Here is a 144,179-nt window from a genome sequence, read left to right as displayed (position 1 = left end):
TATCCTAGGGCTTTGGAGAAAACTATAAAGACTGGATAATATCTAGGATGATTTGATATTGTTAGTTGTTTTAAATGTATTCCTTGGCATGTGTAATATTTATTTAATGAAATTTGATAGGATCAATGCTGATTTTTACTGATTTTGAAAATTAAGTTTTATAAGAAAAGTGATTAAGATAATTTAATAGTTAATTAGCAGAATTTATATTTCTAACACTGTATATTAAAGTAATATATTAATTAGCTCTGAATCTGATAGTTTTATTTTGTTGTAAAAATGTGCTATGATGATTAGTTTAATTGAATGTAATTTTTACCATATAATTTCATTGATAAAATTAAAACCAAGTATAAGATTATATTGAAATAAAAATTTCGGTTCTATTGACTATATTATAGATATCAATTTTTGTACAGGAAGACAATAACGTAATTTCACTTCATTCGGAGTCTCTAGATAGGTTGTCTAACACAGATATTAGTAACAATTTTAAAAGTTTATAAACCTTATTTTTTTCTGTCATTAAAATAGTAAATCTCAATTTTGCAACAAAAAGTTTTGACACCAAAATGAGAGCTTAATTGTGTTGGTTTAACTATGACTATAGATAAGATAAGTTTATTCCAATTTTGGGCCCAGAGGGCATAACAGTAAGACAGTTTATAAAGAAGGAAATTCAAAAAAGAAAGAAAGTTTACAACATTAACTACAGGTTACATAGACTGCAAACTGCATGTGGATGCAGCATGTTGGGGAAACAAGTACATACATATATGAATTGCTAATCATGTATATACAAGTAAATGGACAGTATCAGTATTATACCAACATATGAATAATAAACTATAATGATTTTTGCAGTTTTAAAGCATCACTTCTTTTTCTGAAAGTTTGCACTAAATATTCACTCAATTTGACAATTACTGGTTTGTCTTCATTAATCATCAACCAAGTAAATTTGTCCTTATTTGTTAGATAGATAAAAATTTTGTCGAGCTTGTATATACCATTAAAAAACATATTTCTCTCTTCAACATAGAATGGACAATCAGTAAGGAAATGAAATTCATCTTCAACACAATTAAGGTTACATAATTCACATATTCTTTTGTTTCTTTCTAAAGAAATCTTCTGGCCAGAATTGGTTTTTGTAAATTCATATCTTCCTCTTTCAATTCGAAGGTCATGTGCACTAATTCGAAATCTATACATAGAGTTTTTCTTAATTCTAGGGATTCTAAAAATATATAACTTTCCATAGTAAAGTTTTCTTTATACGAAAAATATGTTGTGAGTTTTCCTGATTTCTGACCCTCTTCACGTCGTTTTGACCAGTAAAGTAAAAATTGTTTCCGTACCTGATTCTTCAATTGTTTTTTGAAAAATGAGAATTTGATATTTTTACAACTGTGTACCAAAATACCCATTTTTTCCTTAAAATAATTAATGTTTTTGTACCAACAATTTATATTATATGAATTCAGATTGATATTCTCTGTATAAGCACTGTATAACAGGGTAATTCTCAAGTCTATGCCAATATAGTAAAATACTTTGGATTATAGAGCAGAACATAGGATACCTACCCAATTCAGAGATCATTGCAATATTAGTACTTCTTTTACCGGGACCCAGTAGATGTTTACAAAACTTAATATTCAGGTTTTCTACCTCCCAATTTTTAAAGATATCATATAAATCTCTGTCTTTTTCCAGCATGCGTGCTGAAAGTGTTCCCCATCTCTCACAGCCATACAAGGTGATGGGTTTTACCATATGGTCAAAAAGATTTTGACACCAAAATGAGAGCTTAATTGTGTTGGTTTAACTATGACTATATACATTGTATTTGAGAAAGAAGGAATTTAGTTTGAATTAGCCATTATAGAAAAGTATTGGATAAAAATAATGTGTTAAACATTAATTGAACTGTGCATATAGATATAGAAACACATGTATATGTATGTATATACATTCTCTCTTGTCTATATCACTCTTGTTGTAAATAACCATAATTATTCTTAATCAATATTCTCTTATTATATTGCTGCACAAATTTAATCAGTTTGGGTCACAGATTTCGATCGTGTTATCAATGCATTACAAAATGTATAAATGAGCATCAATCTATAATTAAAACCATGCAACAGCATGTACTTAATGATCAATTAAGATAATGCCCAGGATTAGTGCAGCAATAGCATCAAAATATTGGTATGTTTAATATTTTGTTGTTAATAATTTCTCATCACATGCCCTGATTGATTTAGAGCGTTTTGGATATCGTTACCCATTTGACAGATTGATTCGGTGCTCTTAATTATTAGTTCATTCATAAATCTGACTATTAACACATTTTAGGGTTTCTGATGAGTAGAGTGTGAGTTAATAATTAATTGCAAAATCAAAATAAATTGTTCTTCCTTTTTTGAATTCATTTGATGTCATGTTCAGATTTTTTAGAGATTAATTAGCTAATACATTTTTGTAATATAGATTTTCTCTTTCAGAAAATCTCCTTGCATAATGATGTCTTCGTGTGTGTATACTTCTCATTTGATTACATTTACATACAGAATACACACTCGTTATGGTTTGTTGTCTATCATTCACCTTAAATATCTAGTACATTGTACTGTCTTGTATTTCAATAGGGAGATAGTGAATTCTGTAGTTCTGAATTTCCAAAGACTATCGGTAGTTAAATATTATTCTCACTCGTCTGAAGAAACTTAACTTGTGTCAACAATACGATAATCGAGTGATGTTTGATCTCTTCTCACCAACTTCAACAAATAGTTAGATATTCTGAAAAACTTCAGTAAATTGGTATTGAAGTGTAAATTTGTATAGAATGCTTAGCTTGTTGTAGATTCAACCCTCACCTGAAGTGACTGTGTTTGATCAGCAGAATTGATTTGAAAGTGCTAATAAATGAGGATTTCAAAAAATTTAAAAGAAGTAGATATTTGCTGTAGTAATGTGTGTGTATAGTATTTTGATCAGTCCTCTCATAGGAAGTAGGTCACCTACTTACAGCAGCCCTTCATGGTGATCGATTCCGTGAAATTAAAAGGCACATTTTAAGTTTAATCAGCATGTATAATTACAGTGTTTCAGTGATATCTGAGATAATATTTTATGAATATTAAAGAAAAAAGTAGAATGATGCTTGAAGTTATGAAAAATAGAATTTGGTTTTTGTTTGAAAATATTTATTTATGAAAAAAATTGAAGTAGTATAAGTTTGTCAAATTAAAAAAATAATTGTCAGTGTATATTTTAAATTATGTGCATGTCAAACCCTTCATTTGCTAAACTGTACACAAACTTGAGATCTGATTGACATTCAAGAAAAATCAAAATGACAGGACCACCCTACCAAAGAACTTAATAAAGATTTTTTTTAATTTCAATTTTTTGTAAGTTTTACCATTGAGAGTGGTCTATGAAAACCGTGAATGTAATTTATGATACAAACAATCTTATTTCACCATTCTTTCCAATGTTACTTCAAGGGTTGTTGTCAAATAGTGGTTTTTTTTAATATATATAAAAGGGTCATGGCCTGATTTATTTCATTAGTAAGTGAAGCATATCTTTGACCTCATTAATATACTACTGTATTTAACCCTTACAAAACTGTGTCATTTATATTATTATAAGGAACTCAAACCATCCTCAATGCTTCAGTGACTTTGTCTTTTAAGAGGGCTATTGTAATTTAAAGGTAGATAAATATCAGACAGGAAAATTCTCATTGCTCATTACTCTGTGTGTAGACAGGGATGGGATGGTAGTGAAATAGAAAACTGGGTTTCGAGTAACAAAATGAAATGTAGCAGAAACAAGTCGGCATTGTGAGGAGTACAAGGAATGATATTAAATTTTCAAACAAAATTGGTAAGTTTATCTTTTTCCTTTTTTTTTTTGTTTTTGTGATTTTTAATATAAGTAGGTATAATGTAGTCAAGAATGTGTTGGGTTTTTTTTTTATGAAAATAAATCTGATACCTTTATTACAATCCTTACACTTGAATACCCATTTGCTTAGGACAGGCCTCTGGCTGAAGTGAACAGTCACTCATGTGGGTTATGTATGGAGTATAACTGTTTAACCTATCATTTTCACCTGCCCTCTGTCATTTTCACCTGAAGCTCTGGGCAACCTGACCAAAAAGTGTAAGAGGTATATCCTACTTATATCTGGCCAGTGAAATCTTAAACATTTGGTCAAACATATGGATTTGTGTAGGTAGGATCCTGTGTATTGTTTGGACTCTGCTAAGCTGTGGGATTCGAGTGTGGATGAGTTGTGAATGATTTTTAGTAGGAAGGCATTGTCCAGTGTTGACAATACGATGAAACAGCTGTGGGTGTATGATTGTACCCTGAAATGATGTAGCATATGAATCATGTGTAAAAATATTTTGGAGGTTCGGTGGCTTTTTACATCGCCCCAGTGCCTCTGTATGGATGTTTCATTTTATTGGATAATGGCTATAAGGATTCAGGAACCAATTTGTACTGTTTTGTATCCTTAATGTAGACGTGTTTTGGAATAACCCGAGACATCCCACACAGGTGTGTGGATTTTAAAAAGTACAGAGAAGTTATGATTCTTTATAGACATTTTAGCACCTGTGTACAGCAAATTTTTTAAATCTTATGTGATATTGCATAATTATGATTATAATTTACAGATGCCATACTGTATTTTTTTTTCAAAAAAATTTAAATTACATATGTGATAGTTTTAGTTGTGCTGTCCAGTAAATATAATGATAAAGGACAAATGCTTCTCTTAGCAAAGGGTAATATTGTATTTGTGCACAATCAAAAACTGAATGGAATCTGGCCTTCTTTCTCTCTATTTTTCATGTTTTTGTTTAAAAATATGATGAATTTGTAAATGTACAAAATTGATCAAGCATCAAACCACAAGATAATATTTCCTAAACCAGTCAGATTATTGATTGTATTGATATGTAAATGTTTGCATGTTAATCAAATATGTTTTTGTATATGAATTTGATATCTTCAATGGTGAATTAAAAAAACACAACTGAGAGAGATGTGTTTTATTTGGCTGTAGCAATGCTAAATACTTTCAAAAATCTGAAATGAATTCTTTTATTTTCAGGATTGATCTTTAGCCATGGGTCAGAACCAGTCTGCTAGAACTCCTCGGGAGGAGATAAAGGGCCCTCCTCCTAGACCAGCTGAACTTCCAACATCCCGCCTAGTCAGTGATCTCGGCCCAAAGAGTCCCAGCTACTACAATCCCGCCAACTGTGTGCTGCCCTCTGTTCTGACAGGGATTAAGGATGTACAACTAAGACCCGTTTCACAGGAACTTTCTCAGTATCATCCAGACTTCAAGGATATATTTTCTAGTCCTAACTCCAATGAAAATGACCAGAATTCTGAAAATGTGCCCTCAAAGGGTGATATTTCAAATGGAGATTTGCCACATGAGGAGATTCCAAATGGAAATTTTAACAGTACTATTTTGTCAAGTTCTTACCCAGGTTTGCAAAGCTCTGTGTTGGCAAATGGCTTGCCCAGTTCATCTGCTCGTGTCAATGGTGGTTCTGTTGAGAATGGAATACTCACGCAATCTGCATCAGGAAAAGTGAGGGGACATCGCAGACAAATGTCAGCCACATCTAGTCTGTACATCCGTGAAACAATTCCAGAGGACCCAAATGAGGAATCTCTTGAAATGCGAGGGAAGATTGATCCCATTTCAATGGACACAAGTTACACTTCACAAGTGTCTATACCTGTGAAAAATTCATTTGACTTGGACCAGTCCTACAATATGACCTATGCCCAACTTGCTGAAGCTCGCAGGAGCAAAACTTTAATGGACATTGAAAAACGAACTGGTAAAAAACTGGAGGACTTGAGTTTTGACTTGGCTGACAACACTGATGAGGGGTCATTTTCTAGAAATCCCTCTGTCCGAAGTATCAAAAGTGCTATCAGTTTAGATTCTGGTATGAAAAAGAAAAAGAGAGCTCCACCACCACCGAACCATCCTCCACCACAACTACCATCCTCAACAACACAAAAACCATCTGCCCCACCTCCTCCAAGACCAGTTCAACCTCCACAGAGAAAATCCCATTCTTTTGAGGAACCCCCAGTGGATTATGATATGGACACTTTGGACAATGCACTCGTGAAACGCTCCACGAGTTTACGCACACCAGCTGCACCTCCTCCACCTCCAATAACAAAGTCTATTTTGAAAAAATCAGGTACAAGTGGTCCATCTACAACAAATAATCAATATCCACCAAGTGCAATACAAACTACAGCACAGAGTGCACCTACAACTCCTCGCTCTACCTCGCTATACAAATCCCCTCCGGTTCTTCCACCTTCTGCAAAGGCAAATCAGTCAAATCCGTTTTTATTAGAAATTCAAAAGAAAGCAGAACGCATTTCAATAAGGAGACAGGAATCAGAGCAGGCTGAAATGGATAAGAAAGCTTCAAATGTGGAGGATCCTACTAATGAAGAGACTTCTGAAGAAGTGGAGAACCTTAACTTCACAGACATTTCAATAGCTGAGGATGAGCCTAATCTTGTTTTCCGAAGTGCTTCTCTCACCCCTCGTGAAACTCAGGATAAATATTCGCCCAGACCCCCTCCACTTCTGAGACAGAATTCTGTTGATTCAGGAGTTATTGAAAGTTCAACTACAAATCCTGAAACACAGAAGCCAGGAGAGGGACTACAAAGACAGCCATCAGAAACTTCCACAACCAGTGGTGTGTCATCCAATGACAGCAACACAGTCCAAGCAACAAGAAGGTTGAGCTCCTTGTTGCAACATGACATTAAAATTGCTGCTCAGGCTAAAGCAACAAAAATGGTCAAGCACACAACCCCTGTGAAGGAGAAACCAAAAGATCCTTCACAAGTCTTTCGAGAACAACTCCAAAAAGCTGCAGCGGAGAGAGAGGCAAGGTGTAAGGACGGGAAGACAATCGATTCTCATTTGGCAGAACAGAGAGAGAAAGAACGCGAACAAGAGGAAAATTTGGTGTTTAAGTCTGACTTTGTTACGGTCAAACGTGCAGAAGATAGTAAGAAAGAATTTCATAAATCTAAAGAAACTGAGAAAAAGGACACTGTCAATGTGAAAGAGGAGTTGTCAGAATTCCCTCGACCACAGTTTCTGAAGAAAAGTTCTACAGCTCCTAGTGGGTTGGCTGTGAGAAATTCTAGGCAACGTGCACCTGACTCGGATGATGAAGATGCTAGTAAAAATTATCGAGACTCTGTATATGGAGCAGAAGACTGGGTGCCAGAAGATGATCTGTCAGATGATAATCTTTCTGATGATCAGACGATGGCATCTCCAAGAAATGGAATGGAAGGATTCAAAACATCTATCATTCCACAGAAAGTCAAAGATTTGAAAGCCAAGTCCAAGCCCCCCAAAGTTAAAGAAAAGAAATACAAAAAAAATTCAGATTCCTCTGCTGATGAAAGAAGGAAATTTGACAGCATTAAGAAATTTAAGAAATCTGTACACAAGAGTGTTAGAAATGCCTTTGGATCTATAAGTAAAGCCTCAGGGAAAATTATGAAGAAGCAGAGATCAGAAGACTTTGAAGTTGTTCAGGACCCTCCAAGAAATTGGAGGCTTACGTCATCTCATTCAGAACCAGCTGTCAACAGGATGATGATACCTGATGATTTAGGAGCACAAGAGGACAGTTCTGAAGATGAGGAGTCTGTTTTAGAGTCAAGTGTTAGTGAAAGCCATTCTAGTCATAAAGCATCAGAAAGCAATGGAAGAGGAGATGATGAAGAAAGTGAAGAAGATGAAGATGAAAGTAAAGACCATGATATCAGCACAATGAAACGTGCTGGTGTGGCTTATGTTAATAATAAAGGACAGATTGTGTTATTGCCAGAATATGACACTGTGAATGGAAGAGATCGGGAAAGATTTGAAGGATCTGCTCCTAAGGTAGTTCCAAAGAAAAAGAAATTTGCATATGATGCCACTGTGAGACGGAAGGAGAGGGAACTGAAGAATGAGATGGTGTCAAAAGAAATTCAAGAAAAGGAAAAACAAAGAGAAGAAGAGAAACAAAAAGAAAGAGAAACAGAATTGGAATTCAGAAGACTGCGGGAATTGGAGGCCAGGGATAGGCTGCAACAACTGGAGCTCCAAGCAGCACAAATGCAGCAACAGTTGCTGCAACAACAGCAGCAACAGATGGGTTTTCTATCGGCCCCACCACTTCCTCCACCTACCGGGTTTCAACAGGGCTACAATCCTGCAGCATTTGAGTACTCCAATGTGATGAATCAACCCAACCTTCAGCATGGAGGAATTGGCCAACATTATGGTAGCCAGCCTACCTTTAGGGGGCCATTGTTCAATGCTGGTGTTCCTGGTGTGAGTTACGATCTTAATGACTATATGAGAATGATGCATGGCTTCCAACAGAATCAAACCAATATGACTTCTGCATATGGATTTATGTTGAATGGATCCAGTTGGCCAAATCCTGTGATGGATGTTAAAGGTTTTGTGGATTATTCTAAAATGTCTAGCAATAGTGTGCCGACAGACGATTCACAAAGAAATGAGGTGTACAACACATGGCAGGGGCCTACCAAGCAAGTAGTACCCAACCCGAACTCAGAATCAGGATCTGCGCAATATATGATGAATGGTGACAGTCCTGCAAACCAGCAATATCATTCTAATGGTGCTAGTGATCCCAGTGGCAAGGGAGATGACTCTAATTCTGATGTTTCCGTGTCGGAAGGACTATCACCCCAAAGGGCTTCCATGGTGGCTAAAATCCATGTTGGGGATTTTCGACCATCAGTGACTGAGAATAGTGTTGGATTATTCAAGTCATCCATTTCGGTTCCAAACCTTTCTAAATAAGGGAAAACACGGACTGCAGGTAAGCTTTGTCGAATGTTAATTGTCGGGACTGACTTTATTTGGTAAGCTTTGTCGAATGTTAATTGTCGGGACTGACTTTATTTGGTAAGCTTTGTCGAATGTTAATTGTCGGGACTGACTTTATTTGGTAAGCTTGGTCGAATGTTAATTGTCGGGACTGACTTTATTTGGTAAGCTTGGTCGAATGTTAATTGTCGGGACTGACTTTATTTGGTAAGCTTGGTCGAATGTTAATTGTCGGGACTGACTTTATTTGGTAAGCTTTGTCGAATGTTAATTGTCGGGACTGACTTTATTTATGCTGATTAGCAGGACCTTGTACATTTCATTTTATGAAATACGTCATGCATATTTAATTTACTTTTGATTATAGTCTCCATTCTATCTTTGTCTAACTTAATGGATAGACAAAATGTTTTCGTGCTCTCTTATAGATACGAACCCCAATAGTTTCCTTTGAAACTCCTTTGTACAAATTGTATACATGCATTATTTTAACTTCTCAAAAGCATGCAACAATGCATGTACCAGTAGTCATGGATAAAGAAGTGAAATAGCTGTTGTGATAATAAGATGCAAACATGTATATTCATCTTCATCATGATCAATCAGTGGTGATTCATCGCTTGTTTCTTCCAAATCAAATGCAATAAAAAAGAAAAATAGAAAGACCTTCAAAGATTTGTTACAGGGAGGTTGTGGGCTTTTTTTAAAAAACCATATTACTTGGATTATACATGTCTTTAATGGAAAATCCTAATGAAATGCATTATGTACTTTAATTCATAGTTTTTGTGGTACTTTCTTAAAACTTCAATACTATGACTTATCTGTTTACTCGAGAATTCAGAATAACATTTACATAGACTTGAGGTATTAAATTCTTCATAGCAGGTTGTGATCCTATCTCCAAATGAAGGATTCCTGTAGTATTTGTAGAGCAGTTTCACCTCATTTTTTTGTTTGTACATTAATCATTTCATCAGTGAAACTCAAACTCGGGATTAATGATCCAAGTCCATAAGGGAGCACTTGCTTTTGGAAATTTAATTCAGTTTTTCGACTCCTACTTTTGTTCCCCTTAGACAGGTTGTCACCGAGCCTCCAGGCTTTCTTATGTACTCTCAGTTTTATTGATCTACAAAAACTTTCATGATGTACGTCTTAATTCCATCTCTTTATCTTACAGATTTGATTTTTTATCTGATTTTGAGAATTACACAAGAACTTTCATGATGTATGTCTTAATTCCCATTTCTTTATCTTACAGATTTTAATCTGATTCGAGAATTACACATTCTTATGTAATTTGTTTCAATTGTAAGGCATATCTATAGGATTAAATAGATCCTGTGTAATTCTGTAAAATAATTAATGTGTTTGTCTACATAGGTATTTTGAAAGTTTTTGGAAATACATGTATCTGAATATCTTCGTACTAAGCCACAAGTAATTTGTGCATACTGCAATTTTTCTGAAAACAATATTTCGCTTAGAAAACATTTTTGAATATCTGACCATCGTTTTAATGACTGCCCACTGCTTCTAAGTGAAACAACCTTGTAAATTGATCTTGATGGTCAGAAAGAAAATTGAAGAAAACAATTGCACCATACATTAAATTCCTATGCTTCTTGCATGCTTTTGAACATAATTAGTAGCTTGTGTGACTTGGGTATGATTTTTAAGGCAATACAGTCATTCTAATCCTGCAGATTAACAATAGCTACATAGAAAGACTTGTCAACAGAAAACGTCGGCCTAGAACTGGTGGCCGTGGTTAAAAAGACTCGTTAGTCCAAGACCCACACAAAGACACAAGTAGAAGGCTAAATATTTGTCATAATCACGACCTTTGTCTATTTAAATACAAGTGCAAATTCAGAAGGGAGATTATAAACGCATGCTGTAGACATGAGAGACACTGTACGCTCGGATGATAGGGAGTTCCTGACATAATATAGCCATGTGTGTACTTCAGTAGTTGTAACAACAGCGAGATATATCACACACACATTCATGACTTTAAAGGGAACTTCCTTAGGAACTAGTTACACCTTCTATGTCACAGTAGTATAGTGTCAGATTAAGTGCAGCGCTGTGTCAAACTGCCGTTATACAATTGTCGGATGGGCCATCTTCCAATACTTCGTTCTGTACTTGTGTCCCATCTGACACCTAGCTATTCTGTGTATATACCCATTAATACAAAGCTGGGTATTCATCAGCTGTTAAATCTCATCCCTCCAGTATCTCAGTCAAGTTCACTCACCCTGGACTTCTGCTATATAACATATAATGTAAGCTGAAATGACCTTTACGATCACTTTGAACTATGCTGATGGTAATCTGAAGACAGTCAATGAAGTTTTAAATTGGGGGGATAAATGGGGATATCCAATGATGGTTTTTTTTAGTGCTGATTGTGTTTCATTAATTCCATTTTGTCCCAGTTGATTCAATCAGAGTCAGCAATTTCAAGCTTTGTTGAAATATAGCTAATATGATCTGAATATTGTATTTCAGGTAGTGCTTGTAGCTGTGTCAACTGTCACCTCCATGTATTGAAGTAGAACGCTCTCCAGACAACACTCTCTCAGGATGTTAATTGGACAAAATATATGCTATGAATTGAGGTCTATGTATTGGAGACTATGATATAATATGATAGTCTGAATTGGAAGAATGAAGTCTTGTGGGGTTTTTCTCCCCTTTCACTACATTTTACAATTATTTTAGTTGACAACTTCTTGGTGGTGTTTATGTATGAGGGAAAAATGTTTATTTGTTTTTTTTACAAAAAAATTAGTTTTTGGAGACATCATCTAAAAATATATGAATTCAGTATATTCTACTATGTAACAATGCATATTTGTTTTCTGTAAGCAATTAAAACCATGTATTGTACTAATAATTCATTTTTCTATGAACAATTACTATTGTGGTTCTCTGATGATTGAAGGAACAAAAATTCTAGTCTATTCATAAAATCCAATTTTAAAATTGAATGTTTATACTGACATTTCTACATTGTTCTACGTTTGTCAAACTCACCTAGTAAATACACAATCACCTCTACACCTTAATGATGATCAATGTTTTTTTTCCATAAAAATGGGTTTTTGTACCTGTATAACTATTAATGTACATCATTTTCTCTCCACATTAAAATGCAATTTTCTTTTCATGTTAATTTCCAAACGTGGTTGAGCTAGACTATAAATATAATGTTGAAAACTTTTAGTCTATTAGTACAGTCAAACTTCGAAATCATTCAAACCAGATTCATTAAACACTCGTTTACAATACACCCTTTCAGCGCCCTAATGCAAGTCTTTCTTACAGATTCTTCAACACATATGCTTACCCAGGAGTGGGTCATTAGCATGGATATTTTCAGTCTAATCAAAATTAGATTCATTTGCTCATAGATTGTAACCATTTTGTAAATGCATTATATAGCATCAGATCATTTATAATTTAGAGTTGTCTTTCTTATCAGAGAGGCCATTGTACCTTAAATTAAATTAAAATACAGTCAAACCTTGTTATCACAAACTTGATGGAACTGAGAGAAAAAAAAAGACATCTGAGAATTCGAGATATCATGGGTAAAATACTTAAAGAATAAGTGGTTGAGACTTCTGAATCACTTCAACATATCCATGGTATTCGAGATATCAGTGTTCGAGATACCGTAGTTCATCTGTAACACAAAACTGTTCCGTGGATACAATTTCTTACTGTATGTTTTGAATAATAAACATGTATTACTGTCATTAATTAATACACTTATCCCCGCCACTTTGACTAACATGAATTACATCTGTGATTGAGACTCTTTTGATGTATTGTACACATAATATGTTAATGAAACTGATAACTATCCTCATACATCATGTATCTCTAGATCTAATTATAAATATGCATTAGTTTTCTAATTGTATGAAATTCCTGAACTTTATACATCTTTAGTTATATAGGTCACAGGGACCTCATTAATGAATTGTTCATCATCATATCCTATTATAATTATGTGCAACTTTACCAGAAATACTTTCGTTGTGATTCCTATTCACAAATACCGTATTAGATTTATTCGCAAATTAATGGTTCTTTCAATATTGTTATTGTAGAACTACTATTATAGATTATTCTCTAAAGAGTGGCACACTTCTGGCAGTATGTAAAATACATGGGTATGAAATAATAATAGACACTGGTTTTGACTACAGATTACTCTGTTTACCTGATCAAGAGATAGGGCTCGCAGCAGGTGTGACTGGTTGACAGGGATGCTTACTCCTCCTAGGCACCAGGTCCCACCTCTGGTGTGTCCAGGGATCCGTGTTTGTCTGATCCCTCCTCTGGTGTGTCCAGGGGTCAGTGTTTGCCCAGCTCTCTTGTATTCCTTATAGGAGTTGTGAGATTGATCATGTTCGTTATCTTCACCTTTCACATTAATACAAATGCTGTTTTTCTGAGCATTGATATAATCTTCTATTGGCCAGTATTTAATGATATGCAATCATGTGAATTTGTCTTTCTCTGTGTCATGTTTCTTCCAGATTAGCATTATGATGCTGAACTTTCCACAGGTATAAAATTGTTTTCATTATAATCATGATCGAGATGGAGATTTTAGTATCCACAATGTTGTAAATAATTCTAATTGTGTAGACTCATAATACATTTGTATATGCTTCCTTTGTATGTCGTATTTGATGTGGCAGTCCATAACATCTGTTGTTCATATTTTTTACGATAATGTTCACATTTTTTACGATAATGTACCGTCATTCATATTTAAAGAAAAATATATTTATAAGTATATGAAATATATCTTCAAAGTAACAATCTGCGTTATTTATTTATTCATTTTTGGAATTTGGTATAAGGAGACCAATTTTCTGTCAATTTCACTGTCAGTTTGCAATTAAGAATTCACTAGTTCTATTTGAGCAATCTCGGTGGCAGCTCCAGAAATAGAAGGAGGGGCAGTAAAAGTCTGGGGGTTTGAGGCTGTCTTGAAACCCCTAGTGGGACCAGGGCAAAGTCATTGTGAGGACCCAGGGGACAAGGCTTACATTTCCGGTCACCAGAGTTACTCGGGTGACCTATTGCAATTAGTTGTCGTGCGTCGTGTGTTAACAATTGAACATTTTTAACTTCTTGATAACTACTATTCCAATTCTTTTCAAATTTGGTATGAAACATCTGTGGGACAAGGGGGACATAAATTGTAAATTTCAGGACTCCTAGGGCCGGGGCAAAAACTGACCAATTTTCAAAATCTTCTCAAGAACCGCACACACGTGTAAGAAAAACTAAATGCATAGTGATTAGAGCATGAAAGTTTCTACCAAAATTGTAAACATTACCTCCATGGTAGGGGTTTTGACCCCAGAGTGGGGCCGAACTTGTTATATAGTGTTTGTGTAAAACACTTGAATAACATCTTCAATTGATACTAAATTGAAACTAAATGGATGTTTAGAAAGAGCAGATAGTCCTTTTACCAAAATTTACACTCTGATGATTCTTGGGTTAGGGGTTCTGATCCCAGGGTGTGGCCAAACTTAGTATATAGTATTTATGTGTAAGTTTGTTGGTACTGTATAAGACCTAAATGCATACTTAGGAATAGCGGAAAATGATGTACAAAAAATTGTGAATTTTTTACAACCCAGGGTTTTGACTCCAAGATGGGTCCAAGATAGTCATGTCTTTTAGTGTTAATACACCTATTATATTAATGTGTAAAGCCTTTCATCGGTGTATGCACTTTTGAGGGCATTGGAGTTTTAAGAACAGATTTTGTTTTACATAGGCGTCGGAAGCAAATTGAAAGGGGGAAGGGGGGGGGGGGGGGGGCTAACCCAACAAAAAAGTTTTTGACTCTAGGATGGGTCCAAGATAGTCATGTCTTTTAATGTTAATACACCTATTATATTGTGTAAAGCCTTTCATTGGTGTATGCACTTTTGAGGGCATTGGAGTTTTAAGAACAGATTTTGTTTTACATAGGCGTCGGAAGCAAATTGAAAGGGGGAGGGGGGGGGTTAACCAACAAAAAAGTTTCTACGTGGAGCACACACACATGTTACTTCCTATTGAATTCATACACAAATTGTAACTGAAACTACAGTACTTGAGTGAGCTGCAGGGATTGGCTCATCAAAATGTCACAACTTCTCAGTTCTTTCATTAGAATTTTCCAAAAACGGATAGTCTAGCTGTGTTCATTCTCACTGACAAATTCATTTGCCACGCCCTGTATCCAGATTCTCCGTCTCTTCTAAACTTGTTATACTTGAAGGATCATCAGGTTATTTAGTCTAACTTGGGTCATAGTTGATCGCAGATACGATTTGATGCGGCGCAATGTGCTGAACATTCTTTCGCTGGTAGCATTTGTTGCTGGCATTACAAGAAGTTCAATCCAAACTGCAATTTCGCTATACAGTATTGTGCCTTCTGTTTTGATGAATTCAGTTATTGTCTGAATAGAAGGAGTGATTGCACCCGAGTGTTTAAAATTGAATTCTCAAATTTTTGGCATCGATATCTGTACCGTAAAAATTTGTGACCAACTCAAATTCCTTATCAAAATTTTCTCTTCTGGTCCCCTTCAACAATAACAATTCCAGCTGCATATATTTGGCATATCCTGGCTGATCAAAACGATTTCTAATGTCATTCACAAATAAATCAATTGCATCAAAATATTAACTCTGTACAAATCTTCGCAAGTGTCGTGGTGATGCAGAGATCCTTCGTGATTTTTTTTTTTCGGAGGACGTCCTTGACGAGGCAATATAAAATATGCATCAATATAAAAATCTGGGTTTTTTGTTTTTTGGGTGTTTGTTTTTTTTTTTTTTTTTTTTTTTTTGCATCCTCCTAGAATGAGAGAAAAGCTTCGTCTGTTCTAAGAGACTCCAGAGTTTTCACCGTGCTGAGAGCCATTTTCCGACCTTCTGCAGCAGACAAAGTTTTTGTCTGAAGGGCTTTGCTAAGAATATCGCTATGACGGAGCAACTGTTCACCCAACAGACAGCCAAAGAGGAAGTCAACTTTGTTCATGTAGGTCATAACCCCTCTTATTCTGCATCTCATGTCTGAAACTTTAACATACTCCATCGATTCCTCCCATATCCCAATAATACTTTGTAGTTAAGTATTACACTCTGAAGAGCACCTGCTCGAACTGTCCACCTTGTTGGACACAAAACTCTTATTCCAAGTGATGAAGTCTCTAAATTCTCAGATTCTTTCAAATTTCTAAAAATTGCTTCTCTTCTTGGCGACTCTTGGATCAATTTTGTTATTTTACGCGTTACTTCAAGGGCACCTCTCATAATTGTAGATGATCTCACAGCATCAGAGCATGCCAAGTTAGAGCATGACCATAACAGTGCGAATGAACAGCTCTGCTCTCTTTCTCTGAAATTTGCCTTGCAACTCCACTTTTTGACTCTGCCATTGAGGCTGACCCCGTAATTTATTAAAAGGAATATTGAACCTGATCAAGGGTTCAGTGATTGCAGAAACGATTGTATCGGCTAAAATGTCATCGACTTCATAAAAAGCCAACACAAATTCCGTGTGGCACAAACTGGTCATCGATGTATCGGAGGCAAATAGCGAGTTGTTCTTTATAAGAAATGTCAGTAGTCTCATCAGCCATTATGGTTAGAAATTTGACATTCTCTAAATCTTTCATAAAATTTCTAAGAACTTGATTGGCCATCACTTTAAGTGCGTCGTTTTTAACTTGTACTGAAACATATTTGTATAAGTTTTTCTCTGAATCCATGACTGCAAAACAGGATCACTCTCTGTCTGCAGTTTAAACAACTCGTGAAAATTAGAAGAACTCTCCTGTTTCCCCCTGATTGGAATATTTTGCTAGATACTAGTATCTTAAACTCCCAAGTATTTTCAGGAAACAATCTATTGTCTTTTTTTCTCTTCCGAGTGTTGTTTACTGAGAGATTCACCAATATCCTCCAAAACTTTTGGAAGTGTAAACAATCTCTCAACTGCTTCTCCATGACACTTGCTGTTGGCATGTTTTTCGAAGCGTATTGTGGCTTTCTTCCAATTACGGAATCCCTTTGACAAAAATTGTTTTCTCCTTATTATGATTGGACAACATACCACCCTTCAATTTCAATTTCTTTATTTCTTTGAGCCAACGGGCTCACCAGAGTAACAAGTGAACACAATTATAATTGTAGGTAATTCAGTGAGAGAAAGAAGGTGAACGTACAAAGTAAACAGGTAAAAAATTAAACATCAATGTGACATTTTCTTAGCAGTATAAAAGCACTCACAAATTTTCCCAATTTCAACAAATCGCTGACATGACTAGTAGTTGAATTAATTCAAAAACATTTGGTATAGAGTAATAATTAATACTTTCTCAAACATTGTAAGCTGTTATAAAGCAGAAACAAAATGCTACATTTTAGGACACATCATAGTGGAGCCAATTCCATTTCTCACACCAAAGTCCCTGAAAAGACCTTCTCTGACCCCCTAAACTTCATAAAGGAAATGTGAATTTGGTGGGTTGGAAAGGAGACTCTTTTTTATCAGGTGTAGGCCATCTGATAGAATGTTCTAAATTTTCTGTCCCGTCCTTGCCCAGAGTTTGCTTTTTTGGTCGTTGAAGTATTACTTGGACTATCTTCAGGCTCGGACTTCTAGATCTCCATCACCCATTCGGAATGTAGAAAGATTTTCGAGCGTATACTGAAGCTCCGCTTCATAACCGCTTTCCAAATCAGAGCTGCCAGGGTTTCTTGAACCCCCGGTAAGAACATCCGATGGAACACAGACATTAACAAAGTGGTTAGAAGACCAATTCTGTCGTACCACATCGGATGTATGAGTCCACATCACACATATTTCATTCGAAGACACATCGTAGTCCTTGAACGGCTTTATTAGCTGACTATAGCAGTCTCTGCTGATAGCAGCATTTATTATCTCTGGGGAAAATGCTTCGGATGGGCCTACAAATTGCATTGCAAACAGCATAAATGTGCTGCAATGAGGAATACTCGCCTAACTTTGCAGTTTTAAGAATTTCATTCTGCAGAGATTTTGTTGCATTAGCAGTTACTCAGCATTCATCTGAAAGCGAAGTCTCACAAAAATATGGCACTTTCCGACATTTTGCCTAAAATTTCAGTGTTCAAATACCATTTTTCATTGTGAACCAGTTCAAATAAAGTTCTAATTCGCATTTCAACATGTTGCTTTTCACATCCAAATATTAAAAGGGAAATTGAGCGGTAAAAACAATTACCATCGATATCACCTAACACTTTCACTGGAGTTTGACCTTGAGGAGAGTCAGAAGGATACAAGGTCAAAGATTGATCGTCTTTGAAAATCTTGCTTTCTAAATTGCTTTGAGATACGGATGGTATACATACAGCCTCTATGCTTTTCTTTTTCAACATGACTAGGAATTTCAGTGCTGCCCACCCTTTCGTTGATGCATTCAGAGCTTCTCATGGTATTTTCTCGAAAAATGAGGGTGGGGGGGGGGGGGGGGTGGGGTGGGGTGGGGGTGTCCGTGGCGCAGTGGTTAGAGCATCGCGCTCAAAATCACCAATCTCTACCCAGAGTTATCGTTCCTTACACTCACTTACACGTGTAAGTGAGAGCAAGGAACGACAACTCTGGGTAGAGATTGCAAAATCACATGGCCTCTCACCTCTGGCGTGGGTTCGAAATGGCCATCCATTGTGAACCGTTATTTTTCAGTTCAGTATCAAAGGTAAATAATGATAATCATAACTCTATCAATGACAAGATGGTAATATAGCTAGACAAATAAAACTTATTCTGATAATGTGAACAACCTTTATCATATGATTGAATAATTCCTAGCTCTCTATAATTGGCTGAGATCCAACAATGTAGAAATCATACTACGTTATGTTTACCTGCACGTGACCTTCCAGGTGAACATAAGGAATTATTTTTTCCACATAGTACCAAAAATAGGTCGTTGAAACTTACAATTAAAGCAAAGAACAATCTTGAAGGGTTTTTGAATCATATAATAAAACAATTATTGCTGTTTTTGAGGTCAATACGATGATTTAGCCACCTTCGAATTACAATATTTGCCCTTTAGGCTCGGTGAATATTGTACTCCTCAGGTGTCTAAATCATCGTATTGACCTCAAAAACAGCAATAATTGTATATATGACAGGACGAATGACGTATACGCGGTGCAATGTAAAATTAAACTGGTTCCCTGTTGACCTCGCTTCTCTCGTGTAGCACCAATCAGCGGGGAAACAGTTTGTGTCAAATTTAAAGGTAGTTTTAGAATACTACTCCTCGGGTTACTTTTTTCGGATTAAACCGCTTAGTGGTGCAATTTAAATGATTGATTGATTGATTATTTGTAGTTTTACGTCCTGCTCTGAAATTTTTCACTCATATGGGACTTCATTGCCGTGAAGGGCTCCAAAATTTAGGCTCATGCTCGGCCCTCAGGGCCTTTGAGCAGGGAGGGATCTTTATTGTGCCACACCTGCTGCATCTTCGCTAGGGTTTTCGGTCCACTCTGCTCCCCATAAACAATTATGGGGAGCGGAGTGGGTCGAAAACCCTTGGTTAGCGAAGATGCACCTGCTGTGACACGGGGCTTCAGTTTTTCCGGTCTCATGATCTGTAAGTCGCCTCTTACAACACGCAAGACCTATTCTAGCCCAGATTCCCACGGGCCCTATTAAGTCGCCTCTTAGTTACGACACGCAAAGGGATGCTGAGGACCTATTCTAACCCGGATCCCAACGGGCCGTGCAATTTAAAAACTGGAAATAAGAAATTGATTAAGAACGGTCAGCAATATTATCAACTTTATTTTCATACAGTTTAAATGAAATGGATACTTTAACGAACAGTGATCAATGTCATAAATACAAAATGAAAACAGAGAATTGAGCTAACTCTCTGTCAAAAATGTTTAGGGGGCTAAGCCACAATTTTCAATGCCTATAAATTATGTCTTTGCAAAAAAAAAAAAAAGTGCCCCCCCTCCCCCGGTTCGAACGCCTATGTATATGAAACCATCTATAATTTTTCGAATCATTGAATATGTAATGTGTTGCTATCGTTCATACGTGCACTATCAGCAGCTATTTTGGATCTTTTCCCCGATGCACTCTTTTGAATGTTGTTTGTTTTAGGTCCAGTTGAGAATTTTATGGAACCACTCATTGAGCTGCACAGCACTTATAAAACAATCCAATCGCAATATTCAATTTTATCACATTTCATCAAGGTGTGTTTTAGATACTCGAAGTCTGTCCAAACTATACATGAACTTTGACCCCCCCCCTCAAACCCTGCATTCTCCCCTTTATTGCCTCTTTATTTGATGTGCCTATTGGCAGTGGTAGTAAGCGGCGACAGTCAACTTTACAGTTAGTTAGATCCGTGCCGAGCCGAGTGGGCGGATCTAGATTTATTGATTTCTCCATTGAAACTTATTCATTTAGAATATGGTTTTAAAACTAGAATAAATGTTCAGTGAGAAATTGACTAAAATCTACTTCCAAACATAGCATTCATGGTCAGCTGTTGTTTTCGATCTTGTTTGGTAAAATGGGTAGTGAGTTTTAAATTCGATATTTAGACCAATACAAAAACGTACGCCAGACACGACCCGGGCTCCTATTTCGTGGTTTATAGTCGGTTAACATTCAGTTATCGATATTAATGGATCCCCAGCAAAACGCCCGCGCTGTTTTAATACACATGTAGATTCGTGTAAAATGGAGAAAAGGTACTCGTCTCCTGCATTGCTTACAGCTATAGTAAATTATCCCCAAGCATTTCATCCCGTGATTGTGAGACACCATTCAGCGACATGCACAGATATACAAGAACTGAATCCTTTAATGAAAAATAAAATAATCTTTATTATCACAGTGAACTTGTGTGTCTTTTCTTCTCAAGAGGGGAGTATATAAATCTATTCAAGAAAGTTTTAATTAAAAGCCATCAAAACATTAAACATACATTAAAATTTGTTTACGCGTTTCTGACCTCCTATCTTCAGATCAAAGACGAAGTGTGACGCCCGGAACCCGGGACCTTGGGGTTCCTCTTTTATATCTCTTTTATTTAGATTTTAATGTGTTCGATGTCTTACAACATGTTTTCATTAATAGGACACTGGCCAGCTTAACCCCTAATTTACCTGGTGTAATGTATTTTAAAAAAATGAGCATATAAATGTTAAGGTTGAATTTAGAAGAAGCGTGGGTAACCCCCCCCCCCCTCCTCTCTCTCTTTCTTCTACCAAACCCAAAGTGAGGACGTTCTCACAATGTGTAGAAGAGAATACACACATGTATTATTCTAAAGGCAAAAAAAGTATCATGTTAGGTATAGCTATAGGGATACCTATAAAAGTTTATCTAATATTCTCTTTCGAATTATGAAAAAAAGAAAAGAAAGAAAGGTTTTTGAGAGAGAATATTAGTAAGGACATGTCCTCACACCACTTGTCCTCTCTATGCTAATATTTTGTATCTACATCTTTCACATGCTGTAGGTCACATTTATGAGGATGGTTTGTTTTTGGTCCTCATAGTGCAATTCTGTCCTCACAATTTCTGTGCATTGGTTGAAATTTGTCCTCACTTTACACGTTTAATTACTGCCCCCCCCCCTCTAAACAATGTCTTTAATAACTAATTCCCTCCCTGTAGGCCTAGACAAGAATCTTTTGAACCCAACCATTCACTCTCATCATTAATTTTACATACGTTTTACTTCGTTTTACATTGTTGTAAATAAAGAAAGAGTGAATAAAGTTAATGAAAAAGAAATACGATTTTATCTGTAGTTATTTAGGAAAAAGAAAGAAAAATAAGGGGGGGGGGGGGGGGGGGGACTACGAAAATCTAGTGTAAAACCTATCTTGAATACATACACCGGAAGTCACATTTTATATCAAGGAACAGAATTCAAAATCAAAATGTTCTCATCTCAAGGGCTTGATGCTCATGGTAAGCTTCATTGATTTAATTAAAGAGTTTCAGTCCGATTGAACGGAATTTTTTTTAATGGAAAACTAATCCTTTACAGAGGCTAAAATGAAAGCAATGAAATAATGGAAGGTTGGATAGCGGAGACATGTACCCGATGTGGGTCTTCTTATATACATGTTCTTTGATGACAGAAGACGAATGACATCTTCGATTTTAGCTGAGGAGAAAATTATATAATAAAGTTAATTTCTGACATTTATAGGGAGATTATTTTATTAATGTTTTGAGGATATCTGTTCACTCCTAGAGGTTAGCTTTATCAGGTTGGGAATACTTCCCCAATAGAGAGATACTATCGCGAAAACGCGACTATTCCTCTTTAGCGAGAGTAAATGTATCTCCATACAACCGAGAAAAACAACCGTGGAGTACATATCTCCGTGTTTTGCGTGAAAAGAAGAAAAAGTGTTAAAATGTCTGATACTTCTGCAAATGTATTATAAATCAAAACAAAAACGCTCTTGGTCAATCTAATTGAGATTAGATGTGAGATCTGCTCACATACTTGCTACACAAGTGAGTATGTGAGTGGATCTAACATCTAATCTCAATTAGATTGACTCACGGTGTGCATTGGATTTCAGTCTCCTTCCCTCTTGCACAGCACACAGGGTTCCAACTTCAGCTATATTATAATATAGCTTATAGGGGCTGAGTGGGCCCCTGAATAAGAAATCATTGTAGCCCACATGAAATTTCAATATATGAAATTGAATAATATGGGGGTTTTTTTACAAGAAAAAAGAAACATCTGGTCACATTGCAATTTATTTGAAAAATTAAATTATCAATATTCAAATTCTGTTCCCATTTCCGTGATTGTTTCAAACACCTCTCTATCTCTCTCTCTCTCTCTCTCTCTTCCTCTCTCATTTCCACTCTCATTACTTTAACCTAGCAAAAATATTGGAGTTCATGGACTTAATGATCTACGTGGCGTTTGACTTCAACACATGCTTCTTCAGAATTTTTATGCGATTTTGAAAGTTCTCAGCTTTACAATACTGTCAAGTTTATAACTCAGGCAAGCTGTCATAATGATTGGACCTTTCGTGTCATGTTTTGTACACACAGCACATGCCATCCCTTTTCGCTGTCATAGAGCCATATTCTTTTCACTTCGGTAAAAACAGATACTTTCTTTTCATTTGAGGTAACCCTTGCATTGTTAAAATTCTTCTGGTTTACATTTTGGAAGGTTTGATACCTCAGGAATATCTCACAAAGTGGCATAATCTCAACCAGAAAGTGAAACGTTTATATTAGGACTTGGATCGGTCGGAAAGAAAAATGTTGATTGGACAGTTATGGTCGCCAAGTGGGCGGCGAGAACGGAAATTTTGGATGCACATAAGCAAAATATAGTCACCAATGCGTGTGGGTAAGCAGTAATTTGGAACCCTGCAGCAACGTTGGCATGAAATTTCTTGACTGTGTTTTCAATACGCAATTTCCGAGTTGCCCAGTAGTTCTTTCCCTTTGTGGAACTCTTACGCACAGCAGAGCTCCAGATAATTTTTTACCACAATGAGTATTTACCCCGATTTTCAAATCAATGAGTATTTTGCTTTTCAGAAAAAGTCAAAAGAGTATTTTGTTAATTTACTGATTATCTTTGCTGTTTGCCACTAATTAATACAGGATTTGATTACTTAGTCTAAATATAATCATATTATATGACTGAGTGTCTGTCATATTAAAATTTAATACCTCAACAATAAATTTCAAAATCCCAATGACAATGAAGACTTAATAAAAAAGAACTACAAAGAATTTTCACCCGTAAACATACAATCATTTATTGAACCACGATCTTCTCATCCATTTTGTTCTCAATCTATATATGATTTATATATAACATATAAATTGAGAACAAAATGGATAAGAATTCCCTGTGATTGTACAGTATTGAAAACATTTCATAAACACCAAACAAACAACAAAACTATTTGTCATATTTTAAATTAAACTGTTATAACCAAGAAACTAAAAGCATTTTAAACCAAACAATATCAGTTTCAAAGTCTAAAGTTTTTGTGACTTTCTATAGCATTTTTTAAAATTTAGACGAACCTAATACTGCCCATATATATTTTTGCACTTTGTTTTCACTGCAAATTACTGTCGGATTCCTCTCACCTTGTACCGTTAACCAAGAATTGGTTATATTCCATTTGTGTAAAACGTCGAGTGCATGTGTGACGGAAGTTGGTAAATAAATGCATGACTCCCATTCTTGCAAATACTTTCAAATAGTTAGCGAGACAATGCTGCAGGAGCGACACTTCAGTAAAAACTTAGTAAGTTTAACAGAAGAAATATATATCGTTTGTCCTGTACCATTTTCTGTGCCATAATCAATCGTTTACGATTGATTATATAAGTTTTTATGTGCTTTCGATCGCACCCTACCTGTTTATTTAAGAAAGAAGTATTACAATTAGGCTTATACAGTTGTGTATTGAGTTACCTCTACGCATTACTTTAGGAGTGTAAAGCGTATTTACATTCGCAAATGCGTAATTGTACGCCTGATTTTAAACTTTAATGCGTATTTGGTAAAAATTAATGAGTATTTACGCTGATACGCACCTTATCTGGAGCTCTGTTCAACCAAGGCACCAAAACACCTGTTTATGGTAATGTTTACTTTCTTGCTAAAGAGGGAGAATTGCTTTTTAGCGAGAAGATCTTGCTATAGGGAAAGTTTTCCTAACCTATTCATACATTATCATTTACGACCCGAATGAAAGAACAATGTGAAGCAGATCCATTTCATTTACGAGTGTACGTAAACATTGCAACTGTGGTCAAGGGACAGATATGCTTTGGCTATTGTAACTGAAACTTTTATTTCGTGACAGCCAGTGATCTACATTGTAACATTTCCTTTTTAAAATTTGTTAAATTCAGCATGATAAGTCATCTCGGGTAATGTATTGAAAATGGAACTTGGTGAACAATGAACATGATGAACTACAAGAAACATTCTTACAGACAGAAAGTTCCAGTTGGAGTATTTATAAATGAATTAACTTTTTCAATATGTTTCTCTTTGAGTAAAACAATATTTGAGAAATAATTTCAGTGTATGTTTCATTCACAATTCACAGAGTATAAAGATATTAAGTGTGTAGTCTACAGAATGCATAGGAAACATGTTGGAAGTGTTGGAATGTCTGTCCTTGTGGCAGCAGTGTTTGTGTAGCCATATTTTAAACATTGAAATGCATTCTTGTCATCAGAGGGTATTTGAGGGTTGTTAACAATGCCAGGAAACATATATTCCAATGATCATACTGTATTTACACCTGTTTACATCTGTAAAAACTGAAAGTAAGAACAGTAAGAACATAAAACTGAAAGTAAGAACATAAAATTGAATAACAAAATTAGATGTCACATTACTTTCTGAGTTGATAGACAATGCTGAGTTTTACTTGGAGCAATGCATACCTGTATTTAGTTGTGCAGTGCTATCTGATACAGCAGGTGCCCTGTACAGGGTCAGGCCTGATAATTAGCAGTGTTACCTGATACAGCAGGTGCCCAGTACAGGGTCAGGCTTGATAATTAGCAGTGTTACCTGATACAGCAGGTGCACAGTACAGGGTCAGGCCTGATAATTAGCAGTGTTACCTGAACAGTAGGTGCCCTGTACAGGGTCAGGCCTGATAATTAGCAGGGTTACCTGAACAGTAGGTGCCCTGTACAGGGTCAGGCCTGATAATTAGCAGTGTCATTTGATACAGCATGTGCCCAGTACAGGGTTAGGCCTGATAATTAGCAGTGTTACCTGATACAGTAGGTGTCATGTACAGGGTCAGGCCTGCTGATTAGCAGTTATGTTGGGATATATGCACATTTAATGCAATTACCCATAAAAGTGATATATGGTAATGTGTGTTAGGAAAAGCAAAGTGTGTAAAGCATTTTGACTGGTATATGAATGGTAAATATAAAATGCTACTAGTAAGCTCTGCTCAGCAGCTGAAATGGTACACATAACCAGAGCACAACACACACAGGTAACCTACCTACAATGTTACTGTAGCTGTATGGATGTATAGCGAAACAAATATAACAATGATGCAATCCCAGGAGGTTGTGATGTGACCATGTGCTGACAGTGATTAATACCAGTATATGATATAACTAAGTACTGATTTCATGAGCTGACAGTGATTAATACCAGTTTATGATATAACTAAGTACTGATTTCATGAGCTGACAGTGAGTAATACCAGTTTATGATATAACTAAGTACTGATTTCATGAGCTGACAGTGATTAATACCAGTTTATGATATAACTAAGTACTGATTTCATGAGCTGACAGTGAGTAATACCAGTTTATGATATAACTAAGTACTGATTTCATGAACTGACAGTGATTAATACCAGTTTATGATATAACTAAGTACTGATTTCATGAGCTGACAGTGAGTAATACCAGTTTATGATATAACTAGGTACTGATTTCATGAGCTGACAGTGACTAATACCAGTTTATGATGTAACTAAGTACTGATTTCATGAGCTGACAGTGATTAATACCAGTTTATGATATAACTAGGTACTGATTTATGTTTTTGTTCCCTACAGGTAGTTTTGGGATGGAGCCGATGACCATGGGGTCCCCAGCGAGTCCCACCTCTCCCCACCAGTCTCAGTTCTTACCCAGCTTCCTGATGGGAGAATCTATACATCACAGTGTAGGGATTATTCATGTGTTATCATGATGTCAAATTGTATTAATGCATTATATGATAAGACAGAAATTTAATTATGATATATTTAACAAGTGTTGGAGGTATTTTAGAAAAAAAAGACTGACGTGTCATTTTCATACACTGTGTATTACAGATATTTCGCACCTGGAAAATTTGCAGCAGTAATTTGCTTCATGTTTTTTCGAGATTTGCAGACAATGTTGAACAACTGATTTAAAAAAATCCTCTCCCATAAAAGCGTCTGCATTGATACGAAAAGACGACTGTTTATTGTTTTTTATCTTGCATATTTCAGCCAGGTCCACAACACTGGTCTACAGCAAGTTCCCCCTCCTCATCTCAAAGAGGATCATCAATGACCTCTCCCACCAGTCATCATGCTGGATCAAGACCCAGGTTTGTTTATCACATCGAGTCTAAGCCTAGGTTTGTTTATTGCAGTCATTAGACAATGTCACGGGACATTTTGAAACAGTTGCAGCCTACTGCATTTTACAGACCAATTGGTTAATGAGTTTACAGGTGTAACGTCTTATGTGAGCAAAGACAGTGTGTAAATGAAGTGTAACCAGTTGTTGTACACCACTGATCAAATGCCTTTCAACATTCTGTAGGTTGGTATAAATCTCGAAAATAAAATGCTCTCGATGATAAGCTGCTGTTGAAAATGAGCCATTCTTATAATTTGCTTACTGAAGGCAATAACTTGAAAATAAGCCTGACAGTAAATAAGCATTCAGTACTCAATGTATAACTTAACTCAATTAAATTATATTTACAATCATTCTTCACATTAACTGTCACTAGACGTCAAAGTAAAAGATTTATTACTGTTGTACACCTGAGAGTGTCACATCTCTGATTACTGCTGTACCTCTGACAGTGTCACATCTCTGATTACTGTTGTACACTTGACAGTGTCACATCTCTGATTACTGATGTACACTTGACAGTATCACATCTCTGATTACTGTCGTACACTTGACAGTGTCACATCTCTGATTACTGTTGTACACTTGACAGTGTCACATCTCTGATTACTGTTGTACACTTGACAGTGTCACATCTCTGATTACTGTTGTACCTCTGACAGTGTCACATCTCTGATTACTGTTGTACACTTGACAGTATCACATCTCTGATTACTGATGTACACCTGACAGTGTCACATCTCTGATTACTGTTGTACACTTGACAGTGTCACATCTCTGATTACTGTTGTACCTCTGACAGTGTCACATCTCTGATTACTGATGTACACTTGACAGTGTCACATCTCTGATTACTGTTGTACACCTGACAGTGTCACATCTCTGATTACTGTTGTACACTTGACAGTGTCACATCTCTGATTACTGTTGTACCTCTGACAGTGTCACATCTCTGATTACTGATGTACACTTGACAGTATCACATCTCTGATTACTGATGTACACCTGACAGTGTCACATCTCTGATTACTGATGTACACTTGACAGTGTCACATCTCTGATTACTGTCGTACTCTTGACAGTGTCACATCTCTGATTACTGTTGTACCTCTGACAGTGTCACATCTCTGATTACTGTTGTACACTTGACAGTATCACATCTCTGATTACTGTCGTACACTTGACAGTGTCACATCTCTGATTACTGTTGTACACTTGACAGTGTCACATCTCTGATTACTGTTGTACACTTGACAGTGTCACATCTCTGATTACTGTCGTACTCTTGACAGTGTCACATCTCTGATTACTGTTGTACCTCTGACAGTGTCACATCTCTGATTACTGTTGTACCTCTGACAGTGTCACATCTCTGATTACTGTTGTACACTTGACAGTGTCACATCTCTGATTACTGTTGTACCTCTGACAGTGTCACATCTCTGATTACTGTTGTACACCTGACAGTGTCACATCTCTGATTACTGTCGTACTCTTGACAGTGTCACATCTCTGATTACTGTTGTACCTCTGACAGTGTCACATCTCTGATTAAATATTTTACTTGTTGGAAGGGTGTCTTGTAGTGCTTTCTTATTTATTTTTTGTTGAATAACTCTTGTAAATGTTTAAGTGAGTATTTGTAGTAGTGTAAAAAAATTTGTGAGTATTTGACAGTAGTGTGAATTTTTATTTGAGTATTTGTAGTAGTGTGCTTTTTCCACAGAGCTGAAGTACTGCGACCTAAAGAGAGAATTGGAGCCCCTCCTACCAAGAGTTTGATGAGCAGTCCCACAAATGCCATGTCAAGTTCCTTTCACACCCCCCACACACCACATCATGTAGGAGTCACTACTAGTTGCTCTTTTTGTTGTGGTCTATGTTTAAGCCTGGAAAGACTGTAAAGTTATTAATTTCATGGGATTTTAATTTTTGTTGTTCTCTCATTTTGTGGATATATCCACGGATTTAAATCCTCCACACACAAAAGAAAGTTAACTACAATAATGAATAACAGGTCTATAACAATGAGATGAAGTCCCTGACTACATTAAGTAACAAGTTACTGATGTCTAACAATGAGATGAAGTCCCTGACTACATTAAGTAACAAGTTACTGATGTCTAACAATGAGATGAAGTCCCTGACTACATTAAGTAACAAGTTACTGATCTCTAACAATGAGATGAAGTCCCTGTCAACATTAAGTAACAAGTTACTGATCTCTAACAATGAGATGAAGTCCCTGTCAACATTAAGTAACAAGTTACTGATGTCTAACAATGAGATGAAGTCCCTGACTACATTAAGTAACAAGTTACTGATGTCTAACAATGAGATGAAGTCCCTGACAACATTAAGTAACAAGTTACTTATCTTTAACAATGAGATGAAGTCCCTGTCAACATTAAGTAACAAGTTACTGATCTCTAACAATGAGATGAAGTCCCTGTCAACATTAAGTAACAAGTTACTGATCTCTAACAATGAGATGAAGTCCCTGACTACATTAAGTAACAAGTTACTGATGTCTAACAATGAGATGAAGTCCCTGACTACATTAAGTAACAAGTTACTGATGTCTAACAATGAGATGAAGTCCCTGACTACATTAAGTAACAAGTTACCCAGTGGTCAGTTGTGGAACCTTAATATTGATTTTCAAAGTCAAATTTAAGGCATATGACAGGATTTCTTTAAAATCTTTGTATTAAAGGAGAATTCAGACAAAACTGAAGAAATGGGGGATGTCGATTCCCCATGATGAATTGTCAGACCTAATTCATTTTCAAAGTCTGACAGGGGTCAGAAATCAATGCCATTCAAGGAATTTCTTAAAATCCTAATGGGTAGATGAAAGAGTACTACTGGGGGATAATCAAACCCTGCATACTTGTTCCCAATGGTAAGTTGTCAAGTTCTATAGATTTTCAAGGTCAGGGCCACTATATGGATATTGATATCTAATCTATTTTTGGGGTCGTAATGTCATCGTTGGTGTGATAATTCTCTGATAATGAGAGTGACATTCATGTAGTGGACTCTACAGTCTTCCCTGGTCACAACCTTTCCTTGTTAAGCATGTTTATTGTTGACTACTTGGATCTAGGATATATCTAGTGGGTTCTCAAAAACATATTAACATGCTAAAACATTTGCGAATGGACTCGTTGACAAATTTGTTGCATTTTTATTTTGGAAGATATCGTTGATGGTCCACAGCAGTAGACAAGATCAGCCAAGAAAAGAATAATTAAATGAGAAATATGTGATATCAATCCTTAGTGTTACTGTCATAATCCGTAAACAAGAAAGTATCAATGGGGTTCTGGTAGAAGGAGTCGGCTGAACTCGGGAGTTATCAGTCTATTGATCCTTTAGAAATCTTTCTTTCTATTGACTTCAAGTCCACTAGAGTACTTATTTGATTTTTTTTTTTTTTTTTTTTACAATTTTAGGATCAAAGTTTACACATGAAATCTGCTCACACCCCTGGTATAGGTGCTCCACCAACAGCAAGTGAGTGTCTATAAATAAGTCACACATACACTCTCAGAACTCTGCACAGCATCCTCTCATTAGTGACGTATTCTCTGTGTTTCTGATAGGTATTTTACACAGTGAAACTCCTCAGGGAACCAATCAGAGTTTTATAATGGACAACACAATGAATCTGTCTCCTGCACAGTTAGACCCATTCTACACCCAGGGGTAAGCAATGACTTATGGTAATTTGTTTAATTATCATGATTATATTTTTACCATTGACTAGCAGGTTCTATTGTTGTGGAGTAATTAACTATTTTACAGATAGCTTTGTTTCTTTCAGAGAAATGTTGACAGCAGATGATGCGCTAGATGAGACTTGGGTTACAGTGTTTGGGTGAGATAGACCAATTTTTAAACAAAATGAAGTCAAACTTAGGTATCTCAAACACCAATATCTTGAATACCAGGGATATCTTGAAATGATTCAGATATCTGAACCACATATTTTTAAAGTATTTTACCCTCAATATCTCGAATCCTCAGATATTTTGAAGTTTTTTCTCTGTCCCATCGAGTTCAAGATAACAAAGTTTGACTGTATGTCCAAAAAATATGAAAATACATGTATGTGTAGATGAAAAAAGAAATGTCTTGATTAAGAGAATTGACAATAATAAAAACAGATTTGCATGCAACAGCAGAGAAGGGAATACTGTCAGTGTTGATTTTTCTCTCCAGATTTCAGGCTGCTGCTGCGTCCTATTTTCTACAGCAGTTTTCACAGTACGGGAACATCTTAAAATACGAGGTGAGAGATACGTGTACAGAGTTTGTTAGATATGTCATGCTGAATTCAGGATGTAAGAAATGAGAGATAATGCAGACATGTTGATTGTTTCAGATTGCATCTGAAGGGAACTGGATGCACCTCCACTACCAGTCTAAGCTACAGGCCAAGAAAGCTCTCAGCAAAGACGGAAAAATCTTCAATAACTGTGTGATGATTGGGGTCAAGTCCTGCATTGATAAGGTTCCATTTTCCTCTCTTAAAAATAATTTTTAATGAAAGGGGTTATAGAAGTAGAAACTTGTTCTAGTTGTTGATTGTTTCTTATGTGAGTCAACTTTGTTGAGAGATAGATGACCTTGACACAAACCACAGATCATTACTGACGAGATCATGGACTCTGTACAGCTATATGTTAATGATGTCAGGACTCTGTACTGCTATACATTAATGATATCAGGACTTTGTACAGCTATATGTTAATGATATCAGGACTCTGTACAGCTATATGTTAATGATATCAGGATTCTGTACAGTTATATGTTAATGATATCAGGACTTTGTACAACTATATGTTAATGATATCAGGACTCTGTACAGCTATATGTTAATGATGTCAGGACTCTGTACTGCTATACATTAATGATATCAGGACTTTGTACAGCTATATGTTAATGATATCAGGACTCTGTACAGCTATATGTTAATGATATCAGGACTCTGTACAGCTATATGTTAATGATATCAGGACTCTGTACAGCTATATGTTAATGATATCAGGATTTTGTACAGCTATACATTAATGATGTCAGGATTCTGTACAGTTATATGTTAATGATATCAGGACTTTGTACAACTATATGTTAATGATATCAGGACTCTGTACAGCTATATGTTAATGATATCAGGACTCTGTACAGCTATATGTTAATGATATCAGGATTTTGTACAGCTATACATTAATGATATCAGGATTCTGTACAGTTATATGTTAATGATATCAGGACTTTGTACAACTATATGTTAATGATATCAGGATTCTGTACAGCTATACGTTAATGATATCAGGACTTTGTACAGCTATACGTTAATGATATCAGGACTCTGTACAGCTATATGTTAATGATGTCAGGACTCTGTACAGCTATATGTTAATGATGTCAGGACTCTGTATAGCTATATGTTAATGATATCAGAACTCTGTAAAGCTATACATTAATGATATCAGGACTCTGTACAGCTATACATTAATGATATCAGGAGTCTGTACAGCTATATGTTAATGATATCAGGACTCTGTACAGCTATATGTTAATGATATCAGGACTTTGTACAGCTATATGTTAATGATATCAGGATTCTGTACAGCTATATGTTAATGATGTCAGGACTCTGTACAGCTATATGTTAATGATATCAGGACTCTGTACAGCTATATGTTAATGATGTCAGGATTCTGTACAGCTATACATTAATGATATCAGGATTCTGTACAGCTATATGTTAATGATATCAGGATTTTGTACAGCTATGTGTTAATGATATCAGGACTCTGTACAGCTATATGTTAATGATATCAGGATTCTGTACAGCTATATGTTGATGATATCAGAACTTTGTACAACTATATGTTAATGATATCAGGATTCTGTACAGCTATCTGTTAATGATATCAGGACTCTGTACAGCTATATGTTAATGATATCAGGATTTTGTACAGCTATACATTAATGATGTCAGCATTCTGTACAGCTATATGTTAATGATGTCAGGACTCTGTACAGCTATATGTTAATGATATCAGGATTCTGTACAGCTATACGTTAATGATATCAGGACTTTGTACAGCTATACGTTAATGATATCAGGACTCTGTACAGCTATATGTTAATGATGTCAGGACTCTGTACAGCTATATGTTAATGATGTCAGGACTCTGTACAGCTATATGTTAATGATATCAGGACTCTGTACAGCTATATGTTAATGATGTCAGGATTCTGTACAGCTATACATTAATGATATCAGGATTCTGTACAGCTATATGTTAATGATATCAGGATTTTGTACAGCTATGTGTTAATGATATCAGGACTCTGTACAGCTATATGTTAATGATATCAGGATTCTGTACAGCTATATGTTGATGATATCAGGACTTTGTACAACTATATGTTAATGATATCAGGATTCTGTACAGCTATCTGTTAATGATATCAGGACTCTGTACAGCTATACGTTAATGATATCAGGACTTTGTACAGCTATATGTTAATGATATCAGGATTCTGTACAGCTATACATTAATGATATCAGGACTTTGTACAGCTATATGTTAATGATATCAGGACTCTGTACAGCTATATGTTAATGATATCAGGATTCTGTACAGCTATATGTTAATGATATCAGGACTTTGTACAACTATACATTAATGATATCAGGATTCTGTACAGCTATACATTAATGATATCAGGACTCTGTACAGCTCTACATTAATGATATCAGGATTCTGTACAGCTATCTGTTAATGATATCAGAACTCTGTACAGCTATACATTAATGATATCAGGACTTTGTACAGCTATATGTTAATGATATCAGGATTCTGTACAGCTATATGTTAATGATATCAGGATTCTGTACAGCTATATGTTAATGATATCAGGACTCTGTACAGCTATATGTTAATGATATCAGGATTCTGTACAGCTATATGTTAATGATATCAGGACTCTGTACAGCTATATGTTCATGATTTCAGGCTGTGATGGACAGAGACAGACAAGCCATTATTACAGAGGAGCACTCGCTGGACTTCAATACCTCAACTACGACCAGAAATGCTCCCATCCGACCGCTTACTGCTGCCTACAGGGCTGCCAAGAGTGAGCATGAGGTGAGGGTTGGTTGATTGTATATTGTTTAACATCCAGCTCGAAAATTTTTCACTCATATGAAGACGTCATCATTGCCGGTGAAGGACTGTAAAATTTAGGCCTATGCTTGGTATTTGTGGCCTTTGAGCAGGGAGGGATTTTTATTGTGCCACACCTACTGTGACATATGGCCTCAGTTTTTGCGGTCTCATCCAAAGGATCGCTCCATTTAGTCACCTCTTATGACCAAACAAGTTTTCATCTAGAGTTGAATTAAATCACAAAAAACAAAGTGCAGGAGGTGGGTTAAATTTACCAATTAAACATCCACCCCACAAGGAAACATGGGGGATGTGTTACCTACATAAACACCTAATTAACATGTCTGAGCTAGCCCTAGGCATTCACTGTTATCCAGGTAAGGTCCACGTGGAAATGTTTATAAGCTTTGAGAGAACGAGAGTGAAAAAGAAATTTCATTTCAAGAGATGAAGAACTTCAAGAAATCAAACATTCAAGAGATTGAGAGTAAATTGGATTAGTTATTTCCTCTTTTCGTAATGTTTGCTTATAAGAGATATAGTTCATGTGGGACGGTATATATAAACTTCCGGTAAAGAGTTTACAAAGCACTCAAAATACAAACATTTACATTGGATATGAATTCACTTAATATTACTACATGTACACACTTGTCATTATGTCCTAATACTACTGTCGAAGACACCACAGACTTCCAAAAATTGCAAATACAAACATTTCTTCGAGTAAATCATTTTTCAAATGCAGCCACAAAATCAAATTTGCACTATGTGTTGTTGAAGATTGGCCAAAAAGCTCGCTTGAGTTCTTTTTAAAAAAAATTTGTATAATGTTGAGGTCTTATATCGCTTCTTGCATAATGTTTCAAAATTCTAATATCAAACAATAAAATAAAATCAAAATTCTCACATATTCTCCCCCTACACTTTTGTCAAAACATGTCTTCAATATAGCCCCATGTGAACTGAAAATACACAGCTTTAAATGATTTATATGTAATAACCCAGAAATTGCTTATTATACTGGGTTTCCATTACTGTGGGAGTTTGATTTTTTGTATGTCCCCACCATGAAATGACTTTGGGCATGGTGTTACTTACCCTGTTTCCTTCTGCCATTCTGTTGTAATATTGTTTTCTAGACTTTCGTTTTGCTGGGCTTGTAAATGATGAGCTATTTTTTTTTATGTCTCTCTATATCGGTGACTTACAGAATAAGGACACCGGCTATAAACAAAAAAAATGATGAAAATGAAAACTAAATATATATTTTTGTACGGAAAATGAATTTTGTTTACCACATGGAAAGTAATTTATTCCCACAATTTCTCAATAAAGTCCAAAACAAAAGGGAAAATTTGTATAGGGTTATATAAGAAGGGATAATATATTTCAACTTTTGAACATTGTAGAAATTTGCTAAGTATGGGATTTGATAGGAAAAGCTTGTAGACAGTCTACAGGTCATGTCCACTCGATTGACTTCATACTTCACATGTAGCATTGTTATCAAAAGAGGAAAAACCCTAAAGATTTTGGGGTCAAAAGAAGAAAGGTCAAGGTAACTGCGGGATTTCTATTTACCAATTGCCTATATTACGATGATTGAAATGCATCATTTTATGTAGTGTTGAATAATCGGAAAATTTTCATAATCAATAACTGGTCGAAATTGGAAGAACTGTATCAATCAATGATCGATATAATCGGTATTTACATGTAGGTGATAAATGTTTATTATTTGGGGGGTTATTTATGGATATGTAAAACATACACACATCTACTAGCCTATTAACAAGGAATGAAATGGTTGTTTCTTTCTAGCCACATCATCCAGATAGGCTTTCGTTTTAATAAACCCCAAAAATTTCCAGGCATCTGACTTGGCTTTCCATAGGTAGAGATACATATCAAGTTATCAACTAATGCGATACTTCTCCGACTCTTTAACGCTGCTTTTATACTGTGACATGTGTGCACGTCACACTATTCAAGCAGAGATGAGTCAGAGGAATCTCGGATAGTTACCAACTTCATGATTGCTGATTGGTTTCAATATCTATGAGGATGATGATATCGTAAGCCTTCTCCCTTGTCAAGTATATTAATTATAATGCATACATAGTTGACTTGTTTATTGTGGATTTGTGTTCGAGCGACAATCGATTATGAAAAATGGAATCGATAATCGGAATTGACGGGCCAAAAACGATCGACAATCGAATGTTGGCGACAATTGTTTCATCACTTATGGTGTTCATAGTAAAATACTATTGCACTGTTTATTTGTGTTTTGCACATGAGTTTCACCATGCACATTCAAAATGCAGAGATTAATTATCCAAGTGTTCAAATTCACAGTTTCAGTGGTGCTAAAAATGATTTAATGCAGTTTGTAGACCCTTGCTGAAAATATTTAGATCTAATTCTTACAATGTTAATTTATTTCCTTTGTATTTATGCTCATCATAGGTGGGTCAAATTATGGTATTGTGCAGCATGTCTCTCTGCATTTTACCATGTGTTAGCACTTTGTGGATCAGATAAAAACAGAAGCTTGATTACATAGCATTATTGATTTGGAATTTCAGATACCCTTGCAATTGATAGTCTTTCCTAATTTGACTATTAAAGGAGAAGAGTTTACCAGATTTTGTAAATTCAATATTCTGGAATTCCACATTGATATTTGTGTAAAAAGTCACTAAATATAGATTTAGAAATGTCCTACCTTATTGGTGTTAGTTTATCTTTTAAGGTCATAAATGGCCATTTTTTCATCTCCTTGATATGAAGAGTTCTTGTATGATTTCCCAAATAGGTTTGAATAGCATATTGTAGTACTGTTACTCTACATTGTACATTTGTATATTGGCCTGGTGGTTACCGGTAGATCACCGAGGTAGTAAATACCATACTACTGAATTTGATCTCTAATTGATCCGAATATTTGTCTCCCCTTATTTGCTACATTAACTTAATAATGATATATACAGATTTCTGTAATACATAAAAGTTGACTTTATAATTCTACTTGCCACAATCAGGAACTATTCAAAATATGCTAACTCTTCAAACAAGACCTAGTAATAGCATATTTCACAATTATTATTTTTTTTTTAATTTTTCTTTAGAAACAAAATAAGATTCAAATGAATATTTATCATTTCCATTAGTGGAACTCTTCAAATTAAAGGCACGTAAAGTCGTGCTACCGGGACAACATAAGAAAACATTACTTAGGCATACATAATATAAATTATGGTATCGAATGCATATTATAACCGACTGCAAACCACGACACTGATTTTAGGAATTGATTATTCTTACAAGAAAATAGACGAACTTATTAAACTATGTGAAGGAGTGCAGGTACTAAATCTGCCAAATCTGACTGATATAAAGCATCAATTGCAAGAAGAACTGTGAAGGGAAAAACCAATATGCACATCCGACACAATGACTTTTTTTGTAATTAATGGGATTCATATGTTATTAAAATATTCTGTCAGATTATGAAGACATTCTATTTTATCATACAATTTGGACAGGTTCATATGGCATGAACTTTGTAATCGTTCATGTAACACATCTCTCTCTCTCTCTCTCTCTCTCTCTCTCTCTCATTTTCCAATATTTTAGAATAAGTTATATATTTGCCAAACTGCATTTTTTAAAGACGTTTATAACACTAATTAACACAACAAATGCGTTTCCAAATTGCATCTAAGGTATTTTGAAAATTACAAAATATTGATTGACTTAGGACAGAGAACATCGTTGTTTGGAATTTTTAAAATAGGTGTAGTAGAGTTTAAAAAAACATGTAACTTCCTTGATAAACTAGAGTTAGAATATTTTTAAAATGCAGTTTGACCAATGGCTATTTTATTTACTTTATGTACTTTAATTTAAAAAGGGGGGGGGGGTGCTATGAATGTTTCGTTTATGTCCCAGTAATCTTGCACTTGCTCACGGGACTTGTGCATTTTCTTACCAATGAAATGTTTACCTGAAATGTCATTAAAAATTATGTATTAATATGAGAGAAAAAATGTCTCGTATGCTATATATATATATATAAATATATATTTCTTTGCCAGTTATCCTTCCTTATTAACAACATTGATCTCTTATTTTATTCTTGGTGAAAAATTCTGTATATCTCTTTTTTTTTCAGGTTGTGAAAAACAGTCATGCCCCCCAGAAGAATTCCTCCTTCCTCGGCAAGACTATGGAGTATATGTTTGGCTGGTGACATACACAGGACAGTTATCATTTAATACTGGTGCAATGAATTGTTTTCTTAATAAATGTACATATTAATCGGGTGTTTTGTTTTAAAGTTGTACGACATTAGTAATCATTTAAAGAATAAATTTTTACTTTTGAAAATATATAAGGACACTTAATGTCAGCATAATTCAGGAAACAGGATAGTGCTTCACGAAAAGGGTGCTTTATGTCAGCATAATTCAGTATGTAAGGGCGCTTTATGTCAGCATAATTCAGTATGTAAGGGCGCTTTATGTCAGCATAATTCAGTATGTAAGGGCGCTTTATGTCAGCATAATTCAGTATGTAAGGACGCTTTATGTTAGCATAATTCAGTATGTAAGGGCGCTTTATGTCAGCATAATTCAGTATGTAAGGGCGCTTTATGTCAGCATAATTCAGTATGTAAGGGCGCTTGATGTCAGCATAATTCAGGAAACAGGATAGTGCTTCATGGAAAGTGTACGAATGTGAAGCGTCGCAGTGCCTGCCCTCCATTACTTTCAAAAATGAAATTTGTCGTTTACATTCTTCTTTCAACCTGTCAGAATTCTCCACCATTGAAATAGACATACTATATTTATCAAGATTCGCTAATACACTAAATATGAGGTATGCTGGCGTCAAGTGTTGCCGTGCATACCCTCATGTATTTTCATGTTTAGGTCGTCGGAGTAAACTCAGGTGATCTATTGCAATTGGTTGCGGTCCGTCGTGGTGAGTTAACAATTGAACATTTTTAGCTCTTCTGAGCCAAAGGCTCAAAGAGCTAATGCTATGGCCATTTGTGCGGTGTGCGTAAACTTTTTAGAAAAAGGGCTATAACTCAAGAACCCCTTGGCCAATTTTTTTCAAATTTGTTACAGGGTATCATTGGCCCAAGGGCTTTCATACATACTAAATAAAGGGATGTGACCCTTTAACAAGGGGAGATAATCAGGAAAATACAAACAAAAGTAGTGGTTGCTAAAAAATCTTCTCAAGAACCACTGGGCAGATTATCACCAAACTTACACATAAGGATGAGGATATGTTGTAGATTAAAAATTGTTCAAGGCATTACCCTGGGGCAAAGGGCATGGTCTCAAGGTCACTTCAAAGTTGACCTAAATTTAAATTTTTTTTAAATTCCTTAAATCTTAGATATTTTAGTCATTATAAGGACTAGGATCATCAAATTTTGACAGTTGATGCATCTTAGGACCTTGTGTCAAGTTGTCTCAAAAGTAGGTCACGGTGACCTACTTTTTGAATTTTGCAGGTATTTATTTTAAAATTAATTTTGATGCATACCTTGGACACTTTGAAGCCTATGATCATCAAAACTTGTCAGTTGGTGGATCATGGGACCTTGAAATGCGTCAACTGAAAAATAGGTCACCGTGACCTACTTTCTGAATTTTATGGCTTATCATTTATAGATATATTTTAAGTTGTTATTTCAAATACCGAGAGGTTTAGAATCATCAAATCTTGTAAGTTGATGCATCTTGAGGCCTTGAAACATATTTATAAAAAAGTAGGTCACAGTGACCTACTTTTTGAATTTTGCAGATATTCAAATTTCACATTTTCAATTTTAGATGCATATTTTGGGCACTGTAAAACCTAGGATCATCAAACTTTGTCAGTTGATGCGTCTTCAGTCTTCGGTTTGTGTCGACCAAAAAGTAGGTCACCGTGACCTACTTTTGGTATTTGACAGCTAAATTACTATATTTCAGACACTATTTGACCTACAATCATCAAACTTTGTCAGTTGATGCATCTTGAGTCTTCGGAGTGTATCGACCAAAAAGTAGGTCACTGTGACCTACTTTTGGCATTTGACAGTTATATTTATATATTTCAGTCACTAATTGACCTACAATCATCAAACTTTGACAGTTGATGCATCTTGAGTCAATGGAGTGTGTCGACCAAAAAGTAGGTCACCTTGACCTACTTTTGGAATTTGACGGCTATATTTATATATTTCAAATACTATTTGACCTACAGTCATCAAACTTTGTCAGTTGATGGGTCTTGCATGTTCGAAGGGTTTCGACCAAAAAGTAGGTCAACTTGACCTACTTTTGGAATTGGACACCTATATTTATATATTTCAGATACTATTTGACCTACAGTCATCAAACTTTGTTAGTTGATGCGTCTTGCATGTTCAAAGGGTGTTGACCAAAAAGTAGGTCACCTTGACCTACTTTTGGAATTGGACGGCTATATTTATATATTTCAGATACTATTTGACCTACAGTCATCAAACTTTGTCAGTTGATGGGTCTTGCATGTTCGGAGTTCGCTGACCAGAAAGTAGGTCACCATGACCTACGATTGGAATTTGACAGCTATATTTCAATATTCAGATACTAATTGGCTTAAAATCATCAAACTTTGTCAGTTGATATTTCTTGGGTTCTCAAAATGTGTAAACCAAAAAGTAGGTCACATTGACCTACTTTTTTTGAATTCTTAGGATTTAACTAAAGATTTAGAATACTAAGAGGCTAAGAATAGAAATGGTGGGGTTGTACAATTTATCAGAAGAGCGATTCTAGGCCCTTGGGCCTCTTGTTTAACTTCTTCATAACTATTATGCTACTTCTTTTCAAATTTGGTATGAAGCATCTTTGTGACAAGGGGGACGTAAATTATAAATTTCAGGACTCCTGCCCTCCTGGGACCTTATGGTTGGGGCAATAACTGTCAAAAATTGACCAATTTTTAAAAATCTGCTTCTCTACAACTGCATATGTGCAAGAGAAACTAAATGCATTGTAATGTATAGCTGCAGAACTGTAACTCTCCGAAAAAATTATGTTGACAGACCGTAAATCGAAGGTTTTTATAAGGGGTGGATCTGTAGCTCTCTGTTATGTCAAAATATTTTTTCAGAGAGCTACAGTTCTGCAGCTAGTTTGTGAGTAGCCTACCTCGATTTAAAAACTGACCATATACAGAACAAGCTCTTACATATCAAATCAATTGAGAGATATAAACTCCATATGCAGGTGATAATGGAATATTGCTACATAAATATGGGAAGTTGACGATGGAGAAGCTGAAATCATCCCATTTGTCATAAAGTTGAGTTGTTAGTTTGACGTTAATATCTATATCCGATAAAATTTCTCAGTATGAAGAAGAAGTGGATGGCTCTTTGGTGTCCTTTATTTCGAGTTCACAGGGTTACATGTATATTGAATCGACATATGAATGAAAATTATCATTGTTAATAAATAATAAGTCGTCGAAATATCTAAATGTAGAATTGAAGGCCACAGCAAGAGATTTTTTCTTCTCATGGTAGAAGTTTGGGAATAAATTGTGCTTCAAAAGAATATAAAAACGGGTCAGCTAACAAAGGAGCACAATTCGTGCCCATAGAAATTCAAACAGACTGATGGAAGACATGATCACCAAAGACCACGTAGATGTTGTCAATGATGAACTCTAGCATATTTTCTATTTAACTTCACAGTACTTGTGCGTAGAATCAGAGTAGTGTTTAATTTTTTTTTTTGGGATGAGTGATCACAAGATATGAATATTTCCGTTTTCAATTTTTGTTGAAGAAGCAACTGCCTATGATGTCAAAAAGTCTACTCTTCAACTTATCGTGAGGAATGGTCGTGTAAAGTGTTGAAAAATCATACGATTTGATGTTGTTGATTTGAGAAAAGTTTTGCGATTTCAAATTTACTAAAGTTCTTTAGAATTTTTTAGAATTCACATTTGATTTACACCATTTCAAGCATAGGTAGTCGTAAAGTACGTTTGAAGTTTCTCCTTCACAGCTGTTAATATTTTCGGGAGGAGCAAAGATAGGGGCTTGGTAGAACATTTACTAGATCCAGCAATCTATCTTTGTTTGAAAGGGGTTTTATGAAGTTTAGGAATCTAGTATAGGTACAGTAACTCATATCCATCCGACCCATTGACTGCGATATTAAATGTGTCTAAAAATGAAGCATGGTTTTAAAGAATTCCATCTTTTAAAAGGGCAGTTGGAGTATAAGTACGATTGTTATACCCCCCGCAACAAGTTGTGGGGGGGGTATACTGGAATCAGGTTGTCCGTCTGTCTGTCCGTCCGTCCGTCTGTAGACGCAATGGTTTCCGGACTCTAAAGCATTATCCTTTCCACCTACCATCACCATATCATATATATGGACTACCCATGGGATGAAGATGTTCCCTATCGATTTTGGGGTCAAAAGGTCAAAGGTCAAGCGCACTGGACATCGAAGTAGCAATATGGTTTCCGGACTCTAAAGCGTTATCCTTTCCACCTACAGTCACCATATCATACATATGGACTACCCATGGGATGAAGATGTTCCCTATCGATTTTGGGGTCAAAAGGTCAAGCGCACTGGACATCGAAGTAGCAATATGGATTCCGGGCTCTAAAGCTTTATCCTTTCCACCTACAGTCACCATATCATACATATGGACTACCCATGGGATGAAGATGTTCCCTATCGATTTTGGGGTCAAAAGGTCAAAGGTCACACGCACTGGATATCGAAGTAGCAATATGGTTTCTGGACTCTAAAGCGTTATCCTTTCCACCTACAGTCACCATATCTTACATATGGACTACCCATGGGATGAAGATGTTCCCTATCGATTTTGGGGTCAAAAGGTCAAAGGTCACGCGCACTGGACATCGAAGTAGCAATATGGTTCGGTTTGTCATGCCATTTGTTTTTTACACTCAGAAAAGAGGTAGTTTATACCTATTACCAACACCCTTTGGGAGATTGGGGTAAGCGGGGGGTATTCTTAGTGAGCATTGCTCACAGTACCTCTTGTTTAAAGTGGAAGTAATGCAAAGTTCGTTGAAAATGCAGTTGTAATAATGAGCCTTACAAAAAAAAGACAATGTTGTTACTAGCTTTGTCAGCTGGAACCAAAACATATTCCTCATGTAACCTATCTAATTCTTTTATCACTTCTGGTTTACTAAACACAGAAGGATAGATGGTACGTACTTTTGTTTTCATATGTCTAATGCGGGATTTTAATATTCCTCTTATGCTTTTCACCCATTCTGACAATGTATCAAGTTCTTTTTTATAATATTCCAGTGTGGTACATTTCTAATATTAGAATTGCGGGAAAACCTGTGTTTTATGAGAAATGGTATGAAAAGGGGATTAAAGTTGTTCAAGATTTTTTTATACTGATTGTAACTTCCATACCGTAGAAAAATTTCAGTGTTTATACAATCTTCAAGAAGTATGTGTAATGAAATACAATAGCATTATTACTGCAATTTCAAAATATTTAAAATGTCTGTCAATTGATAGACACTCAACCAAACAAAATGTTAATCCATGTATGCCTATATTTTTGAACCAGTTTTATTACATGAAAGATGTTCTAATATTATTTACAATATTTTAAATGCAAAAGAAGATATCCCAACTTCTATGGGCAAGTGGAAAACTGAACTATCTTCATATGGAGTAGATGATATTTCAGTGCAAGATGTGTTTAAAATTTGTTTCAAAACATCTAGTGATTCTTCTGTTCAGTGGCTACAGTTTAGAATTTTACATAGAATTCTTCCTGTTGGTTATTATTTGAAAAACATTAGTGTTAAAACAAATGATCTCTGTAGATTTTGTACAAGTAATATTGAAACAATAACACATATTTTTACTTCGTGTAATAAGACCCAAACATTGTGGAGTGAGTTAAGTCTTCATATATATAGAAAAATTTCAGAAAGAATTGGTTTTAATGTGTCAAATATAATATTTGGTGAAATTCCACTGTCTTTAAATAATAAAGCTATAAACTTTATAATTTTATATGGTAAACAATACATATTTATCTGTTTAATGCAGAATAAAGAACCAAATCTTGTTGGATTACTATGTCACTTAAAGTTTAAATATCATGTAGAGAAATATGCTGCAATTCAAACATTTAAAATACATAACTTTGATAAAATATGGATGAAGTGGGAAAATATTTTTGCAATTGATTAATTATTACTACATGTACTTGTCATTATTTTTAGTACATGTATTATTGTTATTATTATTACTTTCACTATTGTACAGCAAGTAACCTAAACCACAGGGAGATGTATGCATGTATGAAAGGTATGTTTGTGCAAGTGTTTGATGTATTGTATGTAACCAAAAAAATAAATAAATTATATAAAAAAAAAAAAGTTCTTCTTTTTCATATTTAGCCCATCGTCTGGCATATAATCTTCGACATAATTCATAATAGAGATGAAGTTCTGTCGCCAATTAAAAGACCGAGGTTTTCTGTATCTAGGACTTTTTGAAATCAGTGATTTGAGATCCTCATTTTCAACAAAATCAACATCACCAGTAATGACATGTCCAGCTGGACTATATATCAACATCACCAGTAATGACATGTCCAGCTGGACTATATCAACATCACCAGTAATGACATGTCCAGCTGGACTATATCAACATCACCAGTAATGACATGTCCAGCTGGACTATATATCAACATCACCAGTAATGACATGCTCAGCTGGACTATATATCAACATCACCAGTAATGACATGTCCAGCTGGACTATATATCAACATCACCAGTAATGACATGCTCAGCTGGACTATATATCAACATCACCAGTAATGACATGCTCAGCTGGACTATATATCAACATCACCAGTAATGACATGCTCAGCTGGACTACAGTTGAAAGAAGACAAAGAAGAACACGTAGATGGATCAAGAATAAGATGGTCTATATTTAGGCACTGCAAAGTTTGTTTATAAATACAGAGTTTGATGCGATAGTAGAAGTATATTTGAAGGAAATACAGGATGTAGACTTGAACTTGAAGTATGTTTTGGAATACAAGACTGAACTCTTTTATGACGAAGAATGTTGCTGATGTTGACGGCATCTATTCTTTTGAGTTTAAGGAACTGGTGGCATGATTCGGAAGGAATTCACCCAGTCCTTATGGACACAGACTACCAATTATTTTGCTATACATTCCTTTATAACATAAAAATTAATATAAAACATTCCACCGCCTCAACTTACCTGGAACTTGGTACAGACTTAGAGCAATTCAAGTCCAAAAATATTTGTGAATCTCAGGAAAATCCACCGCACACAAGTCCTGTTATGACACCGCAAGTAACCCCTACCCTGCATATTTCCCTTTCCCTTTGAGAAGCAGGTAAACAATGGCCTATTTACACCCTTCCTACTACACACTTAAGAGCAGAATTTCCCATTATTATAAGTTTTTAATTTTTTTCAAACCCTCTTCTTTCCATCTATGCCCTATGATAACACAAATCCACCCCACATACATCCCCAAGAATTTTAAAGAATAAACCTCTATTTATAAACAGGCACTACTTGCGTGGTCAATGAAATAGGGGTAAAATTAGTAGTCTGTAACCTAATAAAGACACAAACCTTGTTTGATTTTCATGAAACTTGGCACAGAAAGTCCTGCAGTCATACTGAACATCCCTATGAAGTTTCATTGGATTGGTACTCTCAACAGCAGAGTTATGGCCCTTTGAAGTGATGAGCTGGATCTCCCAAAACAGAGGATGGAATAAGCATGAGACACACAATACACCATTTTGAAATGCTCACATATGACATATTCTGCAATATATTTCTTACCAATTATTTTTATATATTGTATACATATCCCCTTTACTTAATTAGGATAACATCTTTGATCAATAATGTAGATATATATTCTTAAGATATTTTTGAAAAGTTAACCCCAAATATGGTAAAGTTTCTTAAAAAATGTCTAAAATAAAATATTTAACGGTGAAAATTTACATAATAAAAAATATTTAGAAATTCTGCATTATATTGGCTGTAAAAAACAACAGTAAAGGTCAATGAAAATATATTAATCCCTTAGCTGTAAGCAGATAATTTCAATCGGACAAAATGCAAATTTATCAAACCGCGCAGTTAATATTTCGTACATTGTATAGGAGCAAGTTCGGAACGTTTCAGGGAAGTTCTGGTACGAACGCAAAGCATTGTCATATTTGATATGAAAAATATCCATGTTTGTTTGTTTCTTTTGTCATATTTAGACGTCATCAACTGTAGGTGAAGTCCTATGCTTAGCGCTCACAGCCGCAGCAGTGACTCTATGAGGATTCTTTAACGTGCCAACGCCTGCCGCGACTCGGGACCTCAGTTTTTAAGGTCTTATCCGAAAGACCCGTGATTCACATTTTTAAATGTCAAGAGTTTGGCGAAGGAGCAATCACTACCTATGTTAACGTCTTAGGTTTGACGCGTTCATGGCACGACCCGGGGTCGAACTCACGACCTCCCGGTTACGAAGCGAACGCTCTACCATTGGGGTACCGCGTCCCGGGTTAGAATAGGTTCTCAGTAACCCCTTGCTTGTCGTAAGAGGCGACTAAATGGGGCGGTCCTTCGAATGAGACCACTATAACCGAGGCCCCATTGTCACAGCAGGTGTTGCACGATATAAAGATCCCTCCCTACTCAATGGCCATAAGCGTCGATCATAGGCTTAATTTTGCAGCCCTTCACTGTCAATGGTGACGTCTCCATACGAGTGAAATATTCTCGAGAGAGACGTTATATAATATACAATCAATAAATAACTATTTTAAAAAACACATGCTTACAGAGCGCAAACACGAAGTTTTTTATTGTGTGTATATTGATGTGAACGTCTAGTGTGTAACTGATGAATGCTCGAATTTATTCTACACACAGGTCGCGATAGCTTAGTGGTAGAGTGAAAGGTGAAGATAACGAACGGTGATCAATCTCATAACTCCTATAGGCAATACAAAATAGAGAGTTGGGCAAACACGGACCCCTGGACACATCAGAAGTGGGATCGGGTGGCTAGGAGGAGTAAGCATCTCCTGTAGACCGGTCACACCCGCCATGAGCCCTATATTTTGATAAGGTAAAGGGAGTTATCCGTAGTCAAAATCAGCGTACCAGGAACGGGCTAACAACCGGTATGAAACATGTCAGACAGCATTGGGCGATCGCTTTATCGCCGGGAGGTCGTGTCATGGGCTGCGTTCAAGGTCGTAGCGGCTAGCTTAGCTGCTAGGCTAGATATCTAGGTATCTTGAATGCACTGTATGAATTAACGCTTGTTATCCCTACGTAGGGTTAGCCTAGCACATCGTTCAAGATCGTAGCGCTATCGAGCCCAACGGTGTTGAACGCGGCCCTGGTCATGTCAAACATAAGACGTTAAAATAGATTGCTCCTTCAGATCGGTAAAGTTGACTACTAGTAACCAGCTACTAGTAACTGGCTACTTAAATAAGAAAAGTTAGCTACTCGTAGCCAGCTACTACAAAATATAAAAGTTATAATTACTGATAGCTCGCTACCAGATAAAGGTTAATGAGTTTGAAAATTATTATCTATCAGATTTATTTCTAAAGGGGACGAGGAGTCGTATGAAATTTCATGCTCAATTACATAATGTTGCAATGCAAAATACGAATACACTTTTTCAACTGAGTGTTTACTTTAAAAGTGATACAGATTGAATTCAGACCTTCAATCATTTGATATACCATCCATTTTGAGATATCTGCTACTTTTACAATTTGATTCGAGTTACCCTGAAATTCCAACATAAGTGTGAATACCGTAAGAAACTTTATGTTTGACTTTATGTTTGTATTAGATATCTGACGAATTTACGACTATACATATGACAAGAAGTGATAGATGGTGTTTTGGTACGCCACGAATTTTCAGATATCGCTCTTTAGGAAATCAGTTACTTATACATTTTGATTATCGGTACAATGAAATTTCAAGATCCGTGTGAATACCTTAAGGAACTCCGTGTTTATCTTATATATTTAACTAACTTCCAACGATACGTATGGCGAATAGTGATATTGTGTATCGTGATATGTCATCAATTTTCAGATATCACGCTTAAGGAAGTCAGCTACACATGCCTTTTGATGGCAGGTAAACTGAAATTTCAAGTTTTTCGAAAATATCTTAAATAACTCTGAGTTTGTATTAGATATCTGACTAGTTTACAACTATCCATGTGAAGTGGAGTGGTACTAGGTATCTTGATATGCCATTAATGTTGAGATATCACGCTTAAGGAAGTCAGCTACTTATACCTTTTGGTTGCAGGTAACCTGAAATTTCAAGTTTTTCATAGATATCTTAAAGAACTCCTTGTTTGTATTAGATATTTGACTAATTTACAACTATCCATGTGAAGTGGAATGGTATTAGGTATCTTGATATGCCATCAATTTTCAGATATCACCCTTAAGGAAGTCAGCTACTTATACCTTTTGATTGCAGGTAACATGAAATTTCAAGTTTTCTACCAATATTTTAAGGAACTCCGTATTTGTTTTATATATCTGATTAATTTACCAATGTACATATGACAAAATCTGATATTAGGTATCTTGACATGCCATCAATTTTTAGATATCACGCTTAAGGAAGTCAGCTACTTATACCTTTTGATTCCTGGTAACCTGAAATTTCAAGTTTTTCATAAATATCTTAAAGAACTCTGTATTTGTATTAGATATCTGACTAATTTACAACTATCCACGTGAAGAGGTGTGATATTAGGTATATTGATATGCCAACAATTTTCGGATATCATACTTAACGAAGTCAGCTACTTATACCTTTTGATTGCAGGTAACATGAAATTTCAAGTTTTTCATAAATATCTTAAAGAACTCTGAGTTTGTATTAGATATCTGACTAGTTTACAACTATCCATGTGAAGTGGAGTGGTATTAGGTATCTTGATATGCCATTAATTTTGAGATATCACGCTTAAGGAAGTCAGCTACTTTTACCTTTTGGTTGCAGGTAACCTGAAATTTCAAGTTTTTCATAAATATCTTAAAGAACTCCTTGTTTGTATTAGATATCTGACTAATTTACAACTATCCATGTGAAGTGGAATGGTATTAGGTACCTTGATAGGCCATCAATTTTGAGATATCACCCTTAAGGATCTCAGTTACTTATACCTTTTGGTTGCAGGTAACATGAAATTTCAAGTTTTTCATAAATATCTTAAAGAACTCTGAGTTTGTATTAGATATCTGACTAATTTACAACTATCCATGTGAAGTGGAGTGGTATTAGGTATCTTGATATGCCATTAATTTTGAGATATCACGCTTAAGGAAGTAAGCTACTTATACCTTTTGATTGCAGGTAACCTGAAATTTCAAGTTTTCTACCAATATTTTAAGGAACTCTGAGTTTGTATTAGATATCTGACTAATTTACAATTATCAAAGTGAAGAAGAGTGATATTAGGTATCTTGACATGCCATAGATTTCCAGATATCACGCTTAAGGAAGTCAGTTACTTATATCTTTTGATTGCAGGTAACATGAAATTTCAAGTTTTCTACCAATATTTTAAAGAACTCTGAGTTAGTATTAGATATCTGACTAATTTACAACTATCCATGTGAAATGGAATGGTATTAGATATCTTGACATGCCATCAATTTTCAGATATCACCCTTACAACTATCCACTTGAAGAAGTGTGATATTAGGTATCTTGATATGCCAACAATTATCGGATAGCATGCTTCACGAAGTCAGCTACTTATACCTTTTGATTCCAGGTAACCTGAAATTTCAAGTTTTTCATAAATATCTTAAAGTACTCCTTGTTTGTATAAGATATGTGACTAATTTACAACTATCCATGTGAGGTGGAGTGGTATTAGGTATCTTGATAAGCCATCAATTTTCAGATATCACCCTTAAGGAAGTCAGCTACTTATATCTTTTGATTGCAGGTAACATGAAATTTCAAGTTTTCTACCATTATTTTAAGGAACTCCTTGTTTGTATTAGATATCTGACTAATTTACAATTATCAAAGTGAAGAAGAGTGATATTAGGTATCTTGACATGCCATAAATCTCCATATATCACGCTTAATGAAGTCAGCTACTTGTATCTTTTGATTCCTGGTATCCTGAAATTTCAAGTTTTTCATAAATATCTTAAAGAACTCCTTGTTTGTATTAGATATCTGACTAATTTACAACTATCCATATGAAGTGGAATGATATTAGGTATCTTGATATGCTTTCAATTTTCAGATATCACCCTTAAGGAAGTCAGCTACTTGTACATTTTGATTGCAGGTAACCTGAAATTTCAAGTTTTTAGAAAATATTTTAAGGAGCTCCGTGTTTGTTTTAGATATCTGATTAATTTACCAATGCACGCATGACAAGATGTGATATTAGGTATTTTGATATGCCATCAATTTTCAGATATCACGTTTAAGGTAGTCAGCTACTTATACCATTTGATTCTAGGTAGCCTGAAATTTCAAGTTTTTCATAAATATCTTAAAGAACTCTGTATTTGTATTAGATATCTGACTAATATTAAGTTTTCCCTACACATCTTAAGGAACTCTGCGTTTGTATTAGATATATCATTAATTTACCAACTCACATATGGCAAGGAGTGATAATACGTATCTTATTATGCCATCAATTTTAAGATATCACGTTTAAGGAAGTCAGCTGTTTATACCTTTTGATTCCAGGTAACATAAGGTCACATGGATAGTTGTAAATTAGTCAGATATTTAATACACACAAGAAGATCCTTAAGATATTTATGAAAAACTTGAAATTTCAGGTTGTCAGGAATCAAAAGCTATAAGTAGCTGACTTCCTTACTCGTGATATCTGAAAATTGATGGCATATTAAGTTACTTAATATCACACCTTGTCATATGGGAGATGGTAATTGAATGATATATTTATTACAAACGCAGAGTTCCTTAAGATATATACGGAAGACTTAGATTACTAGGAATGAAAAGGTATAAGTAGCTGACTTCCTTAAGGGGATATCCGAAAATTGTTGGCATATCAAGATACCTAATATCATACTTCTTCACGTAGATAGTTGTAAATTAGTCAGATATCTAATAGAAATACAGAGTTCTTTAAGATATTTATGAAAAACTTGAAATTTTATGTTACCTGGAATCAAAATGTATAAGTAGCTGACTTCCTTAAGGGTGATATCTGAAAATTGATGGCATATCAAGATACCTAATACCATCCCACTTCACATAGTTAGTGGAAAATTAGTCAGATATCTAATATAAACAAAGAGTTCTTTAAGATTTTATGAAAAACTTGAAATTTCAGGATACCAGGAATCAAAAGGTATAAGTTGCTGACTTCCTTAAGCGTGATATCTGGAAATTTATGGCATGCCAAGATACCTAATATCACTCTTCTTCACTTTGATAATTGTATATTAGTCAGATATCTAATACGAACTCAGAGTTCCTTAAGATATTTGCGAAAACCTTGAAATTTCAGTTTACCTGCCATCAAAAGGTATATGTAGCTGACTTCCTTAAGCGTGATATCTGAAAATTGATGACATATCACGATACCCCCAATATCACTATTCGCCATACGTATCGTTGGAAGTTAGTTAAATATATGATATAAACACGGACTTCCTTATGGTATTCACACGGATCTTGAAATTTCATTTTACCGGTAATCAAAATGTATAAGTAACTGATTTCCTAAAGAGCGATATCTGAAAATTCGTGGCGTACCAAAACACCATCTATCACTTCTTGCCATATGTATAGTCGTAAATTCGTCAGATATCTAATACAAACATAAAGTTTCTTACGGTATTCACACTTATGTTGGAATTTCAGAGTAACTCGAATCAAATTGGAAAAGTAGCAGATATCTCAAAATGGATGGTATATCAAATGATTGAAGGTCTGAATTCAATCCGTATCACTTTTAAAGTAAACACTCAGTTGAAAAAGTGTATTCGTATTTTGCATTGCAACGTTATGTAATTGGGGATAATTGAGCATGAAATTTCATACGACTCCTCGTCCTCTTTAGAAATAAATCTGATAGATAATAATTTTCAAACTCATTAACCTTTATCTGGTAGCGAGCTATCAGTAATTATAACTTTTATATTTTGTAGTAGCTGGCTACGAGTAGCTAACTCTTCTTACCTTTAGTAGCTGGCTACTAGTAACTGGCTACTAGTAGCCAACTTTTCCTGGTTCAAGTAGCTGGCTACTAGTAACCAACTTTTCTCTTTTTAAGTAGCCAGTTACTACTAGCTGGTTACTAGTAGTCAACTTTACCGATCTTGCTCCTTCGCCAAATGTTTGGTATTTAAAAGTGAGAATCATGGGTCTTTCGGATATGACCTTGGAAACGGGTGTCCTGTGTCGCACCAGGCGTTGACACGCTAAAAACCTCACTGTTACGGCTCTGAGCGTTAATCATAGGTCTAAATTTATGGTACTTCACGTACAGCTGGCGACATCTCAGTGCGAGTGAAACATTCTCGACGGGACGAAAATAAAACCAAACACTCAATATTTCTACGTTTATGTTATGTTTTAATACATGCCTGTAAACCGTGAAAGGTGAAGATAACGAACAGTGACCAATCTCATATAACCCCTATATAACTAATAAGCAATACAAAAAAGAGAGTAGGGCAAACACTGACCCCTGGGTATACCAGAGGTGGGATCAGGTACCTAGGAAAAGTAAGCATCCCCTGTCAACCGGTCACACCAACTGGTATATCCAGGGGTCTTTGTTTGCCCAACTCTCTATTTTGTATTGCTTATAGGAGTTATAAGATTGGTCACTGTTCGTTATCTTCACCTTTCATGCAGGTGATAATGGAATATTGCTACATAAATATGGGAAGTTGACGATGGAGAAGCTGAAGTTATAAAGTTGAGTTGTTAGTTTGCCGTTAATATCTATTATCAATAAAATATCTAAGCATGAAGAAGAAGCGGATGACTGGAGCCGCGGTGTATGGTTTTGTGCTAATAAACTGAACTGAACTGGACGTCCCGTCGAAAATTTTTCACTCATAATGATGCGCATCGTCGCTAGCCACGGTTACTGAGTCTGGTAGTACCTATCTTACCTCAAACCGTGGCTGCATGATCAGCGAAACCGTCGATTTTCTTGAATATTTATGAAATGACGCAATGATTTTTTTTTTTACCAATCAGTCACAATAACAGAATTCCAATATTCTAATAGCTGCACCCACAACCAAAACGTGCAGAATTTGTTTACAAATAATAACGGACAAAAAAGGCTACAGATCCCTGCTAAAGAAAGCGGTGTGGTTACGCATAAAATATGGTAAGTTAAAATCAACAAAGAAGCGTCCATTACAACTGCTAAAAAGTGTCCAGTTTGTTTTCAATCGGCAATCCTCGGATTATTCTGCTACGAGCACGCAATAATCTCATAACGATTTTCTTTAAAAAAAATAATAATAAATAAAATAAAATTTTAAAAAATCATTAAAGCTCACCGATTGGTAGACTAATGAACATAAATATTCATGAAGTCGACGATTTTTTTAATCATGCAGCCACGGCATTTGACGTAGTCAATCGGAACATCGCTCGGCCTTTTCCGGAGAATAAACTTCGGACGTATTAGTTCGAATACTAGTACACATCGCTATGATGGGTTTCAGTGATTCGGTTCCGCCTAAGCACACAACGCGATGTAGATTATAGGTCCGCTCGAAAAGAACGACTTATAGCAATATGCATTGTATTTTTGGCGAATTTATAATAAAATTTTGCTTTTCATATTCATATAGAATGTGTAGACTCCAAAATTAAAACTTTTAATCTATCTTATTGAAAATGTAACCATGTGTCTAAGCTTACATTTGTACACGTGAAAATGAATGAAAGTGAACGATTTCAAAAGCATTTGACAGCAGCCAAGAAGGAGCTGGTGTCTCGTTTGAACTTGAGGATCGACAATTTGCAAGCCCTTTATAATGGCAAAAATATATGTCATATGCGTCCTACGAATAGGATACGGAAAAAGTATCATTTTCCAACTGCTACCCGCATGAAGCAGATGTTTGGGATGGACAGGCTCCCTGTTGTCCTGATTGTCACTCCTCTTAATTCTAGAATGCAGGATCAAGTACTGAGCTTAAGGAGGAGGGGGGGCTAATGGCTTGTTTTCTTGACATTGAAGGGATTGGAATCAGTACTTGCCCCACTGGAATCCACTTTGATTTATTCCCTGGAAAAGGCCGAGTGATGGTCCGATTGTTGACGTAGTTCCCATTTCTATACAAACCCCCATACAATAAAAGAAAATCATCAGTTATCTTCGTCAAGATTCAATAATGACTTGTTCTGGCAGATGGGGCAGTGCCTGTCTGAACTGTTTTACTTATTGCCCCTACACCACAGTCAACAATGTTTATTGTCCACTTGCTTTCATTTATATCAAAATTTAAAAATCATCTGATGTGCTAAGCTAAATGTGTTTTTATCCAGCCCTCTGCATACAATATTTTGTACAAAGACTACAAGCTCTTGACTGAAGAGGGGGAAATGCTAATCCTGAAGAGATTATTTTGCCAATGGCATGGCCTATATTGAGACATCAGATTCCGTAACAAGGAAATCAAAATTTGTTGTAAGTCAAGATGATTCTTTCATTCGTTTGGCACATAGCGCCCCCACTGAGCATGTAACTATAGATTACTTCACCGTCTGATAATTCTTCTATTTTTAATTTCATATATGAATTTTCTTCTTGAGGTGGATAAGTAAAATTTTTAATTTCCAACTCTACTTTTCGCCATGTACGTAGCCTTACTAGACTCAGCTCAGGGAAGGTAGAAATCGCCAAGACATCGTTTACTGAAAATTTACATACACGTGCTTCCGCTTCTAGAAATACACCGGATGTTGATATTTTATTACCTATTTACGTATGGCGCATGCCCTAAAACACGCATATTAAGTACATCCGGTAGGAGCATGATTAGTTCAAGGAAAGTTCTATGTGCGTAATGTAAACGGAGACAATAGGCGTGGCTTGCGACGATGATTGATACGTCACAAGCTGTTGGTGATGTACCACAAATATAGACCTATGTTTAGCGCAGTTAGTAGTAGTAGTAGTTTTATTCAGGCAGAACAACCATTTTGTATAAAACATCATCAGAATAGAAATAAATAAATACACATGTCAATTGTATAAAACTTAGCATACCAGATGTTATCACATGCAGTCATTTATCACAGTACTGTCATCACATACAAGACATGATCACTGCTGCATTATGTACATATATCACAGTCTACCTAGGATAACCCATTAAAGCAAAAGTATTATTGCTTATTTCCAATGGGGTCCTTGAGAATTAAAAAAAATTATAACTATGTCAATAAATAAATAAATTACAATTGGGTGGCATAGACAACAATGTGTAAAATATTTTGGTAAATAAATGATGTAGTGTGGCCTGAACAGAGTAAGATCAATGTACAATTAAAACCTTAAAATTACTAATTAAACGTGAATGAGGTTTAATTTCTATATAGAAACTCCCTATTCTCCCTCAGTTAAAGTTCTTTAACGTGCCAACGTCTGCCGCGACATGGGGCCTCCGAAAGTCCCGTGATTCTCACTTCTAAAGCGAACGATCTACCACTGAGCTTCCGCGACAGATCCAAGCAATGTGAATACTAAATTCAATTTCATTGGACGGTATTAGAGACCCGTTATCCGGTCATCTCTCCTTACGTTGTCCAGCCCTTGGTCAGGGAGGTGTGACGTTTCATCTCTGTCGAGTATGTTAATTTCATTCTGTATGGCTTAGATTGTATTTGATTGTATATTGTTTAACATTCCGCTCGAGAATTTTTCACTCATATGGAGACGTCACCATTACCGGTGAAGGGCTGTAAAATTTAGGCCTATGCTCGGCGCTTACGACCTTTGAGCAAGGAGGGTCCTTTATCGTGCCACACCTGCTGTGACACGGGGCCTCGGTTTTTTGCGGTTTCATCCGAAGGACCGCCCCATTTAATCGCCTCTTACGACAAGCAAGGGGTACTGAGCTATTCTAACTCGGATCCCCATGGGTAAAATGGTTCCCCGCTGATTGGTGCTACCCGTAGAGAAGCGAGATCAACAGGGAACCAGTTTACCCCATGGGCTGTATGGTTTGGACGTTAATGTTGGATTGTGTCACATTGGCTAATTGACCTGACCTGCATGCCACATATTTCTTGACATTGGCTTTGCACCTGCTCACTCACGTTCAAAGGATCTTTTGAGAATTGTTCGGTTTCAACATAAAACTTAGTCGACAACGGATTTTTCAAATTCTGTATGTTTTATGTCAACTTGTACACTTTGGTGAGACAATGCAGTTTTGTCTATGTGAGATTATGTTCAATGTTACCAAGTTGATTTCACTTACTTGCAATCCCATTTAGTGAACTTTGTCTATGTAGCTCATCCAATGCGAATTTCCGTGGGAACTTGCATCATGGGGTCTATGTTGTTACATGAACATGTAATTCCAAATCATCAGCATGAGCGTCATGCAAACGGAACTTCACTCGTCTTAGCTGTCACTTCACTTACTTGTATCTTATACCGCCATTTGCACGGGTTTATAAGCCCTTTTGGACTCTCTGCAAATGCTACCGGAAACGTGATCAGATTTCAGACACGATCATTTCAAAAATATTGAAAGTAAAGCTGAACACATTCCTGTTGAATATCACTCTATCTGTTTGAATTCGAACATTTCCACGACAAATACACGTACACTTAACTCGTAATTAATAAGACTGAGTTTTCCTTTTCCTTTCACACATTTATCTATTAAAATCAATCATTTTCATTCAAATTTTGATCGATATATCCCAGTGAACTCCAAATTAAAGACATCACAGAATCTTCCGCATCTGCTTTGCACTTAGATATTTTATTGAAAATAGGCATCAACGGCAAACTAACAACTTAATTTGGCGACAAACGGGATGATTTCAGCTTCCCCATCATCAACTTCCCACAATAAAGTAGCAATATTCCATTATCACCTACATATGGTGTTTATGTCTCTTAACTGATTCGATTCATAAGAGCTTGTTCTGCGTATGATAAGTTTCTGAATTGAGGCAGGCAACTAACAAACAAGATGATGTTATAGGGGTTTCAACAGTCTCGATTAAAGTAAGGATTTCACAAATTCTCTATACAACCTGTCATTATGTCAAATGCTGTCTAACATGTTTCTTACCAATTGTTAGGTCGTTCTTTAAACACTAATTTTGACAACGGATCACTCCGTTTACGTACAGGGCTTACAGGAGATGTGGCCGGTTGACTGGGGATGCTATATTGTACTATCGTTCCAAAGACAGCGTGTCAATTCATTTAATCGAGCGTGCAAATGTTTGGGTTACGTTCATTTCGTAACCAGTAGATCGTGAATTCTTAAAAGCCCCGTTCGTGTCATGGACTCATGGTCCCAAACCTAAGACATTAACATAGGTAGTGATTGCTCCTTCCCCAAACGCTCGGCATTCAGAAGTGAGAATCATGGATCTTTCTGATATGACCTTAAAATCGGAGGTCCTGTGTCGGCGCGTTAAAGAACCCTCATTGCTGAAAGCCGTAAGCGCTAATCATAGGTCTAAAATTGTGGTAATTTACCTACGACTGGTGAAGTCTCAGGAGGGAAGAATTTTCTACGGGACGTAAAACAACCAACCAATCAATCACACTGAAAGAATGACATAGCGTGGTCATCCAACCAATCAATCACACTGAAAGAATGACATAGCGTGGTCATCCAACCAATCAATCACACTGAAAGAATGACACAGCGTGGTCATCCAGCCTCAGGGAGTGAAACCAAGCGAAGGGGCACGCTGTGATGGGAACGATAGTATGTAATTATGTAATGCGATACATTGCAATGGTAAATGTAGAATAGTTTTAAAGATCAAGTCGGTGACTTTATTGGTATGTAGTGTTGCAGTTACATGTATGATACGGTTCCGTAAAACATTTCAATGGCGAATGTAATTTGACAAAATTGTCTCTTTTTATTGTTACATAATACTTCCTGTTTACTCGTGAGACCTAATTTTGAAATGTGTGTCACAACTGTGGCCTGTTTGTAAACAAATCCCAAAAACGGGAATAAATTGGAGATTCATAGGCATCTCCCCCCCCCTCTCTCTCTCTCTGAACAAAAATGTTGACTTCGCACAAGATCATATATATAGCCATGTATAGTGTATTTAACACAAAATTCATGATTTCATTCGTGATGCGTTTTAAAAACTACCTCCACCCCGGTACTATTTTAAATCAATAATTACTATCCTCCTTATCATTAATCAGTAATCTTAATTGATAGATTAATAATGAATTGAAATAATCAAATCAATCAAATAAGATGATGAATTTAAATAGATGAACCCGAATTTTAAAGTCCCCAGTAATCTGGTAGAGAATACTCTTGTATACGGTACAAAAAAATCTAATTTTTCGACGGTGACGTGGAAGCTGACGGTCATCTCGTGATGAGAACACAAGTTTACCTGAGATACCTGTAATTTCCCCCTGTTGCTGGGACACGATAAAGCAGTGTATTCGATGTAGTGCTTTTAGAGTGCGACCTTCTACGGCTTGATAAAAGCCAGGGTATTAGGATAGAAATAAGATATCATCAAATGATATAAATATATACAAGTCGCCGTTTTATACGTTTTAATTTTCACCCACTAATAACATTTCGCTTAGAATTTATTTCTTTTATTTCTATGTTTTATCACACGGAGGTGCACGGGGGCACAAAGGAGGCACAGGTGACATCCACGGAGATCCTCCGCGGACATAAAAGTCTACTTCGCTCAGAAAAATTACTTCAGATGTGCCTACAATTTTAATAGTCAACCGTGTTTTATCCACCAAAAAAAAAAAAAAAAAAAAAAAAAAAAGAAAAAAAAAAGAAAAAAAAAGAAATGGTTCACGAGGGGGATGTTTAAAAAATCCATTTTCCTAATTAGTTGCTATAATTACTCAAGTTTAACCAAAATTATAGAGTTGTCTCTCTTTTTATCGTCAATTAATATCAATTTTAATGGAAATTGATACAAATAGATATACAACTTTAAACAAAATAATAAACTCGTCTCTGAAGTAGACAGTAAAACAATATTGTTTGCTGTGGTCCTTTCACTGCATGGAATTTTGATTTTTGATCACGATTTTTCAATTATGTCCAATACAGCGAAAAAAAATGTAAAGTGGGGGGAGGGGGCAATATATCTCAAATCTAAACGTCGTGATAGAAAATATACAAGTTCCTAGTATTTTAACAGTTCTGATTTACAATCAGAATAAGCCCCAAAAATATATATTAACCTATACGTCCATTTTTTTGGGGGTGTTTTACACTGTAATTCTCATAACGTCAACACCATGACGTAAGCATCATGACGTTATTTAGTTTTCATGCTGAAAAACAATACAAAGTTTAAACGACTGTAAAACGATAACTAGAAAAGATATTGTTATAAAATAAATTGTTCTGTGACCTATAAATTTTAAGGCATCAACTGTGAAAGTCTCATTTATTTTTGCGAAAGGGCCAATTTTAGTACTTTGTGGCTCTAGTCCTTTACAGCGTTTTGAATTTTTTTGAAAATTTCAACTTTGACTCCTACAGGCCCTAATGTACATTTCTTTCGTGATATTTTTGCATTTTAGCGACAACGAATTACATTTCCGTATAACTGCACAGATACTTTTAACAGGGACGTCGTTTTTTCCAAACAAAATAATCATTTTTGTATTTCAGGAAAAAAACATGCCCCCCCCCCCCAACCAAGTCAAGCATGAAACCAGCTGATGCAACAGCAACAAAATGTAGCCTGTATTTCTTTGTAATTTGATTTAAACATACATGTATTTAGTGAGAAACTCAATAGGATCGGGCAACAGGCATAGCCTATGTAGGCCCTCTCCCAAATACAAAAGGTCTTGAGAGTGCAGAGATATGATTGACAAACAGGATTCTTTGAAGATGTAACAATATTGTAATGAAGTTTACCTGAAAATAGTAAATAAGAGTTTTGTTGAATTTTGCTATGAAATGATTTTTTATAGATCAACATGTTTCACACATACACAAATACACTTACATAACCCTCCACCTACAGTCACACACATACACAAATACACTTACATAACCCTCCACCTACAGTCACACAAATACACTTACATAACCCTCCACCTACAGTCACACACATACACAAATACACTTACATAACCCTCCACCTACAGTCACACAAATACACTTACATAACCCTCCACCTACAGTCACACAAGTACACTTACATAACCCTCCACCTACAGTTCCACACATACACAAATACACTTACATAACCCTCCAGCTACAGTCACACACATACACAAATACACTTACATAACCCTCCACCTACAGTCACACACATACACAAATACACTTACATAACCCTCCACCTACAGTCACACAAATACACTTACATAACCCTCCACCTACAGTTCCACACATACACACATACACTTACATAACCCTCCACCTACAGTTCCACACATACACAAATACACTTACATAACCCTCCACCTACAGTTCCACACATACACAAATACACTTACATAACCCTCCACCTACAGTCACACAAATACACTTACATAACCCTCCACCTACAGTCACACACATACACAAATACACTTACATAACTCTCCACCTACAGTCACACAAATACACTTACATAACCCTCCACCTACAGTTCCACACATACACAAATACACTTACATAACCCTCCACCTACAGTCACACACATACACAAATACACTTACATAACCCTCCACCTACAGTCACACACATACACAAATACACTTACATAACTCTCCACCTACAGTCACACAAATACACTTACATAACCCTCCACCTACAGTCACACACATACACAAATACACTTACATAACCCTCCACCTACAGTCACACACATACACAAATACACTTACATAACCCTCCACCTACAATTCCACACATACAAAAATACACTTACATAACCCTCCACCTACAGTCACACACATACACAAATACACTTACATAACCCTCCACCTACAGTTCCACACATATACAAATACACTTACATAACCCTCCACCTACAGTCACACACATACACAAATACACTTACATAACCCTCCACCTACAGTCACACACATACACAAATACACTTACATAATCCTCCACCTACAGTCACACAAATACACTTACATAACCCTCCACCTACAGTTCCACACATACACAAATACACTTACAAAACCCTCCACCTACAGTCACACACATACACAAATACACTTACATAACCCTCCACCTACAGTCACACACATACACAAATACACTTACATAACCTTCCACCTACAGTCACACAAATACACTTACATAACCCTCCACCTACAGTTCCACACATACACAAATACACTTACATAATCCTCCACCTACAGTCACACAAATACACTTACATAACCCTCCACCTACAGTTCCACACATACACAAATACACTTACAAAACCCTCCACCTACAGTCACACACATACACAAATACACTTACATAACCCTCCACCTACAGTTCCACACATACACACATACACTTACATAACCCTCCACCTACAGTCACACACATACAGAAATACACTTACATAACCCTCCACCTACAGTCACACACATACACAAATACACTTACATAACCCTCCACCTACAGTTCCACACATACACAAATACACTTACATAACCCTCCACCTACAGTCACACACATACACAAATACACTTACATAACCCTCCACCTACAGTCACACAAATACACTTACATAACCCTCCACCTACAGTCACACACATACACAAATACACTTACATAACCCTCCACCTACAGTCACACAAATACACTTACATAACCCTCCACCTACAGTCACACACATACACAAATACACTTACATAACCCTCCACCTACAGTCACACAAATACACTTACATAACCCTCCACCTACAGTTCCACACATACACAAATACACTTACATAACCCTCCACCTACAGTCACACACATACACAAATACACTTACATAACCCTCCACCTACAGTCACACAAATACACTTACATAACCCTCCACCTACAGTTCCACACATACACAAATACACTTACATAACCCTCCACCTACAGTCACACACATACACAAATACACTTACATAACCCTCCACCTACAGTCACACAAATACACTTACATAACCCTCCACCTACAGTTCCACACATACACAAATACACTTACATAACCCTCCAGCTACAGTCACACACATACACAAATACACTTACATAACTCTCCACCTACAGTTCCACACATACACAAATACACTTACATAACCCTCCACCTACAGTCACACACATACACAAATACACTTACATAACCCTCCACCTACAGTCACACAAATACACTTACATAACCCTCCACCTACAGTTCCACACATACACAAATACACTTACATAACCCTCCACCTACAGTCACACAAATACACTTACATAACCCTCCACCTACAGTCACACACATACACAAGTACACTTACATAACCCTCCACCTACAGTTCCACACATACACAAATACACTTACATAACCCTCCACCTACAGTCACACACATACACAAATACACTTACATAACCCTCCACCTACAGTTCCACACATACACAAATACACTTACATAACCCTCCACCTACAGTCACACAAATACACTTACATAACCCTCCACCTACAGTCACACACATACACAAATACACTTACATAACCCTCCACCTACAGTCACACAAATACACTTACATAACCCTCCACCTACAGTCACACACATACACAAATACACTTACATAACCCTCCACCTACAGTCACACAAATACACTTACATAACCCTCCACCTACAGTCACACACATACACTTACATAACCCTCCACCTACAGTCACACAAATACACTTACATAACCCTCCACCTACAGTTCCACACATACACAAATACACTTACATAACCCTCCACCTACAGTCACACACATACACTTACATAACCCTCCACCTACAGTCACACAAATACACTTACATAACCCTCCACCTACAGTTCCACACATACACAAATACACTTACATAACCCTCCACCTACAGTCACACACATACACAAATACACTTACATAACTCTCCACCTACAGTCACACAAATACACTTACATAACCCTCCACCTACAGTTCCACACATACACAAATACACTTACAAAACCCTCCACCTACAGTTCCACACATACACAAATACACTTACATAACCCTCCACCTACAGTCACACAAATACACTTACATAACCCTCCACCTACAGTTCCACACATACACAAATACACTTACATAACCCTCCACCTACAGTTCCACACATACACTTACATAACCCTCCACCTACAGTCACACAAATACACTTACATAACCCTCCACCTACAGTTCCACACATACACAAATACACTTACATAACCCTCCACCTACAGTCACACACATACACATATACACTTACATAACCCTCCACCTACAGTCACACAAATACACTTACATAACCCTCCACCTACAGTTCCACACATACACAAATACACTTACATAACCCTCCACCTACAGTCACACACATACACAAATACACTTACATAACTCTCCACCTACAGTCACACAAATACACTTACATAACCCTCCACCTACAGTCACACAAGTACACTTACATAACCCTCCACCTACAGTTCCACACATACACAATTACACTTACATAACCCTCCACCTACAGTCACACACATACACAAATACACTTACATAACCCTCCACCTACAGTCACACACATACACAAATACACTTACATAACCCTCCACCTACAGTTCCACACATACACAAATACACTTACATAACCCTCCACCTACAGTCACACACATACACAAATACACTTACATAACCCTCCACCTACAGCCACACAAATACACTTACATAACCCTCCACCTACAGTCACACAAATACACTTACATAACCCTCCACCTACAGTCACACAAATACACTTACATAACCCTCCACCTACAGTCACACAAATACACTTACATAACCCTCCACCTACAGCCACACAAATACACTTACATAACCCTCCACCTACAGTCACACAAATACACTTACATAACCCTCCACCTACAGTCACACAAATACACTTACATAACCCTCCACCTACAGTCACACACATACACAAATACACTTACATAACCCTCCACCTACAGTCACACACATACACAAATACACTTACATAACCCTCCACCTACAGTTCCACACATACACAAATACACTTACATAACCCTCCACCTACAGTTCCACACATACAGAAATACACTTACATCACCCTCCACCTACAGTCACACACATACACTTACATAACCCTCCACCTACAGTTCCACACATACACACATACACTTACATAACCCTCCACCTACAGTTCCACACATACACAAATACACTTACATAACCCTCCACCTACAGTTCCACACATACACAAATACACTTACATAACCCTCCACCTACAGTCACACAAATACACTTACATAACCCTCCACCTACAGTTCCACACATACACAAATACACTTACATAACCCTCCACCTACAGTTCCACACATACACAAATACACTTACATAACCCTCCACCTACAGTTCCACACATACACAAATACACTTACATAACCCTCCACCTACAGTCACACAAATACACTTACATAACCCTCCACCTACAGTCACACACATACACAAATACACTTATATAACCCTCCACCTACAGTCACACAAATACACTTACATAACCCTCCACCTACAGTCACACACATACACAAATACACTTATATAACCTGCCACCTACAGTCACACAAATACACTTACATAACCCTCCACCTACAGTCACACACATACACAAATACACTTATATAACCCTCCACCTACAGTCACACAAATACACTTACATAACCCTCCACCTACAGTCACACAAATGCACTTACATAACCCTCCACCTACAGTCACACACATACACAAATACACTTATATAACCCTCCACCTACAGTCACACAAATACACTTACATAACCCTCCACCTACAGTCACACAAATACACTTACATAACCCTCCACCTACAGTCACACAAATGCACTTACATAACCCTCCACCTACAGTCACACACATACACAAATACACTTATATAACCCTCCACCTACAGTCACACAAATACACTTACATAACCCTCCACCTACAGTCACACACATACACAAATACACTTACATAACCCTCCACCTACAGTCACACACATACACAAATACACTTACATAACCCTCCACCTACAGTCACACAAATGCACTTACATAACCCTCCACCTACAGTCACACACATACACAAATACACTTACATAACCCTCCACCTACAGTTCCACACATACACAAATACACTTACATAACCCTCCACCTACAGTTCCACACATACACAAATACACTTACATAACCCTCCACCTACAGTCACACAAATACACTTACACAACCCTCCACCTACAGTCACACAAATACACTTACATAACCCTCCACCTACAGTCACACACATACACAAATACACTTACATAACCCTCCACCTACAGTTCCACACATACACAAATACACTTACATAACTCTCCACCTACAGTCACACAAATACACAAATACACTTACATAACCCTCCACCTACAGTCACACACATACACAAGTACACTTACATAACCCTCCACCTACAGTCACACACATACACAAATACACTTACATAACCCTCCACCTACAGTTCCACACATACACAAATACACTTACATAACCCTCCACCTACAGTCACACACATACATATGCCTTATATGTTGATCAGGTAAATGGAGTAACCCGTAGTAAAAATCAAAATCAGTGTGCCATAAACGGTCTAACAATCGAAATGAAACACGTCAGACAGCATTTGACCCAATGATAGGTTGTATTGGCAAACTAGATCGTTATAACGACCATATAATTTGCGGAATGCTGACTTTAATCGAGACTGTTGAAATCCCTGCACTATTAACTTGATTGTCAGTAGCTTCTTGAATATTATCAGGATTTAGTAATTACTGAATTATCAGGACCTGGAATAACTGAATTATCAAGAACTGGTAACTACTGAATTATCAAGAACTGATAATTACTGAATTATCAAGAGCTGGTAATAAATTAATTACCAAGACCTGGTAACTACTGAATTATCACGACCTGGTAATTACTGAATTATCAAGACCGGATAATTATTGAATTATCAAGAACTGGTAATTACTGAATTATCAAGAACTGGTAATTACTGAATTATCAAGACCTGGTAATTACTGAATTATCAAGACCTGGTAATTACTGAATTATCACGACCTGGTAATTACTGAATTATCAGGAACTGGTAATTACTGAATTATCAAGAGCTGGTATAATTACTGAATTATCAGGAGCTGGTAATTGGGATGGACATACAAGCAAGACTACCAGGTAGATGTATTTTAAATTTCTTTCATTTACGTACAGCTCCATGGTGATGTGTTCACAATCCTTGACTTTTATTTTGATATCTAAAATGTTTGGGTACATTTTACATTTAAAAAAAACCCCGTAAATAACAACACCGGAAGATATTTAGCTAGAAAATTACATATTTTTTCACTTATTAATTTCAAAACGTGTATGAAAGTTTTATCCATTTGGACACGTAATCGAGAATGTTCAAGTTCAAATCGTGAGTGCATTGTTTTGATGGTAATATAATATACACATTGTCTATTACACATGCGTTTAAACAATGACATCCTGTGTACTTGTCCGCCTGCGCTAGATATAAATAATTAATGTTCTGTTAACTAGGCGATCAAGAGAATATATCAGATTTATTTTTAAATGTTTCAGACGCGGAAGACGGAACTGTTATCGCACATGACCCGTTTAAACCCGGCGAGGGAGACGTACGGTACAGACGGGGGAAGCATGGTCTGGTTCGTGGTGCTCGGAATAATATGCAGTTTAACCGTAGCGTTTATCATGTAAGTAAACAAATTCACGTCGGAATAATATGCAGTTTAACCGTAGCGTTTATCATGTAAGTAAACAAATTCACTTCGGAATAATATGCAGTTTAACCGTAGCGTTTATCATGTAAGTAAAAAAAAATTCACTTCGGAATAATATGCAGTTTAACTGTAGCGTTTATCATGTAAGTTAAAAAAAAATCACTTTCAACAAGAACGTTATTTTCAGAGCTAGCAATTTTCGAATACATGTGTATTCATTGTAATATAATATTGCTGAAGATATTTGTTTTGGCTCATAATTATAAAAGTTTAAATTATTTATGTGCATATATCCAGACTTTCAGAAATATATTTCTTGAACATGTACATGGTTTATGGAACCCGCTGTACTAGTTCACTATATCTTTAGTATAATGTAAGCAGAAAGTATTCTTGTATATATCATATGAGTGTATTTCAAAAATCAGTTCAATTCAGTTAGCACTGACAACACAGTAAGATTCTTCAAAAGCCAAGAGATTAATTATTCTAATGTTGAGAACAGAATATGATAATGCTACATTTAGATTATTGTGAAAGACATGAATAGATGACAGCTGTTGGGACACGAGCAGGACGACACGGGGGAATCTTAAACAGTTTTAAATCAGAACATCATTATTTATATAAGGTCAAAACATTAGAATACCTGATTAAATGACCATTGAAAATGTTTTCGTAAAACTCTCAGAACCTATAGAAATGGCTTGTGTACAAATGGTACTGAAATATATGCTCTTTATAGAAACATCGATATATTTTTGTATAGAATATTACACTAAATAAGATCATTTCTGATGTATTATGTTAGCGGTAGATCGGACACCTGTTTCGAAATGGTACCTTTAAACCACTCCATAATCGGAAAAAATAACATTTTACAAGGAATTTGAAAATGTCAAAATCTTTCCACCTTTCTAAACACAGTTTTTAAGGTTCTCAATCGGGACAGGATTAGATACGATGACAAGATGCCCATGTAATTCTATACGGCTCCTTTCAATGAATGAATACTCTATTGTGTGGAGTTTGAAAGAGTACAAAGTAAAAACGTCCCCCCTAAAATTAGAAAGAAAAACAACTTGCACCCTCCTGGGTGAGGTGAAAATTGTCCTGAATACATTTACTGCTAACGAGTATTTATTCACATATTTTGAAGGTTACTTTTGCGTTCCATAAGAACGTGGAGGACGATGAAACAGATGAATCATTAGGGTTTATTTGTTTTACAATGGCCATCCTGCCCTCTCATTAATTTTAATGATCCCTTTAATCATGATTAAATATTCATATATTGTTATCAATGGAAATGCATTATATTAATCTATTAATTAATATTAGTCCAGTGACAATACATCGCTTAATCATTCATTTACAATTCAATTTACCGGAATTGTCAGATCGATGTGGGTGTGTTGAATCACAGAATTGAAGAATTCTGATTAACTGCTGACAGCCACATACATAGTAGTCGTATAATGTGAAAAAAATACCTGTAAAAGATAAAAGAAGTGCAGTGTCAATTATTCGGAAATGAGAGAGAGAGAGAGAGAGAGAGAGAGAGAGAGAGAGAGAGAGAGATAGTTGAACCCACGACCGAGGTTTTCCTTATGATATATATTTTCTTTCCAGAGTGCACTTTCCCAATGTTGATTGATCTGTCAATATTGAGGCGTTGTATAAATATTAATTCGCCTTAGAATTTTTTTTTACCGAGTTCTTTCGTCAAAACACTGGTATTGTTATGCCATTCACGTAATCTTAAGAATAGAGCAAGAGAGTTTAGGAAACGTTTTATAACTTACATAATCTTAAACAATACGTCTACAGATTTTTTGGGATAACACTCCGGGCTTGAACTGAAAATATCCTTCCCATATTGCCCATGTCGCAATTCAAGACCGCATGGTGTAATTGTTCAGCTTTTTACTTAGAAAAAAAAAAAACCCACACAAACAAACACAGGTAGCAGGAAGTGCACAGGTACATATGTAAATCCAATGGCAAAACATTAGACCTACTGCATCTATCTACTCAAGAAGAAATCTCATCTTCCGGGGCAACATTGTGTAACACTAACTATTCAAAATCACAGTCTAAAACTCAAAATATAAAAAAGACAACATTAATATCAAAGGTTTGAAAAGTGAAGGAGAATTTCCCAACAACGGCCTTAATGATGGTTACTAACCCACGCGTACTTGATTCCGTCGTATTTTTCCAGACAACTGATAATGCCTTGCAAACTAGATCTACAAACTCGAAACAGAAAGAATCTAGTTAGTTTATCCGGTGGTTTAAGCACAGCACAATCTAAACACGTAGTCATTGTAAATAATTATAAACAAACACTTCAAGAGGTTTTTATACACCCGTCAAAGACGTATGGCGTCGTCCGTCTGTCTGTCCGTACCTTGTATGCAAAATGATCCGTAAGCTCCAGGATCCTTCAACTTGATACATTTGATTATCATGATGAGAGGAAGATGCCTATATTTTTTGAAGGTCAGAGGTCAAGGTCATAGTATCAGTTAATAGGAAAACCTTGTAGGCAGAATACAGACCGAATTATTGGGATTAGTACCGTCCAACTTGGTACACATACTCCTCATGCCAAACGGAGGAGCCGTTTGTTCTTCAAGATCAGAGGTCAAAGGGCCAATGAAATGGAATTCTAAAAGGGTTTGTCCATAAAAAAAACTTCCTTGCTTCCTTCTGCATTCTAAAATTACAGATGAAAGGTGGAGATAACGAACAGTGATCAATCTCATAACTCCTATAAGCAATACAAAATAGAGAGTTGGTAAACACGGTCGTGAACTTGACCCCTAGTCGTATCTTGACCTATTCAAGACTTGGGCGTTAAAACAGGCAATGCTGCTTTTTTGCCAAATAATCAGTATTCGCGGTTCTTTCGGGGGAAGGATCCTTATTACGGCAGGCGTACTCTCACTGCTACGGCCCTGAGCGCCAGTCATAGGTCTAAAGGGGTATTTCACCAACTGCTAGTGACATTTTGTGTGAGTGAGAAATTCTGGACGTAATACAAAGAAACTGGTTTTCGAGAAGAAATGTTAAACGTTTTTTAAAGTTCTCTTTAATGATATTTTTCTTGAATTCATTTTTAATGTGTAAATTTTATTCACACCAACATACTGGTTGACTCCTGGTTCTCAAAGTTAGATATAACGAATCACTAGAATGGGAGTCTCTATAGTTCTTATTACGTCATGCATGATGTGATGGAGTACCTCTTGTTAGTGTTTGACAGATTACGACATGCATGATGTGAGGGGGTGCCTCTTGTTGTTATTAGATAGATTACGACATGCATGATGTGAGGGAGTGCCTCTTGTGTTAGATAGATTACGACATGCATGATGTGAGGGGGTGCCTCTTGTGTTAGATAGATTACGACATGCATCTTGTGAGGGGTGCCTCTTGTGTTAGATAGATTACGACATGCATGTTGTGAGGGGGTGTCTCTTGTGTTAGATAGATTACGACATGCATGTTGTGAGGGGGTGTCTCTTGTGTTAGATAGATTACGACATGCATGATGTGAGGGGGTGTCTCTTGTGTTAGATAGATTACGACATGCATGATGTGAGGGGGTGTCTCTTGTGTTAGATAGATTACGACATGCATGTTGTGAGGGGTGCCTCTTGTGTTAGATAGATTACGACATGCATGTTGTGAGGGGGTGTCTCTTGTGTTAGATAGATTACGACATGCATGATGTGAGGGGGTGTCTCTTGTTGTTATTAGATAGATTACGACATGCATGATGTGAGGGGGTGTCTCTTGTTGTTATTAGATAGATTACGACATGCATGATGTGAGGGGTGCCTCTTGTGTTAGATAGATTACGACATGCATGTTGTGAGGGGGTGTCTCTTGTGTTAGATAGATTACGACATGCATGTTGTGAGGGGTGCCTCTTGTGTTAGATAGATTACGACATGCATGTTGTGAGGGGGTGTCTCTTGTGTTAGATAGATTACGACATGCATGATGTGAGGGGGTGTCTCTTGTTATTAGATATATTACGACATGCATGATGTGAGGGGGTGTCTCTTGTTGTTATTAGATAGATTACGACATGCATGATGTGAGGGGTGCCTCTTGTGTTAGATAGATTACGACATGCATGTTGTGAGGGGTGCCTCTTGTGTTAGATAGATTACGACATGCATGTTGTGAGGGGTGCCTCTTGTGTTAGACAGATTACGACATGCATGTTGTGGGGGGTGCCTCTTGTTAGTATTAGATATATTACGACATACATGTTGTGAGGGGGTGCCTCTTGTTAGTATTAGATAGATTACGACACGCATATTGTGAGGGGGTGCCTCTTGTGTTAGATAGATTACGACATACATGTTGTGAGGGGGTGCCTCTTGTGTTAGATAGATTACGACACGCATATTGTGAGGGGGTGCCTCTTGTGTTAGATAGATTACGACATGCATGATGTGAGGGGGTGCCTCTTGTGTTAGATAGATTACGACACGCATGACGTGAGGGGTGCCTCTTGTGTTAGATAGATTACGACATGCATGTTGTGAGGGGTGCCTCTTGTGTTAGATAGATTACGACACGCATGTTGTAAGGGGGTGCCTCTTGTTAGTGTTAGATAGATTACGACATGTATGTTGTGAGGGGTGCCTCTTGTTGTTATTAGATAGATTACGACATGCATGATGTGAGGGGGTGTCTCTTGTTAGTGTTAGATAGATTACGACATGCATGTTGTGAGGGGTGCCTCTTGTTGTTATTAGATAGATTACGACATGCATGTTGTGAGGGGGTGCCTCTTGTTGTTATTAGATAGATTACGACATGCATGTTGTGAGGGGGTGCCTCTTGTGTTAGATAGATTACGACATGCATGATGTGAGGGGGTGCCTCTTGTTGTTATTAGATAGATTACGACATGCATGATGTGAGGGGGTGTCTCTTGTTAGTGTTAGATAGATTACGACATGCATGTTGTGAGGGGTGCCTCTTGTTGTTATTAGATAGATTACGACATGCATGTTGTGAGGGGGTGCCTCTTGTTGTTATTAGATAGATTACGACATGCATGTTGTGAGGGGGTGCCTCTTGTGTTAGATAGATTACGACATGCATGTTGTGAGGGGTGCCTCTTGTTGTTATTAGATAGATTACGACATGCATGATGTGAGGGGGTGTCTCTTGTTAGTGTTAGATAGATTACGACATGCATGTTGTGAGGGGTGCCTCTTGTTGTTATTAGATAGATTACGACATGCATGTTGTGAGGGGGTGCCTCTTGTTGTTATTAGATAGATTACGACATGCATGTTGTGAGGGGGTGCCTCTTGTTGTTATTAGATAGATTACGACATGCATGTTGTGAGGGGGTGCCTCTTGTGTTAGATAGATTACGACATGCATGATGTGAGGGGGTGCCTCTTGTGTTAGATAGATTACGACACGCATGTTGTGAGGGGGTGCCTCTTGTGTTAGATAAATTACGACATGCATGTTGTGAGGGGTGCCTCTTGTTAGTATTAGATAGATTACGACATGCATGATGTGAGGGGGTATCTCTTGTGTTAGATAGATTACGACACGCATATTGTGAGGGGGTGCCTCTTGTGTTAGATAGATTACGACATGCATGATGTGAGGGGGTGCCTCTTGTGTTAGATAGATTACGACACGCATATTGCGAGGGGGTGCCTCTTGTGTTAGATAGATTACGACATGCATGATGTGAGGGGGTGCCTCTTGTGTTAGATAGATTACGACACGCATGACGTGAGGGGTGCCTCTTGTGTTAGATAGATTACGACATGCATGTTGTGAGGGGTGCCTCTTGTGTTAGATAGATTACGACATGCATGATGTGAGGGGGTGTCTCTTGTTAGTGTTAGATAGATTACGACATGCATGTTGTGAGGGGGTGCCTCTTGTGTTAGATAGATTACGACATGCATGATGTGAGGGGGTGCCTCTTGTGTTAGATAGATTACGACACGCATGTTGTGAGGGGGTGCCTCTTGTGTTAGATAGATTACGACATGCATGATGTGAGGGGGTGTCTCTTGTTAGTGTTAGATAGATTACGACATGCATGTTGTGAGGGGTGCCTCTTGTTGTTATTAGATAGATTACGACATGCATGTTGTGAGGGGGTGCCTCTTGTTGTTATTAGATAGATTACGACATGCATGTTGTGAGGGGGTGCCTCTTGTGTTAGATAGATTACGACATGCATGATGTGAGGGGGTGCCTCTTGTGTTAGATAGATTACGACACGCATGTTGTGAGGGGGTGCCTCTTGTGTTAGATAGATTACGACATGCATGATGTGAGGGGGTGCCTCTTGTGTTAGATAGATTACGACATGCATGTTGTGAGGGGTGCCTCTTGTTGTTATTAGATAGATTACGACATGCATGTTGTGAGGGGGTGCCTCTTGTTGTTATTAGATAGATTACGACATGCATGTTGTGAGGGGGTGCCTCTTGTGTTAGATAGATTACGACATGCATGATGTGAGGGGGTGCCTCTTGTGTTAGATAGATTACGACACGCATGTTGTGAGGGGGTGCCTCTTGTGTTAGATAGATTACGACATGCATGATGTGAGGGGGTGCCTCTTGTGTTAGATAGATTACGACATGCATGTTGTGAGGGGGTGTCTCATGTTAGTGTTATATATATTTCTCTGAAGAGCAATACGACATGATTCGTCTTGCTTTGTGTAAGTAATTTTCTAAACTTTAAATATTTTCGTTTAAATGATAAAGACTAGATTTTTTTTTTCGTTGGATGGAGGTATATTACACGGAATAATGCAGTTTTCCGTCTCTTTTTCATGTTGTACCTCCATCCAACGAAAAAATAATAGATCCATATTTTAAATCATGATTTAAGACATGAATTTGTGAAAGACATCTTCACTAATTAGAAAATAGAAAAATAAATACCAGGGCAATCTCACTGAAAGTGGCCTAGCATCGCACATCACATTTAAGGGACATGGACACAATTTGAGCTGAAAATTTTCAAATTCTATTTTTTCATTTTTAATGTTTAGAATGCTTAACTAAGTCAATGGTTTTCAAATAGTTGAATGTCAGTTGTATAGGTACATGGGAGATATAGAGCTCACAATTCTCTGTTATGTAAACAAGGCTCGTGCCATGTGTCTGTTTATATAGGTTGAATATACTAGTAAAAGTTTCGTTTAAAGCAGATTTTTTAAATTTAAAAGTTAATTCTGAACACAATTAAATAGTTTCTAGTGTTTGGCACATTTCATTTTGGTTTAAACATGCTATTTTCTATAAAGCAATCTATATGTAAACAAAAACATGGCACGAGCCTTGTTTTCACTACTAAGAATTGTGAGTGCTATATCTCACATATCACTCAACAACTGATATTCAAATTTTGGTTAACCATTAGAAATACATTAGTTAAGCAGTGAAAAATAGTAAAATAAAATTTGAAAATTTTCAGCTCAAATCGTGTCCATGCCCCTTTAATGTGATGTGCGATGCTAGGCCACTTTCAGTGAGATTGCCCTGGTATTTATTATGAATTTATCAGTAAAGGGTATGAAAACATATATGATAGGAATAAAGGTAGATTATTTAAAATTGCTTTTCAGTTTCAGCAGGAGAAGACACACTGTATTTAAGCGACTTAATATCCCTGGTCCAGAACCCAGCACGTTTTTGGGAATCATTCCTTTGATCAAGGAGAAGGTAAATTTCTAACTGTGTATAAGGGTATACACGGCATATTCTTTGATGTGTTAATAGATTCAGTTTTATTTTACATCGAGTTCGTGAATAGTATATGTTAAAATTTGAAAACTTAGACCTTCTAGGATTGTAAAATATTTGCGGACTTCGATGGTTTATACTATATAACTCAGTATTAATACCCCCACCCCTATTTAGTATGTGGTCATTTATACTATATAACTCAGTATTAATACCCCCACCCCTATTTAGTGTGTGGTCATTTATACTATATAACTCAGTATTAATACCCCCACCCCTATTTAGTGTGTGGTCATTCATCCGTATGTCAGTTTTTGTGCTGGTAATTGTTTATTTGATGTAAAGAGGATTGGATAAACTTTACACAAATTTTATTTATATTGCTCGTTCTGGAAAACTTTAAACACATCCCTTCCTAGTTATGGACGACAATGTAGATCTTTAATATATTGACCGTGTTGATCTTTAATATATTGACCGTGTAGATCTTTAATATATTGACCGTGTTGAGCTTTAATATATTGACCGTGTTGAGCTTTAATATATTGACCGTGTTGAGCTTTAATATATTGACCGTGTAGATCTTTAGTATATTGACCTTGTAGATCTTTAATATATTGACGGTGTTGAGCTTTAATATATTGACCGTGTTGAGCTTTAATATATTGACCGTGTTGAGCTTTAATATATTGACCATGTTGAGCTTTAGTATATTGACCGTGTTGAGCTTTAGTATATTGACCGTGTAGATCTTTAATATATTGACCGTGTTGAGCTTTAATATATTGACCGTGTAGATCTTTAATATATTGACCGTGTTGAGCTTTCAATTGTTTTCTCTTTGTATTAAAGGGAATCGCAAAAACAGATTTGGAGTTGGTGTCAAAATATGGAAAAATTGTCGGGTAAGTGCAGATCTACAGACCATGAATTTAACGCTACAATCACCTGAATCCTCACTAGTTATTTGTTAATGAGGCATGTCATCAGATGTATATACCGATTATTCAGTCTACAATAATGAAACATTTCCCCCTTTTTATTTTCAAAATATGTGGGTGAAATAATAAATCATGGCATTTGAGCTATCAAAAAATGAGTTTAATGTCCTACAAAATCTGATTTCGATCAATGGCCACTGATGACAACTAGAAATATGATATTTTACACGAGCAGTGAAACTCGCTTGAAATCTGAGTATTATTTGTGTCACCTTATAAAAGTGATAAGCTGCTGTCTGTCTTACGAGTGCTCCCTCGGTTAGTAACCCGCTTTATCGCAATTCACCTTTGAATTAGAACGCTTTACCCGATATAGTATTGCGTTGTGTGACGACACAATTGAATGAGACGATTGAACAATTTGAATGACATATTTGATGTAATACAGCAAGAGTTTTCATTGGCCAATTACAGCCCGCCCACTTTCCCGAGCGGATTCAGTGTAACTGGAGAAATGTACATAGCTCTCTGGAAAGATCCACCTCTTATAAAAACCTTCGATTTACGGGTCACAAAAAGCTGAGGACGGTTGAGGCCTGAAATCGGTGTATTCTTGTGTTGCTGTCTCACAAACTCAATATAAAAAAATCTTAACATATTTTCCTACTATATACTTGCGTCCAAACATACCTTCAAATATTCATTAAAGCCACACAACACCCGAAAACTCGCAGCTTCAAATGGTTTCGTTTGTTGACGTAGGCTCCGTGTTAGGTAGCTGGTCAATTTGAACTCTTGCTTATTGGTACAGTGTATCTATTCATAAAATCGGTTGTAAGTTATGTATTCGCTCTTCATTTATTATCAACACGAATAATTAATAGAAATTAAAACATTTTTGTACTAGTTTTTGTAAAGGTAAAATAAGCTCTAGATGAACGAAAATGCTACATAAGGACATTAGATGGAGACCGGCCGGCGCGGCCGCTCATGACTAATGAAAGCCGCACTGCCGTGAGTTTAACTATTTCAATAATTATCATTTAATAGGACTGGGGTGGTATATTATTTAAACAATTTAGCTAGAATATGTGTGGGGTATTAGTACACATCTAGACGCTATTGTGCCAATATGGAAATGAACTGGGATTCGAATTGACTGGCTACCTAACATACGTCTACGAACGAAATCATCAAAAACTGTGATCCGAGTTTTTGGGTCGTATGGGGCTTTAATAAATATTTGAAGGTATGTTTGGACACAAGTATAGTAGGAAAATATGTTAGGATTTTTTTTTATGTTAAATTTATGAGACAACAACACAAGAATATAACTTTTTCTCTTTCTTCCTTTGAAGTTTTTTTTTTTCTTTTCAATCTAGAATCTGGGCGTCATGTTTTCAAATGCTGACTACTCCCGTATAAGGGAATTTGGGCGGACTTATACATATGAACCAATGAGAGTTTCTGTTGCATTTCGCAATTGTATTACAAACAGATTAAATTGTGTCGTCACACAACGCAATGCTATATCGGCCAAAGCGTTCTAATTCAAAGGTGAATTGCGATAATGATTAGATGATGTGGTGAATAAAATTCCTTGTCACGAACGTTCATTGAAATTGTTTGTACCAGAAATGATATCTATTTCAGGGTTTACGTGGGTCACAGACCGGTTTTACTTACCAGCGATGCTAGCTTTATACAACAAGTCTGCGTTAAGAAGTTTAACTGCTTCAAGAACAGAGTGGTAGGTTGTTGTGCAATAGAACAGATTGTGTAAAATTTATTGTTTCGCGTCCCGTCAAGAATTTTGCACTCATATTAAGACGTCAGTAGCTTTAGGGAAAGTACCACAAATTTAGATCTATACTTACCGCGCTGGGCCGCAGCAGAGAGGTGTTTTTTTATCACGTCAACACCTGCCGCGACACAGGACCTCCGTTTTAAAGTAATATTCGAAATACCTGTGATTCTCACTTTTAAGGAGGTATGCTACACCAGAGAAAATTGATATTGATGAAAAGTAGAGGATATGTACAACAATATTTTGAAATTGAAAACTTTCAGATTTACTTTATTTAGTCAAAAAATGCAGTTTTAGTTGAAAGCAATCTGAGGAAACTTAAAAAAAAACACCCCAAAACCCTGGACTCGAACGCGCGATCTACAGTTCAGCAGTCCACTTGCTAACCTACTGATCCACTCAGCTTGGCGATATTTTTTAATGAATAGACAAATATTGCTAATATTTATATTTTCATCCATGTGTTAAAAGGAAGTCAGCCATTATGACGATGTAGAGTACCTCCTTAAATGCCGAGCGTTTGACGAAGGCGCAATCTCTACCTATATTTACGTCTCAGGTTTGACGCGGCCATGGCACGAGTGAGGTTTGAACTCATGACCTCCCGGTTACGAAACGAACGCTCTGCCACTGAGCTACCTTGACCGCTTATTGTGTAAGAGAATTACCAATATCTAGACATCATCACCTTAAGGTGAAGTGGTAAAACTTTTTTTTATTTATGCATGGCGCTGAAGTCTGTAGCAGTGTGGGTTTCATATCGTGCAAACACCAAGTTTGACATAAGACCTCCTTTTGAAGGTCGAATGATTTGAACATATTTCATTATCCGGATTTTACAACAAAAGAATTGGACACAAGTTCTTAAAACTGAGAACGCCCTCTCCGAATCCGAAAGACCCATGACTTTCACTTCTAATGGCGGGTGACGGTGAAGGAAAAGTCACCACCCACGTTAAACGTCTTAAATTTTTAAAACTCGACTCCGGGATCGAGATTGACGTTGACAAAAAAATTTATAAGGGACGTCAGTGCCAACAAGTAAATTATCAGATGGACCAAAGGTTAGTGGGCTTATTAAAATAGCTTGATTGCCTAATGAAGTTATAGATATCTGGGAGTAATTTAAGATGTGGTAGAAGTGAAGATAACGAACAATCTCATAATTCCTAAGAAGAATACAGAATTAAGAGTAGAGCAAACCCGGACCCCTGGATATACCAGAGGTGGGATCAGGTGCCAAGGAGCAGTAAGCACCCCCTGATGGCCTGTCATATACCCTCCCTCAGCCCCATATCTTGATAAGGTAAATGGAGTAATCCGTAGTTAAAATCAGTGTATAAAGAATGGCTTAACAATTGGTATGAAACATGTCAGACAGCATTAGACCTACTGTAACGACCACAGAATTTGCGAAATGCTGACTTTAAAGGAGAGTGTTGAAACCCCTGTACCATTCAGAGTCAGCTTCAGGTTCTATAGATACAGTATAGTAAATTCATTTATCAGAGATTGCAGTCTCAATCAGAATGTCCCAAAAATAAGTTTCTTAGGAAACTTCATGAGTATAGGTAATTTAGGTATAACAATTGGTTTCATCTAATGTAGTTCTACAGAAAGTCAAAATGAGTGACCTCTGTATACTGTATATTTTAGTAGCGATGAACCGCATCCACATCAAGTTTCCAGGTTAGAATAGGTTCTCAGTACCCCTTGCCTGTCGTAAGAGGCGACTAAATGGAGCGGTCCTTCAGACCACGATAACCGAGGTCCCGTGCCACCGCAGGTGTGTCACGATAAAGATCACCCCCTGCCCCCTGCTCAAAGGCCGTAAGCGCCGAGCATTGGGGGAAATTTTGTAGCCCTTCGCAATGCTGACGTCTCCATATAAGTGAAAAATTCTCGAGAGGGACGTTAAACAATATACAATCAATTACATCCAATTTATATATGTACTGCGTTTTTACGAATATATTGCAGTATGTATGTATGTATTTATTAACACAGCACTTGATATCGGATATTGTGCATTTGTATTCAAGTAACACTATTCGCATAGGTACATATATAAGTTTTATGTTAAACTATGGGAAGATAACTGAAGACCTTTTTTTCTACGTTCAAGCCGGTAATTATAATTCTGAAGTGAAATGTGTCCGGTAATTATAATTCTGAAGTGAAATGTGTCCGGTAATTATAATTCTAAAGTGAAATGTGTCCGGTAATTATAATTCTGAAGTGAAATGTGTCCGGTAATTATGAAATATGTCCGGTAATTATAATTCTGAAGTGAACTGTGTCCGGTAATTATAATTCTAAGGTCAAGTGTGTCCGGTAATTATAATTCTAAAATTAACTGTGTGCACCAGGGTTCCTCAGTCGCAATATCCACGCTCACCTTAACCTGAACTGTATGGACGGAAGATTTGTCTTTAATATATAATTCAATATATGTACCTAATCCCACCTCTGTTTTTTCCAGGGGTCCGTGTTTGCCCAACTCTCTATTTTGTGTTCCTTAAAGGAGTTATGCGATTTATTACTGTTCGTTATCTTCACCTTTCATTGTAATATTTGCGATTTTTTAATGAATGATTTATGGTTCAGCTGTAAATACATTTCTCAGACTGAGTGTGGATATCAGACGTGTCTCTACAGTTTCTTTTCTCTAGAGGAACGTGAATTCCTTGCATACTGAATCCATTTTTGTTTTCATTATTTTAGAGTATTATGAATTTAGGATGCACCTTGCAGTCGGCTGTTGCTTTGACTAAAGACGAGCATTGGGAAATCCTCCGCAGAAGATTGGCGCCATTGTTTTGTCCCGGGAAACTCCAAAAGTCAGGTGTAAGTATTTCAGAATGCATGTACTGTTTCATTCTCTACCCAGAGTTCCGTGCGCTACTCGCACTACCCCTCTGTCAATGGCTTTTTACAGAAATCTTGTAAAAGCTTCTAATATCAAGCATTCATGTTTTCGACTAAATATTTAGTCATATTATGAAATGATTTGGATGCAATTAAATTGATGCTTATTGTAAATTGTTTAAAATTGCTGCTTTCTGATCCTAAATTTAGGATTAAGTTCGTAATATACGTATGAATATAGGAAATTCACGTGATGGAGATTTAAATGTAAACATGAAATGAAAAGCAAGAAAGGCTGTAAAAATACGATAAAACTTGTAAAATAAGAGACAAACAGCTAAACGGTAAATATGTACTTATTTAAGTGCCAGTGGGCTATGAAAAGAGCCTGATGTATCACCTGTTGCCAGAACTTTTAAAGGGAAAGGAAATAAGAATGACTGTTTATAGCATGTGATTACTATAGCGTTCTGTTAGACGTTTGGTTGCGTTTTGAAATATTGGAGAAACGTCGACATTCCTAAAATTGAATTTCTAGGTCAACGTTGTTATAACGTTCTTGTAACGCTTGGGTAACGCTCACCCAACGTTCACACAGTGTCAGGCGACGTTTGTGGTCGAAAATGGCAGCAGAACCTAGCGTTCTCAGCGCTTTGATAGCGTTCTCATAGCGTTTGGGTAGCGTCTGCCTAGCGGTTCATTGTTTATTCCAGCGTCTAGCCAACGTTCTCCATGTTTGCCCAGCGTCTAGCCAACGTTCTCGACGTTTGCCCTGCGTTTAGCCGACGTTCTCGACGTTTCCACACCGTCTGCCTAGCGTTCCTGTAACGTTTCACCAACCTCCGGCCAATGCCAACTGCAGGAGATTGTTGTGATGCATGAGAGCAGCAACAGCATACTGGTGTTTATCTTGGTCTGTCATTCTTCTGAGGTCTTCACTCTGTGGAAGTTCCAACAGGGCGGTGGCCTCTGCAAACCCCTTTATATCTGGCTAGTGGTCAGTAGGTTACAGGCGCGTTACAAGGACATTACATGGACGTTACACAGAAGCTGTAAAATTCAGAACGCTGACAGACGTTAGGAAGACGTTGAAAGAGCGTTACATGAGCGTTAAGAACGCTCGGTGAATGCTCTCGAACGCTGCGAAACGTTGGCGACACGCTGGACAGACGTTCGACGGACGTTACACAGGCGTTACGCAAGCGCTTGCCACGCGCCGAACACTCGACCCTGATGGGCGGCGTCCGCCTAGCGTCCATGGAACGTCCTAACTTTCGAGTAACACCCATCAACGTTCGTCTAATGTTCCTCTAACGCGTAAGTAGCGTTTTGATAGAACGACGTTAATTTTTGTGCACACCCAAAAATATTTTTCACCCTCAGCGTTTGCTGACGTCCCTCGACGTTCCCAAACGTTTGCCGACGCTCGTCTAGCTTTTTTGTAACTTGTTTCTAACGTTCTCGACGTTCCTTTGCGTTTCGCAACACGTTACTCGAACGCTGGTGAGAACATCATAATGTGACAGGGCCTTTAGTAGATGAAATTTCAAAAGTTGTAAGAATTTAATGGCAATACACCTGTATGTGTGTATTTGGAAGCTATTGTGTGGATTTTCCGAACTTCTGAGTATTTTTATATATAACATTACACTCCGAAAGGATAAATATATCCAGATATGTTTACAGTCTATGTACAGCTTTAAACCTAGTCGTCTTTATTTTCACGGTTTCTCTTCTAAATATGAATCATTTCATGTTATGAAATGTCCAGTCTATATCTACTCTATGACTAAGTTATGTTTGGTACGGTTTTATTTTAACTTTGACTTATACGATGAAAATAGCGAACATTTTACGGCAGCGAAGATGAGACTGTGTAAGGTTCTGGTCAAATCAAATGTTGATAGAAAACATCTGTATTACTGAAGATTGATTTAAATTCCGAACGGAATGTTATGACAAGAGTATGATACTCTTGCCGAATGTTTATCTAATCCCCCATAAGCCGACCGCGCACTGTTCCACATTTCGACCTATCACTTTAAAATAATAATGTGTTTTTAATGGGAGTTTGATCATGACCTGATAAAATTACATCCACCCCTTTTGAAAATACGAGACATTTCGTTCACTCTGACCAGAGACAGTGATATGGGGTGCATTCATTATGAAATTACAGCTATTTGTCATTATTTACTTAAAAACGAATTGGTATGGTTTTTTGATCCTGTTGTGCTCTATATTCATACTTTAACATTCTTTACTACTCACCTTGTGCTATATACTGCAAGTGTAATAATATTTTAATGACACACAGTATTTACATAGGTATTTTTATGTCGTCACAGTCGTTAATATGCACTTTGTGCTTCTATATTCATGCAAATGGTGCATGTACTGTATCTGACCACAAGTAAGTCTTCATTCATTTGTTCTCTATATCTCTAACTAAAAATGACTTTTTGAAAGAAAGAAAAAAAAAAACCCCACCCAATTTATTGGAACGTTATTTGTAGTATCTTTCATTGATATAATATCATGAAATGCATTATTGTTTGTAGTTTCTTCCCATGATTTCAAAATAATTTTATCTGTAGGCGTTGCTGTGATATCACATGTCAAATGAAAATTTTACGGCACAAATGTGAAGAAATTATATTATTTTGGGGTTAAAAATTTTGCCTTGATGCTTTCATAAAATATTCTCATTGATCATGGTATAACAATTTGCATAACATCACAGGAAAAGAAAATTGGAATAATTTTGCATAAGACAAAAAAAATATGAAAATTGGTAGTTAATTGACTGCGCAATACGTTTTTATAATCAAAGTACTGAAAGTACTGATGGGAGTTGATTTTTGTAGGTTTGCACCAAATGCTTCTGAGATTAAGAATTATCTTTAGAAAAATCATTAAAGAATTGAAAAGTATCCTCAAAAGTAATAAACTTATCCATAAATGTATGTTGTGTCTCTATAACTACCAAAGCGCAATTATCCATGTCTACATACATGTTTATACACTGGTAAGTTAACACCTTGTCTGGATTGTAATCTACTATAATTCCAACATATCATATACATTTACTCTTAGAATTGCTCATTTTGTCAAAATATGTCTGACACTACATTAATATTCGAACACAATTTTTGTTGTTGAAAAACTCCATACACAATTTAATAATTCTTGAGTTTGTGTTAATTTTAACTGAATTTTGTTTCTACAATTCCTCTTTAAAATGGAGGAAATGATTGACATGGGTGATGACTTATACAACTAAACTTATTCACATATGCATTGCTTAAGTGAAAGAACTTGTACTTACCTCGGATATTTACTTATTTTTTATCTTTAAAATTGATCCCGTGGAGATCCGGGTTAGAATATATCCTCAGTACCCCTTCCTTGTCGTAAAAGACGATTAAATGGGGGTGATCCTTCGGATGAGACCGCAAAAACTGGACCTCGTGTCATAGCGGGTGTAGTACGATAAAGATCCCTCGCTGCTCAAAGGCCATAAGCGCCGAGCATAGACCTAAATTTTGCAGACCTTCACTGGAAATGATGGCGTCTCCATATGAGTGAAATATTCTTGAGAGAGACGTTAAACAATATTCAATCAATCAATCTTAAAATTGTCTATGATCTTACTTAAATTTGAAATTCATTTCCCAGAGCTCTATGCAAATCATTTAGGAAAATCCCCACGACAGTAACTTCGTAAGTATCAACAATTGATATTAAGATATCTACAATTTATTCAATCTCCAAAAATAGTGATAAGATCTTAATTTTGCACATCATTTGAAAAGGCGAAGATAACAAACAGTGATCAATCTCATAACTCCTATAAGGAGTACAAAATTAAGAGCTGGGTAAACACGTAGCCCTGTACATATCAAAGGTTGGATCAGGCTCCAAGAAGGATTAAGCATCCCCTGTCAACCGGTCACACCCGCGGTGAGCTTAATATCTTGATAAGATAAACGTACAGGTGCTAGTGTACTTCATGTTCCCTTCCCTCCTTGTATTTTTAATGCTATTTCGGGTGTATTTCTGATAAAATATCAAACTTTAGAGTGTTTTTATTTAAATGGAATACACAAATCTCGCATAGAAATCGTTTTTTTTTTTTTTTTTTTTTTTTTAAAAAAAAAATGTAACATCACCGATTATAATATATGAGCAAGGCGGGCAATACAGCCGCCGATAATTTGACAAAAAATGTACTTCGCTGAAAACCCCTATTAAAAAAGCAGCAATAATGCACCTCCCAACTGAAAAGTACGGTCATTCTAAATCTGCTGATGATTCTTGGATTAAATGTATCGCTATTTGGTACGCATTGATTTCTTCAGGCCGCTCAATTTCATCGTTTTGACCTCACCTTCTATAAAGAACGGAAGATGAGATGCTGAGATATTTCTGTCCCAGCCCACAATTAATTTTTAGAACGAAAAAACCAAAGGCGAGGTATTCTCTTACCTCTTTCGTGAATTGTTGATGGTATTTGCAATTGGAAGACCTCATCTCGGGTCAAATGGTTTACTGCGACAATATATTTTCATCTATTTAATTCGTAGAAATAATTCAGTTTGTATTTCAAGATGTGACTATAGTAAAACTAAATTTTAACTAAACTTTAAGTATATGATGCATACAGTTATGAGGCTTTATCATCTTATCATTCAGCATGATGAACAGTATATCAAGAAACCCGTGGTTTGTTTTACTCCCTCTCTTAAATTGAGTATTTTTTACTAAAACGTAATGGGTTGAACTTCGTGTATAAATAATGAAGATTACGTGAATCAACAGAGAAGTGCATATAAAATGTGAGTGTGATTAATTCTACACAATGACATAGTTTGCCCATATAACATATTCTTGGGTCAAATGCTGTATGACGTGTTTCATCCGGAATGGCCGTTCGTGGTACACTGATTTTGACTATGGATTAATCTGTTTACCTGGTCAAGACATAGGGCTTGCAGCGGGTGTGACCGGTCGACAGGGGATGCTTACTCCTCCTAGGCACTTGATCCCACCTCTAGTATATACAACGGTCCGTGTGTGCCCAACTCTCTATTTTGTATTGCTTATAGGAGTTATGAAATTGATCACTGTTCTTTATTTTCACCTTTATAGGAGATAATTATGCGATTGATCACTGTTCGTTATCTTCACCTTTATAGGAGTTGTGAGATTGATCACTGTTCGTTATCTTCACCTTTATAGGAGTTATGAGATTGATCACTGTTCGTTATCTTCACCTTTATAGGAGTTATGAGATTGATCACTGTTCGTTATCTTCACCCTTCACCATCGTACCCAATACTCCTTTACCTTGGATAAGCTAAATTAATCTAATTTCTTTTGTAGGTATTAGCCATTATAACTGAATCTGCCCAAGAATTGGTAGATCATGTGAAGGAATCGTTAACTGCTAATAAAAATGGCTTTGATTTCTATAAGTGAGTATTTCTGAAATATGCATTGCCGTTGTCATCGATCTTGTTATTAAACAATATAATTAAGAAATACGGTTACTTGGCTGAATATTTGGACTGACGCCTTCACCGAATCTCGGAGCAGTCCTTCATATTTCTTGTCTGAAAATTTACTTTCAGTTTCGGCCGGTTCTAGCAATTAAAGTGAACTTAGGTGACACCGCTGTATGCTTCAAATAGGTTACTTGACTATCAGACCAAATCTGTATCACTATTAATGTTGCCTTGTTTTTTAGTTCACCTGAACCGAAGGTTCAAGTGAGCTATTCTGATCACATTTTGTCTGGCGTCCGTCTGTCTGTCTGTCCGTCTGTCTGTCCGTCCGTCCGTCCGTCTGTCTGTCTGTCCGTCTGTCTGTCTGTCTGTAAACTTTTCACATTTTCGACTTCTTCTCCAGAACCACTGGGCCAATTTCAACCTAACTTGACCAAAAGCATCCTTGGGTAAAGGGCTTTCAAGTTTGTTCAAATGAAGGGCCATGTCCCTTTCAAAGGGGAGATAATCACAAAAATGCAAAAATAGGGTGGGGTCATTTAAAAATCTTCTTCTCAAGAACCACTGGGCCAGAAGAGCTGAAATTTACCTGAAAGCTTCCTGACATATTGCAAATTCAAGTTTGTTCAAATCATGGCCCCCGGTGGTAGGATGGGGCCACAAGGGGGGATCAAAGTTTTACATACAAATATATAGGGAAAAACTTTAAAAATCTTCTTCTCAAGAACCACTAAGCCAGAAAAGCTGAGATTTACATGAAAGCTTCCTGACATAATGCAGATTCAAGTTTGTTCAAATCATGGGCCCCTGGGGTTGGATGGGGCCACAATAGGGGATCAAAGTTTTACAAACAAATATATAGGAAAAATCTTTAAAAATCTTCTTCTCAAGAACCACTAAGCCAGAAAAGCTGATTTTTACATGAAAACTTTCTGACATAGTGCAGATTCAAGTTTGTTCAAATCATGGCCCCCGGGGATAAGATGGGGCCCCAAGGGGGGGGATCAAAGTTTTACATACAAATATATAGGGAAAAACTTTAAAAATCTTCTTCTCAAGAACCACTAAGCCAGAAAAGCTGAGATTTACATGAAAGCTTCCTGACATAATGCAGATTCAAGTTTGTTCAAATCATGGGCCCCGGGGGTTGGATGGGGCCCCAAGGGGGGGGATCAAAGTTTTACATACAAATATATAGGAAAAATCTTTAAAAATCCTCTTCTCAAGAACCACTGAGTCAGAAAAGCTGATTTTTACATGAAAACTTCCTGACATAGTGCAGATTTAAGTTTGTTCAAATCATGGCCCCCGGGGATAGGATGGGGCCCCAAGGGGGGATCAAAGTTTTGCACACAAATATATAGGGAAAAACTTTATAAATCTTCTTCTCAAGAACCACTAAGCCAGAAAAGCTGAGATTTACATGAAAGCTTCCTGACATAATGCAGATTCAAGTTTGTTCAAATCATGGGCCCCTGGGGTTGGATGGGGCCACAATAGGGGATCAAAGTTTTACACACAAATATATAGGGGAAAATCTTTAAAAATCTTCTTCTCAAGAACCACTAAGCCAGAAAAGCTGATTTTTACATGAAAACTTTCTGACATAGTGCAGATTCAAGTTTGTTCAAATCATGGCCCCCGGGGATAAGATGGGGCCCCAAGGGGGGGATCAAAGTTTTACACACAAATATATAGGGAAAAACTTTAAAAATCTTCTTCTCAAGAACCACTAAGCCAGAAAAGCTGAGATCTACATGAAAGCTTCCTGACATAATGCAGATTCTAGTTTGTTCAAATCATGGGCTCCGGGGGTTGGATGGGGCCACAATAGGGGATCAAAGTTTTACATACAAATATATAGGAAAAATCTTCTTCTCAAGAACCACTGAGCCAGAAAAGCTAATTTTTACATGAAAACTTTCTGACATAGTGCAGATTCAAGTTTCTTCAAATCATGGGCTCCGGGGGTAGGATGGGGCCACAAGGGGGATCAAAGTTTTACATACAAATATATAGTTAAAATCTTTTTCTCAATAACCACTGAGTCATAAAAGCTGATATTTACAAGAAAACTTTCTGACATAGTGCAGATTCAAGTTTGTTCAAATCATGGTCCCCGGGGGGTAGGATGGGGCCACAAGTGGGGGGGGGGGTCAAAGTTTTACATACAAATATAGAAAAAAGCTTTAAAAGAACCATTGGGCCAAAGAAGTTGACATTTACATGAAAGCTTTCTGACATAGTGGAGATTCAAGTTTGCAAAGGGTAGTTTGGGCCATAATAGGGATCAAGCTTTTACATGCAAATATATATGGAAAGTCTTCAGATATGGGCCAAGGTGACTCAGGTGAGCGATGTGGCCCATGGGTCTCTTGTTTAAATTAGCGATATACAAGATGGTATGTGGAGATACAATGTATCGGTGACTAAATAAAATATACTATATATAAGGGACTCTTTAACTCCAGGAGATAAAATATTGTGCCATGGAATCACCATTTAAACGGAAAAAGTGACTATTTTCATTTTGAGATTTTCATACCTAGACGTAGCTGCAATAATGTAGCCCTCTCCGATTTTTTGGGGAGATGTCTACAATTCCTTAGGATTTCCGTAATTGTGCAAATATGGGAGTGATTCACTCCCACAACATTTTCGAATTCTAAACATTTGCTGACTTTCTTTATGTAAATAAAATGACATTCTATGTTTCTTAGTCCATATATAAATTTACAACCTGCAACTAATGATTTGTGAGGCCGTATTCTACCGTTTTCAACAATTTCGACAAATTCCAATTTCTCGATTCATATTTGTGCGCCATGTTTGATGTACTGAAGCTTTAACTTCCGATTGTCAAGTCATTTGCATATGCCTTATAAGGTAGTATTTACATCAATGGACAAGAATGGAGGAGAAAGCTATTTCGTCGGTATTGAAAAGGTTTGAATTTAATATCAAGTTAAAAACCGAACAGCAGAGTGTAAATTCTTTCTGCAACCATATGTTTCCTTTCTTTGTCGGAGTGACTCGAGTAACTACATTTTCGCGCAGATTGACAATGTTTAGGTTTTTCAGTAAATCCACCTACGAGATCTCGCGATAACAAGCATCACGGAGCAGACGAAGAATTTTGTATGCTGTACATGATGTTTAATGAAAAACACCTTTATTAGAATGCCCAAGCACAAAGTTGGTACTCCTTTTGGTGTAAACAACATTTGGGACCAACACACGGAGCTTATTATCGGCTATTCACAAAATTATTTTGATCCTATGGAATTATAGCCCTATCCCGAAAACGTCAGAATAAAAAAAAAACCGGATAGGGCTACATTATTGCAGCTAACCTAGACAGTAAGCAGTGCAAAATTAATAGTGACAGAGAGTTAGTTTAACAGTCAAATCACTTATTTGAGGCGAACAGCAATGTCATCTAAGTGCACACTAATTGTTAGAACCGGCCGAATCTGAGAGTAAATTTCCAGGCATGAATTATGAAGGACTGCTCCGAGATTCGGTGAAGGTGTCAGTCAAAATATTCAGCCAAGCCGAATCTCAGCCGAGATTAACGGCGGGTGTGACCGGTCGGCAGGGAATGCTTACTCCTCCAAGGTACCTGATCCCACATCTGGTATATCCAGGGGTCCGTGTTTGCCCAACTCTCTATTTTATAGTCCTTATAGGAGTTAGGAGATTTATCATTGTTGATTATCTTCGCCTGTCTTATATTTACATTTTAATCATTCAATTGCATTTTAATGATAGATCTGTGTGGTACTCTTACGCTTAAGTATATTCACAGTGATTAGCCTTTTCCTAAAGTTGAAAGTTTATAAGAATTTTAACCTTTAGTTCTGTTTGTATAATATTAATGGGAAAATAGAGCGAATGAATGCATATTGAATTAAACAGCAATGCACCATTCTACAGTAATGAGACATATAGATATGGAATAAGAATGATAACTTTTGGTTTTACAGAGTATGTGCATGTTTTTCTATGGACGTTTTATGTTCATCTATATTTGGATGTCACGGGACTAGTCGTAACACCTCTAATGAAGATTTGATACGAAAGGTTCTTGCAGCATTTGAAGCTGGAAATAAAAATGTTGTAAAACCCGTAACATTATGTGGTAAGAGTTTTTTTTTTTGCATCTAAAATTAGTGAACAATTTCTCCCTTCTCACTCAGAATGTAAAATATAGTATATTAATTAGCATGGTAGGCAAACAATAAAGCAAATAGAGAGTACCGGGTCTTCTTATTCAACATTTAGTCACCAGATTCGCGCATCAGATTTGCACCAAATGCACTTCTAAAGGTTTTGAACAGCATTGCTTTTTTCGCATTTTATTTACTACTGTACTGTCAAATCAACTATGTATATTCAGAAAGAAATTCAAACTGCAAAAGAGGGCAGCAAGAATACTTTTAAATAGTTGAGATATCAGGACCTCTACTGGCTTCTTATTGTCTTGTCTGAAATGGATGCCATTTAAGGATTATTATATGTACAGAAAGATTGTCTTTCTGTTTAAAGTTTCAAACAATCAGATGCCAAATTACCTTAAGGTGTTTCAATATACAACAGATATCAGTTGCCGCCAAACCAGGTCGAATGATTATATGCTAAATTTATTATATTTACCATGAGTTATAAAACTGAAACCCATAACTGTTCCTACAGTTACTGATCTGCATATCTTTGGAATAAAATGTCACAAAATGTTCTAAACTTTGGTTCCGCTGGCAACTGTGTATTTGATGGGATATTTTGATAGAAGTATAGCACATACACTTTTCTCTTGTTAATTCAGTTCATTGATACTGTGCCAAATTTTCACCGTGCGTCTCATGCTAAGTTTTATCTTTTATTATCATGTATTCATATTTAGACAATAATCATAAGTATTTTTCACTTGTATATGTATTTTAATGCAGGACCACATTGAAAACTAGATTTATGCTAATTTGTGTCATCCTGAAAAAATAAAGCCTATTATCATTATTATCGATATAATTTTATTAATAGCGATATTTCCTGCTTTGCGGCATTGGTTCCAATGTCGGAACTACAACCCGATTTCCAAGGAGATCAGACAGTTCTTTGAAGATCACATGACGAGAGAGATTGAGAAGAGGAATAATCCAAAGAATGTGAGCACTGTGAAAACTGTCTCTCGTTTGATGTGGATTCGAGACATGTCTCATCTGTCATACTTATCTAATTTCGTTACATTTGGCCTAAATCATACTTTTTATGTTTTCCCCTTGGTTCATCAGTGTTTTTTCCATACATCATCTACTTATTCTTATTTGTGTTGAGAAAATAATATGCTCTAAAAATGAGTAATTTTGGGTAGAAAATCCTTTTGCACTAAACCTGGAGAAAGAAACATCTTTTATTTCCCGGAACGTTTTGTTTCACCGTGCCGTTTGGTAAAGGGAAACAAATTTCAAATTATGACTATCCAGTTTGATTTCATGAGAATGGTTCAATGACTCATAATCTGACAATAAGAATCATAAATATAATTTGTACAAATATGAAAATGATCAATTGCTCTTCAACTCTGCCAGAAGAGTTATACAGGAATCACTGAACTTTTGTAGAGATGCGATGGCCTTTTACAGAGCATGCTAGAATCGGATAGCAATTCAAATTCCACTGGGGAAAGGAAGGCAGCAAATCTGGGTTTGTCGCTAAATCATTCAAAGTATTATCTATTTCTGTCTATTCATGGCATGCCATGGATGCTGCTTTGATGTATAATTACTGTCTTAGGCGACGGAGTTGTGAAAGAAAAAATTCCCAGAGCTAATGCGAGATCAACATACTTGATTTACTTTGATGTTTCAGAGTTAAGCATATCCGACCTCACGGCTAATAGTTTATTCTTCGTCCTGTCCGGATACGAAACAGTGGCTAATGCGCTAGGACTGACGGTTTTATGTCTTGCAGTACATCCTGAATGTCAGCATGAATTGATAAATGAAATAACAACATGTTTAGAGACAACTAATTCTGCTCGTTACAAAGAGGTGAGATATTTTGACGTTTAAGAGAGAGTGTCATAGAGAACTACAAAATCAACAGTTTATTTATTGTTTCTGTTGATCATATGATTGGTCTTTGATTCAATCTCTCTATTCTTATTGACGGGAGACTAATAAGGATTTCGAAAATAACTAATCAATTTTTGCACTTATGCTTTAATAGTACCGTGTTATTTTATTTCCTCCTAAGAGATAAGAATGAAAATGACAAAAAATGTTAGAACATATTTGTAGAAACTGTCACATTTCGAAGACATTCAGAAGCTGAAATACTTAGACCACTGCGTAAACGAGAGCCTGCGTTTGTTTCCACCTTTTCTTAGGTAAATCCAGTAATTAACATGCTCATTGCGACCAGTTCTAGGAATTATGCAATATTGTATCTCTTGTTATTTTATTGCTTCTTCCCAAAGATTCAACAGAGCCACAAATGCAGAAAGTGTGATCAATGGAATGGTAGTACCTAAGGGAGTTGACGTCACAGTGTCTGTGTATGCGTTGCATCATGATCCCGATGTCTGGATAGAACCGGAGAAATTCGATCCCGACAGGTATTTTACTGACCACTGCCAGAAGAAATCGATCTCCTTAATAGCCAGTAATATTGTGTAAAAAGAGTGCAAATAATTTATTTTTTGTTATTTGATGCGTTTTTTTTTTTTACGTTTATGCACTGTTGGTCATGATGAAATGTCCATAAAACGATAAAATTTCCACAAAACTACGTAATGAAGAGAACAATAGTACACCTTCATCTAAGGTCCCATTCCATAATTTCATTGATTTTAACTCAGGTTTTCAGAAGAGAGATTTACAACATCACATCTCAGCAACTTTTTACCATTTGGCCTTGGGCCAAGAGACTGTTTTGGAAAGGATTTTGCCATGTTGGAAGTTAAAATAGCACTAGTCCATTTACTGCTCCGCTATGAAGTATCCCCCTTTCCTGATACAGAGGTAAACATGACGTAATGTATGGAAACTTGTTCCGCATATGAATTTCATTATCATTCTTAATTAAATGCATCTTCTATACTCTATTTTAGTTTCCTCCGGTTTTGGAAAAGGGAAATTTTTCAAAATCAGAAAATGGAATCAGGCTGAAATTTTCTGAGCGCATGCAATGGTGAAGAGTAACAGCAGACACTTCAAGAGAAAACATGAATTGTGTAGAAGCAATAATGACTTGTCATTTTACAAGAAAATGTCAATGTCGCGTTCATGGGATGAAAATGAGGACGTCCACACTGGAGAGACTCTCCCTGATATCACATGATTTTAGATATTGTGTAGACGCTGTGATTAGTAAACTTAAAATGCATGGAGTAGAAGTGTTCGACAGAATACAATGTGATGCAAGATCGATGTTTCTTAGCGATCAGCAGTGAATGAACATACGTAGAAAATCTTTCATTAACGTTTTATATAACATATTTGCGAGAAAGTTCATGTACAAGTTAATTAGTATTGGAATCCTCGCTATGAGACTGAATCAGAGATCGATGGGGACCAATTCAAGCAATGCCAAGTTAGATATACATAATTAATCGATCTTGTTCTCATTCAGGGTTTTTTTTGGTCGAGATTTTGGCAGACCATGCAAAAGAAACTCACTTTTATTCAGCAATAACACGAACAAAATGGAATGCAAGAAAAACATAAAGATTTGTAACAATACATGACATAATTAATAAGATATTTACACTCAAATCGTAACACGTTACATTTGCACAATATACAACATCATAGTTGATAGAATAATATAGATACACAAATAGATTCATAAGTGAATAAAGCCGATTATCTATATTAATTGGATACCTTTAAAAGGCAAATGACATTGTATTATCAAACAAGTTTGCTTATAAGCTATAACTTGAAACCAATGATTGAATGACTAAGAAAATTCATCAACTTTACGAGCAGCTTTAGGTTTATTTGTGCGATGACGACTACGAAGGTCTACGCAACTTAACACGGTAAGAGCATGAAAGCCCCAGTTGTCTACTGTTGAAAATTACGATCAAGCGGTTTGTCTGATGTACATGTAATATATGTTTTATCGACACTCAAAAACTCGGATCAGGGTAAATACTGCAATATTGTACATGTATTTGGTAAATCTAGTTTTAAATGTGTATATCTATTCATGTAATACTACCCTATGACATTTTGTTGCAATAAATATTAAAAGCAAGTATGAATGGACAGGTAATGAAAAGAGTTAATATACCTCATGAAGAATATCTAAAGGTACGCTGAAATTGAACACACAAAGCAATATATGCAAGTACCCTTTCTGAACCAAGAAAAAAAAAAATGGAAGTAATCAAAGAGCTAGAAAATGTTAAATACTGTACATAATGAGTTCTTGTTTATTCAGTCAATCGAAATCTCCAGGAAAATCATGGAAAGGATGTGTCGGGCAGATACAATACGTCGACATCCGGGTGTTTTGTAAAGAATATAGGAATACTCCATGCCAGTCACGTGGTTCAAAAATTCTCTGTTGTATGTTTTCTTGAAATTTCTCGAGTGAATTGAATGTTACCTTTCCGTATTACAAAGTGAAATCATAAAATTGTAGAAATATGATAAATATCAAACATCAACAATGGCTCTGTACAAATAGATATGAACGTAAAATGAAATTTATTGCTTCCATGCTGAGAAATACAAGATGCACTCCATCAATATCCAAATGGTAGTCATTGCTGTTGATTTGTTTTTGCAGGATGGCATCAATTGGTCTATACAGGTTAATTTTGATTTAACAATATCCATGATGTAAGAAGGAACTTGCTGTAAATAGACCACTTTCACTACACAGATTTAGTAGCTAAATTATTGAGTATTATTTTCGTATTGTGACGGAAAAATGAACGATATCATACTTAGGTTTTTCATTTTATCAGCGATACTTTTCAAACAACGACATATCTTGATACGTCATTCTGCAAGTCTGCACACATCCCGTTTAATGCCGGAAATAGGCGAACTGTCGACTCTGTTTTATGAAGATCTGACAGCAGAACCTCAAGTTGTTCAACAGGGGCTGAGATAATTTGTCCATTTTGAACATTTCTGACGTAGATTGCAAAAGACTTAGTTTCACCACCCTTTACACAACATCCAGACAACCAGATGACGTCAGGAACATTGACGTCATTTCCTATCGTATTGTTCTCTGATGGCACACCTCCAGCAACAATGTACATATCCGGGGAGTCGTTCTTCTTTCTCCTGTGATGACTCTCCATCTTTTCGTCCACGTTCACAACTCCACAGACATCTATGGCGTATTTTCTAATGCTAACCAATGCCTGCTTCCAGGCGCTGTAGATTGAAGCATGTAGAGGGATCGTGTTGGTCATGGTTAGGGCGGCGATACGATTGGCGACGTCACTTCCTGCCAATTCAGGGGATAGTAAATATTGTAGCTGATATGGCTGGTTTTCATAGTCTGCGTCGATGGCTTGATACTCTCCAAAATGACATTTTTGTTCAAAAGTCATGTCTTCTGTCGGGATAATTTGAAGCCCATTAGGTTCTCTCTTCTTTTTCAGGCCTATATCCATCGGCTCGATTATCTTGAGTCCTACAATATTATTTGCACAATGTAACTTTGTTGTTTTGATCAAACGTTTTTGCAAACAACTTTATAAACAAAGATTAAAAATATTTCAGATTACTTCATACATACGTATGTACATGTACAATGTAATCATGACTAATATCATATTGTTTACAAAAAAATAATACCGCAATTAAAAACAAGTATTAATATTCAAATTTTATTTTTAGAACATCAGAGGACATTTAGATGTTCATTATGCATTTACTTTGAAAATACATTGCTTTACCATGAACAATTTTACATAATGCCACGCATTCAGTTGTATTTCTTACCCCTTTCAACCATTGAAGGAATAGCTGGCCACGACCCATCCCCCAGGCTGCTGAAGCGACCAAATGACACCAAAGGAATTTTCCTCTTGGTATCATAAATTGTTGTATACAATGCCTTGTTTCCGAAGATGTGGGCGAATTCCGTGTCGTCTGCGAATCTCTGACAGATAAAGTACTTGTCGTTCAACGGAAGTGCAACTGGTGGCGACTCTCCCAACAGGAATTTTTTCCAGCACTTCTTTTTAAGGTCGCCGTGATCTTTTAGTCCCCGTCGTCTTCTTTTCTCGCAAACTTTTGGCTTGGTACAGAAATTGGTGAGATGGTGGCTGCACCTCTTGTGGGGAGATACGAAAGGGATGAACATTCCTCTATGAGCGCACCACACAACAGGGTCTCCTTTGTTTAAAAGTTGGTCATAGGTCCAGTTTGTGTGGACAAATCTGGACTCAGCCGTGTCGTAGAGAGAAAACATACACTCATAATCTGAAAATAAAAGCCTTTAATCAAAAGCACCATGAGTAACTATAGCTAAAAGTATTTAATTGATGTATCTATGTAACATGCCAAACGCAAATAGATTAAAGTAACTGCACGTTCTGCTAGCTGCAACCCCCTTGCACATATTACGCAGTTTGATTTTTTTTCAAAGGGTGTTGACATTTGGTACAGCCTATCACAATCTGAAACTCTGAAAAATAATTTCAAAGTGCGTTATATTCGGAACCGGCTTAATTTGACATTTCAGTATGTTATTCAGCATGACCAACACAAAGTTCAATAAGCTATCAAAGCCACGTTATTTTATTCAGCCTACATTTGTCGCCTGATAATCATCATGCCTAAATAGAAACACTATCAAACTGCATCATGTATGAAACATTGATATCAATAAATGTTATTCCGGGACAAGCCGCACTGTTAATCATCTAAACCATGGTTTCTCAGACGAAAGTTTCAGCGCTCAATCTCAACATAACAATACATTGTTCATGTATCTGCTTATTTGCATCGATCAAAGTTGTGTCTCCCTTGAATTGCACACTCCCCTCCAAGAACCCCCCCCTCCCCCCAAACAATCACATATATTTAAAGTTATTGATTCGAGATTGGAAATAAATACACGAATACAATTTTCAAACACAATTTAAAATTACGAGAACGCTGAAGTAGAGGATGATTAAAGTACAAATGTTGCATGTGCTTTCAATGAACACTAGTTTCAATGATTGATTATTGATTTGTGAAATTGACATAGAGACCTGAAACTTTATGGACGTCTTCATCTGACACTCCTTAATATAGATCACCTACATTATCGATGTGAGCCAGTAAGCATGCAACTTACATGGCCCTATAGTAGAGAAGAAGTAATTCTGGATGTTAACATGCAATTAACTTACACCCCCAAAATCATCCAACTATAGGACATCACGAACTTTATATCGATAACACAACTCTGTCTATTCGGCAGCTGTTGCATCTTGTTGACTCACAAACAGGAAAAGTTGTAGAAAGTTTAGATTTATAAGGATACCTTCCAGATAAAAGGTGAAGAACTGGGATCAATCTCGTAACTCTGACAAGGAATACAAAATTAAGAGTTGGGCAAACACGGACCCCTGCATATACCAGAGGTGGGATTAGGTGCCTAGGAAGAGTAAGCATCCACTGTCGACCGATCACGCCTGCCATGAGCCCTATTTCTAGATCGGGTAAACGAGGTAATCCGTAGTGAAAATTGGTGTGTAATGAACGGTCTAACAATGAATGGGTTTGAAACATGTCAGGCAGCTTATTTATTCCTTATATTGACATTCTCGAGCTACTTTCATTTCGGTCGGAATTCCCTGCCGATAAAATACATATAGACGTATTGTATATATATTTATTAAGTAGTAGATTCTGTATTCATACGCGCATTGTTTACAACTGCACCGCGTTCATAAGGAAATGCCTATCAATAAATTGGTAAATATATCAAAGGGAAAAACATTGGAAATATATTTTATGTACATACAAATGAAGAACCCGTGAAATAGCACAAGGAATCTGGATTATTATTCAAGGATGAATTTATCTATACCGTTCTCCCTTAACCCTACTCCCCATCACTCGTGGCCCCAATATCAGATCGAGGACGGAAGCTCCGACGGAAAAGATAAGAAGATATGATACGCATCACGCACTTGTAATCAAACAACAGGTTATGGAATCGGGGGAAAATTCAGATCGAGGACGGAAGCTCCGAGGGAAAGGATAATTTGATGAAGATATGATACGCGTCATGCACTTGTAATCAAACAACAGGTTATGGAAAACGCAATTTTTGACGCTTATTTTCAACGAAAAGAATTTTTTCAGAGTGGGTAGTGACACTGCCTTCATATTTCTATGATATTCGACACAATCTGCTTACACTAGTGCATACTTTGGTGATAACGTTCTCCTTTTATTGCATCTCATCTGGGATCACAACTACCTGTAAACATATTATCTTCAAGAACAGAAACGGAACTTGCGTAATAGAAATGAAGTACGAAATGGCGGCGTGTGACGCGGACTACGTTAAATACCCTCCGTTTTGTCTGACATAAATAATTATTTTCATTTATCTGAACATAAAGCAGACAGCATGCATTAGAATCGAAGTTAATTTGGCCCGTGGAGAGATCAAATATTTCAACACAACAAAGGGATTTCTTGGCATGATAAACCGATGAGTTAGCATAAAAGAAAATTGTCTGGAAAGCATTGGTAGAATGCATGGATGGTTCAAGAAAAGATGGATAAATCAAGCGTCATTCTATCATTTACCACATCATATTTCCTTAACAAGTTTTGTTGTATTCTGAAAGGGCTATAAGGAGAAATTATATACACGAGAAAACAGCTGAGTGGTCATTATCTATGATATACTCCTCCGGTCCTTATTATGTAGTAAAAATAATGTTGACGGTCTATAGCAGAGTGAAGACGGTCTATAGCAGAGTGAAGACGGTCTATAGCAGAGTGAAGACGGTCTATAGCAGAGTGAAGACCAACTATGGTTACCCTTTTTGTCGTTTTTAAAATGTGTAAGTTTACGCTTCATTAAAAAAGAACGACAAAACCCCGTCATGTCAGTGTTTATTCATGGGATATTGAATTTTTATCATTTTTGTTATTGAGTTTTCGTTTGCATTGTTTTATTCCTTAATTGTAAAAAGCATACGAGGGGATGAGCAAAAGGTTCACGATTCTACGTTACCGCAGTTCAGATAAGAATGAAGGCTGGCACTTTGTATAATAATAATAAAAAAACCGTGCTAGATGTAGTATGAATTACAATGTAAACATGACGTCAAGTTGTCTATGACGGTGACAAAAATGGATGATTCAGTCGTACTTCAGCAGAAAACGATTATTGTTGTACGTAAAACTTGGAAAATCCTCTGCATAAATATACATTGATCTACACTGGCGATAAAAGACTTGCCAAAAATTCAATAAGTTACTGGAAGAAGCGGTTTAGTGAGAGAAGGGAGACGGCTGTTCAAGAGTATGCGGAAAGAAATGTGTCTCAGGTTGAACAGTATGTAATGAAAGATCGACGAGTCACTTCTGGAAAAATAGCCGATGATCTGAACATGTCTTTGTGGAACTGTTCAGGAGATTTTGACCAGTAAGCTTGTAAGGTGGCGAGTTTGTGCAATGTTGGTTCCTTGTCTCTTTCTGCCGGAGCAAATGAGCATGCGCGTAAATGTTTGTCAGTTACGCAAAAGGAAGAAATTTTTTCCTGAATGACGAAGCATGGGTACAGTTCTATGTGACGAAGCATGGGTACAGTTCTATGTGACGAAGCATGGGTACAGTTCTATGTGACGAAGCATGGGTACAGTTCTATGAACCAGAAAGTTTAATTTGAAAGCATCCACCCTCTTCATTGCCATTGAAAGCACGTGTAACGGAGTATGATGGGACGTTTCTGCTCATTGTTTTCTGTGACACAATTATTCTTCCCAGGGTTCCCTTTGAAACTTCAGTTACAGGAGACTACTATGCGCGTGCTATCAATCAAATTTGATGGGAGCCGTCAAGAGATAACGCCCAGATTTGATCCAAACTCAATTCATTCTGGAGAAGGACAACGCACCTAGTCATAACAGTTGGATCGTGAAGGACACCATGGGAACACCGTGTATAGAAATCTTAACCCACCCCTTACAAATTTGTGACGTCTGACTATTTCCAGTTTTGAACGATAACCTGCAGGGAGAGAAATATGAGACCCGGATACATATTGGTGCTGTTATGAACAGTGCGCAACGGAGCATGTCACGTGATGGGTTGAGTCATGTGTTTCGGGCATTGGCAGATCGATCACACACATCGAAGCTTGAGGGGCCAACTTTGAAAAACTAAAAACTCGGAAAACCCACTTTGATTTGTATTATGTAAACTATTCAACTATTTCGTGACGTTTTGATCACACCTAATATAGGCGATTACTGTTCTCAGTGAAAGCTTAGAGGTTGAATAAGCGGTTTCATTTATCAGTGAAGTTATGAAAACCGGACATCGTCTTTTTTGTCTTGCCAAATGTAAACTTTCTCTATGATACTCATTTCCATCAATAATGTAGAGATAATTTTGCGTCAACGAATTCAGAGATAACTTTGTCCCGATAAATGTAGAGATAATTTTAATAATGTATTTTGGGAAGTGACAATAATAATTGATTGTTTGTTTTAGGTCCCTTCCAGAATTTGCACTCATATTGAGAAGTCACCAGCTGTAGGTGAAGTACCAAAAATTGAGATGTATGGTTAGCATTCAGGACCCTAGCAGTGTCAACGCCTGTGGCGACACGGGACTTCCGTTGTTAATGCCATATCAGAAAGACCGTGATTCTCACTTCTAAATGCCGAGCGTTTGGCGAAGGAGCAATCACTACCTATGTTAACGTCTTAAGTTTGACGCGCCCATGGCACGAGCGGGCTTGAACTGACGACCTACCGGTTACGAAACGAACACTCTACCACTGAGCTACCGCGACCGGTCAACAATAATAGGTAGGAGGTGAAGATATATCAGCACTTTGAAACTAAGCATCTCCTTCAGATATTGGTACTGAAGACAGATCTTCAATAAATTGCATAATGAGTACTCCCACTGTTGTGTTGTCAGAACACTCTTTCCAAACAGCATACAACTCTCTAGATTTGGGGAGGGGGTTGCAGCGAAATACTTTATTTAATTAGAAATCTGTACTTTTTAATTTAGTTTTGATCTGTGGAATTGTTAGTCCTGTTTTCTTCCGAGCGAAATAGAAGGTAAGTAAACAGTTACATTTGTAGACTTTACTAAGTATCCCCTCGGCTTCCGTAACTGTGCATTTTTATGCACAACTAAAATCAATACTATTCTTTGATGGATGCCTGGCATTGGCACTTCACAGAAAGGGAAGGATTGTATAGAAATAGAGATCCCTGATAAATTCATGAGTCATATCCCTCGATATTGTATGTCGATATAAAGCAATTTTCAAGATCATCATCAGGACGCGGCCACTGGAAGTATTCCAACGAAAGACGATACAGTTAAATTATCAAATAGGAAATGTTCCGCGCCGTTGAAATTTGCACATGATTACGTAATTTTTGATGGCGATGAAGAGGACATTGACGCTGATCGTAAACTATACGTATACCAAAACCATGAAAATTATAACATACTCACCATGACGTTTTAAATGCGGAAGCAGAATATCTACAAAATAATTAAATTCCGTGATTAGTATTTCAACTAAAAACAGAACAAAATTATGTAATCTATCCTATGTAGCGAATGAATATAACTTTATTTAAAAAAAAAAAAACCCTTTTGTTTAACGTTATGGAATTTTTGATATAAACGTCCTTGTCTCAAAGAATAAGTCAGATCAAACCATGTAAGACTACCCGAAAATGTTAAATAGTCCATCGTCCAAGTACTGTAAGTCTGTTAACATCGTGTTAAAAATTCTGTTTTTGTTACGATACTAGATAGATATGGCATAGTTCCTTCATTCATAGATATAATATAGTAATCGCAGTGATTTTTATTTATACTATCAGAATATTACATAGTAAGCCAATCACACGATCACCAGGTAAATTTTCACTGTAAATTTATTTCATGGGAAAATCTTTAACTTCGAGCACAGGAAAATGAAAGCTATTGTAATGCTTTTCCAATCTGCATTGCTCAAGTTACCTAGTTTTGTGTAGTCGACAACGTTACTCCCATCACATTTATGCTCTTTTCTGGAGATAGTTTTTCCGAACGGAGACTGACAATAGCCAATTCGACGATTTCTGCACTTTCTCTCCTCAATCGATCTCCCATCACACCCCGGGCTTCCGGCTTCGTGGGATAGACAAACCCGGAAACGGAATTCCGAAACCCCAGACTGAATCCACATGGACCATGAACTCCACTTGGGAACTAAATGCAAATAATCATGCAAGTACTCAGTTGTTATAATATATCACAGATCATCTTTGATTCTAATTGAAGAAAAAACAAAACAAACTAACATAAGTTTAGGATATATAGATGTCTCTCTGTTAATCTCTTCAACTTAGTATTGTAATTCCTATGTGTCTTTCAACATACCTTTAAACAGTGGACACGTGTCTATTGATTCTTGGTCACCTGTTAATGAGACGATAGATATGCTGTACAAAGAGAATATTGCATTCTAAAATCCATATCATATATCATATCAGCCCAAGGGACACCATATCAGCCCGAGGACCGAAGGCATGTAATATTCTTTTTATCATATACTGCACTTTTTTGTGCTTAAATATTTCATACGAACGGGATAGTATTTTTTATGTTTCCTTTTTTTTAAAAATTGATACGGAGTCCGAAAGCTGATTTTAAAAAATAAAATATTTTTTATCCCATGCGGGTTACGTTTTTCGCATTTTAAAGGCAGTTCAAGAAATATTTGATGCATTACTTTTTCATGGTAAAAACCTTGATACTATGATAGAGGAATACTCTAGTAAAACAACCATATTGGATTACTTTGATATATTGATTAACTATGGTGCTAAACATTTTATATATCAATTATAATTAACTATGGTAAAAACTCTCATACATTGATTTCTTACAGTAAAAACTTTGTTTTACCATGGTAAAAACATTGATATGTTGATTGTTACGAGCGAATATGTAATTTCCGGCTGGATATGCATTTCTGCATGCCGGTCTGATATGTGATATAGATTTTCTGACCGGTCGTTGATATCAGTTATTGTGACGTCACCCGTATCACGCAGTGCAGAATCTGCATAATCATTACTAAGTATATGATAAACTAAAAATATTGTATACCACAATTCACGTAAACGCCGTGGACATTTGTTGATGATCAACTGTGAAATCAACATTTACTATTACTATGATAATATTTTGTGTACTCCGGTTCATGATATTATCAATTAGTCGTTTGATGAGGTAAACAAGTTACGCAAATTTTATCAAACTGAACTATTTTTCACCGAAATGTGTATGGACATTTCAAAATTTGTATATCCTAAATAGTACTGGGATATTGTTCACGAATTTACGTCGAACCGATTCTAGGGACAAAACCACGAAAATAATTAAGAAACAATAGATGTATCTAGCTCTCAATCTGTTCCTGAGTATACGTACAACTTCTGTGTTTAACCACTGAAATGTTCTTCTGCTTTTTACAACTCTCCCTCTCTAACTGGCATGAACCTCTGTACGTCACGCCATCAGACCCGCACACTTCTGCACCTTCCTCGTCTGCGCATGTGCCAACTGGACAGACACACTCAAAGTTAAGCGGTTGCTTTTCTATACATTCTGCACCAAACTTACAGTCAAGAGCTTTACAAATTCTGTCACCTGCAAGAAGAGCGAAAAATTCAGTATTAACAGAAATATTGCTGAGAGTACAAAATTGAAATTTTCTTCTTTAATTGCTTTAGTTATTGTTCAACATTAAAGCAAATGTAGCATAAATCTTGTTCACATAAAACAAATCAACAATTTAAAGTTCGACGATGGCGGGAAAAACATTTGTCTAGAAATGTGTACTTGGTCAACATCCATCAATTACAGAAAAATTGATCAAAAATAGAATTCAAATACCAGTATATAAGGACAATCAGGTTGGAAGCAATGTAAATGATAGACAAGTATTGTTAATTGTGTACTTTTCATTGTTATACATACAAAGTGCAGGAAGCATTGTAGTCATATCTATTTATCATATAAATCGGTATGCTTCGGGTACACGTCTTCATACGTACCCTGTTCAATCTTGGATTCTTTTGTGGTTTGGGTATTTATCCCATTTTCTTTTATCTTATCCGCCAATAAATCTGAAGCTGCTTTTTTATCTACAATGTAGACACAATGTAAACGTAATATAAATTTTACAGTTTTTATGATTAGATAATTATACAAATTGTATAGGTATTTACTTGAGCAAAATCGAATATTGAGCGTAATCGACTCTCGTGCACTGTTTCATGTAATCCCGAATTAGCGCACCCGTTGTGTCTAATGATGGATATTTGCAGATTTTCGTATTTTAGCGCAACTTGTCGAAATTTTTGCGCTATTTTTCTCCGCGAAAAAGAAACTTGCGCTAATATATGAATCCCGCTAAAAAGCCACTTATCCGGTATAGTAAATTAATTGAATATAATGATCTTTCACGAATTGAAAGCCAATTTATAAAAATGCTGTAGCAGTAATTTACATAGGACATTGATGTGCTTCGATAAGAAGGGAATGCTAAACAGACTTTGATAATATAGTACAAAGAAATGTTATTTCAAAACATGTCGTCTGCTGAAGACATAATGACAGTGTAAGAGGGATGTACCGGAGGACAACCCCCGAGAGCGATAATTTTTGTATGAAATAAAAAATGTGCACGAATTGTTTATTCTTAAGCAATTCTGAAAACGAAGAACAATGTAATTTATTTCTATGAAACTACGGTTACGTTTGGAACACGCAGAAAGTATAGTTCTTCTGAAGGAGACGCACTACCATTTTTTTTTAACGTCAAGATATAAAATGTCATAAACCCCTTGACGCAACAATTGGTTTTGTTTTGCATCATTGGGTTTATTTAAGAAAAAAATTAATATTTTGGAAAATGCATGAAAGCATGAACTTTAACGTTTCAAGCCGGCATGCTTTTCATGTTCAAAGCGCTAACGCATGTATGTAAAGGTGAAGTTCATACCCTCATGTATTTTAAAAAATTAAAAATTATCTCTTATATTTTTACATTCTACTTTCATTTCTGTCGGAATTTCCAGCCGTTAAAGTAAAAGCCCCACATCTATCAAGATTCCTATCCGCCTTGTTCGTTACTACAGCGCAGTCATGAGGAAATGGCAACCATTACCATTTGTAAAGATATCACAGGCAAAAATATGGTTAGTATTAAAAGTTTAACATCGACGGACTGTGGTGGATTCATGTATAAATCGAATACGAATAAACATTCTTAGCAAATATTTCGCTATTGGCAGCGTTTACGTGCTGCTCGATTCTTTGCTAGGAAGTGTGTAGCGAGACGTTGCAGTAGTAGTGCTCTACAACTATTTTACCTTCACTTGACTTATGATCGTCGTCATTGTCCGACACCAATGTTATGACGTTATTTCCATAAACCAGTACTATAACAGTAAAAAATAAACAAATTCTCAGCTTTTTGTCAATATTAGTAATCCCATAAATGTCATCCTCTATGGGTAATGTTCACGAAGAAATCCAAATAAATAAGTCACCATACAATTTCAATCATTTCCCTGTCCTTGAAAGGTGCATTTATGAGATTTTCGGTAGATAAGGAACATTTTCAACCAATTTATGCGGAGTCAACCCACTGTCTGAAAAAATAAGTTAATTTGGCTGCTTTCGATCGACTGACATTTCACTGCCAATATTTAACAGTTTAGGAGATTTTTAATATTTCTATTGTGCTTTACTGTTTAATGTCAAATCAAGGAAGCAGAAAAATGATTTGGATCATAAAATCTGCACACCTTAAAGCAGTTTCCGACGCTAGTATTGATTTAACACCCCGTAGCTGTAATTCACGTCAATAGAAAGGTTTTTCCTGCACTGGATTAATCAACGTGAATGTCATCTTTAACACTATAACCTAGTTGTCCACAACATTTTACCGTAATACACGTTTTGAATTAAGCATGTCAAAATCAGAGAGTCTTCGGAAGAGATTTAGATGCTACTTTACATTTCTATATCTGGTTTTGTATAATGGATGATTCCAAAAACTGCGAAAACAGACAAATTGTATACAGCTGTGCTGTGTATTCAGCTGCGATTTAGCCATTTTTTTGTCTTCCTATCAAACATGTTTTGACGTGTTTTGAATTTGGATTGTTCATTCATTTAAAACAAAATTTAAAAAAAAAAAAAGCAAACAAAACAAAAACAAAAAAAAAAAAAGCCAAAAAAAAAAAAAAAACACCAAAAAACCAGCCGTACATTCACTCGTAGATTGGCACGTTTCCAAAGTTTCAATGCTTTTTGCTTTTCAACGTCGAAAACCATGAAATATCCATATTTCTGTGCAAAATAGCATACCTACATGTAAGGTTAAAATTTTACCAAATGTACTCTAAATCCTGCTCACAGGGAATTTCGAAGTCTTCCCTTTGTGATAAAGGTGAAGATAACGAACAGTGATCAATCTCATAACTCCTATAAATAAAAATACAAAATAGAGAGTTGGGCAAACACGGAGCCCTGTATACACCATAGGTGGACTGAAGTGCCTAGGAGGAGTAAGCATCCCCTGTCGACCGGTCACACCCGCGGCGAGCCCTATATCTTGATCAGGTAAACGGAGTAATCCGTAGTAAAATCATAATTCTCCATCCGCTGACCCTTAAGTTTTACCGTGACCACAATAAAAACTACACTGTATCATTCCTGCAACTTTTATAAGATTATTAAATAGGAGGATGGCCTTTCTCACAATTATTTTGAGTGGCAAATGAACTTACCTTGAGTGTTGTTATCTGAGGTGTCTTTAAGAGGCTTCGATCCTTTTTCTTGTATTATTATTTCTGAAACCAAAAAAAGAAAATAGTTTGCTAAGCCTTTTTTGAAGTTTACAACACTGAACCTTAAAGACTGTTAAGTCATATTTTAATTTCAAATCGATATTGACACACTATTTTTGAATAATTATTGGTCACATATTTACCTAAATAACTACATACATATAGTATGTTATACTTACATGTAATTTGTAATCAACAACAATTTGTGAACGCAAAAGACAGACATTATTGAATGATACACACAGAAAAATTACAAGAAAATTAACGAATGTCAATATCATTATATAATTTCTTTATTTATCTATTTCATTTGATTGATATCGATATTAGAGAGAAGGGAGAAGAGCTGGCACAATCATAAATATTCTCCTGGCGCACGTCGCCGAGGGTTTTATTACACCGGTGTCAATTAAGATGTTGACAGAGGGTTTATTTTACATGTGACCGGACAATTACACCGTCTAGAAACTCCAACCAGCTCAGAGAGAATCCGCGAATTAATATTGTCGTTATCAGCATCTATATTGTGGAAACTGCCAACTAAGCCATTACCTTGTAGGGGATCAGGTGCCAAAGAGACTATTAACTCCGGATCACGTCGCTTTCTATTCGATGTACCAGGGTAATACTAATTGGTGGATATCAATTAGCAGATTTGTGATGGTTTTCGTATCTAAGCTATTCATTATTAATCATCCTTTCACTAGGGTCTATTTTCTTCATCGGATTGTTACATGTATATTTCAGTGCACCTACGCACGGGTGTAAATTTTCTTACATATTATATCGCCTACATTTGTTGTTTAACGACACGTCAATGTACGTATTTCCAGGTGATCACAGGTAACAGTCATGCACGTAGTAATAACCAGCAGGAAGTTCATGACTTTGGCCCATGCTTTATTGTAATTCAACGTGTACATGTCCCTCATTTGTGAGCCCCCTGTATCCAATTTTGTAGAGTTCCCACACTAGGCATGACTTCTATAGACTTTACATTTAAAACGATGTAAAAAAAAAATGAACATATTAATTCAAAAATCATTTTCATGCAGGACGTGTCATCAACGACATTCGTTTTTGTTTAATGATTTCCGCGATGCCACATAATAAACCTACTTTCAGTTTATTGACCTCCTACATTGTCTTTGTTCTTTTATATGGAAAAGACAAGTTGCTTTCTCCGGAAGTTAAGTTGGCGACACTGTTGTGCAAGGGATCTATCAATTTTACCTTTTATTTTGCTGTCATCCACAGTTGACGATGGTGCAGGTGTTTCCATGACAATAGGACCTGAAATGTACCTTAATTTTGTGAATATATTTAATGCCAATCATATTCACTGATATTTTTATAAGCAATATCCTTGAATGAAAAGACAAAAACACTTTTCTTTAACAAGTTCGGTTTATATATATACATGTACAATGTCACATTTCTCTAAAGTATATTGATTGATTGACGTTCGAGAATTTTTCACTCATATGGAGACGTCATCATTGCCGGTGAAGGGCTGCAAAATGTAGGCCTATGTTCGGCGCTTATGGCCTTTGAGCAGGGAGGGATCTTTATCGTGCCACATCTGCTGTGACACGAGGCCTCGGTTTTTGCAGCCTCATCCGAAAGACCGCCCCATTTTAGCCTCTTACGACAAGCAAGGGGTACTGGGGACCTATTCTAACCTGGATAACCACGGGAATCTAAAGTATAGATGTTGACAAGTCTATCTGGATGTGCATTTACAACACTTGGAAGATGTGTAATGCAATAATCTTGTTGTGGAATTAAACTCCAATTTAAATGAAAATTAAGCTTTAAAGGACGTTTATTGGCAGGGATAATAGAATGAATACCGAAGGAATTAAGAGATTATATTGAAATTGAGATACATGTAGTGGTACAACGCAGTTATTTTCTTTTCTGTCCCGTGGGGATCCAGGTTAGAATAGGTCCTTAGTACAGTACTCCTTGCTTGTCTTTCTGTTCTTGTTTAAGACAATATTGAAAACAAAATAGGCGTTTTCAATACGCAAATAGATTCCTTTGGCGTCCATGAACAAAAGACGACTATCTTCATTACTTGTGAAACGAAGTTGTACCGCAGCCATTTTGAATATTTTCGTAGGAAAAACATGTTTGAGTACCGTTTTTATTTGATTATTAGGTTGACGAGGAACTGAGTCATAAATGACAGCATCATGCAACCTGAAGTGTTTCACAGTATTGTTTATTCTTAGAAAATAACATCTAAATATTCTCTTTGTTCACATTCCAAAAAATTCCTAAACTTTTAATACTGATAGGCATGATACCACAAGATAGTGATCCGTTAAATGTAAAAAGAATTCGATGTTCGTGGAAAATATCGATCTGCAGTATTTTGTTACAAAAGAGAAAAGGGAAATTTCATTTGTTGTAATTCTGTCTCGGCCTTTCATGAGATTTTGTTCTGTGTCATCAACAGACAGATACCCTTGCCCTTTCATTATAGATTTCTATGAAAAATCTTTTTTTCTGAAGATCAAAGCCTAAACCTATCCATTAAAAACGAAAATCGACTATGTAAATTCTTTCGATGTTCTGATAATAATTCCCTGGACTGTCGTGTAAACACCATTTGGGGAAGTTCAGTGGGTGAAATCACAGCGACAGAACCAGAGAAGAGGGACTGAATATCATTAGGTAATAAAACTCAAACGATGTGAAGCAGTGCATGCGACACAATAGTAAACAACCCCACATAAACGCATAGGTAAGGTTTCATGTACTTGATATTTTGAGATTGAAGGTATCTGAAGGTGTTTGTCAAGCATAAATATGAAATGCCCCGATTATTTGATTTATACAGTGAAACCTGTCTAATCCGACATGCACGGGAAAACAAATCTTTTGTCCGAATATAATGCATGTCGGAATGAACATTTGTATAAAAGGAAAAAAAGCCCAATGAAAATATTTAACTAATGGTCGGAATGTCCAGTGAAATGGATTGCACAGTTGTCGGATTCGTCAGTTTTCACTGTATTTCAGCATTTTAGACAATCTCAAATCGTCTTCATTGCCCGCATGTCCTCTTTCATTTTTCGGACATTTCCCTCTGCATTAAATGACCAAAGCAACATTGACTTTTTCACTCGACATGGAATGAATACTTAGTGAGAGGAAGTATAGTATTTGATATTATCATATTATGCATTGGAAATTTTTAGTAAATAAGGGAAGTGAGGCCATATTTTGTATTGTAGCGGTCAAACGGGTTTGATTGTCGGTGACAAGATAGCTCAATTGGTAAAGCACTTAGAGATTCAGGGGGTCCGGGTTTGAATCCCGGTCTAGTCTATTGCATTTTCTCCCTTCTTGTTACACTTGGTGCGGTAGACCAGGCCCTAGAACTGACAGGCGAAAATGCCTGCTGTGGGATGTAGATCCTTGGTTGATGTTTTCAAGTTGTGAAGACATTTAAGGAGGGAGGAATGTAGCGGTCAGATGGGTTAATCGCCGGTGGCCAGATAGCTTATATGGTAGGAAACCTGACTGGAGATTCAGGGGGTCCGGGTTCGAATGACGGTCTGATGCGTTGCATTTTCCCCTTCCCGTTACAGTATTATATATGCATAAACCTATATTTTTATATTATGAAATTCGAGCCAGTGTATCCAGAAAACTCAAGTTGAAATTCGTAATTTTAGTACAATGGTTCTCAGATTAAGATTTGGTGTAGGATATGATAGATATGGAAGACCGTAATTTTATAGATAGCATGCAATTCAAAAAGTGATATTCAGGATATAAATATTATTTCTGCTATCTCCGATACACAATACCTTAAGTAATACCACCAGTCTCAGAAATGACAGATAGTAACAGAACTCCTCTGGTTGACGGCGGAATCGTACAGGTTAACTACCGTACTACCGTAAATAGTATCCGCCAGGAACACATTTACAGCTTAAGGGGACATTTGCCATTAAATAGAAACCCATTCTAGCGGCACTGTTATTCCTGCATTATCACAGAGTTCTATACGCTTGTCAGAACCAAACATTGCTCAGTTGTCAATCGCCGTAAAATGGCTGAAATAATGTCAAAACGGCGTAAAACCATTAACAATCAATTAATCTACACGTGTGCTCTATTGTATGTGAGTAGACTAAAAGCATAGATCCTGAAGACAATAATAACGAAATGCTAAGAGATAAATAGCAACCTGGGTATTGCGTTGGATGCAGTGTCGTGGTTTCCGGTTTGACTTCGCTTGACCCAGAACCGGAACCATCAATGACGTCAGCATCGTCCCCATCTTCATCGTCATCTCTATCAATAGTAACAACAGGTTTAGGTCTTGGCTTAGAACCATGCAGCGAGCCCTCATCTATGTTAATTAAATCCGGACGATGACCATTATCTGTGAAGGAAATGCAACTCCATTTTAATGCTACGTGTAGTAATTTTATTTGAATACATACATCTATATAGCAGTTAATAATGATTTTCTTGCAATCAAATTTATATGTTAGACAAAGAAATTGATGAGAGGTTTTCAAACAATATTGTTTTTTCAAAGACAATTACAGTCAAGTTGAGAAAATTTACGCAAATTATCGATTTCCGGTGATGGTGAACACTGGTTTATCATCAAAGACATCACGTCTTGATCAGAGTATTCCGGAATGGAATTTAACGACCTGCATCATTCGCCATAGGGTAGGATAAATACAAATTTGTCCATGTGGGCATCTTAATAAATTATCTGACTATTGGACATCAAATTTCTATTACTACAGTGTGTATTCCCGCTAGCCTGGAGGTCGTAGTCAATTTCTGGCTGTATGCAATCAGAAGAAAATGAGTCAGCGCGGTCGTACACGAAACGAGCTCATTTCATATGGAAGGGGTTTCCCTCCTCCTATAACATGTCGTCATTTACGATTCACTTGGGGCTTATCTTTTCCATCACATGCAGGCAAAAGAGAATTAATACGAACGTTTTACAAGGAATTCTGAATACAAAGAATATATCTGGTCTTCAAGAAACACTAGCACTACTGAAAGAATTCTATCAACTAGGGATATTCAATTGCCATTTTATCGTAAATACCAGATTGATATCTCTCAGTTTATAATTGGGGTGGGGTTGGTGGGATTGAGAAACTGAAGGATTTTCTCTCCTATAAACTAAGGCCAGAGTCTCCTGAACATAATATAATTAACCATTCAATAAAAGCGACATTTACATTATATGGGAAATACACAAGTTAACTGACTATGAATTCAAAATCTAAACACACGAACCAACACACACACCAGCACACGCACCAACACACACACCAGCACATTGAATGTGAAAGGAACACCTAAACACACGAAACTATTCATCGAGGTTGCATGGGATACCGAGCGAAACATATCGAGTTTGTATGGAATACCGAGCGAAACACATTGAGTTTGTATGGGATACCGAGCGAAACATATCGAGTTTGTATGGAATACCGAGCAAAACACATTGAGTTTGTATGGGATACCGAGCGAAACATATCGAGTTTGTATGGAATATCGAAACAACCGAAATTAATGCACTGGATGTTTGTGGAATACATGAGAAAGGGAACCAAAGCACTGCATATATATCCACACCAATATATCAAGTTCCATTGGAATATCGAAACCAATATATCAAGTTTCATTGGAATATCGAAACCAATATATCAAGTTTCATTGGAATATCGAAACCAATAGATCAAGTTTCAATGGAATATCAACACAAACGAGACAAATACAGTGGATATCAATGGAATACCAAACCTAAAGAATCCATGTGGTGTATACATTAAACAGCAATATCAAATATAATACAACAGCACGCCGGATATACACGAAAAACAACGACCCAGTAGAAATCTCAACGCAAAGAAACTACTACAGAGTGTGTACTTGTACCTACTGATAAAACACGCCACGCACTGTACGTACACAGAATATCCAAACAAACAATAACACCATCATGATACTGTACCAGTGGTTATTTACGCGTGGGGGAAATTGACACTAATTCCGTATTCACGTAATAAGCGTGTGTCCCACGCGTATATTTATAAATATTTGATATAATATATATTATATTCAGTTACCGCGTACCCCCCCCCCCCTTGCGTATAACGTAATGTTGGGCGTGGAAAACACGTACTAACCTCCCAGCGTAAATAACCACTTTTACAGTGTCAGCAGTACACGGTAACTACCCATACTATCCCAGTACATCAAATTTACATATAGAATTTAGACAAAGAAATTAACACACCGTATAACCATGGACTATCTACAATCCTGTCCATTCTACATTCAAATCAGAAAGAGGATAAACGTGACTGTCATTACGAATCATGACATTTTCTCTGTAGCGAACGATAAACCCAAATGATTCGTTCATCTAAAAAAATCCAATAGAACTTTTAGAAAGCCTGCGTTTACGCTTGCTGATGCGAGGACAATTATCACGCAGTACCCAAGGCATACAATGAGCGTCCAAGTCCCTGATTATAGTACTTACATGATTGTTTGAAGCTTAAGGAGCTTTTATGTGCTGCACAGTAAGGATTTCCATAGAGTACATTTTCTTATTAAGTTAATCAAGAGAAAATTGTGCTTCACTGAAAGATTTAATATGAAGACACTAAAGGGGTCATTTATCATTATCAAACTGAAACATGGGTTACGCGTAGACTGAGAGCACTGTGGATGGAATAAAGTACATTTATAATTGTGTACAGTACGTATAATATTCCCTTGGATTAAATGATTTTGAAAGTTTGCTGTCAAGTTTTTTTTTTTTTTTCATATCCCGATGATTTCTTCTGAAGTTGCAACACTAATAAGTAGTGAGGTCTCGGTTTATGAAAACAATGGATACATTTCTTTACAGTGGACCGTTGTTGAAAAATATCAAAGAAGCCCTGTACTCGGTGGTGCAAGTACTATGTATGCTTTCTTTATGCAAAACTTTAAAGAGTGTTTTATTTCTAAATTAGTATGTAGAGGTCCCTTTAAACACACAGTCTTCCTCGCTTTTGAAATTCTTACCTTATTTGAAGGAAAACGTTAAAAGAGAAAATGATTAGAAATGTATATTAAAATCTCCAAACGAATTCTAGTGTTCAGCTTTGCACAGAAAATAACTGCGTTCATAAGCCACTCGCTACTTTCAAGGACAATGGTATTGTGCTTTACAATCTGTATTACGTAGTGTGCTGTTCTTTGTAATTTCATAATTCGTAGTTTTATGTTAAAAACACAAATAACTTAATATTCATGAAATATTCATTGACCTAATCTGAAATACACTTCTATGTAGATCATGGCGATATTTCATTGCTAACGTCGTATAATGTGGGCGTCCAGCTTAAATAAATCCATCCTTTACAGGCGTCTCAATACATAATTCATTACAATAAAGCTTACATGTATTTATAGATACCCCAAATTACACAGCAAACTTGGTTAAATATCCATTCTACTGACGAAAAGATAAAGATGAGCAATTTGTAAAAACGTTTTTTCTAAAGGCATGAAAATTATAACAATAAATATTTTTTTTTAAAAATTTCAAACATTTACACAATTTTTTGTCATAATCAGAACAGGGAGACAGCACGCAAATGATTGATTGTATATTGTTCAACTTCCTTCTCGAGAATATTTCACTTCATCATTGACGGCGAAGGACTTCAAAATTTAGGTCTTTGCTCGCCGCTTACGGCCTTTTAACAGGGAAGAAACGCCCCATTTAGTCGCCACTTACGACAAGCACGGGGTAACGAGGGCCTATTCTAACCTGGATCCCCACGGGACCACACAAATGATAAATGGCTAATGTTTATCATTGAAACGTGTATTAATAACACAAAGTTTGTGCATGAGGCTTCGTAGGTAGGTAGATGTAGGGCAGTATTTGGAAGACTTCAAAATCCAGAATAACCCAATCACAAGTTGAAGCAGATAGACAATCACAAATATTCCATATCAATATGCTTCCGAAAGAAACCCTTTTTCGGGGGAAGATTCCTTTTTTTTTTTTTATATTAAGTTTCAGTAGAAATAGCAGTCTGTTTTGTGTAAGATGGTGAATTACTGCAGGCCTTGAATAATCATCACTATTTTTAGTGACGGGCACCGACCCCAATGTAGAAGTCTCGATGTATATTTCACAATGATGCACTTAATTACAAAAAAAAAGATTCGTTTGATTGGTTGCAACTCTAGTGTAATGTCATTTATTCAAATCATCACTGGAAGAATTCCTGATCTTAGTTGAATTATTACCGGAATGAAGGAAGATGTAACCTGCCATGTTGAGAGAGAAACTAGGAGTTATTTGCATAATCAATACTACTATATCGTTCTGAGTGACTACTGAATTAAATGTGTACGTCTAACGGACGATCACTTAAGCTCTCAGTTTCTCATTCTGGTTACGGTAAATAGTAAATAGAGAACAAGTCTGGACCGATGCCAAAAGGTATTGGTAACTAAAATAGTTTACGGCAAATGATTGAATTTTGTTGAATTCCGCCGACAAAATCTTTGAAGATACACGTAAATGAATCAAGAAATGTCTGTTTGCAGACGACAGCATCCATGGAACTTCAGCGTTACTGGCGGGGTAGATCTCTTCGTCGCTCTTTGTTTGCAGAACTTTTTCATCAAAATCCTAAATATTGGGGGAGACCCTAGCTAGCATTTCCTAAAATAGGATATATATGTAGATGTTTTTAATACATCTTTACTTGAAATAAAGGAAACTTCACTCGAAAAAAACCTGAAAGCCATTCTAAAGGGCCAAGCTACATCTGGTCCTCTATGTTTATAGACATCACAGTAACCCATGAGAGGAAACACAAAATGCGAATATATGCACGTGATGAATCTGTACATCGAGTGCACGTGATGAACCTGTACACCGAGTGCACGTGAATCGACATCTTTGGACGAAATACTGCAACTGACTTTAAACCTGTTTGCTTAAATGATGTGATCTATATACGAGTCGAATTCCTCCTATAGACATCCCAGGATGTCCCATAAACTGACGGCATTTTATCAGGACGAGTGGGTCTAGAGAATCGCTCTGGTATCTAATGCTGATTCCCCCGAAGAATAGCCCTGAATGCCAGTAATTGGAGGTTAAACGCTTGATGAACACAATCAATATTAGCGACTATCACTGTTTCTGCTCACAGGGACAGGTACAGTATTGAAAGTTTGATAAGCAGAGAAATGGTGTTATTTTGGCATTATATTTGAATTATAATGTTATTGATTTACAAAATAAACCTTCCTCTGCTCAGAATAGATGAATATGGAGAACAGGAGCAGAACGCGCCCAAATCTTGGTAGTTTCACACATGATTTGTCAATAGCAAAATATTAGTGTTGCTATTGCATAAGACGCCATCTCTCTAGACTAATTAATGAAAGATTGAAAACGCAGTTGTTTTGGATTTCATAACCATATATGGTTATTTCAAGAGCATTTGATCTCTGCGCAAATAGTAAAACAGGGAAGTGATAGCCCGTGTGATTGGATGATACAATCTTTTTTAAAAATATTTAAAATTTTGATAAGATGCTCTTGCAATGAACCTTTTGAAATCGCAGCATGGCGGCTTTCAAACGAGTAGCCTGGCGTCTGTCGTACCTTTTGAATGTCAGATGTCGTCTGCCATCGGCACGCGTTCAATAGTCTCGTGTAGAACATTTGTAATTTCAAAGAACGATTTTAAGAGCGTAAATAACTAATGAAAGTTCAAGGTTGACAACAGAGAATATTCTCAACAAATTAAATTTTAGGTTCCTAAAAGTCTACAATTACAGGATTGCCCTAATTAATATTTGAAAACGGCAGGTGAAAAATGACACATCATTTCCGTTGTATCAATTACTCATCATATTTTGTTTCGTGTGGAATTGTTGCTGCGACAAGACAGGATTGGTGACGTAGTTCGTTTTTTATTTTTTCAAACAATACTTGTTACACGTGTATCAGATAACACCCATTTATAACATTTTGTTCTCATTTATTTATTTCTTCTCTCTAGGAATAATGACTTAATTGAATCAATACAGTATCTTCTTGCTGAAGTCATTCGTCATTTGACGCATTGCAATTAATGACTACTTCGCTTCAGGGCCGTAACTGCCGATGAGGCAGACGAGGCAACTGCCTCGTCTGATTTTTTGGCAAAAAAGAAAATAAAAGTCAGAGAAAAAGAGGAAATGAAGAGGGAAAATTGAGTAGGAATAGTTAAACTTATAATGACAGGTGTTTACTTCAACTTGATGTGGATTAGTAATCCTTAATTTAATATAAATGTTATATTATAGGATATATGTTTAAAATGAAGACAAGCACCTTTGTCTTTGACACCATATTACGATTCTTTACATAGTACAAATGAAACACAAACATGATAAATTGGGATTTAAAAAGTGTCATTTTCAGTCGTAAAGTCAATCGGCGGCCCCCAATCCCCTGCCTCCCCTGATTTAGAACCCTACTTACGGCCCTGCGCTTAAAGATAATTCGTATTTTTCAAGTAATTACAACAAATCTTACCTGATTTATTAATCGGCTCCAATGTTGATTGGTGTGAAATGGCGAGAACTAGTCCAAACACAACCAAAAGATTGGTTATCGACTTCATCTTTAGCTAAACTTGATTTAGTCGTTTCGCAAGTCTCTAAACGGAAAAAGTTGAGTTTTAGAATCGCATACCGGTTCCCCTATCCCAGAAACTAAGGACGTCAGTAATATGCTGCAATAAGTAAATATCTGTGTGGATTCCTGGAATGTGATAGAAAATAGTTATACTTGGAGGTAGGGAATTCTGCGCAGATCGATGGAAATATTCACGTACGACACCAGCTAGCCGTCCACGGATCCCGACGAGGAGAGAGCTGGTCTACGTTAGTCAGAACGCTATCGATCTCGGGGAGAACTTGAATATTTTTTTTTTATTTTTCGTTTTGGTCTTCGCGATACAGTTCAGATTGGCAATACTCGAAAGACTCGATCGATGTAGTTTGACTCACTGCATGAATTATGGAGATGTGATAACAGCATTGACCTAGACCGAAATGGGATAGGTTTCTGACATTCTGCAGAATTGAGCACTTCCATCATGTCTATTTGTATTGCGTAAATCCATTTTCTTCAATATCATTTTATATGTATTAAATCCATACTCTTGTCTCTTTTGAATATTGGATCCATTGTTAAGAATTCTGCTTTTAAAATGGTAGGAAATAATTTTCTTTGCATTCAGATCTAGTAAAGTTATTGACAATTATACGTTTAGTGTACGATGTGCAATGCGGTTTCATATGGAACGAAAGCCGTTTAAAATTACAAGTCAGTAAGATGTTTCTTTGCACATACATTTTTGATGTTTCATCCTATTCTTTCAAATAGATTCATTCTGTTTTCTTGAATAATTTTAAAAAAAATCTCATTTGCTCCATTAATAATTTGGTTTATTGATTTAACTATCACCCCCGGGTGATGATATGGGTTTTCTGAAGATAACTTAGTTTCTTGATATCTCAATGTAATTGGGTTAAGGTAGTTGGGTATGATAAGAATTAACTTAATAGTGTAAAGTAATTAATTTTCGTGGGTTTCAATTATCGTAGTTTTCGTGGAATATCTTACAAAATCCTCTATAAACAAGAGGAACTAAGCCACCACAAAGCATTAAATCGGTCGCTAAAATGTATGCCTCCTACCCCTAGGCACCTGATCCCACCTCTGGCATATCCAGGGTCCATGTTTTCCTAACTCTTTATTTCTTTTTAGGAGTTATGAGATTGATCACCTTTCATGCATTTAAAACTATTTTCGAGGAAATACATAGGAATTATAATGTGACATCTTTTATTTAAAAGTAAAACAGAAGAAATTATTATAGATAATCACAAAGTATTAATACTAATATCTATAGAAGAAGACTTGCGTGGTTTTCAAAATTATACTCATAAATATTAAGATTTAACCACTCGGGGTTTAATCCATTTATCAAAAGGAAACGCCTCTTGATTTGCTGCTCTTTTATGATTCTATCTATTCTCAGATTATTCAGTTTCGTGTCCACTTGTTTTCCCTCGTTCTGCTACATTAACGATAACAGGTCGTTCCCGGGTTTTTACTGCTTCCCGTAACTGTCAGGCTATTAGCTTATCCTCTGACGTCATATTGTGCATCCGGAAAAAAAAATCACTAAAAATTCAATAAACTTACAAATATATGTTACGTAGTCATCATTTCATTGGGTGATTCCCCGTAGTTATTTTCAGGATTTCATCTTTTATCAATGAAATATTATTCAAACATGTCAATATACAAATGCAATATAGAGAGAAGTTTTAAATAATAAAAACATTATTTGAAATAAAATATTAAAATGACACTTGTAAACGTACAAATAACTCGTGAGCAGAAGGGAATTCCTGAAATGTAGTACATGATTTTAATATTGTTCTGTAAAGTTTATAAGCCCTGAAAATTTGAGCAAAATCCATGCAGAAATGAGCGAGATATGAAGCTTCAAAGTTAGCGTCTAGGAAAAAGAAGAGAAAAAAAAGAATAATAAGAATAATCTTAACCATCACAATCAGTAGAAAGTCTTCCGTTGTTACGGAAGACCTTAATGAAGAGCCGAGACCGGCGTGCAATATTGCATAATTTATCAAGCCGGAAATTACGTATTCGCTCATAGCAATCGATGTATCGAAGTTTTTACCATGATAAATTAATATATCAAAGTTTTTACTGCAGTAAATAAATGTTTAAGAGGTTTTGTCATAGTTTAATCAATCATAATTAATGATCAAATGTATCAAAGATTTACCATTATAGTAAATTATTGTAGCAAGGTTTTTACTACCGTATTGTAATGTACCAACTATTCATTGATATACCTTTAGAATGCAACAAAATATGATAATAATATTAATAATAACTCCGTATCAAATTAAAAAAACAAACCCCCCAACCACGTCATAAACACTATACCGTACGTATTCAACATCTAAGCATTAAAACGTGCAATATATATGTGATAAATAGAATATTACATGACAAATCCATATTATATCATATCATATCGGGCTGATATGACATGATATAGATATAGACTCTCTCTCTCTCTCTCTCTCTCTCTCTCTCCATACAGAAGTTCTGAATAAAAGATATTAAAAGATATGTTTTTAAGTCTTAATTCTCCCAATTAACCCATACACACATTCTAACACAATAAAGAATAAATCGATCGCTACTGCGACTGAAAATAATTATAACTTTCAGCGACGGGATTTTCAGACCTTAAAGAAATGCTATTAAAATCCACCTATGATGTCATTCTTTTGTTCGAACACTCCATTATTTTTTTTAGGAATGGAGTGTTCGGAAAGTAGGTCAACCTTTATACAAGTAGATATAAATGCATGCAACAAAAGAATGAAAAACGTAAGACATGATTAAAATGCACAAAGTTTAGTTTTTAAAAGGTGGATTTTAAGTGGGTCAATGTACTCGTATCACTCCATTCCTTAAAAGCAATGGACCTCGGCCACTTCGGGGCCTCGGTCCATTACTTTTAAGGAATGGAGCGATACTCGTACCTTAACCCTTACGTAAATGATTTTGCAGTAGTCTCCCTCTGAACGGTAAAACCCTCTTTAAGCAAATGACGCTTCGAGCACAAACGTGTCTGTCAGCGTGTGTAGGAAAGAGGCGATGTCCAGAACGTCTGTAAAATTCAGATCATGGAAGTGGTCGTTGTTCCTCTGGGTATCATTTCTTCAGCTGCTGGTGATCTGATACATTGCCAAATTTATGGTCACCAGGATGAGGAATGGTGATGTTATATGGATTTTGTCAGACGTCTGCCTCCACTCTCCGTCGTACCTCTGCCTATCAGAGTAAGTTGATTTCATATTGGATATTTTTCTTGAATTTTCATAAAGACTATCTGCCCATAGTGTCAAAAAACCTATCTATATATAAAATATTTAACGCAATGAAATTGAAATTGCGAGGATTACAATTTATTCACAGCAAGATCTATTCCTTCTGCTTTTGGCCTAGTAGTAGATCTCCACATCTTTAACAATGCTGTTCAAGGCATCTCTTGATGTTGGCAATGACTTAATGTCTCTGTAACATTTATATAAATAGAACATTAAATAAAGGCAGTGGAGACGCATTAAATACGGACTGAGATCGCCTTTCTCTGAAATCTTTCATGACTATTTGGAATCGACTTTCAAATTTCAAACATTTCCACACGTTTCCTAAGGCTGACTTCATTGCATCAACAGGGGATGCTTATTCTGCCTACGCAGCTGTTCCCCACCTCCGGTGTGCCCAGGGGTCCGTGTTTGCCACCCTTATCTTAATATTGTATTCTTTGTAGGAGTTATAGGATTGATCACTGTTCGTTATCTTTACTTTTTCATGTTAAGGACCACGTTAATAAAAATAGTTTTGCATTCTAGTATAAAGCTAAACAACCTCGCCCTGATGGAATTCCTTACGTGAGGTATGTTAAGTTTATGTACGTAAACGTAACTCTGAAATCTGTAGACAAAAACATACCTTTGTTAATGGCAAAGATAATATCTTTTAATGTCCTACTTACAAGCTACGCGCATAAGCAAATGAAATTAATCTAGTGAGTACATTGATGACATTTGTTTTATTTTCAGACAGTTGAGATTTTCACACTCTGCAGTCAGGCTTTAGAAATTGAGAACATTGTCTTCACACAATTGCAAATATGGTAATTTGATATCAATTCAAAAAAAAAAAAGAAAAAAAAAAAAAGATCACCCACTCATATGAAAACGGAGGAAATGGAGAATAGTTCAATAGTTCTATAATAAGTGTTTACATTATTAATGCTGCAATAGTTCTATAATAAGTGTTTACATTATTGATGCTGCAATAGTTCTATAATAAGTGTTTACATTATTAATGCTGCATTTGAAAATTGTTTGAGAAGGCATGTGTTACGTGGATGAATGAAAGTGAGGATATTTATTCTGATTGGATCTTTGTGTACATTTCACTGTGAAACAATACAATCAATGAAACTTAATTGAATTCATGAAATAAAATTTGAAACACACGCATATGTTTAAAAATTGGCTATACATTCACATGCTGAAAAGTAAAATGTACCATGTACAGATACCATCATGCTTATTACTAAAAATAACTATTTATTAATAGTTGTTTTTAGTAACAAGCATGACGGTACATGTATATAAACCTTCAACCATCTAATATATAAAAATTCATTCATTCAACACAAACCTATTGTACTACGTCAAAGTGATCAAGAGGTCTCGATACCCAAGGTCTCCAGATAACCAATGCAGTGACCCAAGGACTAGGGACTGATCTCCAGATAGCCAATGCAGTGACTTTTGACTAAAACAAATAGGGCTTTATATTGGGCACAATTTCAGGAAATTAAAGGGCAATTATAGGGCTTTTCCCCTAAGATATAATATATATCTCTCTGATATTTTACCCTTGGAAATATACAGTAAAACTCTGATATAGCGAATTTCTGCGAACACTCTATAAAAATTCGCTATACGTTTATAGCGAATTCATAATTCAAATATAACGAAATCGTTATAAAACTGATTTATTCTATATGTACATGTATATCATTTATATAAGAAAGCAGCAATCGATATACTTGCGTTTACATCGTCTCTAAGAGAAATTAAGCCTAGATATTTTCAAGAAGAATTTTTATAAAAGATATGTACACACTGATTTATATATAATAATTTATCTTGATGAATTATTTAATCACACAAGCACATGTCAAAAGAAAAATGTCAACAAAATTATGTGTAATACATACAGTCTATGTCTTTTTAAAATATCTGTCAATCGTTGACTGTGTCATGTTTTTTTTCCCTTGTTTTTTTTCCTTTTTGTTAATAAATTTCTCAATAAACGTAAGTATTGTTTTGTGTTAACATATTCTTTTGAAAAAATACAACAGAAGTTTCGTAATAAGTGTGGATCTTTTATGGCAAAGGAAAGCGATTGTTAAAAATCACAACGAGGTTGAAACGAAAAAATCGTTATAAAAGGTGATGTTTACGTTCATTTTTAATTCAAGGGGAAAAAAATTTACTTCGTTGTATCCGTAAATTCGCTATATCCGTGTTCGTTATAGACGCTAATTTTTATATAGAATATATAGAGAATTTGCCGGAGAAATCGATTTCACTTCGCTATAGCCGTAATTTCGCTATATCCGTGTTCGCTATATTCGAGTTTTATTGTATGCTGTTCGTTATCTTCACCTTTCATGTAAGAAATTACTTCAGAATATACCTAAACTTTCAAATGATGGTAGAGCGTTCGCTTCGTAACTGGGATGGCGCGAGATCGAGCCACGCTCGTGCCGTGGTAGCGTCAAACCTAAAACGTTAAAATAGGTAACTTGATTGCTCCTTCGCCAAATGTTCGGCATTTAAAAGTGAGAATCACGGGTCTTTCGGATATAACATATCGGACTCGGTATTCCGAAGTAAGAAACACATTTCAGCAAGGAAAAAAAATATATGATAAAGTGATATTTTACCGTCGATATCGTAAACCAGGTATTGTGTCGGAAGTTGATTGATCCTCAATTTCAACATTTAAGCTCTAATTGGTATATAAGTCCTGCATATCATTTAGAATAGGTATTGCAATACTGCTCGAATTTCCTCTATTTCCCGCCAAACACGATGACGTTTACATTGAGAAATGTATGTCTCAAGGAATTAGATATTCACCCTACAAATTACTTCCTGAAGGGATTTTCCCAACTCATGTTTACCAACAAAGTTTAATAGTCGAACAGGTAAAGCAAAGAAAAATCTGTTTGAAAAGCTGGACACGAGTATTTACGAAGAATCGGCTCGGATGGTCACATTCCACATGTTCGAGGAAAGACTAGGACTATGGATCAAAGCTCTGCATGTTTTCTATTATGAAAACTTGGGTAAATTACAAGACATAAATGTCAAATGGACGGATTCACCAGAAAATTGGTCAGATCCAACTAACCCAGAGACCTGCATCAAATTGAATTAAGGACAGCAGATGAATCTTTAATTTATAATATCACAGTCTTTATATCCACAGTTCCTGTACTTGAACTGAGTACAAGGAAATCAATACAAACTCTTTGTAGATTGTCATTTCAATTCCGTATTGAAATTTTGAATGTTAACTCAACAAACAGAGCGACACACTGAAACTCTTCTAGAGGAAACAACACCGAAAGAAGTTGTTGACTGTGAGAATCCTAAAGACCACCTTAAGGTAGCTATTGATAGCTAGCCCCAAAAAAACCGCTCATTGAATTTTTTTCAATTTTATTTATTATAACATTTTGACTTTATCCTAAAACATATCAAAAAATCAACAAAAGTAATCAGGTTAATTTTCGAGGAAAGCGAGATTGAAATCCCCTCTTTTGCAGCCCCAAAAGGCAAAAAATGCCAAAATTGAGCAAATTAACACAAAAGCCAATAAAATTTTTATTGACACCAGAAATATTGTTTGTCATATATAGTTATGTAAATTAAACACAAACAGATAAAAAATCAACATGGATTAGAAATTTAAAATGCATCTAAGGAAAACATTGGCATGATTCGACTTGGCAATTGGCCAAATTTACCCTAAATATGGCGGTTCTCAAATACTATCAGGAATACATTTTCTGACAACAACAAAATTCTGCTCATAAAATTTCTGATTTTATTTCATTTTTACAATAAGTCAAGTAGTATCTAAAATATTAAATAGAAAAAAATATACCAAATGAGGTTTAATCTGAAACTATGTCAGATTTTGTAACCCTACCCCCTCCCTTCTAGAAATGAATTTTAAGAGATACAGTCAGCAGATATAAACTATTGACCTTAAATGATTAAGCATTCCCAAATTACCATATTGAGCATTCAAACTCACAATACTAGAAGTTTCTATGAGCCATTTAATAATGATATATAGTGTGTGCTATTGCAGTTGACCTTTTCGCACTCACAATGATTGCCTAAATATTTAGTTATTTTTCATACAATTTCTTGTAATAACTGGACCAAATCTATTACCTATACATATTTTTTGATAGAAATTTATATCACTATACAGTATAATACACCAAATATGTTTAAATAACCATTTCATATTTCAATAAATAATTAATATCAATAGAAAGAGACCTATGGACTGCCCATGGATCACTACATGTAAGTCCATCTGAGTCATCTTGCCCTCACAGATAGGTGTGTCTTTCATAAGTTTAAGATTTCTCATTGTAGTTTCACATGGAACCAAAAACTCACTATTGGATAACTGAGAATGCATGTACATGTATATTGCATTAACTAACTGAAGTTTTCCCCAGGTGAAGGTCTATGTTCACTGTATGTATAAGGGGGGGGGGGATTAGTTCCATTATGAAACTTTTCTAAAAATTTGATATACATTAATGTATCTATGATGTATGTTTCAACTAAATTTTGAATTACAAGGAAAATTCAAACACATTGATTGAAGTTATAAAATTGATTTTCTATCATGTGCACATTTTTTACTAATATATCTAAGAAAGAATAATCAACATTGAAATTTCCTTTACATCTATGCAATATTATTGTCTTTCAAAAGGCATGTACTTGTAATATACGAGTACATGTACTTGTTTTCCCTTAAATTCACAATTTAGTTTAAAGTATGTTGTATAACATCCACTGCTCTGAGCTCATATAAGTGAATTAATGTTTTTCATCCAGTCCCAAATTTTGCAGTAGTTATTTAATCTTCGGAACTTGATCAAACATTTTTAAATTTGTGGAGTTGTGGGGGTCCAGGGGATATGTCATCATCACTGTAAATGGAGTACCTGTTCAAAATATAGATAAATATATTTAAATATAGCAAAAAAGATGAATATCTGATATACTCAGAATTGTCTTTACAAACGTTTATAAAAAAAAAATATAGTACCTCTCTTGCTGTTATACTTGTTGACTCGAAATCCACTTCAACCTGCACTGGTCCTATCTACCGGTAACCTCCATTGGTCCTCAGGCTGATGCCTAGAAAAAAGATCATCATAATTGATATTTGCACAGTTAGGTCTATATTATACCATTGAGTAATTAGATTACGTCAGACAATGTGAATTTTAAAACTGTGTCTCAACACATATTCAGTTAAAATTTAAATACTGATGTTTCAAAATTATAAATTGCAATGAGATGACATGTATATATGTTTTCATAAACTGCCATAGACTTATCATATCTGTTTTATTTACAAAATGTGGGTCAAGAGAAGGGCATACGTGTAGTATACATATCTTACTTATACATACAGTGCATACATTTGCCTATGAGAGGGCATATGCAGACTTGTGATTAATTTACATTATTTAAAAAGGTTTTGCCAACCTACATGTTTGTGTGAAACACGAAACTTCAGGTTTGATATATTTCTTAGGTCACTGAAATTTCAAAGTAATAGTATATGTATACTATAGTCTAGGGAATTATAATTCAACACATGCCCCCCCCCCCCCCCCTTCCACTTTTTATCCGGTTCCCTCATACCCCTAGATAGTAGGTCTATACAGATATTTGTTTTCATTACTTTTATACATGTAGTTCAAGGTATGTTATTTTCGTAACGGTTATTTTCATAACGATATTATTATTTTCTTAATAAAAGAGTTGTGAGAGCCCATGTTTACAAATGTGTTTTTTTTTTTTTTTTTTTTACATGACATCCGTTCGTTTACAATCACATGCACAGGTGGGAGTTATATTTTATGCACATATGGAATACATATATACATACAAAATAATACATCTACTGTATGTCGTGTGTTTAAACTTACAGATGTTATTATAAATCGCGTTGTGAAATAGCAGAGGAAATGTGAGTTGAACTTTTGAATACAAATTTATGGCATTTTTTTCACTCACCAAACGAAACTATGATTTCGTTGTCCAAGTTGAATGCATCCACCAACTTCCTCTTCTTGCAAGAAACTTTGTTTAGCCTCTCAATGACTGTATAAACAGTATTTAATCTCTTAGCATGCAGCACTCGGACATTACGATGCATCAATCAACAACTTTGTTTACGTAGCGCATATATGTACATGGATTGGTGGTTGGTTTAACATTTCGATTAGCAAAAAGTTTCACACAGATGAAACATTTGATCTACCATTATTACAGACATTGACGTATACGTCTTATGTGGTATGTGCATATTTTCTGTAGGCGAGTCAGTCACAGCAACAAAACACTTTCGGAACCCCTTTTTGTTTTTCGACTATTCTATGACGGAGTTAGGAATTCCGGAAAATGAATTCACGTGAAAATACACAATTTTTACTGATCACGTGGTTGCTATCCGTCGCTACCTTAACTCAAACAGAAACATAGCTTTAAATTATGTTAAGCTTCTCATAGCTTCAAATGAAAGATTGGAGAAAGCAATTGCAACAGGTATTCAAAAATTAGACCAGGATTACTGCTCTAATACTAACAAAATTCTAGAAGCTCTAACAACGAAAAAAGCATCAACTCCGACAATTACTGCAACAGAAACATTAAAAAACTGAAAGAAGAAATAAAAAGTTTGAAGAATCAGTTACAATTCGAGAAAGGAAACAGTTTACTAATAAAGACGCAATATGAAGAGGTCATTCATCACGAAAAAGAAATGCTTTCTGCCACACGCACACAACTAGAAAATCTAGCACGTGGCCAAGCTGCAGAAATGGATCATATGAAAAAATACAGAAATTGTCAATAGAGGTTGCAAATCTTTCTGTAATGCTGAAGAAACATGAAGATGAATCCCAATATTTTAAATCACAATTTGGCAATACACTTCATCAGGAAGAGAATTCATTCCTAATACAATAGAAAGCAGAGGTACTACTCGTTGGGACTTCAAATGTCAAAAACATTAAAGAGGACAAACTGTCAGCAGCAGTTCACACTACGAAAATAAGAAAAACAACAATGGACAATACCAACAATATTATGATGGAGCATCAAGGATCACCAGATGGCATCATTCTACACTCCTTAACAAACGACATAAAATCCAGTTCACCCAATGAGTGTGTTGAGAAGTCGTTTGCAATCATAGATGGGACCTTATCCAAATGGCCAAAGACAAACATTATTGTAAGCGGCACTACTCCTAGAGGAGACAATGCTAAACACAACTCTAACTGCTGAAGAATCAATGTTCTCTTACAACAGCGTGTGGATTAAATGGAAAATCCCATACATTATGTTGATCACGGAAATATGCCGTCCAATGGAAATCCGATTCCTGATCTACTTGCTGAAGATAAATACCACTTGTCCATGAAGGGTGTATCATTTCTAGCAAATAATTTCAAGTGGAAGATACACTCCATGCTAGGAATTACCACTGCACAAGGACAATGGAGACCTAGAAGTAGGTCTCGATCCAGATACCATGGATCTCATCGCCATTACAAAGACTAAGCATTTTCATTATCTAACAATATATTCCAATTTATGTATAGTATGAAGTTCGTCACTTATACTGACATAAAGTATTTCTTTAGTTGTGCTATATTTGATGCTTATTTACACTTGACACGGGGCGTAACAGTTACATAAAGTATCTGCATTCCGATAGCACTGTCCCTTGGTGTCCTTTGTCAATAAGACTTGAAATATGCATTTATTCAGTGTAGATTTTACTGATATTTTTGCTTTGAAAATACAGACTAGTATAGCAGTACATGTATTCTATTTGTATCATGTTTCAATACTTGTAGATTATTTACACTTGTCATGAGGAGGAACGGTCACATAAGTTATCTGGATTCCATGAGTGCATTCCCTTGGTGACACTTGTCAATAATCTTTTAGATATGCATGGTACTCAGATATCATTTCGGTAGAATAATATAGTACTGTCACAATATTTTAAAATATGTTTCCTCTTTACCAAAGTTGTAATCTTTTAGATATGCATGGTATAAATTTAAGTAAAATAATGTTGTACTGTCACATCATTTTTACATAATTTTTTCCTCTTTCTCAAAGTTATATCATTACATATGTACATATACATTATTATAGTATATGAATATACTCTGGCCTGGTTACAATATAACGACAAACTACTGAGGTATCAAATCATATTTTTCTGTTTTCTATATCTGTTAAAAGTTTTTTTTTATTTCAATACAGTACAATACAACACAATTTCAATAATAGTTTAGAAAAGAATTTTAAACCTTGATGCAAAAAATGGTGCATGTGAGTCAATATTTACAGATGTGTTTCTGGAATATAGGAGGGTTAATATCAAAACATTGTAACAAAATAAATGACCCTAATTTTATTAAACATATATCTACGTATGATTTTGTATTCCTAGCAGAGACACATCTTAATTCAAATGACATTTTTACCAATCTGGGCTCCATTGATTGTCATTTTACTCATAGGAAAGTTACAAAACAAAAACAAAAACAAAACCACAGGTACTTGAAGGATTGGGAATTCTCGTCAAACAACATTTTAGACCCAATGTCAAGTTCTTACAAAATACCAGTCCTAACTTTCAGTGGCTAAAACTTGAGAAAACCTATTTTGGCTTTGATCAAGATCTATTTATATGTGTTGTTTATCATCCATCCAGTGGGTCAACTTATACCCAAAGACTTGAAATTGACATTTTGAACAACATTAGCACAGACATTGAAAATCTCAAAAGTAAAGAAGATATCTTATTCTGTGTGGACGTCAGTGTTAGAACTGCAGTGGATTCTGATTTTATTTGTGATGATGATCATCAATATATTCCAGTATGTAATAACTATACTACTGATAAAAACATGTTACGAAGGAAGAGGAAGGATCAAGCCACTGATGGTCGAGGACGAAAGCTATTAAATTATTGCATTGGGCATCAGCTTCGTATCTTGAATGGTAGAGTTTTAGGGGACATGTAAGGTCAATTCACATGCCATACACCCAATGGATCAAGTACTGTTGATTATGTAATTGTGTCTGAAAACCTTTTTGAAAACGTTTTATATTTCAAAATAGCAGACTTCATTCCAACATTGTCTGACACACACTGTAGACTCGAATGGTTCCTGTCTGCTAAATATAGACTAGCACCTAAAGAAACAACACATCAATTTCTTGATACAAAATCAGTATCTACCAATTATGTATGGGATAATAACTCAGAGCACAACTTCTTAACTGCTCTGACATCTACAGATATTCAAAATAGGTTGGCAGACCTCCATAAAATATGAAAATGTAGGCATTGTACAGGAAACTGTTGATGAAAAATCATCAGATGTTAACAGTATTGTAATTCATAAGGCGGCTGACAATTCTTTGAAGAAAAATACGCTACCCAAATCAAAGAAAGTGAAATCTAAAAGATGGTTCTCCAGCAATTTACATAGACAGCATATGAATTTGATTAGTTATGGTAAAATACTGTCAAAGTATCCCATAGATCCAGTACTAAGAAGTCAGTACTAAAAATCATATAGAGAGTACACAAAAGTAAGAAAAAACACGAAAAGAGTAACATAGATCAATTCTATCTCAGTTAGAAAACTTGCATGAAGAAAATTAAAAAATGTTCTGGAAACTTATCAACGACCTAAAACAAGGAGACTTCTCTAGGGAAGACAGATCAGAAAATTGTATTGATTCAAACACCTGGCTAAACCACTTTCAAAATTTAAGTAAAACAGGGGAAATTTATTCAGAAAGTTTAAATATTCTCCAGAAAAATCTTGGGGAATGGAATCTACAAAAATATTCAATGCATTAGATTTTTCTATAAAACAATCTGAAATATCTCAAACAATTGCTAAACTTAAACATAATAAGTCCCCTGGTTTAGATAACATCTCCAACAACATGTTAAAATGTGGACAGCATGTATTACTATATAGTCTTGTTAAATTATTCAGTATGATTTTGTCTAGCGGAAAATATCCAAAAGCATGGTCATGTGGATATATATCCACAATTCATAAAGGTGGAGACAAGAATGACCCCAACAACTATAGAGGGATTACTGTAACGGGAATAATTGGAAATCTTTTAATAGACTAGTGTTATGAACAATAGACTAGTGTTATGAACAATAGACTAGACAAATTTCTTGTAGAAAACAAAATTATTGATGGTCGTCAGATAGGATTTACCAAGAAAGCTAGAACATGTGATCATATGTTTATTCTAAAATGTATTTTTGATAAATATTGTAATGAAAAAAGGAAAACTGTATGCATGTTTTGTAGATTTTCACAAGGCGTTTGATCCTGTTATACCCACAGGGATAAAAATTAAACTTCTTCAAATAGAAGTTGGTCAGGAGTTTTACAATATTGTTAAATAAATGTATTAAAGAAGTATTTCATGTATAAAAATCCAAAATCGAATTACTGATAATTTTCAAATCCAACAAGGTGTCAAGCAAGGGGATAATTTAAGTCCAAACCTATTTAAGATATTTCTTAATGACCTGCTTAAGTACAAGGATGAATCTATATATTCTGTTACTCTTAATGATCACCTAATTCACTGTTTGATGTATGCTGATGATCTAATCTTGCTCAAACACTTCAAAAGGTTTGCAATCAGAACTAGATATTTTAGATAAATATTGCATGACTGGTGCGTTAATGTTAATTTATCCAAGACAAAAATAATGATTTTTAACACACCTGGAATAAAAATTGTCAGAAATATTTTCTCTTCAATGTTCAACATTACAAGTACCTTGGTGTCTACTTCTGTAATTCAGCATCTTTTGTCTTTGCTCAAAATGAATTGTATAAAAAAGGCCTTGAAGGGATGCTCAAAATTACAGAGGGAGGTTACATCCAACTGTCATAACATCAATATTAACCTTCATTTATTTGATCATACCATTGCTCCTATTCTTCTGTATGGTTGTGAGGGGAGGGGGGATTTTAACCCTTTGGCTTCCAAATTTAAAGATAAAGATGTCACTATGGACAAATTGAGATGTGAAACACCATATTTTAGATACCTCAATACCATTCTTGGTGCACAGGGAAAGTCGACTAATTTTGCAGTTTATCTGAACTTGGAAAGTTTCCATTGTATTATTAACTTATTAAAGCCATGATGAATTACTGGTTTCGACTCGGAACATTACAGAATACATCTTATATCTTATTGAAGGGAACATATTTAGTGTCAAAGAACCCATATCTTCAAAAGAAATCATCATGGTTTGCATCTACCCTAACAATGTTGAATCAGTTATCTGAACTCACGATAAATATCCCTCCCTGATCAAAGGCTGAAAGCGCCGAGCATTTTGCAGCCCTTTACCGGCATTGGTAATGTCTCCATATGAATGAAAAATTCAATTTATGATTTTATTATAATTGCTACATGTAGGCATAAAGAGTACTGAATTATGAGCCTGAAAATGAACTGTTTACGTTGTTCGATTCCCTTGAGGGGACACCATGTGAATTGCACAACGTCGTTTATTGACATCCAATGTTAGTATAAGTTAATTCGTATCGCGTTATATAGCTCTACCCGAAAACCTGAAATATTATTATATCCCTGAAGAGGATATGTTAGTCAAACTTCTAAGCAAATATACATTACAATTAGTTGATTGTTCTCCTAACTGACACAGGATCAGGTGCTTGGTTTCTCTGATGCGGGACTGTCCAGAGGAGTCCAGTGCTGTGACCCGTTTATTTTCTTTGTTTTATTTGTATGTTTTATTGTATATCAAATATATTGTATAAATATTTGGTATTCCATTCTATTGTTTTCATTAAACGTTCAGTAATAGTAGGCCCACATGTTGCGCCTGAATGGGTAGAATTCAGGACGGAACAGCACTTTTGTATTTCCGCACACGACCTTGTATCACGAACCGTCCTGATGTTACACTATAATTAACTTTCCTCGTTGAAGGTAAATGATGATTTACAAGTGTTATGAGAAAAAATATCTTTTGTAATAACGGTAAGTTCCGTGTTTCCAAAAGAAAATTCGACAATAACCGGCTGACCCTGGAAAGTTTGGACCGGAAGTTTAACTACCATACTTCCTAACAAGAAGCAACCAACGTCATCCGTATAGCGCGCATTTTGTTTTGGCGTGGAATAGATAGAAATTTCAACAAATTCTTGAAACATACTTGCTGTGTAGTATGTTTTGATTATCTTTTGGTCTAGTTTAACTTCTGTGCCTGCGGCTATGATTGGGTGAAAAACGCCTTCGCACCTGGCAACCCCGAGGATATTGATCAACTTCTTCCATGGATGAATACCAGGTATAAACCTTGGAGTGATCTGTGTTCCGTACGAGTATCGAATTATTCGGGACTTGATCACATTTGGATTGTGACCGAATATAACTGCCCCCTTTAGAACCGCTAATCCTGCCTCATCTGGGACAATGAGTTGAACATCTGGAATTGCCTGGCCCACAGCATTTTGAAATATTTTTGAGTCTGCACATCCACCCACGAGCAGGATTTTCGTGATGTCTTTCGCTTTCGGGGTTTTCATAATATCCTTTACATGTTTGACTAGTTCATTGATAGCTGGTTCGAAGAATTGTTTCATTACAGTTGCATCAATGTTTATTTTGTCTTTTTTGATGACAATGCTCTCAGAGTACCTTGAGTTTTGGAACAGATCCTCGAGTTTCTGACCATGAATTTCTTCGCATAAGGCATTGACTGTCGCATATGGAACGGTTAATCTAATCGAGCCCTCTGTATCCGGTTTTATTAACCGTTTGGCGGATTCGAATTCTCTGAAAATGTCGAGATAAGCACTAGTTTCATGCTTAGCAAGCCTTATCATGACTTCGGTGCCGATAATTTTAGTCAACATATTGCTATACTCTCTGTCTACCGCTGTTCCGCCACAGGCGCCACCTGTAGCAGCGTGAAGTTCTCGTAGTCTGCCAGAACCCAGGTTTTCATGCATGGTGATGTCAGCGGTGCCACCTACAAAAGGTTAATGTGTTCAGTCATTGTACACACAAGTAGGTATTTTCAAGAAAATAGTAATCCTAATCATATAGTTTAACAGGAATCGTTATTTGTCTTTGGGTTTTTGCATGTACTTTTAATTGTCAACCACTCAAAGTTATCAATGTACAAATCATCAATTAACGAAACAAACATGGATTCAGGCATCATCTCTTAGTTGATCTTTAAAGGTTAAAACCGTCATGAGAATTAAAGGATTTAACGGGTATTTATACTTTTGGAAATGACAACGAATACTTTCCGAACCCTGCATTTATAATGAAAATTTCACAGTGATTGTATGTTAAAAGTCAAGAATAACAATCTCAGATGTACATGTAGGACATCTACCTCCGATATCTATTATCATATATTTAGCTCCCTTCGTGGAAACATCCTGAGCGGAAGTTTCATGTGGGAGGTGCTGGCAGTATATAGAAGCCGCTTCTGGTTCCAAAGCAATGAACAACAATTCCGTCGGAATCCCAGCCTGAAATTCATCGAAACTGATTTGATAATGATTTTAGGAAATCATTTTTATTTCGTCATAACTTTTTCGTTTTTTTCAACAACGGTCAATACTGAATGAATCTAAGTTGATTTTGGTGAAAAATTATTAAGAAAATTCATTAAGATAGACGTTCATATTTTATATAACATCACTTTACGTACATTTCGTCAGAACGTTTTTCCCGACAACGACCAATATTATTTTAATACTGATTGAATCTACACATGTACAGGTAAGCTGATTTTGGCAAAATATATTACGATAGAATTCAATACTTTATATGTACGTCATTTTACTTACAAGTTCTGCGCATCTGCGCATGAATTTCTTTGCTGACTCACTCCAGATGGCAGGAACCGTTAGCACCCATCGGATTTCTCGGGTTGTGATCTTGAATCCTTGGAGAGTCAGCCGCTCCATCAAATGGTCCTTTAGAGCTTTAATGGACTGCATGAAAACGTCCTTTGCTGGCCATGGCTTTCCGGACATGTCAGGAATTGGTGTGTCTTCTTTTAGGAGCTGAAAGTAACAGAGTTATATCCATCGGTAATTTTTTTTTAGATCACCTGACTAAACTCAGGTGACCTATTGCAATTGGTCAGTGTCCGTCATCCATCAACCATTGGACATTTTTAACTTCTTGGTAACTATCATTGCAATTCTTTAAAAAATTGGTATGAAGGATTTTTGGAACAACGGGTAATGAATAATAATTTTGAGACTCTTACACTTCCAGGGCCTGTGGGGAGGGTAAAAAATTCACCAATATTCATAAAACTTCTCTAGAACTGCACATGTGTAAGAAAAACTAAATGTATAGTGATGTACAGCAAGAGGGCCTCTACCAATATTGTAAATTTCATGATCCCCGGGGTAGAGGTTTTGACTTCAGGGGGGACCAAACTTGGTATTTAGGGTTTATATGCAAAGTAAAACCTAAACGGTACCAATTCTGACACACCAGATGCGCATTTCAACAAATAATGTCTCTTCAGTGATGCTCAAGCCGAAATTTTGGAAATTCGAAAAAACAATAAACTTGTAAGAGCTAAAATGAAAACTAGAGTGCCAAAAACTGGAGCCAAATTCGTCCAAGGAAAAGATCTATGCATGAGGAAGATAATCCTTGATTTTGAAATGAATTTCTAAATTTTATCCCAACAGTTAAATATACATCCATATTTTCAGGCTAGTAACGAAGTACCTAGCTACTGGGCTGTAGAAACATTTAGATGAAAGGTGAAGATAACAAACATTGATCAATCTCATAACTCCTATATGCAATACAAAATAGAGAGTTGGACAAACACTGACCCCTGGATATACCAGAGGTGGAATCAGGTACCTAGGAGGAGTATGCACCCCCTGCCGATCGGTCACACCTGCCGTGAGCCTTCTATCTTGATCAGGTAAACGGAAGTATCTGTAGATAGCATTTTATTTAGTGCTATTGATAAAAAGTTAAATATGTGAATATTTAGAAAGAGCAAAAATTCTAAATTTGATGAACCTAGGGTTAGGAGTTTTGGTATAAGACTGGGGCAAAAATGGTCAGTGATTAAATGTGTTAACAATTCAGCATTTTTATAATTTTGATAACTTTTATTCCAATTGTTTTCAAGTTTAGTGTAAAGAATCTTTGGGACATGGGTGACAAATTGCAAATTTGAGGACTCTTGCTCCTTCGGGGCCTTGGGTGGGGCACACAGTGCCAAAAATTGATTAAGTTTCAAAAATCATATCTACAACCACACATCTAGGCACCTGATCCCACCTCTGGTGTGTCCAGGGGTCCGTGTTTGCCCAACTATCTATTTTGCATTGTTTATAGGAGTTATGAGATTGATCCTGTTCGTTATCTTCGCCTTTCATCTGCAAAGTAAAACCAAACGCTGGAAAGTCTTTACTAAAATTGTAATTGTTCTCAGGGCACAAATTAGCATAAAGAGTTTATAGTTAAAATATTTAAAAGCATCTTCTTTAATGCTGTTGATACTAAATTGAAATAAATTGGATATTTCGAATGAGGCAGTAGACTATTACCAAATGTGTAAATTTGATGATCCCAGGGGTATGGTTTTTAATATCAGGGTTGAGATAAATTGGTTAGTGATTAAATTGTGTTAACAATTGAACATTTTTAACTTCTTGATAACTTCCATTGATCACTGTTCGTTATCTTCACCTTGCATTTTAATGTTTTCAAATTTGGTATGAAGCATCTTTGGGACAACGGTAACGTTAATGGCAAGGTTCAAAATTTCTGCACCCACTATTCGTTCATCTTCGCATTTCATACTGTCTGACGTGTTTCATACCAATTGTTAGGTCGTTCTTGGTGCACTGATTTTCACTACGGATTACTCCGTTTACCTGATCAAGATAAGGGGCTTACGGCGGGTGTTATCGGTCGACAGGGGATGCTTACTCCTACTAGGCACTTGATCCCACCTCTGGTGTGTACAATGGTCCGTGTTTGCCCAACTCTTAATTTTGTATTTCTTATAGGAGTTATGCAATTGATCACTGTTCGTTATCTTCACATTTTCATAGTAAAAAGTAAACAATAATTATGATAAGGTGTCACTTACATCTCGACGGTGTAGTTTCATTTTGAATCTTGAGAAGAACAAGTAGCGCGAGCTGTCTCCATCCAGTGCCAGACTGCCATATTTGTTTTCTGCTTCATAACCAAATGAGACAAATTCACCCTCAGAGTCCAAAAGAAGGGATGTCGGAGTCTTAAGAGAGAACAACGAACTTCCGCCAGCATTCCAGGCTTGGTTGGCATGTATCTTTAGTGGGTTATTCTGATAGTCAGATCGCGAGCTGAATGCGTAACCCGAGTATGTCGTCCCAAAATCCAAAGCGGCCACAAACAGATAGTTATCAGATTTTATGCTGCTTTCTTCATCACCAGTAGAGTAATGCGTAGCCATTTTTCTAATCTATTAAAGAGAATAAGAAAAAATGATTAATTGGAAATGGGAATTTGAAGAATTCTGAAAGATGAAAGTATGCAGTCAAATAAAGATCTTCATTCACATATTTGCTTTACTGTTTTCTGGTTTTCATGTACTGAGCAACTACAAGTTCTCCACACGAATATATAGTGACGTTTGTTTATGAAGCTATTTTTCAAGATTCAATATACCGGTAATTAGTTCGAAAGGAAATGTAGACTGGACAAGTATTACTCTAATAAATACTTTAACTTGACAATCGGGTTTGTATCTTAGCTGAATATGAAGCATATGCCTTCCACAAAACATTTCAATGATGGAGTGTAATCAAATATGGTCATAGGGATCGTATGAGAATGAAAGTCTTTTAGATATATCGACGACGTTTTATCTATTAACAATAATCATTTTTATTCATATGTCAATTCGAAATATCCCCGTGAACTCGAAATATATGACAACACAGAGTCCTCCACATCTGCTTCGTACTTGGATATTTTATTGAAACAGCAAACTAACAACTCAACTTTATGACAAACGGGATGATTCAGCTTCTCCATCGTCAACTTCCCACATTTATGTAGCAATATTCCATTATCACCTACATATGGTGTTTATATCTCTCAGTTGATTCCATACACAAGAGTTTTTCTGCGTATTGTCAGTTTTTAAATCAAGGTAGGGTACTGAGAAACAAGTTGATGTTACAGGGATTTCAACAGCTTCGTTGAAAGATAGCATTTTGCAAATTCTATGGTCATTATAATGATCTAGTTTGCTAATACAACCTATCATTGGGTCAAATGCTGTCTGACGTGTTTCATACCGATTGTTGGCACACTGATTTTGACTCCGGATTACTCCGTTTACCTGATCAATATATAGAGCCCACGGCAGGGGATACGTACTCCTCCTAGGTACCTGATCCCACCTCTGGTATATCCAGCGGTGCATGTGTACCCACTCTCTATTGTGTATTGCTTATAGGAGATATGAGATTGATCAATTTTCGTTATGTTTTTGAAGGGAACGGAGAATACCGGGGCAGACAAAGACGTCACACGTAAATAGACACTGTTTGATTTGTCGTCATACAAAACCATCAGATAAATACAGCTTTGCTACACCTCATTTAAAATGGTGTGAAATTAAATGTTGCAGTCACTACAAATCAGACTGTCGCAGCATTTCTTAAAAATAACACATCTTTTTATAGATGATTGTGAACCTGTGGAGTTCAGTGATGAACCGACATTAGTAAAGATGTGTATGGTAACTTTAAGAGGTCATATACAGAGGAACAATCGCATTGTTCAATGTTGAACTTGACATTTTTGCAAAAGAAATAAATGGTTTGTCTACATGTAATTGAAATTTCAAAATTCAATTTTCCATAGGATTTGTAAGAAAGAATTTAAAGTATAACTGAAATGTGTGTATGTAATTCATACATTAAATGTGCTCAATTTCACATTCTTACAGAAATTTGCCTGAATAATGAATATTTAATAATCAATTTAAGGTATGATTTTCTGTGGTATTGGAGATAATGTGCATTGTAAATGATATACATGTACACATGTACTAGCTACCTTACATACATGTGTATATATCCTACTGCTGCAGCCTGTTTTGACCCTGAGTTTGCAACAGAATGCGTCAAAAGAACACATGGATTTTATTTCTGCTCTGTTTATATCAAATAAATTATTTACTATACTCTGCACTGAAATTCTTTGAAAGATATATTCTTTTATTAGCATTTTCATGCGTTTTCTTTTTTGTATCAATTCTCACTTGCCTGAGAAAGAAAGTATAGCCTTTGAATGAAAAATAAAATCCTTAGTATTGTTTGAGTCTTGATATTTTAAGAAAGATAACTCTTCCAATCTGAAGTTCTAAGCCAACGTTTGTACATGTATGTATATATATGGCTGAATAGAAAACTTTTTTTGAGCTTAATTGTCTTTTGTATATGATAAATATTCAGCTATAAACCCCCATTTAGAAATAATCTAAGAAGATATGGTTACTGAAACTATTGTTTTGTTGTATTTTAATTCAGACACAATAAACAGGAATACGTGAAAAGACACAATGAATTCAAGAGTTTATGAAATTCAATTTTCTTTATTAGATAGATTAAAAAAATTCTGACAAATGCATGATTGATTGATGTTTTCCGCTACACTCAACAATTTTTCAGTTGTGTGGTGGCGCCCAGTTTTTATTGGTGGAAGAGAGAACCCAGATACAATGTACCTGGGAAGAGACCACCGACCTTCCGAAAGTAAACTGGGAAACTTTCTCACTTACCGGCGCGAGCGGGATTCCAACCCGCGCCGACAGAGGTGAGAGGCCGTGTGATTTTGAGCGCGATGCTCTAACCACTCGGCCACGGAGGCCCCTGACAAATGAAATATAATGGATTGTGAAATGGTGTCATTACAGATGTTTCTATCAATCTATGAGTAATAATAGGAAACAGAAAAAACCCAGGTATGTCATTCCACCTTTAATGGTCGGTAAGATGAGCACAGTAATGGCGGTCCTTCGTGTCGCTGACTACCTCATGGGAAATCCTGTCCATTATAGTTCACATTAATAACGAAGTCAAGGTGGTGATTAAAGTAGCCTCTTGTTCCATTGTACAAGACAGACTACATTCCACGCCTAATAATTAATATAGCTTTAGAATAACTTATTTTCGTGAATCAATATTCGTTGTCTGTAAAAAAAAAAACCGCTCCTTGGTTCATACTATTCGATAACTTGTATCTATATTTTTTACTCTCATTCTCTTTGCCGGTCGTGGGCAGTTTAGATTCACGGATATAGTCATACTGAGATAGTACGAGATGTAGAGTTTTAAGGACATTAGTTATTTTATGGCAGCCAGCATAAATTGTGTTTTACTAAGTGAGACTTATTTACATACATATGTAATATCACATTTAAATATTCAATATGAATATGAATAACCCATGTCACCTACCTTAATATCTTTGTTGTTCTACGTGACAGACACTTGCCTTTTAAATAGTATTGAACAACTGTCAGATTGTAGAGAAGTTCTTGGAATATAAACAAAAAATAGCTAGGTGTGTACATCTGCTCTCCATGTTTGTGTAATTTGTTTGCTCATACGATGAATATGAAAGGTGGCGATAACGAACAGGAAGTTCGCTGAATATGATAAACTTTTTCGAAAATAGGAAGCCATTTGTTGAAAATTGAAAATCAACATTATTGACCCTTAACTTTATCGCATGTAAACAATGCATTATAAATTGTTATAACACACACACAGGTGTTTCAAAAGGTAACTCATATGTAAATAACACTCGATTATTTGTACCCATCTTCCTATGTTTGATTTTATGCAGTTTACAGAGATGTGTGTAGAGGTAATATGATTGTCTTCAAACTTAGACACACACTATCAGGGCTAGATAGTACAGTTCAAATTGCATTTACAGAGTGGTGTTATTACCAACTTTGAGTTTAGTTTTACTGTTCTGCAAAGGATGTACAAATATTGACACAGGAATCTGAAACAAGCCAGGACCCAGAAGGATATATACCACCATTTTCTCTTCCCAAGATCCATCAGAGATTGGAACAGGCTCCCAGAAGAGGTGAAAACAGCCACATCCCTGGAAGGCTTCAAGGCAAATTGAAAGATCATCCCTTGTTTCTGTCCAGCCTAGCAGACTGTAAATAGGTTATACTTTTTAACTAACACTCCACGAGGAAAAAAAGATGCAAATCAAATGAGATAGATCACCGTTCGTTAACTTAACCTTTCATGAAAATCTACTGGTTTGGAGTAAGTCTAATTTATTTCTGCAATGATAATTGATTTGAAAATGGAATAAATCATTTGTTTTGTTTGTCGGTTGTTTTATCTCCAATTTGAGGATATTTCACTCCGCTAAAGACGTCATGCACCAGGTGTAGTTGAGGTACCACCACCGATTTTGACCAATGCATTACGCTAAAGGCGGTAGCAATGAGTTTCTTTTAATTGTAAGGTCATATCCAAAAGATATGTAAGATTGTCAGCTATTCATTACTTTACGCTTTCTTATTTCTAGCTTAAATGTTTTAATTACATTAGTTTCCACGGAATGATGACCAAAGATATGAGAGATTTGTGAGCTACTGTCCTCCTCTCCATTCCATATTTTTATTGTAACGATATTCCAAGGTTTATAGAAATATCAAATTACCTTCTTCGTTAAAACAAATTGCAAAAAAATGAAACATTTTAGATATAAATGACACATCAACAAACCTGCTCCATTGCTAGATCGGTCTCGTTGGCTCCGTTCGCTACATAACCGGGAGGTTGTGAGTTCGAGCCCCGCTAGTACAATGGCCGCCTCAAACCTAAGACGTAAACAAACATTGGTAGTGATCGCTCCTTCGCCAAACGCTCAGTATTTAGAAGTGAGACTAACGGGTCTTTCTGATATCTTAAAAACGGAGCTCCCGTGTCGCGGCACGCGTTAGCACATCAAAGAACCCTCAGTGCCATGGCCCTGAGTGCTAAGCATAGGTTTAAATTTGTGGTACTTCACCTACAGGTGGTGACGTCTCAATATGAAGGAAAACTCCTCGACGGGTCGAACAACAAACAATCGTTGCTACATGTTGTAAATGAAAACTTTTCCAAGACCTTGACTGTATTATGAAATGTATTGAATTTTGTATTATTTATAGGACTTATGAGATTGATCGCTGTTCGTTATCCTCACCTTTTCATCTACTTGTACCGCCTAGTTCATCCTTTGTATGAAAGGCGAAGATAACGAACAGTGATTAATCTCATAACTCCTATAAGCAATACAAAATAGATAGTTTGGCAAACACGGACCCCTGGACACACCAGAGGTGGGACCATATGTCTAGGAGGAGTAAGCATCCCCTGTCGACAGGTCACACCCGCCGTGAACCCTATATCCTGATCAGGTAAACGGACTTATCCGTAGTCAAAATAAGTGTACCAAGAATGGCCTAACAATCGGTATGAAACACGTCAGACAGCATTTGACCCAATGAGAGGTTGTATTGACGAACTAGATCGTTATAACGACCATAGAATTTGCGAAATGCTGACATCAATGGAGATTGTTACGTATGAACATTTTTGTGCCTTCGATGTTTGATATAACATGCAGATTTTGTGGTGTACCATTGTTACAGTAACAGCGTGCCGCTTCGTTTGATCGCGCATTCGAATTTCACTCACTGATTGGCCTTATGGTGAATTTGGATTACCACGCTGTCATTTCTTCATAATGTGATTGGTCACATAACACAACATTAAACCTGTTTCATTGAACTCTTATCAGAAAACTCGCTCAAAGAAACTCCAATGTTACATGTATATACCAGTTCTGTTCGCAGGTGAAATGCACGTAACACTCTCGGTGACCTTATTTCCGTCAGTATGATGAATCATTCGAGATTACTTATGGACCCTGGAACTATGAGATGAACACCTTGCAATACTTTTAATCTCCCTTTCAAAGAGAGTTCGGGTACATTGTTGTTACTCTGGTCCGTCCATATGTCACTTTCTTCTTCCTCAAACTCCTCTTTTATTTTAAGCAGTAGCTAATTAATCTTTTGGAATATGATAGGTGGTGTCCTGTAGATGTGCAATAAGGTTTTGAAACTTTCAATTGTACCCTGGGGACAATTTAGTGGTCAAAAAGAGGTTTCTCTGCAAACCTTTCATTTTACGCGGTACCCAAAATATCTTTTGGAATATGATTG

General features: G+C 36.2%; 5 protein-coding genes and 1 long non-coding RNA gene across 14 annotated transcripts in view; 3 read left to right on the top strand and 3 right to left on the bottom strand.

The window, feature by feature from the left end:
• The window catches only part of LOC125646213 (nucleolar protein dao-5-like), a 32,317-nt gene extending 18,507 nt beyond the window's left edge, over nucleotides 1-13,810 (top strand). For all 4 annotated transcript variants that reach the window (XM_048872400.2, XM_048872401.2, XM_056141237.1 and 1 more), the window contains 2 exons: nucleotides 5,147-8,951; nucleotides 11,480-13,810. In XM_048872400.2, coding sequence (XP_048728357.1) covers nucleotides 5,162-8,932 — 3,771 coding nt within the window. In that variant the 5' untranslated portion in view covers nucleotides 5,147-5,161 and the 3' untranslated portion in view covers nucleotides 8,933-8,951; nucleotides 11,480-13,810. The remainder of the gene's footprint in view (nucleotides 1-5,146; nucleotides 8,952-11,479) is intronic.
• An 8,120-nt stretch (nucleotides 13,811-21,930) lies between these two features.
• On the top strand, nucleotides 21,931-38,733 carry LOC125646217 (nucleoporin NUP35-like). Of its 2 annotated transcripts, none has more exons than XM_048872408.2 (11): nucleotides 21,931-22,006; nucleotides 26,653-26,762; nucleotides 27,076-27,176; nucleotides 28,938-29,052; nucleotides 30,670-30,730; nucleotides 30,820-30,922; nucleotides 31,041-31,094; nucleotides 31,439-31,508; nucleotides 31,602-31,730; nucleotides 34,252-34,386; nucleotides 38,588-38,733. In XM_048872408.2, the coding sequence occupies exons 1-11, from the start codon at nucleotides 21,976-21,978 to the stop codon at nucleotides 38,663-38,665; spliced, it is 987 nt and encodes a 328-aa protein (XP_048728365.1). In that variant the 5' UTR covers nucleotides 21,931-21,975; the 3' UTR covers nucleotides 38,666-38,733. The 2 variants fall into 2 exon arrangements, with proteins under 2 accessions (XP_048728365.1, XP_048728366.1); XM_048872409.2 differs by having other exon boundaries at nucleotides 21,938-22,006; nucleotides 35,820-38,733.
• Nucleotides 38,734-67,377: 28,644 nt separating this feature from the next.
• Nucleotides 67,378-94,923, top strand: LOC125645775 (cytochrome P450 3A13-like). 2 transcript variants are annotated; one of them, XM_048871593.2, is made up of 15 exons: nucleotides 67,378-67,444; nucleotides 67,612-67,801; nucleotides 75,421-75,517; nucleotides 76,391-76,443; nucleotides 78,133-78,229; nucleotides 81,011-81,133; nucleotides 86,540-86,631; nucleotides 90,648-90,802; nucleotides 91,702-91,826; nucleotides 92,283-92,364; nucleotides 92,530-92,711; nucleotides 92,961-93,049; nucleotides 93,140-93,277; nucleotides 93,521-93,683; nucleotides 93,773-94,923. In XM_048871593.2, the coding sequence occupies exons 1-15, from the start codon at nucleotides 67,393-67,395 to the stop codon at nucleotides 93,854-93,856; spliced, it is 1,722 nt and encodes a 573-aa protein (XP_048727550.1). In that variant the 5' UTR covers nucleotides 67,378-67,392; the 3' UTR covers nucleotides 93,857-94,923. The 2 variants fall into 2 exon arrangements, with proteins under 2 accessions (XP_048727550.1, XP_048727551.1); XM_048871594.2 differs by lacking the exon at nucleotides 67,378-67,444 and having other exon boundaries at nucleotides 67,603-67,745.
• On the bottom strand, nucleotides 94,327-120,015 carry LOC125645774 (uncharacterized). 2 transcript variants are annotated; one of them, XM_048871591.2, is made up of 12 exons: nucleotides 118,368-120,015; nucleotides 111,966-112,163; nucleotides 108,992-109,051; nucleotides 107,699-107,761; nucleotides 106,274-106,342; nucleotides 104,954-105,043; nucleotides 104,328-104,546; nucleotides 103,272-103,310; nucleotides 102,870-103,100; nucleotides 102,354-102,383; nucleotides 96,636-97,118; nucleotides 94,327-96,324 (listed from the first exon to the last, which is right to left on the bottom strand). In XM_048871591.2, the coding sequence occupies exons 1-12, from the start codon at nucleotides 118,453-118,455 to the stop codon at nucleotides 95,651-95,653; spliced, it is 2,244 nt and encodes a 747-aa protein (XP_048727548.1). In that variant the 5' UTR covers nucleotides 118,456-120,015; the 3' UTR covers nucleotides 94,327-95,650. The 2 variants fall into 2 exon arrangements, with proteins under 2 accessions (XP_048727548.1, XP_048727549.1); XM_048871592.2 differs by lacking the exon at nucleotides 106,274-106,342.
• A 5,136-nt stretch (nucleotides 120,016-125,151) lies between these two features.
• On the bottom strand, nucleotides 125,152-128,213 carry LOC130047055 (uncharacterized). Its single transcript, XR_008796123.1, has 3 exons — nucleotides 127,826-128,213; nucleotides 126,846-126,937; nucleotides 125,152-126,741 (listed from the first exon to the last, which is right to left on the bottom strand). It is a non-coding gene; the product is annotated as an uncharacterized LOC130047055 (long non-coding RNA).
• A 5,066-nt stretch (nucleotides 128,214-133,279) lies between these two features.
• On the bottom strand, nucleotides 133,280-142,865 carry LOC125648064 (heat shock 70 kDa protein 12A-like). 3 transcript variants are annotated; one of them, XM_048874978.2, is made up of 5 exons: nucleotides 142,693-142,865; nucleotides 138,024-138,375; nucleotides 135,733-135,951; nucleotides 135,273-135,411; nucleotides 133,280-134,897 (listed from the first exon to the last, which is right to left on the bottom strand). In XM_048874978.2, the coding sequence occupies exons 2-5, from the start codon at nucleotides 138,369-138,371 to the stop codon at nucleotides 133,834-133,836; spliced, it is 1,770 nt and encodes a 589-aa protein (XP_048730935.2). In that variant the 5' UTR covers nucleotides 138,372-138,375; nucleotides 142,693-142,865; the 3' UTR covers nucleotides 133,280-133,833. The 3 variants fall into 3 exon arrangements, with proteins under 3 accessions (XP_048730935.2, XP_055997211.1, XP_048730934.2); XM_056141236.1 differs by lacking the exon at nucleotides 142,693-142,865 and adding an exon at nucleotides 141,391-141,540 and having other exon boundaries at nucleotides 138,024-138,380; XM_048874977.2 differs by lacking the exon at nucleotides 142,693-142,865 and adding an exon at nucleotides 141,391-141,539.
• Between the last annotated feature and the right edge of the window lie 1,314 nt (nucleotides 142,866-144,179).

Source organism: Ostrea edulis, chromosome 6 (genome assembly GCF_947568905.1).
Source record: "Ostrea edulis chromosome 6, xbOstEdul1.1, whole genome shotgun sequence".
NCBI lineage: Eukaryota > Metazoa > Mollusca > Bivalvia > Ostreida > Ostreidae > Ostrea > Ostrea edulis.
Note: the sequence above shows the minus strand (reverse complement) of the source record. Positions and strands in the feature narration are given on the sequence as shown.

Bases quoted from the DNA above. Each gene is read 5' to 3' on its own strand.
- LOC125646217 (XM_048872408.2), top strand. From the start codon at position 21,976: ATGTTCTCATCTCAAGGGCTTGATGCTCATG. The intron at 22,007-26,652 runs GTAAGCTTCATT...TGTTCCCTACAG, and splicing joins TCAAGGGCTTGATGCTCATG to GTAGTTTTGGGATGGAGCCG. The intron at 27,177-28,937 runs GTTTGTTTATCA...CTTTTTCCACAG, and splicing joins CATGCTGGATCAAGACCCAG to AGCTGAAGTACTGCGACCTA.
- LOC125645775 (XM_048871593.2), top strand. From the start codon at position 67,393: ATGAAAGTTTTATCCATTTGGACACGTAATCGAGAATGTTCAAGTTCA. The intron at 67,445-67,611 runs GTGAGTGCATTG...TAAATGTTTCAG, and splicing joins AGAATGTTCAAGTTCAAATC to ACGCGGAAGACGGAACTGTT. The intron at 92,365-92,529 runs GTTTGTCGCTAA...TTGATGTTTCAG, and splicing joins AAGGAAGGCAGCAAATCTGG to AGTTAAGCATATCCGACCTC.
- LOC125645774 (XM_048871591.2), bottom strand. From the start codon at position 118,455: ATGAAGTCGATAACCAATCTTTTGGTTGTGTTTGGACTAGTTCTCGCC. The intron at 107,762-108,991 runs GTAAAATTGATA...TTTTGGTTTCAG, and splicing joins GGATGACAGCAAAATAAAAG to AAATAATAATACAAGAAAAA. The intron at 105,044-106,273 runs GTAAAATAGTTG...TCTACATTGTAG, and splicing joins CGATCATAAGTCAAGTGAAG to ATAAAAAAGCAGCTTCAGAT.
- LOC125648064 (XM_048874977.2), bottom strand. From the start codon at position 141,506: ATGTACACACCTAGCTATTTTTTGTTTATATTCCAAGAACTTCTCTAC. The intron at 138,376-141,390 runs GTAGGTGACATG...TTAATAGATTAG, and splicing joins AGAACAACAAAGATATTAAG to AAAAATGGCTACGCATTACT. The intron at 135,952-138,023 runs GTAAGTGACACC...TGTTACTTTCAG, and splicing joins TGAAACTACACCGTCGAGAT to CTCCTAAAAGAAGACACACC.